We start from the raw sequence: 126,652 nt of genomic DNA, 5'->3' as shown, positions 1-126,652 counted from the left end.
GTTTTCGAGCTTTAGCATGCGCTCCTCGGTGTCGTTAGCATTCGCTTCGAGTGCAGCTATCTTCGTGCTATGTTCAGCCACTTCACCTTGAATGTGGCCCATTTTATCCTCGAGTTTGGAGATAGCAGTCTTAGAGCCCTTCGATGGTCCTCGAGCAGATTCACAAGTTTAGCCATGCTGATGTCATCGTTAGGCTCCATCGCGTCTGGGTTGTTCTCAATTTCTTTAGCTTACTCCCTCTTGTCGTCATTGTGCATCAACCACACACGAGTCACTGTGTCCCAATAATCTTTCAGAGCTGTGGGAATCTCTTTAGATGAAGTTTGTAGGTGCGGGAGTGAGACCGAGCCGCGTCTACTCCTCCATTGACCCGGAAGCTATCCATTGTGCATATTTCTCGTTTTCACGTGATGACTCGAGGTTTAGCTTAGCATTAGCTTTCTCCGGAGGCTCTGTGCATCATCAAGGCCCAGCGCAGAACCAGACACTGAAATAAGCGTTCTTGTCACCGGTTTGAATCCTGGGTGTTTCGGTAACAGAAACACTGATGTGTGTCTTTGTAAAAGTCTGCTGTGGCTCCGGTTCACAACACATGAAGCTAATCCTCCATGATGACTCTGTTTACATCTTAGGGCTGGACCCTGCGGGGAGGGGGTTGTGGTATAATACTAAAATTAACGCAAATTTAATCCTATTAGAAGGTTTTGAATAACTTTTAATGTCCCGCATGTGTGGATGATCAGGAGCGACCGGGGAGTCGCTGCGTTCAACGCCCGAGGACGAGTTCGTTCAAATGCGAGGGCACGAAACGGCGCCTTCTGGTCGCTCTTCTGGCCAATATGGCTGCCATACAATTGGTTGCCTAGCAACCGCGTAATATGTTGCGTCGTGCTCCTTTCTTGTCAATGTTTCCTTGCCTGGATTTTTCACCTTTTTTCTTGCGAGCCGTTACAAATGTGCCGCTTTCACGGGACAGAGGGGGGCGGGAGGCGCCCCATTACTGTCTGATGCAGGGGGAGCCGCGCTCTGTTTGCTGAGCCGCGCTCTGTTTGTCGAGCGCTGTTTCTCTGCCTGTACAGTTACATTAGGCCCGAGCCCTGCAGCCGCTCAGGGCTAATAAAACATTAAAACAATAAAAAAAATACAACTCTATGGGAGAAATGCAGTTTTTGTAAGAAATCTCCAAAGCTAAAATGTACAAATGTTTTTGATCTGATCAGATTCACAAACCTGTGAGATTATTGTTACGTCTGAAAGTCCAACATCACGCTCATGTTCTCACACACTGTCACCACTTTCTGACGTTTTTCAGAGACAATAGTTGGACATGAGTTCACATGAGCCGACAGAGGAGATGATGAACTTTGTGACAGTGTTTGTTTCATGTGGATTCCTCCAGTAATGACTGAGATATAAGACACGTTACTGCAGTTGCCATAGTTACCGGCTCTTTAGAATGCGGTGATGTCACGTGAACGCCACCTGGTCACATGTCGCCTGCCCCGTTGCTTAGAAACGACTCCTGTCACGTGATTGGCTGACGGCGTTCTATTGTATGACCTCATGTTGTTGTCAGCTGTGAGTGTGTCTCAGAGCCTCAGTGTCAGTCTGAGCTCAGAGCCCAACGATACGTTTGTTTTACACGTCGCTCCAGCAAAGACGCCTCAGAAACAGCGGTTACAGAGACTTCAGTTTAAACCTGAACATGGCCGGAAGAACCGAAGGCGAGGACGACGCTCGTGTCCAGACGGAGCACGTGTTGATCAGAAACATCCTCTCAACGATCCAGAAGAAACTGGGAGGCGACGCAGAGGAACGAGCTCGCAGGCTCAGATCTGTGGACACGTTCCTCAAAGAAGAATACGCATGGGACCTGAGGACGCCCGAAGACCACGCCTCCACACGCCCTCAAGAACCAAGCCACGCTCCCCAACCACAGGCAGATGTTTCACAGAGGTGTGTGGAGAGCGAGCGATCAGAGCAGGCGGTCGCGACAGAGGAAAGCCCTGAACTACAAGCAAACTGTGCCGATCTAGAAACACAAGTCAAAACGCTACAACACAGCATAAACTTTAAACAGAAGGTGAATCAAAGCCTGAGACTCAAACAGGACGACCGCTCTGTCATGGACCCGAGTCAGGACAAACTCACAGAAGCGATACGTGTCCTCACGGAGCAGAAAAAGGCTCTGAACAAGGAAGCTGACGAGCTCGGCAGAGGAGTTCAGCTCAAAACATCAGCACTTCCCCAAAACTGCCTCGACTTAGAAGCGGAAAGAGAGTCCATTCGTCAGGAAGTCGAGGCCAAACAAAAACAGGTCACTGAGCTCAAAGAGAGGCAGTCGGACGAGCACAGGATTTACGGAAAGCAACTTCAAGACGAGCTGGCGGCGGCGAGAGCCTGTAGAAGTGCTTTAGAAGTTGAGGAAACCAAGCTGAAAGCTCGCCTGCTCAAACAAGAGGAGTTCAAAGTTCGGTGTGAAGAGTTGGAAAGTGTCATGGAGAAGGTTAAGAATGAAAACAAACAAATAGAGGAAAACATCACGGAGATGATCATCAAATCGAGTGAGGCCGTCAACATGGAGATCCGGCTCACGGAGCTGTGGGAACAACAAGAGGTCCTGAAAGGAGAAAACAAGGCAATGAAGAACTGTCTGAAGCAGAATGAGAAGGTCTGTGATGACTACATGATGTTTTTACCGAAGCACGAGGAGAAGTCCCGTGAACACGACGACTTGAGGAAAAGCACCGCCGCGCTTGAGGAAAGAAATGCTCAAATAAAGCGTGAAGTAAGAAAGGCCAAAGCAAAAGCCGATAGTTACACAGCGACGATCAAGGGCAGCGCTGGGCTCGAAGCTAAGAACAAACAACTGCTCAAGGAGCAGCAAAGTCATGAAAAACAACTTCTGAAGCTGAACATGGTGGATGAGACGCGTGAGCAGAAGCAGCAGGAGGCCACGGACGCTTCGAGAGAGGAAAACCAACGCTTACACCAACAGATCGCTGCACTGGAGGTAAAGGTCACACGCAAGGAGGTGCTGGCAGCGAGAATCAAGAGACTGGAAATGGAGGAGAGGTCGATGAAGAAAACAAACGGTTACAGCAGGGAGAGGATCGTGTTCTTAGAGAAACTAATGCAGCAGCAGAACCCTCTACGAGAAGCAATCAGTGACTACAAGGAAAGAGTTAATGCCCTGCAGCTGGACAGGCAGAGCCTTCAGAAGACGCACGAGGAGCTAACTGTGAAAGTCTGCACCCAGAACATCCGGCTGGCTGAGCTGGGGGCACTGGAGGGAGAGGAGACGGCTCTGAAGACTCTGCAGAAGGAAGTTACAGCGAGGTTCATCCACGACAGAGAGGAACGGGACGCCAAACAAAAACAGGTCACTGAGCTCAAGGAAACTGGCGAGCTCGGCAGAGGAATTGTGCTCAAAACATCAGCACTTCCCCAAAACTGCCTCGACGTAGAAGCAGAAAGAGACTCCATTCATCAGGAAGTCGAGGCCAAACAAAAACAGGTCACTGAGCTCAAAGAGAGGCAGTCGGACGAGCACAGGATTTACGGAAAGCAACTTCAAGACGAGCTGGCGGCGGCGAGAGCCTGTAGAAGTGCTTTAAGAGTTGAGGAAACCAAGCTGAAAGCTCGCCTGCTCAAACAAGAGGAGTTCAAAGTTCGGTGTGAAGAGTTGGAAAGTGTCATGGAGAAGGTTAAGAATGAAAACAAACAAATAGAGGAAAACATCACGGAGATGATCATCAAATCGAGTGAGGCCGTCAACATGGAGATCCGGCTCACGGAGCTGTGGGAACAACAAGAGGTCCTGAAAGGAGAAAACAAGGCAATGAAGAACTGTCTGAAGCAGAATGAGAAGGTCTGTGATGACTACATGATGTTTTTACCGAAGCACGAGGAGAAGTCCCGTGAACACGACGACTTGAGGAAAAGCAACGCCGCGCTTGAGGAAAGAAATGCTCAAATAAAGCGTGAAGTAAGAAAGGCCAAAGCAAAAGCCGATAGTTACACAGCGACGATCAAGGGCAGCGCTGGGCTCGAAGCTAAGAACAAACAACTGCTCAAGGAACAGCAAAACTATGAAAAACAACTTCTGAAGCTGAACATGGTGGATGAGACGCGTGAGCAGAAGCAGCAGGAGGCCACGGACGCTTCGAGAGAGGAAAACCAACGCTTACACCAACAGATCGCTGCACTGGAGGAAAAGGTCACACGCAAGGAGGTGCTGGCAGCGAGAATCAAGAGACTGGAAATGGAGGAGAAGTCGATGAAGAAAACAAACGGTTACAGGAGGGAGAGGATCGTGTTCTTAGAGAAAATAATGCAGCAGCAGAACCCTCTACAAGAAGCAATCAGTGACTACAAGGAAAGAGTTAATGCCCTGCAGCTGGACAGGCAGAGCCTTCAGAAGACGCACGAGGAGCTAACTGTGAAAGTCTGCACCCAGAACATCCGGCTGGCTGAGCTGGAGGCACTGGAGGGAGAGGAGAAGGCTCTGAAGACTCTGCAGAAGGAAGTTACAGCGAGGTTCATCCACGACAGAGAGGAACGGGACGCCCAGGACAGACGACTCCAGAGGAGGGAGGATCTGTAACAGCCCAGGACGGACGACTCCAGAGGAGGGAGGATCTGTAACAGCCGCTTCTAAAGGAACACTGAGACCTGTTCTTACCTGAGCTTAGACGCTGATGCTGAACTGTCTGGTCTTTGTGTGTGTCTCACAAAAAGACCAGAGATGTAGCTCGCATTTAGCCTCTCCCTGCCTGTTCCTATGGCCCCAAACGGCGCTGAGGTTAGAAGCCACCGAGCTGTCTGTGTAAGCTCTCAGTCGTACAGGAGTTGTTCATCTTCAATGAAGGTGTTCAAATCGTCTTCTGTGCTGGTGGTTGAGTCTCCAACGTTTCACCTCTCGTCCAAAAGGCTTCGTCCAAAAGGCTTCGTCCAAAAGGCTTCGTCCAAAAGGCTTCGTCCAAAAGGCTTCGTCCAAAAGGCTTCGTCCAAAAGGCTTTGAAGCCTTTTGGACGAAGCCTTTAGGACGAAGCCTTTTGGACGAGAGGTGAAACGTTGGAGACTCAACCACCCGTACAGAAGACGATTTGAACACCTTCATTGAAGAAAGCCACCAAGCTCTTAAACGTCTTCCCTTTTTGAAAACGGTTACGTGAGCGTTTACATGATCCAAGTGTCGTCACACAAAGTGAAGCTGTTGATTTTCTGAGCAGATAAAAGGGACTACATTGTGAGGCGTAATAACACCTGAGGATAGGGCTGCTCGATTATTGAAAAAATAATAATCAAGATTATTTTTGTCATAATTGAAATCACGATTATTCGATTATTTGTTGCCTTTAAAAAATCCATCAAAAAAGTGAAAAAAATCCAGCAAAAAAAGACAAAAATCCAGCAGAAAAAATGACAAAAATTCAGCAAAAAAATGACAAAAATACATTAAAAAAAAGACAAAAATCCATCAAAAAAAGACAAAAATTCAGCAAAAAAGTGACAAAAATCCTGCAAAAAAAGACAAAAATCCAGCAAAAAAGTGACAAAAATCCAGCAAAACAAAGACAAAAATCCAACAAAAAAAGACAAAAATCCAGCAAAAAAAAGACAAAAATCCAGCAGAAAAAATGACAAAAATCCAGCAAAAAAATGACAAAAATCCAGCAGAAAAAATGACAAAAATCCAGCAGAAAAAAAGACAAAAATCCAGCAGAAAAAATGACAAAAATCCAGCAAAAAAAGACAAAAATCCAGCAAAAAAGTGACAAAAATCCCAAAATTAAAAATTAGAAAAAAAAATACAAATAAAAAATAGAAAAAATATAATAAAAAATTATTAAAAAAAATAGAACAAAAAAATTATAATCGATTTTTTGCGATTATGCTAATTTTGTAATCGTTTACTGTTGTAATCGAAATCGTAATCGAATTTCGATTAATTGCACAGCCCTACCTGAGGAGCAGACGTCAAAGTGCTCCTGAGGTGTTATTACGCCTTGCTATATAGTTCCCCTTTTATCTGCTCAGAGAATCGACAGCTTCACTTTGTGTGACTAGACTTGGATCGTGTAAACGCTCACGTAACCGTATTTAAACAGAGAAAACGTGAAAGAGTTTGGTCACTTCTAACTTCACTGCCGTTTGGGGCCAAAGGAACAGGCTGGGAGAGGCTACATGCTAACGGCGGCTAAGACCAGACAGTACGAGTCAACTCCAAGGTCTCTCTCTACAAGGCTCCAGGAGCAGAGGTTCTGTAGGTCTCTCTCTACAAGGCTCCAGGAGCAGTGGTTCTGTAGGTCTCTCTCTACAAGGCTCCAGGAGCAGAGGTTCTGTAGGTCTCTCTCTACAAGGCTCCAGGAGCAGAGGTTCTGTAGGTCTCTGTCTACAGGGCTCCAGGAGCAGAGGTTCTGTAGGTCTCTCTCTACAAGGCTCCAGGAGCAGAGGTTCTGTAGGTCTCTCTCTACAAGGCTCCAGGAGCAGAGGTTCTGTAGGTCTCTCTCTACAAGGCTCCAGGAGCAGAGGTTCTGTAGGTCTCTGTCTACAAGGCTCCAGGAGCAGAGGTTCTGTAGGTCTCTCTCTACAAGGCTCCAGGAGCAGTGGTTCTGTAGGTCTCTCTCTACAAGGCTCCAGGAGCAGAGGTTCTGTAGGTCTCTCTCTACAAGGCTCCAGGAGCAGAGGTTCTGTAGGTCTCTCTCTACAAGGCTCCAGGAGCAGAGGTTCTGTAGGTCTCTCTCTACAAGGCTCCAGGAGCAGAGGTTCTGTAGGTCTCTGTCTACAAGGCTCCAGGAGCAGAGGTTCTGTAGGTCTCTCTCTACAAGGCTCCAGGAGCAGAGGTTCTGTAGGTCTCTCTCTACAAGGCTCCAGGAGCAGAGGTTCTGTAGGTCTTCTGGTGGGTCCGTCGGGCGTGACACAGTTCAGTATCTTCTGTGCTGTAGCTGAAGTGTTGAATGTTTCACCTCCTCATCCAAAAGGCTTCATCAGTAACACTAACGTTTCAGCTCGGCCCGACGATCGGATAAAGATCTGGTCTGTGGGCGGAGCTTAATGTTGCTGACGAAGCCTTTTGGATGAGACGTGAAACAGTCAACACTGTGTGTGTGTGTGTGTGTGCGTGTGTGTCTGTGTGTGTCTGTGTGTGTGTGTGTGTGTGTGTGTAAAGCACTTTGTGTTACAGCTTTGTGTGAAAAGCGCTTTATAAATAAAGTTTTGACTGATTGAATAATGATCTCCATTGTGTAATTGGATGTACAATATCCCTCTGTCCCTTTTATCTCCTAAATTGAGCAGAATCATTTTATTTGAGTTGTTTTGACTAGTTAAGATTTGGCCGTTTGCCGCCTCGATGCCCTGAGTCTGTGTTTGAGGGACTGGGAGGGGCCACGACTGGGGAGGGGCCACGGTCGATCATCAACTACTTTCTTGTCATTGGCTGCTTCCGAAACCATCAGATTGCTAAGAGCTCTTACGCCAAACCGGATGTGCGTCAGCGTCCGCCATGGCAAGAAGCCTCCGAATTGGTAAGTCAGTTAGGAAGTAGTTAGGAGAAGGAGCCTTGATGCTAACTATCATAGCCACTTTAGCATAGGGACCTCTGATGCTAACTATCATAGCCACTTTAGCATAGGGACCTCTGATGCTAACTATCATAGCCACTTTAGCATAGGGACCTCTGGTGCTAACTATCATAGCCACTTTAGCATAGGGACCTCTGATGCTAACTATCATAGCCACTTTAGCATAGGGACCTCTGATGCTAACTATCATAGCCACTTTAGCATAGGGACCTCTGATGCTAACTATCATAGCCACTTTAGCACAGGGACCTCTGATGCTAACTATCATAGCCACTTTAGCACAGGGACCTCTGATGCTAACTATCATAGCCACTTTAGCATAGGGACCTCTGATGCTAACTATCATAGCCACTTTAGCATAGGGACCTCTGATGCTAACTATCATAGCCACTTTAGCACAGGGACCTCTGATGCTAACTATCATAGCCACTTTAGCATAGGGACCTCTGATGCTAACTATCATAGCCACTTTAGCATAGGGACCTCTGATGCTAGCTATCATAGCCACTTTAGCATAGGGACCTCTGATGCTAACTATCATAGCCACTTTAGCATAGGGACCTCTGATGCTAACTATCATAGCCACTTTAGCATAGGGACCTCTGATGCTAACTATCATAGCCACTTTAGCATAGGGACCTCTGGTGCTAACTATCATAGCCACTTTAGCATAGGGACCTCTGATGCTAACTATCATAGCCACTTTAGCATAGGGACCTCTGATGCTAACTATCATAGCCACTTTAGCATAGGGACCTCTGATGCTAACTATCATAGCCACTTTAGCACAGGGACCTCTGATGCTAACTATCATAGCCACTTTAGCACAGGGACCTCTGATGCTAACTATCATAGCCACTTTAGCATAGGGACCTCTGATGCTAACTATCATAGCCACTTTAGCATAGGGACCTCTGATGCTAACTATCATAGCCACTTTAGCACAGGGACCTCTGATGCTAACTATCATAGCCACTTTAGCATAGGGACCTCTGATGCTAACTATCATAGCCACTTTAGCATAGGGACCTCTGATGCTAGCTATCATAGCCACTTTAGCATAGGGACCTCTGATGCTAACTATCATAGCCACTTTAGCATAGGGACCTCTGATGCTAACTATCATAGCCACTTTAGCATAGGGACCTCTGATGCTAACTATCATAGCCACTTTAGCATAGGGACCTCTGATGCTAACTATCATAGCCACTTTAGCATAGGGACCTCTGATGCTAACTATCATAGCCACTTTAGCATAGGGACCTCTGATGCTAACTATCATAGCCACTTTAGCATAGGGACCTCTGATGCTAACTATCATAGCCACTTTAGCATAGGGACCTCTGATGCTAGCTATCATAGCCACTTTAGCATAGGGACCTCTGATGCTAACTATCATAGCCACTTTAGCATAGGGACCTCTGATGCTAACTATCATAGCCACTTTAGCATAGGGACCTCTGATGCTAACTATCATAGCCACTTTAGCATAGGGACCTCTGATGCTAACTATCATAGCCACTTTAGCATAGGGACCTCTGATGCTAACTATCATAGCCACTTTAGCATAGGGACCTCTGGTGTAACTAACCAGTGATTAGGAGCTATGTGCCATCCCATAAGCCACTGCGCCAAAAACCCCCCCCCCCCTCGCCCCCACCCTCGAGTGATTCATGCGCAACCACTGTTGATTGACAGGAGCACATTTAATAATAATAATAATTAAAAATTAAGATTCTGCACAAGCCAAACTTTATAAAGTGATAAATCCATGTTGTCGTCCCCACAGCTCAGTCACATGTCAGAGTTAAAGAGGAAACTCAGGAAACAGATTAAATGCTTTTGTTTTCATTTAGTAGAAACTTAAGCCACATGGATCATTTGCTGCTGTCGCTTTAAGAAACAGCTGCTGAAATAAAATAAGACTAAAGGGAAATGTTTGGATCATTTGGATTTATTTTTTTCCTTAAATGTCTTTGTTTGGACTCTATGTTGTTGTTGGACACTAGGGGGCGACATGCACTTTTGTTTGGCCTGCACTCCACCAATAACTTTAAAGAAGAAGAAAAACAGCTGTTGGTGATGTCACTTCCCTTTCCCCTGTTTAAGGACGGACGGATTGTTCAAATGCTGCTGAAGCTCTAGTTCCCGAACTGCTCAGATCTAACAGTCGACCCATGAAAGGTTAAGGAGTTACTTGCTAGTGTTAGTGCTTAGAGGAGACAATTTGATGGTTTCGGATTGAGCCTGTGTTTGAGGGACTGGGGAGGGGCCACGACTGGGGAGGGGCCACGATTGGGGAGGGGCCACGACTTTCTTGTCTATGTCGCCTTGCCTGGATTTTTCCCCTTTTTTCATGTGAGCCGTTACGCCTGTTTCACGGGACAGGTGGGGGGGCGGAGTCTCCCCTGTTACTGTCTGATGCAGGGGGAGCTGCGCGCTCTGTTTGTTGAGCGCTGCACGCTCTTTTCGGGACTGCCTGTACAGTTACAACAGGCCCGAGCCCTGCAGCCGCTCGGGCCTGAAGATCAGATACTTCACAATGCAGTTATGATTATTTTCTGCATCCGCCACAGCCCAGTGACAGCGGGACTGAAGGCTACGTGGGATCTACTCTGAGCAGGGGCGAATCCGAGTATACAGGGGCTGGGGCAGCACAGGGGAACCACTGACAGAACAACTGCCAGAAACTAACAAAAATAAAAATATTGTTTTATATTTATCTTTCAGACTGCAGGGAAAAGCAGCTCATGTTTAAAAGACTCTGTTTCATATTTTTTAAGTCGCCCCCCCCGGACCCCCTTCCTTAAAATGCTGTCCCGGTCCTTTTGTACATAGACTGGAGCATTTAAAATACTGTGGTGATTAAATATGAATTAGACTTTAAATCCAAATCCATAAGATTTTTTAAAAGTTTGATTTTAGCCTAAATGTTCAAAATCGCTGTATCTTGAGAAAACACTTGTTATTTTCAAGATTAAACACATGAAAAGTCGACACGCTGGCGTTTGTGACTTGAGGTGACTTGACGGCAAAAGCAAGACTTGACTTGACTTGACTTGACCCCATGACCGACTGACTTGGACTTACTCAGGACTTGGACCTTCACGACTTGGACTTGACTCGAGACTTGGACCTTCACGACTTGGACTTGACTCGAGACTTGGACCTTCACGACTTGGACTTGACTCAGGACTTGGACCTTCACGTCTTGACTCGAGACTTGGACCTTCACGACTTGGACTTGACTCGAGACTTGGACCTTCACGACTTGGACTTGACTCGAGACTTGGACCTTCACGTCTTGGACTTGACTCGAGACTTGGACCTTCACGTCTTGGACTTGACTCGAGACTTGGACCTTCACGTCTTGACTCGAGACTTGGACCTTCACGACTTGGACTTGACTCGAGACTTGGACCTTCACGACTTGGACTTGACTCGAGACTTGGACCTTCACGACTTGGACTTGACTCGAGACTTGGACCTTCACGACTTGGACTTACTCGGGACTTGGACCTTCACGACTTGGACTTGACTCGAGACTTGGACCTTCACGTCTTGACTCGAGACTTGGACCTTCACGTCTTGGACTTACTCGGGACTTGGACCTTCACGTCTTGACTCGAGACTTGGACCTTCACGACTTGGACTTACTCGGGACTTGGACCTTCACGACTTGGACTTACTCGGGACTTGGACCTTCACGACTTGGACTTACTCGGGACTTGGACCTTCACGACTTGGACTTGACTCGAGACTTGGACCTTCACGACTTGGACTTACTCGGGACTTGGACCTTCACGACTTGGACTTGACTCGAGACTTGGACCTTCACGTCTTGGACTTGACTCGAGACTTGGACCTTCACGACTTGGACTTGACTCGAGACTTGGACCTTCACGACTTGGACTTGACTCGAGACTTGGACCTTCACGACTTGACTCGAGACTTGGACCTTCACGTCTTGGACTTGACTCGAGACTTGGACCTTCACGACTTGGACTTGACTCGGGACTTGGACCTTCACGACTTGAACTTGACTCGAGACTTGGACCTTCACGACTTGGACTTGACTCGAGACTTGGACCTTCACGACTTGACTCGAGACTTGGACCTTCACGACTTGACTCGAGACTTGGACCTTCACGTCTTGGACTTGACTCGAGACTTGGACCTTCACGACTTGAACTTGACTCGAGACTTGGACCTTCACGACTTGGACTTGACTCGAGACTTGGACCTTCACGACTTGACTCGAGACTTGGACCTTCACGACTTGACTCGAGACTTGGACCTTCACGTCTTGGACTTGACTCGAGACTTGGACCTTCACGACTTGAACTTGACTCGAGACTTGGACCTTCACGTCTTGGACTTGACTCGAGACTTGGACCTTCACGTCTTGGACTTGACTCGAGACTTGGACCTTCACGACTTGACTCGAGACTTGGACCTTCACGTCTTGGACTTGACTCGAGACTTGGACCTTCACGACTTGAACTTGACTCGAGACTTGGACCTTCACGTCTTGGACTTGACTCGAGACTTGGACCTTCACGACTTGACTCGAGACTTGGACCTTCACGACTTGGACTTGACTCGAGACTTGGACCTTCACGTCTTGACTCGAGACTTGGACCTTCACGACTTGACTCGAGACTTGGACCTTCACGACTTGGACTTGACTCGAGACTTGGACCTTCACGACTTGACTCGAGACTTGGACCTTCACGTCTTGGACTTGACTCGAGACTTGGACCTTCACGACTTGGACTTGACTCGAGACTTGGACCTTCACGACTTGGACTTGACTCGAGACTTGGACCTTCACGACTTGGACGTGACTCGAGACTTGGACCTTCACGACTTGGACTTGACTCGAGACTTGGACCTTCACGACTTGGACTTGACTCGAGACTTGGACCTTCACGTCTTGGACTTGACTCGAGACTTGGACCTTCACGACTTGACTCGAGACTTGGACCTTCACGACTTGGACTTGACTCGAGACTTGGACCTTCACGACTTGACTCGAGACTTGGACCTTCACGACTTGGACTTGACTCGAGACTTGGACCTTCACGACTTGACTCGAGACTTGGACCTTCACGTCTTGGACTTGACTCGAGACTTGGACCTTCACGTCTTGGACTTGACTCGAGACTTGGACCTTCACGACTTGACTCGAGACTTGGACCTTCACGACTTGGACTTGACTCGAGACTTGGACCTTCACGACTTGACTCGAGACTTGGACCTTCACGACTTGGACTTGACTCGAGACTTGGACCTTCACGACTTGACTCGAGACTTGGACCTTCACGTCTTGGACTTGACTCGAGACTTGGACCTTCACGACTTGGACTTGACTCGAGACTTGGACCTTCACGACTTGGACTTGACTCGAGACTTGGACCTTCACGACTTGGACTTGACTCGAGACTTGGACCTTCACGTCTTGACTCGAGACTTGGACCTTCACGACTTGGACTTGACTCGAGACTTGGACCTTCACGACTTGGACTTGACTCGAGACTTGGACCTTCACGTCTTGACTCGAGACTTGGACCTTCACGTCTTGGACTTGACTCGAGACTTGGACCTTCACGTCTTGGACTTGACTCGAGACTTGGACCTTCACGACTTGGACTTGACTCGAGACTTGGACCTTCACGTCTTGGACTTGACTCGAGACTTGGACCTTCACGACTTGGACTTGACTCGGGACTTGGACCTTCACGTCTTGGACTTGACTCGAGACTTGGACCTTCACGTCTTGGACTTGACTCGAGACTTGGACCTTCACGACTTGGACTTGACTCGAGACTTGGACCTTCACGACTTGACTCGAGACTTGGACCTTCACGTCTTGACTCGAGACTTGGACCTTCACGTCTTGGACTTGACTCGAGACTTGGACCTTCACGACTTGGACTTGACTCGGGACTTGGACCTTCACGACTTGGACTTGACTCGAGACTTGGACCTTCACGTCTTGGACTTGACTCGAGACTTGGACCTTCACGACTTGACTCGAGACTTGGACCTTCACGACTTGGACTTGACTCGAGACTTGGACCTTCACGACTTGGACTTGACTCGAGACTTGGACCTTCACGTCTTGGACTTGACTCGAGACTTGGACCTTCACGTCTTGACTCGAGACTTGGACCTTCACGACTTGGACTTGACTCGAGACTTGGACCTTCACGACTTGGACTTGACTCGAGACTTGGACCTTCACGTCTTGACTCGAGACTTGGACCTTCACGACTTGGACTTGACTCGAGACTTGGACCTTCACGACTTGGACTTGACTCGAGACTTGGACCTTCACGTCTTGGACTTGACTCGAGACTTGGACCTTCACGACTTGACTCGAGACTTGGACCTTCACGACTTGGACTTGACTCGAGACTTGGACCTTCACGACTTGGACTTGACTTGAGACTTGGACCTTCACGACTTGGACTTACTCGAGACTTGGACCTTCACGTCTTGGACTTGACTCGAGACTTGGACCTTCACGACTTGGACTTGACTCGAGACTTGGACCTTCACGACTTGGACTTGACTCGAGACTTGGACCTTCACGACTTGGACTTGACTCGAGACTTGGACCTTCACGACTTGGACTTGACTTGAGACTTGGACCTTCACGACTTGGACTTACTCGGGACTTGGACCTTCACGACTTGACTCGAGACTTGGACCTTCACGACTTGGACTTGACTCGAGACTTGGACCTTCACGACTTGGACTTGACTCGAGACTTGGACCTTCACGACTTGGACTTGACTCGAGACTTGGACCTTCACGTCTTGGACTTGACTCGAGACTTGGACCTTCACGTCTTGGACTTGACTCGAGACTTGGACCTTCACGACTTGGACTTGACTCGAGACTTGGACCTTCACGACTTGGACTTGACTCGAGACTTGGACCTTCACGTCTTGGACTTGACTCGAGACTTGGACCTTCACGACTTGGACTTGACTCGAGACTTGGACCTTCACGACTTGACTCGAGACTTGGACCTTCACGTCTTGGACTTGACTCGAGACTTGGACCTTCACGTCTTGGACTTGACTCGAGACTTGGACCTTCACGTCTTGGACTTGACTCAGGACTTGGACCTTCACGACTTGGACTTGACTCGAGACTTGGACCTTCACGACTTGGACTTACTCAGGACTTGGACCTTCACGACTTGGACTTGACTCGGGACTTGGACCTTCACGTCTTGACTCGAGACTTGGACCTTCACGACTTGGACTTGACTCGGGACTTGGACCTTCACGTCTTGACTCGAGACTTGGACCTTCACGACTTGGACTTGACTCGAGACTTGGACCTTCACGACTTGGACTTGACTCGGGACTTGGACCTTCACGTCTTGACTCGAGACTTGGACCTTCACGACTTGGACTTGACTCGGGACTTGGACCTTCACGACTTGACTCGAGACTTGGACCTTCACGACTTGGACTTACTCAGGACTTGGACCTTCACGACTTGGACTTGACTCGGGACTTGGACCTTCACGACTTGGACTTACTCAGGACTTGGACCTTCACGACTTGGACTTGACTCGGGACTTGGACCTTCACGTCTTGACTCGAGACTTGGACCTTCACGACTTGGACTTGACTCGAGACTTGGACCTTCACGACTTGGACTTACTCGAGACTTGGACCTTCACGACTTGGACTTGACTCGGGACTTGGACCTTCACGACTTGGACTTACTCAGGACTTGGACCTTCACGACTTGGACTTACTCAGGACTTGGACCTTCACGACTTGGACTTGACTCGGGACTTGGACCTTCACGACTTGGACTTACTCAGGACTTGGACCTTCACGACTTGGACTTGACTCGGGACTTGGACCTTCACGTCTTGACTCGAGACTCGGACCTTCACGTCTTGGACTTACTCAGGACTTGGACCTTCACGACTTGGACTTGACTCGGGACTTGGACCTTCACGTCTTGACTCGAGACTTGGACCTTCACGACTTGGACTTGACTCGAGACTTGGACCTTCACGACTTGGACTTACTCGAGACTTGGACCTTCACGACTTGGACTTGACTCGAGACTTGGACCTTCACGACTTGACTCGAGACTTGGACCTTCACGACTTGGACTTGACTCGAGACTTGGACCTTCACGACTTGGACTTGACTCGAGACTTGGACCTTCACGACTTGGACTTGACTCGAGACTTGGACCTTCACGACTTGGACTTGACTCAGGACTTGGACCTTCACGTCTTGACTCGGGACTTGGACCTTCACGACTTGGACTTGACTCGAGACTTGGACCTTCACGACTTGACTCGAGACTTGGACCTTCACGACTTGGACTTGACTCGAGACTTGGACCTTCACGACTTGGACTTACTCGAGACTTGGACCTTCACGACTTGGACTTGACTCGAGACTTGCCTTTAGTGACTCCCTCCCACCTCTGGTACTTCACACATTACCTGCGAACACAACATGACCAGAACTGTAAATGTTGTGTGAGATGTTGTCTGCAAAGCTTCTGTTTATTCTACGCAGACGTGAAGGCACCTCCCCCTTGTGGTCGATTGTATGAATTACACTTACTGCGAATCTACAGGGCTGGCTCAGTATTAATGTACTTTAAAAATAAATAGAAATAACACAAGGAAATAAACAATGATGAATATGACAAAAACACACCAATGAGGGAATAGAAAGACTTTTGAGGCGTGGCCTGTTTTCAATAACTTCTTTCTATGATCATTCTTCGTTATCCCCACGAGAGCTTCAAACTGGGGCTGCTCGATTATTGAAAAAATAATAATCACGATTATTTTTGTCATAATTGAAATCACGATTATTCAAACGATTATTTGTTGCCTTTAAAAAAATCCATCAAAAAAAAGACAAAAATCCATTAAAAAAAAAGACAAAAATCCATTAAAAAAATGACAAAAATCCAGCAAAAAAAATGACAAAAATCCAGCAAAAAAAATGACAAAAATCCATCAAAAAAAATGACAAAAATCCAGCAGAAAAAAGACAAAAATCCATTAAAAAAATGACAAAAATCCAATAAAAAAATGACAAAAATCCAGCAAAAAAAATGACAAAAATCCAGCAAAAAAAATGACAAAAATCCAGCAGAAAAAAGACAAAAATCCAGCAGAAAAAAGACAAAAATCCATTAAAAAAATGACAAAAATCCAGCAAAAAATTTTACAAAAATCCAGCAAAAAAATGACAAAAATCCATTAAAAAAAATGACAAAAATCCAGCAGAAAAAAGACAAAAATCCATTAAAAAAATGACAAAAATCCATTAAAAAAATGACAAAAATCCAGCAAAAAAAATGACAAAAATCCATTAAAAAAAATGACAAAAATCCAGCAGAAAAAAGACAAAAATCCAGCAGAAAAAAGACAAAAATCCATTAAAAAAATGACAAAAATCCAGCAAAAAAAATGACAAAAATCCAGCAAAAAAATGACAAAAATCCATTAAAAAAAATGACAAAAATCCAGCAGAAAAAAGACAAAAATCCATTAAAAAAATGACAAAAATCCATTAAAAAAATTACAAAAATCCAGCAAAAAAAATGACAAAAATCCATTAAAAAAAATGACAAAAATCCAGCAGAAAAAAGACAAAAATCCAGCAGAAAAAAGACAAAAATCCATTAAAAAAATGACAAAAATCCAGCAAAAAAAATGACAAAAATCCAGCAAAAAAATGACAAAAATCCATTAAAAAAAATGACAAAAATCCAGCAGAAAAAAGACAAAAATCCAGCAGAAAAAAGACTAAAATCCATCAAAAAAAGACTAAAATTCAGCAAAAAAATGACAAAAATCCATCAAAAAAATGACAAAAATCCATCAAAAAAAGACAAAAATCCAGCAGAAAAAAAGACAAAAATCCAGCAGAAAAAAGACTAAAATTCAGCAAAAAAATGACAAAAATCCATTAAAAAAAAAGACAAAAATCCATTAAAAAAATGACAAAAATCCATCAAAAAAATGACAAAAATCCAGCAAAAAAAATGACAAAAATCCAGCAGAAAAAAGACAAAAATCCATTAAAAAAAATGACAAAAATCCAGCAGAAAAAAGACAAAAATCCAGCAGAAAAAAGACAAAAATCCATCAAAAAAAGACTAAAATTCAGCAAAAAAATGACAAAAATCCATCAAAAAAAAGACAAAAATCCATCAAAAAAAAGACAAAAATCCATCAAAAAAAGACAAAAATCCATCAAAAAAATGACAAAAATCCAGCAGAAAAAAGACAAAAATCCAGCAAAAAAGTGACAAAAATCCATCAAAAAAGTGACAAAAATCCATCAAAAAGTGACAAAAATCCATCAAAAAAATGACAAAAATCCATCAAAAAAATGACAAAAATCCATCAAAAAAAAGACAAAAATCCATCAAAAAAATGACACAGACCTGACACACCTTCACGACTTGGACTTGACTCGAGACTTGGACCTTCACGACTTGGACTTGACTCGAGACTTGGACCTTCACGACTTGGACTTGACTCGAGACTTGGACCTTCACGACTTGGACTTACTCGGGACTTGGACCTTCACGACTTGGACTTACTCGGGACTTGGACCTTCACGACTTGGACTTACTCAGGACTTGGACCTTCACGACTTGGACTTGACTCGAGACTTGCCTTTAGTGACTCCCTCCCACCTCTGCTACTTCACACATTACCTGCGAACACAACATGACCAGAACTGTAAATGTTGTGTGAGATGTCGTCTGCAGAGCTTCTGTTTATTCTACGCAGACGTGAAGGCACCTCCCCCTTGTGGTCGATTGTATGAACTACACTTACTGCGAATCTAAAGGGCTGGCTCAGTATTAATGTACTTTAAAAATAAATAGAAATAATACAAGGAAATAAACAATGATGAATATGACAAAAACACACCAATGAGGGAATAGAAAGACTTTTGAGGCGTGGCCTGTTTTCAATAACTTCTTTCTATGATCATTCTTCGTTATCCCCACGAGAGCTTCAAACTAGGGCTGCTCGATTATTGAAAAAATAATAATCACGATTATTTTTGACATAATTGAAATCACGATTGTTCAAACGATTATTTGTTGCCTTTAAAAAATCCATCAAAAAAGTGACAAAAATCCAGCAAAAAAATGACAAAAATCCAGCAAAAAAGTGACAAAAATCCAGCAAAAAAGTGACAAAAATTCAGCAAAAAAGTGACAAAAATCCAGCAGAAAAAAGACGAAAATCCATAAAAAAATGACAAAAATCCATCAAAAAAGTGACGAAAATCCAGCAGAAAAAAGACGAAAATCCATCAAAAAAGTGACAAAAATCCATCAAAAAAGTGACGAAAATCCAGCAGAAAAAAGACGAAAATCCATCAAAAAAGTGACAAAAATCCATCAAAAAAGTGACAAAAATCCAGCAAAAAAAGACAAAAATCCAGCAAAAAAATGACGAAAATCCACAAAAAAATGACAAAAATCCATAAAAAAAGTGACAAAAAATCCATCAAAAAAGTGACAAAAATCCATCAAAAAAGTGACAAAAATCCAGCAAAAAAGTGACAAAAAATCCATCAAAAAAGTGACAAAAATCCATCAAAAAAGTGACAAAAATCCATCAAAAAAGTGACAAAAATCCATCAAAAAAGTGACAAAAATCCATCAAAAAAGTGACGAAAATCCATCAAAAAAGTGACGAAAATCCAGCAGAAAAAAGACGAAAATCCATAAAAAAGTGACAAAAATCCCAAAATTAAAAATTAGAAAAAAATAATAAAAAAAACCCAAAAAAAAACAAACATTATAATCGATTTTTTGCGATTATGCTAATTTTGTAATCGTTTACTGTTGTAATCGAATTTCGATTAATTGCACAGCCCTAGGAGAAACTGGGGTGAGGCTGTTCCACGTGGGCTTCATGAGTGGCTGCAGTGACGGAGACAATGAGGAGTAAGATACATATATTCTGTTTCTGCGTGTACAAATACCTGGTGGTGTAATTAATGCTTTCCATTCCTGAATGTAATAAAGTCACACACTTACATGGAGGGCGGGGCCATTGTAGTATTTGCATGTTGTAGTTGTGTTGTTTTCTTTTAGGTGCATTGAGTCGCCCTGTGCACGAAATGCGTGATATAAGTAAAGTTGTCTTGCTATGTTTGTGTTCACACCGTGTTTTCTTCTTCTTTGAGAAAAGCCTTGATATGTTTTACCGTTATAACATTCAGAGTGTGTCAAATATAGTTGATCATTTCAAATCTGTGTTTTTGTTTTTCAGAATAGAGTTCGGGAATGTGACGTCATATCGCTGAGCATTATGGGATTAGCAGCTAAACTAATGGAGATTTTAGAAGTTAAAATACTGGAGTTATTGTTCACATTAAACACTTGGACCACAGTGAGTTAGATGGATTTACCTGCAGTAACTCAGCAGTAACGGAGCTGCTCCACAGCTTTTCTCTCCACTTTATAAACGGTTAGTGCTGGATCGTCTGCTCCGGAGGGACGGTCTGCTGTGATTTTGTATAGATCTATGAGTTGGTTTGTCTAAAAATACAAATAATCCTAATCTTTAAGGTTAACCCCTTAACTCCCGCCTGAACCGAGCACAGTTTCTCCAGTTTGGCTTTACACCAGTCCAAAAGCTTCAGGAAAAAAGGTGAGAAAATAGCAACAAAACTGAGACGAAAACAATGATGGAAATGTGACAAAAAAGTGACGAAAAATTGATGAAAAAGTGGCAAAAATGTCAAAAAAATGTCACAAAAAAATGATAAATAAATGATAAAAAATGATTAAAAAAAAGACAAAAAAATGACAAAAATGTGACAAAAAAAGACAAAAAAATGACAAAAATTGATTAAAAAAAAGACAAAAAAATTGACAAAAAATTGATTTAAAATTGACGAAAAAATGACAAAAATGTGATAAAAATGTGACAAAAATGTGACGAAAAAATGACAAAAATGTGACAAAAATGTGACAAAAAAATTGATTAAAAATTGACGAAAAAATGACAAAAAAGTTACAAAAATGAGTTGAATACCCAACAAAAAAAAAATGTGCTGACGTGAGGAAAAAGCTCCTCTGGGTTCAGGCGGGAGTTAAGAGGTTAACCATTTCCCTGGCCCTAACCTTCATTTGTGTCATGATATCTCACGTTTTCACAGCAGACTGTCCCTCCGGAGCAGACCATCTAACACTGACCCTTTACAAACTGCTCTTAGCTAATGTTAGTCAATGGAAATGTTTGCTAACAGCTGCAAAGATGGCGGATCTCCATGGTAACTGTGGACTTTCCCGAACTCTATTCCAGGTAAACAGTTTAGCATCTTTACAAAATCAGACAGAACAGCGACAACACCACAGACATGGAGGAACATCTGTTCTCACAGTCTCATGGCATTTTAACCTCAGCAGAAATTACATTATGTAAATGCTTGAAAAGATGAATTAAATCAATAAATTATAGAAACTTAATAGAGCCAAACTTACTAAGATACAAAAATTAAATCAAAATGAACATTTGAGACCATTTTAGAGACACTTAAACACACAGAAGGTAGAACATGCTGTTCAGTCCTCAGTGTTTTCTTCACACGAGAAACTATAGAGTTCGGGAAAGTCTACAGTTACCATGGAGATCGGCCATCTTTGCAGCTGTTAGCATACATTTCCATTGGCTAACATTAGCTAAAAACAGTATAAAAAGTGGAGAAAAGCCGTGGAACAGCTCCGTTAGCTGCTGAGTCACTGCAGGTAAAAACATCTAACTCACTGTGGTCCAAGTGTTTAATGTGAACAATAACTCCAGTATTTTAACTTCTAAAATCTCCATTAGTTTAGCTGCTAATCCCATAATGCTCAGCGATATGACGTCACATTCGCGAACTCTATACCTGCAAGGCATTTTGTCATCAATCCTGCACTGGTCCAGCAAAGCATTGTTTTAATCTCTAGAGGTGATTTCCATGTTCAACTACTGTAAAACGTTGTTTATTATTATTGTTGTTTCAATGATTTTATACTACTGTACTACTGTCCTATACATTGCTTAAAAAAATAATAAAAAATTAGCAAGTGGCAATGTTTTCTTCTTTAGTGACAAATAAAACTTAGTAAATGTCCTATTGCATGAAAAACGTGACATAGATTTATTGTAATCTGATAATCCAGTGGTTTGTATTATTTTATTCCCACATTTGTAACTTCGTTTACACTTGACCATTAGCTTAGCCGGTTAGCTTGAAACACGATCACACAAACGTTGTACAAACGTTTCTCTGAGACTCACATTATATATATTAATACATCAGTATTATCTTAAACACTGTAACACTCAGATAATCCGCATAAAACTCACAAACTTTAGTGTTTTCTAAAATACCAACCTGTGATTGTTTATGATTGTTCTTCCTCTGCGATTCCTCAGCTTCTATCAGCGCGCGACATGCGCCACCTACTGGACAGAGTAGGGATTACACTGAACTCAAAAGAGATTGATGAGAACCAAATGAGTTACATGATACTGAAAATATCATGAAAATACTCAGTTTAAGGCGAGACACTGCAGGTGAACAGGGAAAAATGTAAATTTACAGATATCAATGTGAAACTGTTGCTGTCGATCAGTGGCATAAATGTGAGAAGAAAAATACATGGCAAGTTTTCTGTCATTTTATCTTTTCATAAGAACAAGGTGTTTTATGCCTAAAAATGCCCCAGATTTCCCGTCTTTTCAGCGACGAAATCTGAATAATGGACAGAGCTCAAATTTATGTTTTCATTTTATTAACGAGTTGCCAAGACTTTCTCAGAGGGGATTTAGGATTTATTGTTTAGTTTTAAAATAAGCTGTTTTTTTTGTGGAAAAATTTGTAAAAATGTAATTTTCGCCTTATTTTTTGACATTCAAAACTCAATAAATGGGGCTTAAGGGATTAAATAATAAAAAATCCCTCTGAAAAAATCTTCCAAATCTTGTTCAGTCCAAGGCTGGAAAATGTGACGTCTTTAGGTCCGACTGACGTGGACATAGTGTCGCCACAATGACAGAAACATGTGTTTGGAGAAAAAGGCCTTGAAATTGTGTTCTCCCATATAAGTCTATGGGGGAACTTTGAATCAGAGCAATATTTAAACATGTTATTGTGAAGATTAGGCGTGTTCTCTGTTTCCGGGTGAAAGCTTGTATGTTCAGAGACAGATTTGGCCCAAAACCTGAAAAAAATTGAGTTTTGCCTGTAGTGTCTCCCCTTAATTCGATTGATTTTTTTTTTTTTTTTTTCGGGGGGGGGTCTGTTTTTACTTGTTACTTATGCTTCATATAAAAATAAGGCATCACGGGGTAAGAGGTGAATAATCTAATAACTATCATACAAATACAAAACAGCCACATCAGGCGTTTACTCCTCAGTCTCACTGGTGGTTCTGTCATGGCAGCCTCGCCTGGTGTCCATCCCCCCCTTGTGTGTCTCTCTGTTCCCTCCTGGCTGGGCGTGGCGTCTGCAGAGCTCACCTCAACCTCAACCAACCTCCCTGTTTAAGAGGAGCAGCTCTCCAGCCTCTCCTCGACAGTTTCCACTTGGCTCTAGTTGTGATTTTTGAATGTTTTGCTTAAACCTTCTGACATTGACACATTCATGCCATCTTCAAAGACACACCTGCCGTACACAAATGCAGCGGGGCCAGAGCTTTGCCTGGTCAGAGGGTAAAGGCCTTACATGGTTTTATTAAAACAAATGGTCTAAAATCATCAAACGTGAGTAAGGACTGCAGGAGCATTAAACACTTCAAAATAAACACTTATCAGCCGTTATTTTCCTGTTTTGATACATTCGTGGGGGCAACAGTTTGGGGCTGGGGCGGCTTCAAGGAAAAAGGGTTTTATGTCACATTAGGGCTGTGCAATTAATCGAAATTCGATTACGATTTTGATTACAATAGTAAACGATTACAAAATTAGCATAATCGCAAAAAATCGATTATATATATTTTTTTCAATTTTTATTTTATTTTTTTTCAAAACAATTTTTTCAAATTTTTTTTTTCAATTTTTTAATTTTTGGATTTTTGTCTTTTTTTTGATGGAATTTTGTCACTTTTTTGATGGATTTTTGTCACTTTTTTGATGGATTTTTGTAATTTTTTTGATGGAATGTTGTCACTTTTTTGATGGATTTTTGTCACTTTTTTGCTGGATTTTTGTCACTTTTTTGCTGGATTTTTGTCTTTTTTTCTGGATTTTTGTCACTTTTTTGCTGGATTTTTGTCTTTTTTTCTGGATTTTTGTCACTTTTTTGCTGGATTTTTGTCTTTTTTGCTGGATTTTTGTCACTTTTTTGCTGGATTTTTGTCTTTTTTTCTGGATTTTTGTCTTTTTTTTGCTGGATTTTTGTCACTTTTTTTCTGGATTTTTGTCACTTTTTTGCTGGATTTTTGTCTTTTTTTCTGGATTTGTGTCTTTTTTTCTGGATTTTTGTCACTTTTTTTCTGGATTTTTGTCTTTTTTTTGCTGGATTTTTGTCACTTTTTTATGGAATTTTGTCTTTTTTTTGATGGATTTTTGTCCCTTTTTTGATGGAATTTTGTCACTTTTTTGCTGGATTTTTGTCACTTTTTTTCTGGATTTTTGTCATTTTTTTGCTGGATTTTTGTCATTTTTTTGCTGGATTTTTGTCACTTTTTTGCTGGATTTTTGTCTTTTTTTGCTGGATTTTTGTCACTTTTTTGCTGGATTTTTGTCTTTTTTTTCTGGATTTTTGTCACTTTTTTTCTGGATTTTTGTCTTTTTTTTGCTGGATTTTTGTCACTTTTTTATGGAATTTTGTCTTTTTTTTGATGGAATTTTGTCACTTTTTTGATGGAATTTTGTCACTTTTTTTGATGGATTTTTGTCTTTTTTTTGCTGGATTTTTGTCACTTTTTTATGGAATTTTGTCTTTTTTTTGATGGAATTTTGTCACTTTTTTGATGGATTTTTGTAACTTTTTTGCTGGATTTTTGTCTTTTTTTGCTGGATTTTTGTCACTTTTTTTCTGGATTTTTGTCTTTTTTTGATGGAATTTTGTCACTTTTTTGATGGATTTTTGTAATTTTTTTGATGGAATTTTGTCACTTTTTTGATGGAATTTTGTCACTTTTTTTGATGGATTTTTGTCACTTTTTTGATGGATTTTTGTCACTTTTTTGATGGATTTTTGTCTTTTTTTGCTGGATTTTTGTCACTTTTTTGCTGGATTTTTGTCTTTTTTTTGCTGGATTTTTGTCTTTTTTTTCTGGATTTTTGTCACTTTTTTTCTGGATTTTTGTCACTTTTTTTGCTGGATTTTTGTCACTTTTTTATGGAATTTTGTCTTTTTTTGATGGAATTTTGTCACTTTTTTGATGGATTTTTGTAATTTTTTTGATGGAATTTTGTCACTTTTTTGATGGAATTTTGTCACTTTTTTTGATGGATTTTTGTCACTTTTTTGATGGATTTTTGTCACTTTTTTGATGGATTTTTGTAATTTTTTTGATGGAATTTTGTCACTTTTTTGCTGGATTTTTGTCACTTTTTTGATGGATTTTTGTCTTTTTTTTGCTGGATTTTTGTCTTTTTTTTGCTGGATTTTTGTCACTTTTTTATGGAATTTTGTCTTTTTTTTGATGGAATTTTGTCACTTTTTTGATGGATTTTTGTAACTTTTTTGCTGGATTTTTGTCTTTTTTTGCTGGATTTTTGTCACTTTTTTTCTGGATTTTTGTCTTTTTTTGATGGAATTTTGTCACTTTTTTGATGGATTTTTGTAATTTTTTTGATGGAATTTTGTCACTTTTTTGATGGAATTTTGTCACTTTTTTTGATGGATTTTTGTCACTTTTTTGATGGATTTTTGTCACTTTTTTGATGGATTTTTGTCTTTTTTTGCTGGATTTTTGTCACTTTTTTGCTGGATTTTTGTCTTTTTTTTGCTGGATTTTTGTCTTTTTTTTCTGGATTTTTGTCACTTTTTTTCTGGATTTTTGTCACTTTTTTTGCTGGATTTTTGTCACTTTTTTATGGAATTTTGTCTTTTTTTGATGGAATTTTGTCACTTTTTTGATGGATTTTTGTAATTTTTTTGATGGAATTTTGTCACTTTTTTGATGGAATTTTGTCACTTTTTTTGATGGATTTTTGTCACTTTTTTGATGGATTTTTGTCACTTTTTTGATGGATTTTTGTAATTTTTTTGATGGAATTTTGTCACTTTTTTGCTGGATTTTTGTCACTTTTTTGATGGATTTTTGTCTTTTTTTGCTGGATTTTTGTCACTTTTTTGCTGGATTTTTGTCTTTTTTTGCTGGATTTTTGTCACTTTTTTGCTGGATTTTTGTCTTTTTTTTCTGGATTTTTGTCTTTTTTTAGCTGGATTTTTGTCTTTTTTTTGCTGGATTTTTGTCTTTTTTTTCTGGATTTTTGTCTTTTTTTTCTGGATTTTTGTCTTTTTTTTGATGGATTTTTGTCATTTTTTTGATGGATTTTTGTCATTTTTTTGATGGATTTTTGTCACTTTTTTTCTGGATTTTTGTAATTTTTTTGATGGATTTTTGTCTTTTTTTTTGCTGGATTTTTGTCTTTTTTTTCTGGATTTTTGTCATTTTTTTGCTGGATTTTTGTCATTTTTTTGATGGAATTTTGTCACTTTTTTGATGGATTATTGTAATTTTTTTGATGGATTTTTGTCTTTTTTTTCTGGATTTTTGTCTTTTTTTTCTGGATTTTTGTCATTTTTTTGATGGATTTTTGTCATTTTTTTTGATGGATTTTTGTCATTTTTTTGATGGATTTTTGTTCCTTTTTTGCTGGATTTTTGTCATTTTTTTTGCTGGATTTTTGTCTTTTTTTTAATGGATTTTTGTCTTTTTTTGCTGGATTTTTGTCTTTTTTTGCTGGATTTTTGTCCTTTTTTTGCTGGATTTTTGTCACTTTTTTGATGGAATTTTGTCACTTTTTTTCTGGATTTTTGTCTTTTTTTGATGGATTTTTGTCCTTTTTTTAATGGGTTTTTGTCTTTTTTTTAATGGATTTTCGTCTTTTTTAAAAAATGTTTTTTTGTCTTTTTTTGCTGCATTTTTTCCACTTTTTTAATGGATTTTTAAAAGGCAACAAATAATCGTTTGAATAATCGTGATTTCAATTATGACAAAAATAATCGTGATTATTATTTTTTCAATAATCGAGCAGCCCTAATGTCACATCCCAATCAGAAATATACAAAACACAAACAAAACCACGAACTCTTCAGACATTTATTGCTGATGGAATCTTTGCACAAAACACGTCCGGTTTTAAACGTGGCTCATTTTCAAAAGAACAATAAAGACTTTTGGAAACAGCTGATTTAACATGAAATATACAATCGTGTCGCCTCCTGTGTTCAACATCAAAACTACAAGCGCTTTATCCGAGAGGTCAAAGTAATGCTCCAAAAATACTTTACTTTCCTGCAAAAACAAGTTATTAAAAATACTATTGAAGTGAATTACAAAGTGTTTGCAAATGTCCACCTCTCATTTATTCTAAAAAAAAAAGTAGTCATAGGTCGGGTTCACACAATATATACACAGGACTAAATAACGATGATACAGAATATAAAACATAAAAAAAAACAAAAGAATCACATGAATTCACAATCATTTCTCACATGATTTTCTGTTTCTCCCAAATTCTGCTCAGATTTAACATTTCAGTGTCTGGTTTCCCCTCTGTGGCTTCAGCACGACAGAATATTCCTGCAGTTTCTCGAGCAGGACAGTGAGGAGTGTTTTTCTCAGTTCATCAGACGCTGTTCCCGACACATTTTCCTCTGCACTTTGTTCGTCCAAACCTTCACAGTCAATACAACGCTGGCCGGAAACATCAGATAACCCAATAATCAGCATTTACATTCTCTGAATCCTAAACTCCGGGTTCTACACGAGCCAGATTTGGATTTTTAGAGCAATTGAGAGATAGAGCTGTCGGCGCCATATTCCCATTTTATCAACGAGTAATGTCTGACGAAGTGAGACGTGCCAGTGCTTTCAGGTCCAGTGAACTCAGAAATAAAAGTACACACTGTGAAACATAACACAAAAATGCATTACATTCGTTTACCTCTGTGAGAAAAGGAAAGCTGGAAGTCAGGGGTGTCCAAAGTGTGGCCCTCGGGCTGCTTGCTGAATCGGTTCACATGATCAGAGATGGTCCTTTTTATTTAATATGTAATAATTCTACACAATTCTAACCTAAAAACTCGCATTTTACTGTGAGACAGAGCTGACATTAAGGTTTTAAGCATAAACATGAGGCATGAGGCACAATTTAAACCTCTGCTACTCGAAGGTTTCGTGGAACTAAACACCGACCCATGGCCCTTTACCCCGTGTACGCTCCAATATGTGGCCCCCCCATGAAAAAAGTTTGGACACCCCTGCTGTAAAGTCACATGGTTCGGCTAAACGTTCACAAAAACAAGGCGTCGGTTCAGTTTCTTAAAGGGACGTGTCACATTCAGGAGAACAGTGGTCACTAACAGTCACAAAGGCTCCAGGTACGACAGGGCGGTGGTTCTCAAACTGGGGAGTCACGTGTCATTCTGGGAAGGCTCTGGCTTAAATCACAAGGACGGACGTTTATTAAGTGCACCTTTTTTTAGCCGGCCACAGCGGTTAGTGCATGTGATTCACGGCTCCGGTAACGAGAACAAAGCGAGACCGACTGTTTCCTCACCGTCTCCGCGCGGTTTTGGATTTGCCATTTCTCCTTCTTTTACCGAAGTTAGCGCCAACTAAATCTACAGTCTTTTAAAAACGCTGCCCGTCTTTTTAGGGCTGTGCAATTAATCGAAATTCGATAACGATTTCGATTCCAACACTAAACGATTACAAAATTAGCATAATCGCAAAAAATCGATTATATATTTTTTTCAAATGTTTTTTTTTCCAATTTATTTTTTCCAATTATTTTTTTTTTTACATTTTTATTCCTAATTTTTAATTTTTGTCACTTTTTTGATGGATTTTTGTCTTTTTTCTGCTGGATTTTTGTCATTTTTTTTGATGGATTTTTGTCATTTTTTTGATGGATTTTTGTCATTTTTTTGATGGATTTTTGTCACTTTTTTGATGGATTTTTGTCATTTTTTTTTGATGGATTTTTGTCACTTTTTTTATGGATTTTTGTCACTTTTTTGATGGATTTTTGTCATTTTTTTGATGGATTTTTGTCATTTTTTTTTGATGGATTTTTGTCACTTTTTTGATGGATTTTTGTCACTTTTTTGATGGATTTTTGTCATTTTTTTGATGGATTTTTGTCATTTTTTTGATGGATTTTTGTCATTTTTTTGATGGATTTTTGTCACTTTTTTGCTGGATTTTTGTCATTTTTTTGATGGATTTTTGTCATTTTTTTGATGGATTTTTGTCACTTTTTTGCTGGATTTTTTTAAAGGCAACAAATAATCGTTTGAATAATCGTGATTTCAATTATGACAAAAATAATCGTGATTATTATTTTTTCAATAATCGAGCAGCCCTACGTCTTTTGTCGTTTTCCTGGAAAAAATAAGTGTGTTTTGGTCCGGCTGTAACTGGTCCCGATTCTGGACTAGATTTTGGAACCAGGAGCCGCATTTCATCAGTGGAAACGAGAACCGGCAGAACAGAACCAGCACCGTGAACGGAAAAGGCATCAGCTCCACGTTCATTCCAGAAGAAGTTTGAGAACCACTGCCCTGTGTAATCTATATTCCTGTGGTATATTTGTATGTTACAGCTTTACAAGTGCTTTAAAATGACTCCACATTTGTTTCATGCAGCTCAGAGGCAGATACAATCACGCTGTGAGATTCACTAAAGTTCTAACCTGAGTCTCTTAAAGCTTATGTGCCTACAGTAATAAAACACGCACCATGCAGCTGTCCCGATGCATTTGTGATGATTTAGTCAAAGCTTCAGGCTTGTTCTTGCTCTGTCGTGGCCCTGGTCGGGTTTGGTCCAAACGTTTGACATCTTACGTTATGTGCTTTACATTAAAACGTGTCTTTTTTTTCCTCCCAAATGAACATTATTTACATTCTCCTGCGTTGTCCAGCGACTAAAGTGCTCGAAAGTCACTCAGACTATGGCCTGTCTCCCCTTTCACTGCGGTTTGTGTGGAAAACAGAGGCGGGTAAGTCATCAGCGGCACTTAAGAACATTAATCAGTGAGGTTTTTGGAGCAGTTGTACTTCAGATTGTGGTTTTGTCAGTGCTTCTGGGTGAGTAATACTATTAAAGTGGACATATCATGCAAAAGAGGCTTGGAAACATTCTTAAGGCTAGAAAAGACAGTAAGGAAGGCAGGGGTGGACTGGCCATGTGTCCATTCTGGAAGAGCACAGAAAGGCCACTGGCTCTAGGGCTCTGACTTTACCTTACCCCCGAGCTTTACCCAAATCTAAAAGCTTAACCTCTTAACTCCCGCCTGAACAGAGAGGATCTTTTTCCTCACGTCAGCAGATTTTTTTTCCATCATTTTTTTTGTTGGGTATTCAACTCATTTTGTAACTCATTATTAGAGCAACACTGCAACGTCTCATGTTTTCGTCACTTTTTCGCAGTGTTTTCGTCTCTTGTTTTTCTTTTCTTTTTTTTTTTCAGGTTTTGTTGTTTTTTCATCGCTTTGTCGTCACTTTTTCGTCACATTTTGTTGTGTTTTTGTGATTTTTTGTTACTTTTTTTGTCATTTTTGGGTCAAATTTTCGTCTAATTTTTATACATTTGTCGTCACTTTTTCGTCGTGTTTTCGTCTCTTGTTTTTGGTTTTTTTTTTTTTCATGTTATTGTTTTTTCATCGCTTTTTTCATTGCTTGGTCGTCACGTTTAGTCACATTTTGTCACTTTTTTGTCATTTTTTCATCTAATTTTTATCATTTTTTGTCAATTTTTTTTTAGCAGATTTTTGTCACATTTTTGTCTTTTTTTCGTCCATTTTTTATCAATTTTTTGTCATTTTTTTTGTCATTTTTTGGTCTAATTTTTATACATTTGTCGTCACTTTTTCGCAGTGTTTTCGTCTCTTGTTTTTCTTTTTTTTTTTTTTCATGTTTTGTTGTTTTTTCATCTCTTTGTCGTCACTTTTTCGTCACATTTTGTTGTGTTTTGGTGATTTTTTGTTACTTTTTAGGTCATTTTTGGGTCAAATTTTTATCAATTTTTTGTCATTTTTTCGTCTAATTTTTATACATTTGTCGTCACTTTTTCGTTGTGTTTTCGTCTTGTTTTTTTCGGGGGCTTTTTTCATGTTATTGTTGTTTTTTCATCTCTTTTTTTCATTGCTTGGTCGTCATGTTTAGTCACATTTTGTCACTTTTTTTTATCATTTTTTTGGTCATTTTTTTTGGTCAAATTTTGGCATTTTTTTGTCAAATTTTTATCATTTTTTGTCACTTTGTCAATTTTTTTGTGTGCAGATTTTTGTCACATTTTTGTCTTTTTTTCGTCAATTTTTTGTCTTTTTCCCGTCAATTTCTTGTGACATTTTCATCACATTTTGTTGTGTTTTTGTGATTTTTTGTTACTTTTTTTTGTCATTTTTTTGGGTCAAATTTTTATCAATTTGTCGTCACTTTTTCGCGGTGTTTTCGTCTCTTGTTTTTCTTTTTTTCATGTTTTGTTGTTTTTTTCATCGCTTTGTCGTCACTTTTTCGTCACATTTTGTTGTGTTTTTGTGATTTTTTGTTACTTTTTTGTGTCATTTTTGGGTCAAATTTTTATCAATTTTTGGTCATTTTTGGGTCAAATTTTTATCAATTTTTTGTCATTTTTTGGTCAAATTTTTATCATTTTTTTGTCATTTTTGGGACAAATTTTTATCAATTTTTTGTCATTTTTTTCGTCTAATTTTTATACATTTGTCGTCACTTTTTCGTTGTGTTTTCGTCTCTTGTTTTTCGTTGTTTTTTCATCGCTTTGTCGTCACTTTTTCGTCACATTTTGTTGTGTTTTGGTGATTTTTTGTTACTTTTTAGGTCATTTTTGGGTCAAATTTTTATCAATTTTTTGTCATTTTTTCGTCTAATTTTTATACATTTGTCGTCACTTTTTCGTTGTGTTTTCGTCTTGTTTTTTTCGGGGGCTTTTTTCATGTTATTGTTGTTTTTTCATCTCTTTTTTTCATTGCTTGGTCGTCATGTTTAGTCACATTTTGTCACTTTTTTTATCATTTTTTTGTAATTTTTTTGTCATTTTTTGGTCAAATTTTTATCACATTTTTGTCACATTTTTTGTCATTTTTCCGTCAATTTCTTGTGACATTTTTGCCACTTTTTCATCAACGTTTTCTCACTTTTTCGTCACATTTCCATCATTGTTTTCGTCTCAGTTTTGTTGCTTTTTCACAGCTTTTTTTCCAGAAGCTTTTGGATTGGGGTAAAGCCAAACTGGAGAAAATGTGCTCGGTTCAGGTGGGAACAAAAACACAACAAAATGTGACGAAAACGTGACGACAAAGCGATGAAAAAAGAGATGAAAAAGCAACAAAAACGTGACAAAAATGCAGCGACAACGTGACAAAAAGTTACCGTCACTTTTCTAGATTTTCGCTTTCAAATGAGGCGTTAGTGTTGCTCTCGTTTTTTTTTTTTTTCATGTTTTGTTGTTTTTTCATCGCTTTGTCGTCACTTTTTCGTCACATTTTGTTGTGTTTTTGTTATTTTTTGTTACTGTTTTTGGTCATTTTTGGGTCAAATTTTTATCAATTTTTTGTCATTTTTTGGTCATTTCTTAGTCTAATTTTTATACATTTGTCGTCACTTTTTCGTCGTGTTTTCGTCTCTTGTTTTTTGCGGGTTTTTTTTCATGTTATTGTTTTTTCATCGCTTTTTTCATCGCTTTGTCGTCACGTTTAGTCACATTTTGTCACTTTTTTAATCATTTTTTTGTCATTTTTTTGTCAAATTTTTATCACATTTTTGTCACATTTTTTGTCATTTTTCCGTCAATTTCTTGTGACATTTTTGCCACTTTTTCATCATTGTTTTCGTCTCAGTTCTGTCGCTATTTTCACACCTTTTTTCCAGAAGCTTTTGGATTGGGGTAAAGCCAAACTGGAGAAAATGTGCTCGGTTCAGCTGGGAACAAAAACACAACAAAATGTGACGAAAACGTGACGACAAAGCGATGAAAAAACAACAACATAAAAAAAAAATAAAAAAAAAACAATGGACGAAAACACAACGAAAAAGAGATGAAAACATGACAAAAAGCCACAAAAAAGTAATGAAAAAGCAACAAAAACATGACAAAAATGCAGCGACAACGTGACAAAAAGTTCCCATCACTTTTCTAGATTTTAACTTTCAAATGAGACATCACAGTGTTGCTCTCCAGTCAAGAAGCCTTTAGATTTGGGCAAAGCCGAACTGGAGAAAATGCTCTGGGTTAAGGCGGGGGGTCAGAGGTTAACGTATGTATTTGTGGAAGTGTCACATTTACGCTGATTTGGTCCAGACTGACCAGAGTCCAGGGCTGGTTTTCTGTCCCAGTCCGGCCCCTGAAGGAATGGGAGAAAGGGCAGAATCTGAAGGAGTGCCCTCTGCAGGCAGCTATGGGAATGACAGGGTTAAAACACAGCACTTCAGCAGCAGAAAAAACAACCAAAAAAACTTGTAAGGGAATGTTTGAACAGGATTAAAGGTGGATTTTGCATAATATGTCTTGTTTAAGTAGTATTTTCACCACTTCTACTTGAGTAAAGTCATTTTAAAGTAACACCGTGGCTGCTCTACCCTCCTCCGTTTTGAAAAGTGCAAACGAGAAGCTAAATCTTTGCATATCGACCGTTTTAACCGCGTTTACGGCTCGGGCAGCGGCACCAGGACGTCCACGTAGTTGGCGGGGAACAGTCCCGAGCGGCCCCCGAGGGACCCCTCCAGCCAGTTGTCGTCGATGCGGCTGGTGAGGATGATGACGTCGTCGGGGTCGAAGTTCAGCTCCCCGTCGCGCTGGGATTTGAAGGAGTAAAGCGCCCGGCAGCACGGCTGGTCCACGGGCGCCGCGCTGTCGGCTGGAGGAGGAAGAAGAAACAGAACATTCACTGAAAACGTGTTCTGTCGTTGCACTAAAACAGAGGCCGTGGGAAGCCAGGGTGCTGAGGGCGCCGCAGCTCCCCCTGGTGGATAGTTTGTGAAGTGCAGGCGATATTAAACCCGTAACTCCCGCCTGAACCGAGCACATTTTCTCCAGTTTTACCCCAATCCAAAAGCTTCTGGGGAAAACAAAACTGAGACGAAAACAAGGATGAAAATGTGAAAAAAGTGAGAAAACATTGACGAAAAAGTGTCAAAAAATTGACGAAAAATTGAGAAAAAATTGAGAAAAAATTGACGAAAAATTGAGAAAATATGATAAGAATTTGACAAAAAAACGCAGACAAAAAATAATTAAAAAAATAACTAAAAATGGAGAAAAATTTGACGAAAAAATTAGAAAAAATTGAGAAAAATTTGACGAAAAATTGAGAAAAAAATTGAGAAAAAATTGACGAAAATTTGAGAAGAAATGGATGAAGAAGTGAAAAGAATTTGACAAAAAAAATGAATAATTTGACGAAAAAGTGACCAAAAATAATTTAAAAAATAACAAAAAATTGAGAAAAAATTGAGAAAAAAGTGAGAAAAATTTGACGAAAAATTGAGAAAAAATTGAGAAAAAATTGACGAAAAATTGAGAAGAAATGGACGAAAAAGTGACAAAAAATGGACAAACATTTGACAAAAAAATGAGAAAATATGATAAGAATTTGACAAAAAAACGCAGACAAAAAATAATTTTAAAAATAACTAAAAATGGAGAAAAAAGTGAGAAAAATTTGACGAAAAATTGAGAAAATATGATAAGAATTTGACAAAAAAATGACATAAAATAATTTAAAAAATAACAAAAAATTGAGAAAAAATTGTAGAAAAAATTGATGAAAATTTGCGAAAAAATGGACGAAAAAGTGATACGAATTTGACCAAAAAATGCGAATGATTTGACGAAAAAGTGGCAAAAAAGTCACGAAAATCTGTCAAAAATGAGTCGACTGCCCGACAAAAAAAAGTGATGAAAAAAAATCTGCCGTGAGGAAAAAGATCCATTCAGTTTTGTAGGTCTTTCAAATGAGGCGTTACACTGGCCTACGGGATTTGGGTAAAGCTGAACTGGAGAAAATGCTCTCGGTTCAGGCGAGAGTTAAGAGGTTAATAAACAGGATTTATGCACAGGAAAAGTATTTTGGAGGCACATTTTGTCCCTCAGCGCCCCCTAACTAAAACATCTTCCCACGGCTCTGACTAAAACTGTACATTTAAATCGTAAAAATGTAGAATGCGTTTATAAATATAATCATTTATTCATCAGTGCATTGTAACATGACCAAAAAATGGATAATACTGGAGAACTTGGGGCTGCTCGATTATTGAAACATAATAATCCCGATTATTTGTTGCCTTTAAAAAAAAAGTCTTTATTTATTTATATATTCATTAATAAAAAAAACTCTGCTGAATATTTTCTGTTTTCTGGACAGTCATAAAAGTACAAATGATTTCATGTTTGCCTCGATTAAGGAGAGGTCTCTGTTTCACACCTGCCCCCTGCTGGCCACTGTCACACCTGCACAAGCAAACTGAGCAGCGCGGCCTGATGACATCATCACACAGCGCCGTTTGTTTTATGTCAGGCAAAAGCACGAGCCGTGGCACGAGAAATGCGAAGGGAAAATAATCCCAGCGCCGTGAAATAATGGAAGTCTGCTTTGTAAAATGTAAAAAAAAATTGAAGGAAAACATTTCGATTAATTGCACAGCCCTAGGAGAACTTATTAAAAAATACATATGGGCTACATTTATCAAGAGTAAGAGCAATCCTATGATAGGACACTCAAGAGTTCTAATGAGCGAGATGGCACTGCCTTTGTCTGTGAACTCCTAAAACATGGGACAGATGTAAACAAACTTCATAATAGTGAATGTGCCTTCTCATATCATCTCACTATCTCAACTAAATGATTCAATGATTTTCATACAAGCTGCTGTGTCTAAATCAGTGTTTTTCAACCTTTTTTAAGCCAAGGCACAGTTTTTTCATTGAAAAAATCACGAGGCACCACCAGCAGAAAATATTAAAAAACGTAACCCTGTAGCCTATATTCAGTCGTTCACATCAAAGTGTCGTGAATAGGAACAGCGTATAGTCTCGCTCGCCACCGCGCCACAGTCACCGCCACCTGCCGCATCCATGCATCACTAATTCTCTTGTCTCAAAGAAATTAGCGACCTGATATCGAGTATTTATTACATGGTTACTCTACTCTAGACAGCACAGACACTCGAAAACAGTGCATTACTTGCGGATAATAATGAATTTGTTAAAAAAAAAACAAACAACTAGGTGAAATTGGATAATTTTCCAAGGCACACCAGACGATGGCTGTTTCTCAATTGCGAGGATCCGTCCTCCGTTTGGCCACTTCGTTGACGTCCTCGGTGGCGGCTCCTCCAGAGTGTCCTCTCTCTCTCCGCCGCCTTTGAGCTCAGATGGAACGACCTCCGGAGCGGCTGCGTCAGGTCACGTGTCAATCTATGCTCATTAAAACAACTGTTTCATGAATAACAGAGGCCAGGAAACTGTTTATGTGGAACACAAATGTTTTAAAGTGAGTTCAAACTAATAAAGTTTTGCGAGAAAAGAAAAAAGAAACTATGCTGCAGTGCATCATGGGTAATTTCAGCTCTCCGAGGCAGCGGAGGATCCACTGCTGTATCCTTCGTAAATGAGCCAGACGGAGGAGTCGAGCTGCGAGGGGGCGAGTGGTCCAGGTGAAATGGAACCACTTGGCGGCGCCGTGATGACGCGAATGACGTCAGAAGTGGTCGAGACGCCGAGGATCCTGGACATTGGGAAACAGCCACTATCTCATGTCACAGTGGTTGAAAAACACTGGTCTAAAGGGAGCGCCATTGCACTTTGTATACTGCCCCTACAGGCCAAAGCTGCAACTGCACCAATGGGAATGCAACAAGCGCTGCTACAATGAAATAAATGAAACAGCACAGAGGCGCCACCGGGGGCCCGGACCAAATCACCATGAGAAGGCCTGGTTTAGAGGAGCAGAACAGGTTTGTGCCGTGTTTGTTCAAGATGAGCAGTTACAGAAACTGAACTCCAGAAAAACATGTTCCAACATGTTAGATACAGTACGTTAGAGCAGAGCTTAAAGGGATGTTTCAGGATGTCTGACACAGGGCCTCATTTCCTCGTTATCCAGAGTGTTGCTGATTTATGGAGCTGGCTTATACAACCTCGAAGCTGATGCTGCTCAAATTTAAGTTATTTTAAATGCAAAATGGTTCAAATGACTCTATGGACACAGACATGTATATGGTGAGTCTGGTGTTATCAGTGATTTGCCTCAGGTGCTCTGTGGAGCGGCTCACACTGTTTTTAATGCAGGCTAGCTGATACCATAGACATGCACTAGCCTTGCATTAGCCTAGCGCCACGAAACTCTTCAAACATAAGAACTGCATGAATTACAAAAAAAAAATCTCCAGAAATCAGCAACACTCTGGATAACGAGGAAATGAGGCCCTATGTCAAACATCCTGAAACATCCCTTTAAACAACAATTGTTTATAACTGTTAGTTATTAGGGGTGTACCGGGACGCTAAAATTGTATTGTATTCGGTTCACAGTTTTGGAGGCTCGGTTCGGTTAATTTTCGGTACAAATAAATAACAAAATGTTTGTTTTGAAAAGCTGCCAATGCACAATAGAATTCTTGCATAAAATAAATAAAAGCGACACATTTGGGTGATATTTTAAATAAATTGCACTCTTAGAATGAAATACACATTTTGTAACATTTAATTAAATGTAAATACTGTAAGTAAGTGATACAGTAAGCCACTCATAGCTCGTTCACATCAGTTTGAGTTTCATGAAGTGCTGGTGTAACTTTTTGGCTGAAGTGCGGACGTGATGGGAAATTGTAGCGACGCTCAAGACTTTTATTCAAATACTTAACAATAGCTGAATATGGGCGATAAAAACACCTATACCATGCGTGATGCTTTTGCCTGATCTGAAATACTTGACAGGGGTTGTTTGATGCCGACGTTAGCGGTGTTTGCTGTCATGTCTGGTGTTTAAGTTCTTGTTTTGTGTTATTTAGTCATTCTGTTTTATTTTGAAATCTTACTTTTTGTTTCTCGTTTCAGACTTCCTTCCTGCCCTTCCCTGTTTCCCCGCCTGTGTGATTACCTGCCTCCTCCCTAATGTGTTACACCTGTTGTCTTTGCCCTCCCCGCCCCTTTAGTATATATTGTCTGAGTCTTCCCCTTTGTCTTTGTCAGATTGTCTTTGTCCTTGTGCAGGTAATCATGTCATTTTGTTCTCGTATGTTTTACGTTTTTGACACTTGTGTTTCTTTGTCCTTGTGCAGCTCCTGTGGGAATTCTTTGTTTGCTTCCTTGTTTTTGACCACGGCAATAAAAGATTTTGAGCCACGCATTTGGGTCTCTGTGCTAAACGTGATATTTGCACAAGGCTGCTTTTCTTTAGAAGACGTGGTTTTCACACTCGGATGATGCCGTTTTAAGTGCGTTAACATGTTTGATGTGTTGCTGCTGCAAACCCGATCTCCGTGGAACAAAGTCGGCAACAACTTTGGATTTATCCACTCGTCTGTTTATCCACTCGTCTGTTTATCCACTCGTCTGTTTATCCACTCGTCTGTTTATCCACTCGTCTGTCCCGTCATGAGTTTAACCGGAAAGTGTTCCCAAACAGGAGACTGTAGTGATGTGGAGGGTCTTCAAGCTCTGGCTTCTCTTTCGCTGTTGCCATGATGCCGTTTCTCTCATGCAGCTTCAATGTACGTCACTCAATAGCGTCCGTGCGGAAACTCGCATAGGAACTTTGTTCCGTGGCACTTAATATGAGGCTAATAATAAATTTACATTATTCAATGAAAATAATACGCCGAAACGGTTCAATACATCCCCGTGAACCGTTACACCCCTAATAGTTATATATAGAATAAGCCTTTGAATCTGGATTCTCAGGCTGGTAAGAGAATGGGTAGAAAGGTGTAAATTAATTAACACCCCCAAAAAAATGCATTCTTTTTTTAGTTAATTTGTTTGTTTGGTTAAAAGTCTTCTTCTTCAAAAAGGTCTGCAGTTGTTGTATTGGTCTGAATACTTATTACCACAAAAACCAAACCATCTGCATGTCCTTCTCATGTTGTCAATGTCAGACTGGAGAGTGCGTGTGGCTTAGAGAGATTTAACTCAACCTCTGTGTTCATAACAGACAGTCTCTAATACTCTGCTGTTAATGTAAACTTAAGCTTGAGCTGAACATTCTCACCGTAGCAGGTGATGGGGCTGCCCGGTCTGGAAGGGATCTCCGTCACCTGATCTCCTGCATTAAACAACACTCATGAATAAAAGTTATTTTATATTGTACAGTAGGGCTGCTCGATTATTGAAAAAATAATAATCACGATTCATAATTGAAATCACGATTATTCAAACGATTATTTGTTGCCTTTAAAAAATCCATTAAAAAAGTGACAAAAATCCATTAAAAAAAGACAAAAATCCAGCAAAAAAAATGACAAAAATCCAGCAAAAAAAAAGACAAAAATCCAGCAAAAAAAAGACAAAAATCCAGCAAAAAAGTGACAAAAATCCAGCAAAAAAGTGACAAAAATCCATCAAAAAAAAGACAAAAATCCATCAAAAAAGTGACAAAAATCCAGCAAAAAAGTGACAAAAATCAAGCAAAAAAAAGACAAAAATCCATCAAAACAGTGACAAAAATCCAGCAAAAAAGTGACAAAAATCCATTAAAAAAAGACAAAAATCCAGCAAAAAAGTGACAAAAATCCATCAAAAAAATGACAAAAATCCAGCAAAAAAGTGACAAAAATCCAGCAAAAAAGTGACAAAAATCCAGGAGAAAAAAAGACAAAAATCCAGCAAAAAAGTGACAAAAATCCAGGAGAAAAAAAGACAAAAATCCATCAAAAAAAGACAAAAATCCATTAAAAAAAAGACAAAAATCCAGCAAAAAAGTGACAAAAATCCAGCAAAAAAGTGACAAAAATCCAGCAAAAAAGTGACAAAAATCCAGCAAAAAAATGACAAAAATCCAGCAAAAAAGTGACAAAAATCCAGGAAAAAAGTGACAAAAATCCATCAAAAAAATGACAAAAATCCATCAAAAAAGTGACAAAAATCCAGCAAAAAAAGACAAAAATCAAGCAAAAAAAAGACAAAAATCCATCAAAACAGTGACAAAAATCCAGCAAAAAAGTGACAAAAATCCAGCAAAAAAGTGACAAAAATCCAGCAAAAAAGTGACAAAAATCCAGCAAAAAAGTGACAAAAATCCAGCAAAAAAATGACAAAAATCCAGCAAAAAAGTGACAAAAATCCAGCAAAAAAATGACAAAAATCCATCAAAAAAGTGACAAAAATCCATCAAAAAAAGACAAAAATCCATCAAAAAAGTGACACAAATCCATCAAAAAAGTGACAAAAATCCATCAAAAAAGTGACAAAAATCCAGCAAAAAAAGACAAAAATCAAGCAAAAAAAAGACAAAAATCCATCAAAACAGTGACAAAAATCCAGCAAAAAAGTGACAAAAATCCATAAAAAGACAAAAATCCATAAAAAAAAGACAAAAATCCATCAAAAAAAAAGACAAAAATCCATCAAAAAAGTGACAAAAATCCAGGAGAAAAAAAGACAAAAATCCAGCAAAAAAGTGACAAAAATCCAAAATGAAAAAAAAAAAAAAAATGAAAAAAAAAATATATAAATAATAATTGAAAAAACAATTATAATCGATTTTTTGCGATTATGCTAATTTTGTAATCGTTTACTGTTGTAATCGAAATCGTAATCGAATTTCGATTAATTGCAGAGCCCTATTGTACAGTTAGTAAAGATTTACCTGAGGACGCGGTGGAGGTGACGGACGGCTGGTGGTAGAACCTGAAGCTGCTCTCTGAGTGGACTCTGGGCTTTCGGGGGCGGTACCTCCTCTCTGGTTGGTTACTGGCTGCCGTCAATCTGCGACAGAGTCAGAAACGTGAGCAGATTCACCTCAGGCCGAACGCTCTCCTCGTCCTCGTCACCTGGACTGGAGGTTTCCCTGCAGGTCTTGGAGGATGCGCTGAGAGTTTCTGTGAAAGTCCAGCAGCGACGTGACCAGAGCGGACAGGTTGTTCAAGTGGTCCACCTGGAGGAACACAGCACGGACTCAGAGAACATGCTACACAACACAGCCGCGAGTTATCAGGCAACGTCCACAAGTATTCCTTTGACAATGTACAGATTGCAAACTGAATTTTAATGAAAACTGTGCTGCTGTTTGTAAAAAGGGCCACCGACGACTGTATTGTGTTCGGAAACTGTCCTTCCTTCAGGTAGATCAAACTGTGATGACACTTTTTTATCGAAGTGACCCGAGCTCTGCCTGGTCGCCTGGTACAGGAGCTCTTCTGTTAGAAACAAAAACGCCCTGAATCAGCCGGTCAAGTAAAGTCCTCGGCATCAGACCAGTCTGGACTTTCTGCAGGACAGACAGTTAGAGAGGACGGAGCATCGTAAAGACACTGAGCCTCCTTTGCATTCAGAGTTTCGATGCTTCCGTCTGGGCGTCGGTTTCTGATGCCGATGAGCCACAGGAACCGTTTTAAGAAAAGTCTTTGTCCCGCTGCCCTTTCCTTTCTGAACAAGTCGGGATCAAATCACCCCTGACATCAGGGCTGTAGCCAGGATGTAAAAAACAGTGAGGTCCGGATAATTGTTTAAACCGGGGGGTCTGGGGCTCCTCCCCCAGGAATTTTTTAAAGATTCAGATGTAATTTCCTGTATTTTAAGTGATCAAAAACACTTTTGTCTCATCCTGAAGCTGTTTTCAAAAATGTCTTTTTGTGTCACCGTTTGGGCCCAGGAGCCTGAGTGAATGTGTGAGTGAGTGGATGGTGTCGGACATGCAGATGGAGCAAACTGGCCTCGCTCCATCAGTCTGCCCCAGGGCAGCGGGTGCAGCCGTGCACGAGTCACGTACCCCCTACTTTGACATGATGAATATCACAAAATAAAATATCTATTTAATATCTATTTCATCCATTATTACTGTGAAGCAGGTTTTCCAAACAGTTTTACTCGCCTGAGTGAGAGGCAATAAGAAGGTCTTGTCCTAAATAAACACTAACATATTAAATGAAAATGTTCGTTTTTAATTGTTTTGAAAACGAGGCTGTGGGTGTGAATGGGTAAAGCTGAGGGTTCTGAACATCAGACTCTGGTTTGGACTCTGCGCTCTGGCCCCGCCCCCTCTGCGTCGCCCCCTCTGCGTCGCCCTCACTGGCCCCGCCCCCTCTGCGTCGCCCCCTCTGCGTCGCCCTCACTGGCCCCGCCCCCTCTGGCCCCGCCCCCTCTGCGTCGCCCTCACTCAAACCACTGGGAGCTACAAAGGTGAATGCGCTGGTTTAAGCTCATTAAAGCTCAGATCATTTATTCGCAGGACAATCTCTGCATGAGACAGAAACAAAGTGAGCAGCAGAGGAGGAGGCGATGATGAGGCACAGACGCTTCTCCTCTCGCTCCTCAGATCAGAATGAGGAAAACTCCTGTTAGAAATAAAGTCACCGTCAGTCTGAGGCACAGGCTCCTCTCTCTTTATGACCGAGAGCAAAGAAACTGCATCTCGATCAAACTTTGGCGGGTTCATGCTGAAGGCGCTGCTGTTGTCGTGAGGCTGACGCACAGCCTGGCCCCGCCTCCACCGAGTAAAGGTGGAGGTCCGGTTTCAGAGTGGACACATTTAGGTTCAGAACAAGCTCATCCACGTCTGAACTAGAGGCTCTTCCGCCTGTAGAAGCGCGTGTTTACAACATTCACTTGCGCAGGATTCAATGTGTAAAAAAAAAAAAGAAAAAAAAAGAAAAATTTTTACCGAGGTCCGACCTCGGTGACCTCAATGGTAGATACGGCCATGCCTGACACGTCTTTTTTATCTTTGTTACTGTCAAGTGGCTTAAACTTCAGTTGTTTCTGCACCAAAGGCACTTCCTGTTAGTATCTGGAGACTTACAAGCTTTATATTTAAATATGTGATGTTTTATCTGTGTATAATGTGTTTTAATGTGTCAAATAGTTCTCAGAAATGCAAGACGAATTTACCCACGAGTACAAATAAATTAACCTAACCTAACCTAACCTAACCTAACCTAACCTAGCCTAGCCTAGCCTAGCCTAGCCTAGCCTAGCCTAGCCTAGCCTAGCCTAGCCTAACCTAACCTAACAGACTAAAGTTCAAGACCAGTTAAAAGGGAGTGAGACAAACACTGTTGTGAGTAAAGCTTTAGTTTTGCGTCTGATCTAAAGTGTGGGTCCTCATGCCTTTAAAAGCCCAGATCTGTGCATTCAAACACTGGTCATTTTTCAGTCATGAATCTATTCTTAGAGCTGCCTCCACATCAGCATCAGCAGTTCCCGTCTGCTTCCTCAGCACCTGCTCCTGCTCTGCACGTGGGTAAAAAGACCTTTAGGTTTCTGGCTCCACATGGTTGGAATGAAGGATTGTTTTATAAATACAGAATCAAGTCAAATTTAATGTTTTTTGATGCCTTTTAAATGAACAAATACTACATTTTAATGGCACAACGCAGAAAAAACTCCTATGTAACTCATGCCCCTAGAGGCCTTAAGCGCCGCTGCAGGTGTCGTAGCATGTTGTGTTTTTATTACTCATTAATTGTCTGTGAGAGTAAATCCTACGCTGACAGAAAAGACAAAGGGACAGTAAAGTGAAGATTTCGAACTACTCCTGGTATTATTACGCCTTACAATATAGTTCCCCCTTTTATCCGCTTAGAAAATCCACATTGTTTAATTGTGTGTAATTATACTTTGTAGTGGAACACTTCACGTAACCATATTTAAATAGGGGAAACGTGCATGACGGCACTTCAGACCCGAAGTAACAACAAAGTGACAGTGCAGTATTGTAGAGGCAGTTATGCTGAACAGGTCTGAGCTCATTCTACACATTAGGACACGGAGGAACATGTAGGGGGAGGAAAATACTTAATTTTAACATTTTTAAACTCTGTATAGTCCCTTTAAATCACTTCTGATGGATCCTGTAACAAAGTTTTGAAACTGCAGATGTTTTACTCAAGTGTATTATGGTATTTCACAGTGAGATTTTATGTGAATGTAACTTGTGTCTCATGTAGGGCTGCAACTAACGATTATTTTGTAATCGATTAATCTATCGGTTATTTTTATGATTAATCGATTAATCGCTGGTGTCAGAATTATTATTATTTATTTTTTTATCACATGAAGCTAAAGTGGTTCTGTTGAGGCTGTGGTGATGGAGTAAAGTTAAAGTAAGTGTTTGTAGGAGGCTCTAATTCCGCTTCTGATTGGACGAGACACAAACAGATTTACAGAAATTTACAATGTACAAAACACTACAGACCCGAACTATGACAAACAAAGCAGATTTTCATCACAAATACTAAATTTTCAGTCTGTGAACCAGAAAACGATTAATCGATCACTAAAATAGTTGTCGACTATTTCAATAATCGTCGATTAATCAATTAGTTGTTTCAGCCCGAGTCTCACGTGTAACGATTAGATCTTAGTCCAGACCTAGCGGTTCTTGGCAAGGCCGTGGGAACCCAGGGTGCTGAGGGCGCTGCAGCACCCCCTGGTGGATGCAGGCAATATTAACCCCTTAACTCCAGCCTGAACCAAGCACATTTTCTCCAGCTTTACCCCAATCCAAAAGCTTCTGGAAAAAAGGTGTGAAAATAGCAACAAAACTGAGACGAAAACAATGATGAAAATGAGACAAAAGTGAGAAAACATTGACAAGAAAGTGAGAAAAATTTGACAAAAAATGTAGAAAAAATGTAGAAAAAATGTAGAAAAAATGTAGAAAAAATGTAGAAAAAATTACAAAAATGGACAAAAATTTGACAAACGTGAGAAAAAATTGACAAAAAATTGACAAAAAATGTAGAAAAAATGGACGAAAAAAATGGACGAAAAAATGTAGAAAAAAATTACAAAAATTGAGAAAAATTTGACAAAAAAGTGAGAAAAAATGGACAAAAAATGGAGAAAAATTTTAGAAATTTTTTAGAAAAAATGTAGAAAAAATTACAAAAATGTAGAAAAAATTGACAAAAAAGTGAGAAAAATTTGACAAAAAATGGAGAAAAAATGGAGAAAAAATGGACGAAAAAATATAGAAAAAATGGACGAAAAAATTAGAAAAATGGACAAAAATTTGACAAAAAAGTGAGAAACATTTGATGAAAAATGTAGAAAAAATGGACGAAAATATGATAAGAATTTGACATAAAAATGCGAGTAATTTGATGAAAAAGTGACAAAAAAGTCACGAAAATTTGACAAAAATGAGACGACTGCCCGACAAAAAAAGTGAGGAAAAAGATCCATTTAGTTTTGCAGGTCTTTCAAATGAGACGTTACACTGGCCTACAGGATTTGGGTAAAGCTGAACTGGAGAAAATGCTCTCGGTTCAGGCGGGAGTTAAGAGGTTAATAAACAGGATTTATGCACAGAAAAAGTATTTTGGGGTAAATTTTGTCCCTCAGCGCCCCCTAACTAAAACATCTCCCCACGGCTCTGGTTCCTGGAAGGTGAAATACTTCATTTCGTGTAATCTGAGAACAGGGACGCCTCTTCACTCACGTCGTTCTGCAGCAGCAGGAACATGCTCCTCTCCGCCAGCTCTTTGGACGACTGGAACTTGTCCCAGGCCGTCTGCAGCTTCTCCGAACTGCTCTTCCCTCGTCGCCTCCTCCTGTAGTCGAAGTCCAGCCGCCGCCCGCTCACTTTCTTCAGCTGGTGCTAAAGAAGCGGGACAGACTGGAGAATAAGAATCACTGTGGCTTTAACCTTTGGCGGGACAGCGGGACGCCTTTACCTTGATCTAGGGCTGCTCGATTATTGAAAAAATAATAATCACGATTATTTTTGTCATAATTGAAATCACGATTATTCAAACGATTATTGTTGCCTTTAAAAAATCCATCAAAAGAGTGACAAAAATCCAGCAAAAAAATAACAAAAATCCAGCAAAAAAGTGACAAAAATCCAGCAAAAAAATAACAAAAATCCATCAAAAAAGTGACAAAAATCCAGCAAAAAAAAAGACAAAAATCCATCAAAAAAAAGATGAAAATCCATAAAAAAAGTGACAAAAATCCATCAAAAAAGTGACAAAAATCCAGCAAAAAAACGACAAAAATCCATCAAAAAAGTGACAAAAATCCATCAAAAAAGTGACAAAAATCCAGCAAAAAAACGACAAAAATCCATCAAAAAAGTGACAAAAATCCAGCAAAAAAACGACAAAAATCCAGCAAAAAAGTGACAAAAATCCATCAAAAAAGTGACAAAAATCCATCAAAAAAAAAAGACAAAAATCCATCAAAAAAAAAGACGAAAATCCATAAAAAAAGTGACAAAAATCCATCAAAAAAGTGACAAAAATCCATCAAAAAAGTGACAAAAATCCAGAAAAAAAAGACGAAAATCCATCAAAAAAATAACAAAAATCCATCAAAAAAAAAAGACAAAAATCCAGCAAAAAAAAAGACAAAAATCCATCAAAAAAAGACAAAAATCCATCAAAAAAAAAGACAAAAATCCATCAAAAAAGTGACAAAAATCCATCAAAAAAGTGACAAAAATCCAGCAAAAAAAAAGACAAAAATCCAGCAAAAAAAAAGACGAAAATCCATCAAAAAAGTGACAAAAATCCATCAAAAAAGTGACAAAAATCCAGCAAAAAAAAAAGACGAAAATCCATCAAAAAATGACAAAAATCCATCAAAAAAGTGACAAAAATCCATCAAAAAAAAAGAAAAAAATCCATCAAAAAAAAAGACGAAAATCCATCAAAAAAGTGACAAAAATCCAGCAAAAAAAAGAAAAAAATCCAAAAATTAAAAAATTGGAAAAAAAAAATTGAAAAAAAATTAAAAAAAATATATAATCGATTTTTTGCGATTATGCTAATTTTGTAATCGTTTACTGTTGTAATCGAAATCGTAATCGAATTTCGATTAATTGCACAGCCCTACCTTGATCCCTTTAATCTCCGTGTTGTGGAGATGCTGCAGCGGCTCGATGAAAGTGCATTTGACGTTGGTGTCCAGGTCACCTTTGGCTTTTCCGATCTGCTGCAGAGCCTCGCCCACGCCCGTGAGAGCGCCCCCTGCAGGCGGAGACACACAGACACACGTCACCCTCACTGAGGCGGGATCTTTCCCCTCCAGCGTTCCTGTCCTGCACAGCGTCTCAATAGATTTCCTTCCTCCTGCTATTTTTAAAACTGAAGTCTTCCAGTAACACAACAATGGACATGTGATGCTCAGTTTACTGCCGAGGTCAGTTTTGTTGTTGTTTTCCCAGAAGAACTGCCCCTTGCACAAAAAGACGGCAGCTCAACTCAAATGATTAAAGCATCTGTTCATTCTTTCAACACTGTATGAGATATTTTCAGATTACAGCCTCTTTTTTCCAATTTCCTGGTTTTAGGCCACATTGTGCTCGTAACATTTGGAAACGAAAGAAAAGAACAAACTAATCTTCACGATAACATGTTTTTGTGGCACTGATTCAATGTTTTGTGATCGATTTGGGAAATTGTCATTTCAAAGGGCTGTAAATGGGTTTTATGGACCTGTCAAAGGACTAAGAAACAGATAATAGATACTGGCATCTATTTGTGCTCCTGTATGAATGTACACATTTTACATTAGAAAAGTTGAAAGGAATACAAAAACATTTAACAAGCATTAAAGGGATGTTTCAGGATGTTTGACATAGGGCCTCATTTCCTAGTTATTATATAGAGTGTTGCTGATTTCTGGAGATATTTTTTTTTGGTAATTCAAGCATTTCTTGTATTTGAAGAGCTACGTGGCGCTAGGCTAATGCTAGGCTAGTGCATGTCTATGGTACAGATACAGACGACATCTCTGGAATCGCCCATATATGGTCATGTTTGAAAACAGTTAAGGGGAAAACAATTTTGAAAAAATGTAAATTTTCTCTAATTATTCAAAAACGACTTTAACAAACGCTTAATTATGAATATAGTTTCTACTGAATAAAGATACAAAGACATGGGGAGGAGCAAAGTGGTTCAACAGCCCATAAATACATGAATAATGGAGAATGCTAACATGATAGCGCTTGCTACAACTGCCGTTTTTTCACTTCTACTGAACAATCTGCTGTGAGAAAATATCCATATGGGCCTGATTTACACTGGACTTTATTTATGTGATAAATAAGTTCATATTCCACCAGAAAATGGCTAGTAAAACGAGGGAAAATTGTGTTTCTCTAAAGATTCGCCGAGAGGGAAAATAGAATCTTTAGAGAAACGCCCCCTTCTATGACAAGATGCCGTCTTTGTCTATAGGGCCTCATTTCCTCGTTATCCAGAGTGTTGTTGATTTCTGGAGATATTTTTTTTTTGTAACTCAAGCAGTTCTTATATTTGAAGAGTTTCATTGTGCTAGGCTAGTGCATGTCTATGGTATCAGCTAGCCTGCATTAAAAACAGTGTGACCCGCTCCACAGAGCACCTGAGGCAAATCACTTATAACACCAGACTAACCATATACACGTCTGTGTCCATAGAGTCTGAGTTGTGTTAAATGCACTAGCCTTGCATTAGCCTAGCGCCACGAAACTCTTCAAATAAAAGAACTGCATGAATTACAAAAAAAAATATCTCCAGAAATCAGCAACACTCTGGATAACGAGGAAAAATGAAATCTTATCTGAGACAAAAATGACTTAAAAGTGCTTGAAATAAGACTTTTAATGCTGCTTTTGATACGGTTTTGACTCGTCTTGAAGCAAGATTGCCAATGGAACTAGACAGATTTTTCTTGCCTTTGACCATTTTGTCTCATTTCAGGGTTTTTTTTTCCGTCTTATTCTAAGCGTTCAAGTTAATTTGTCTTATTTTGAGCAGATTAATGCTTGTTCCATTGGCAATCTTTGTTCAAGACGAGTCAAACCTAGTCAAAACCAGCATTAAAAGTCTTATTTCAAGTACAAATCAAGCTATTTTTCTAAGATGAGATGGCATTTGTTCCAGTGTAGGAAATGAGGCCCTGTGTCAAACATCCTGAAATATCCCTTTAAGTGTTTCTGTAAAATGTGTACGTCAGTAAGTACAAACAGATGCCAGTGTGTATTTACACCTGGCGTCTATCAAGAGTTAACAGTAAACAACTTTTGTGAAGTGAAAACGCACGTCACAAACGGCAGCTTCGTGCATGATGAGTCAGGGGAAGGTTTTACTAAAGTTCTGTGCTTGAGTTTGCAAATTCTCTCCTTTTCCTGTGATAACATCTGGTGCCTGTTTGCTGCTCAAATACACTAATAAACTAAACTCCCGTCAGCGTGAGAATATCTCCACGTCAGGAGCATCTACAGACTTCACATTTTGCAGCTTTGGACTGAACGATATTTAGGTGTTTTTTCAATTCCTCTTTCTTAACCTGATTTATTGAGTTTTGAAAATAAGAAGAGATTTTTTCCCCCCAGATTTTTCCACTAATAAACATGTTTTATCTTAAAACTAAACAAGGCATCCAGAATCCACTCATAAAAAGTATTTGTATCAGAGTAACACCTCATTTGAAAGCTAAGACCAACAAAACTGATCTTTTTCCTTGCTTTGTTGCTATTTTTTTAGCGCATTTTTACAACTTTTTTGGCATTTTTCGATAGCTTTTTTGTCACATTTTTTCCACTTTATCCATCACATTTTTCTCTCACTTTTTTGTCATTTTTTTCTCGTATTTTTGTCAATTTTTTGTAGCTGTTTTTGTTGTTGCGCTTTCCTTGTTTTTGTCTCGTTTTTTTGTCGCCTTTTTCCAGAAGTTTTTCCGTTTTGAGCAATGACAAACTGGATAAAATGGGATCCGTTCAGGCGGGAGTTAAGAGGTTAAAGGGGCTAGATGCAAGTCGGCCATTTTATACTCACTACTGCCACCTCAGGTCATACGTGTAACTGCACCTTCTATATTAAGCTTAAGTAACACCTTTGTGAGTGACAGTGCAGGATTTTAGAGTTAGTTGTGGTGAACAGGTCTGAGCTCATTCTACACATTAGGACATGGAGGAACATGTAGGGGGAGGAAAACACATCATTTTAACATTTTTAAACTCCGTACAGTCCCTTTAAACTAAACTAAACTAATCCCAGCCCCATTATCCCGCAATAATCCTGCAAGTAAATAAATAAATTACCAAATTCCGAGGAAGGTCCGAGCTCGTGGCCGTAGCGGACCATGGAGTCCCCCAGCACGCCCTCTGCCTGCGGGTACCCCCCGTCTGTGGAGCCCTCGCCCCGAATCCGGGACACGGTTTTCAGCACGCTCAGCCGGGCTCGATACGCTGGGGGGGGAAAAACAACACTATTTAATGAGAATAGTGTCAATTTTGTCGATTGATGAAGTGTTTTATCATCAGCGACGGAATGTTTGACCAAAGCTATGACGAACTCTGCAGATATGTTTTGTTGATTATTAGGTCTGAATAAAAAGAGGAACAGAAGGGAGTGATGGGAACGAGATCCAAGCTGTCGAGACCGTCCAAACTGGATTTCTTTCTTTTCAAGCCAAGAGCCTCACACCAGAAACACTCCCAACGGTGCTTTGTGCATTTGATAAAGAAGCGCCGCCATTAAAACCATTTCTAACACATTCTGGATGAAAGTAGGGCTGCTCGATTATTGAAAAAATAATAATCACGATTATTTTTGTCATAATTGAAATCACGATTATTCAAACGATTATTTGTTGCCTTTAAAAAAATCCATCAAAAAAGTGACAAAAATCCATCAAAAAAGTGACAAAAATCCATCAAAAAAAAGACAAAAATCCAGCAAAAAATGACAAAAATCCATCAAAAAAATTACAAAAATCCAGCAAAAAAGTGACAAAAATCCAGCAAAAAAAGTGACAAAAATCCATCAAAAAAATGACAAAAATCCAGCAAAAAAGTGACAAAAATCCATCAAAAAAGTGACAAAAATCCATCAAAAAAAATGACAAAAATCCATCAAAAAAAATGACAAAAATCCATCAAAAAAATGACAAAAATCCAGCAAAAAAAATTACTAAAATCCAGCAGAAAAAAGACAAAAATCCATCAAAAAAATGACAAAAATCCAGCAAAAAAAATTACTAAAATCCAGCAGAAAAAAGACAAAAATCCATCAAAAAAGTGACAAAAATCCATCAAAAAAATTACAAAAATCCATCAAAAAAGTGACAAAAATCCAGCAAAAAAGTGACAAAAATCCATCAAAAAAGTGACAAAAATCCAAAAATTTAAAATTAGAAAAGAAAAAAAATGAAAAAAATAGAAAAAAAAATAATAGAAAAAAATAAATAAATAAAAATTATAATCGATTTTTTGCGATTATGCTAATTTTGTCATCGTTAACTGTTGTAATCGAAATCGTAATCGAATTTCGATTAATTGCACAGCCCTAGATGAAAGTGTGTTGTCCTGATGAACTGAAAGACGAGGTTCCTGTACCTGGGTTCGGCTGGAGGAAGTCTGTGGTTTTGGACAGCAGCTCGTGAAGCATATGGTGAATCAGGGCAACGTTCTGAGGGAGAGAGAGAGGAAAGTGAGCGTGAAAAATGACACGACAACACGGCAACAACACAAGGAAGAAGATCCCAGTCGAGAAGCTTTTATATTTGGGTAAAGCCTAAGCTAAAGTGAAGATTACTGCGCAGATTTCGAACTACTCCTGGTATTATTACGCCTTACAATATAGTCCCTCCTTTTATCCGCTTAGAAAATCCACATTGTTTAATTGTGTGTAATTATACTTTGCAGTGGAACACTTCACGTAACCATATTTAAATAGGGAAAACGTGGAAGAGCTTGGTAGCTTCTATCTTGACCTGTTTTGGAGCTATAGAGGAGAGAGGGAGAGGCTAAATGCTAACGCCGTCTGCGCTGTGTTTACGTGACTGAAGATCAGACAGGTCCTAAAGAACTCGTCACAGCTCAGGTAAGAACATATCTCAGTGTGGAAAAACGCTGGCCTGTTCCTTTAATCAGAAAGGAGAGTGTTGCATAAAACCCCAAATCTAGAAAAACAATCTGATTTTGATCAAAACTAGCCTCTGTTTAGCTTTGGATTTCTCAGGAACTGAGGCACGTAGAATTAAACGAAAAGCTTAGAGTCTCCGCTTTCAAACGAGCCACAGCCTGTGTCCATAGCTAGAACATAGGATACGCTGTAGTGATACAAATATCATAAAAAATGGTCTGTATTGTTGGCTCTCGATAGCTAAATCCCAAAACAGCGCGGCCTCGATGTGTTAAAGAGGGGGTGTTCTGCTTTAAAGAGGGGGTGTTCTGCTTTAAAGAGGGGGTGTTCTGCTTTAAAGAGGGGGTATTCTGCTTTTGTCAGTCCCATAGCACCAGTCTATATCTCACTACAATGATGACAAACCTTCTGTTGGTCTGTAAATGCAGTAAATTAGAATAACTGCCTTGTATAAAATGAGACGAAAACAATGATGGAAATGTGACAAAAATGTGACAAAATGTTACAAAAAAATGACCAAAAAAAATACAAAAATGTGACAAAAAATGATGAAAAATGACAAAAAATTGATAAAAATTTGACAAAAAAATACAAAAAAATTGACAAAAAATGACGAACAAAAAAAAAAAAAATGTGACAAAAAAATGACAAAAAATTGATGAAAATTTGACAAAAATGTGACAAAAAATGGACGAAAAAATACCAAAAATTGACAACAAATTGAGGAAAAATTGAGGAAAAAATGACAAAATGTGACAAAAAAATGACAAAAAAAACACAAAAATGTGATAAAAAATGGACGAAAAAAATACAAAAAATTGACAAAAATGTGATGAAAATTTGACAAAAAAGTTACAAAAATGAGTTGAACACCCAACAAAAAAATGATGGAAAAAAAATCTGATGACGTGAGGAAAGAGATCCTCTCGGTTCAGGCGGGAGTTAAGAGGTTAAAGAGGGGGTGTTCTGCTTTAAAGAGGGGGTGTTCTGCTTTAAAGAGGGGGTGTTCTGCTTTAAAGAGGGGGTGTTCTGCTTTTGTCAGTCCCATAGCACCAGTCTATATCTCACTACAATGATGACAAACCTTCTGTTGGTCTGTAAATGCAGTAAATTAGAATAACTGCCTTGTATAAAATGAGACGAAAACAATGATGGAAATGTGACATAAATGTGACAAAATGTTACAAAAAAATGACAAAAAAAAATACAAAAATGTGACAAAAATTGGATGAAAATTTGACAAAAATGTGACAAAAAATGGACGAAAAAATACAAAAAATTGACAAAAAATTGAGGAAAAATTGAGGAAAAAATGACAAAATGTGACAAAAAAATGACAAAAAAAATACAAAAATGTGATAAAAAATGGACGAAAAAAATACAAAAAATTGACAAAAAATGTGATAAAAATTTGACAAAAAAGTTACAAAAATGAGTTGAACACCCCACAAGAAAATGATGGGAAAAAAATCTGATGACGTGAGGAAAAAGATCCTCTCTGTTCAGGCGGGAGTTAAGAGGTTAAAGAGAGGGTGTTCTGCTTTTGTCAGTCCCACAGCACCAGTCTATATCTCACTACAATGATGACAAACCTCCTGTTGGTCTGTAAATGCAGTAAATTAGAATAACCGCCTTGTATAAAATGTCTCTCTCAAAATGGCTGTAGTGAATGTCTTGAAATAGGCCTCTGTCTCTTTAAGAACCTCTGAGCCTTTAGACACGCCCCCTCCACACGCTGTCTGTGGCATCAGTGGGGAGGGGGTTCTGCTGAGGAGCAGTGGTTGGTTACTCGGCTGGTGACCAAAGCTCGGAGGCGTCTCCAGGAGGTGGGGGCGTTCCTAGGAGGACTCAGGCAAACCTATCCCTAAAATGGCCGCCATCAGAGTTTTTACAGATTACTCAGAAATACGTGAATGTGCCAAGGCAACACTTCAGCCATGTTTTTAATGAGGGAGTGACAGAATAACAGGATGGAAAGCTGGAAAAAGTCCATTTTGCATAACACCTCCTCTTTAATATTAAAACTATGGCCATAATACGGTGCATGATTTACCCTTTTCATGTGCAGGAAGTCTTGGTCCATCTTAGTCCCTTCAGCTCCGAGTAAACGCTCATTCAGCATCTACAGAGAAAGAATCGAGCAGAAAGAATCGCATCGTTATTGCCTTATTATACATTACAGCTAACAGTTACTTTACAGTATTAGTTTGCAGCCTTACATTCGAGAAGACGAGCGAGCTGTTTGACCAGACAGACGACTTGTAAAAGCGTTAAGTAAACACTGCATCCCTGCACTGTGCTCTGCAGCAGGGAACACCTTAAGGTCAAATTCTTTAACCCAATTTGGAGAGGCAGACAGTAGCAAGGACAGAAACTCACCAGTGTGACAGTAGGCGCGTTACAACAAGCATTACTTACACAGTGGCAAAGAATTAGTAATAAAACCTGTATTTACCAACTTATACATTACATTTGGACGCTCTTGGCAACACATGCAAACATTGTCAGGCTACAGTGCATGGTTTCAGAAAGCTACAATCAGTGTTAATTTTCACATATTTTAGTTTAGTTTTAGTCTTTTGACGAAAATGTAATCCGATTTTAGTCTAGTTTTAGTCGACTAAAACTAAGACTAATTGAGTGGACTTTGCATTGATAATATGGATCATAATCATGTTTAATGTTGTTCCTCTGCTTCATGGAGCTGCTCCACATGAACAAAGCTCAGAGCTGATCCTTTGGCTGTGACTTTACATCAGGGGTGTCCAGACTGTTTTCATGGGGGGCCGCATATTGAAGTGTACACAGGGTGAAGGGCCGTAGATCGGAAGTTAGTGCCGCAAAACCTTCGACTCGCAGAGGTTTAAATTGTGCCCCACACCTTTATTTAAGCGTAAAACCTTCATGCAGCTCTGTCTCACAGTAAAATGATAGTTGTTACGTTAGAATTGTATAGAATTATAAAAAGGTCCATCTCTGGTGATGTGTACCGATACAGCAAGAGGCCGAGGGCTAGGGCTGTGCAATTAATCGAAATTCGATTACGATTTCGATTACAACAGTAAACAATTACAAAATTAGCATAATCGCAAAAAATCGATAATATTATTTATTTATTTTTAAATAAAAATAAAAATTAAAAAAAAAAAAAATCCACATTTTTTTCCTAATTTTTAATTTTTGGATTTTTGTCATTTTTTTGCTGGATTTTTGTCATTTTTTTGATGCTGGATTTTTGTCATTTTTTTGCTGGATTTTTGTCTTTTTTTGCTGGATTTTTGTCACTTTTTTTATGGATTTTTGTCATTTTTTTGCTGGATTTTTGTCTTTTTTTGCTGGATTTTTGTCACTTTTTTTATGGATTTTTGTCACTTTTTGGCTGGATTTTTGTCTTTTTTTGATGGATTTTTGTCACTTTTTGGCTGGATTTTTGTCTTTTTTCTGCTGGATTTTTGTCACTTTTTGCTGGATTTTTGTCTTTTTTTGATGGATTTTTTAATCTTTTTTTTGATGGATTTTTTTAAAGGCAACAAATAATCGTTTGAATAATCGTGATTTCAATTATGACAAAAATAATCGTGATTATTATTTTTTCAATAATCGAGCAGCCCTAATAAAACCTGTATTTACCAACTTATACATTACATTTGGACGTAGAAATTTCTTGGCAACACATGCAAAAACTGTCAGGCTACGGTGCATGGTTTCAGAAAGCGATAATGCATAAATAGGTTTGCAAAACATATTGGGTATTTTTGTTTCAATTTCGATTTTTGCCAACTTTATGACATAACAGTAAAAGATTAATGAGGTTAATGCTTTCAAAAGACTTAATGCATTACTTGAAAAAACATCCAACAACATGAAAGTCATAATGTTGGCTGTTTTGAAGAGGTGAAAGAAAGATAATGATCAGCCACAAACGCAGGCCATGTGTCGCAGTCAAACCGCAAACACGACAGGAGGAAACCCACAGTTCCATGTCAAAACAAGGCTGAAAAAGGAGCTCCTCTGCACCCACCTGACTGGCTTTGTGGAACTGCTTCTTCACCCCGGACACCGACATGATTTGTATCCCAAAAAAAAAAAGAAAAAAGAAAAAGGGGGGTTGTGCAAGATCAGGCGGCGGGAGGAGAACAGCAGAGCGCCCGGGGACGGATCACTTCCATGCGGCGTGGGACCGCGGGGACGAGCCGCTTACCAGACCGAACACCTCCCGTGGACTATGGACGGCACAAACACATAATAAATCAGCACTATCTAGCCCACGGATTATCCTTATCTGCACAACGAGAGACGGAGCGGGGGGGGGATCGTAAACAACCGCCGCAGCGTAGCCCGAACAAAAGGTTTAGCAGCTGGATTAGCGTGTTTTAGCGAAATGGTCACGGGTTTATGCAAAAAAGTCGAATGCAAAACGAAGAAGACAGCTCTGCGATTTGAATGTCGTCTTCCCACCCAAACATTGGCCGCATGTACGCAATCCAAACAGCCCAAAGCGGGGTTGCCAGATACGAGAGGCAGGTTTTCAGCATAAAAAAAAGTCAAAGTGTTCTCGGTTTGGGATGTTTTCGCTCGCACGCAGTGTTAAACCGCACTTAGAGCTGCCGACAGTCACGTTTTAATATATCACATGGGAAAAGTAGATGAACGAAATACATAAACAATATCCACAACATCCCCGCTTCATCCGCTGTCATGGCAACAAAATCACGTCCACCGGGGCACGCGCGTTAGCCGTTAGTGGAATAAAAACGGGCATTTCCGGCTTTATGTCGTATAAAATAACAAAGCCGACAAAATGATAAACTCTGTAGAACAAAGCAAGACGGTTCGCCTCTTAAAAGCGTAAGAATTTTAAGTTTTATCGTCTTGAAAAAAGCTAAAAGTCATTTTCACGGCTGCTGAGTCAGTGTGTAGCTAGCTAACTTAGGCTATGCTAATTAGCTGAGCTAGCCAAAGTTTTTAGGTGATATTCTTGGGCATATTCCTGAACGTACTACTTTGTTTTGAAAGAGGATGTAGTGTGTTTTGTACATTGTAAATTTCTTAACCTCTAAGCCCCGCCTGAACCGAGTTTATTTTGTCCAGTTTGGCATTACCCTAATCTAAAAGCCTGTTGAACAATCATAAAATTAGCGACAGAAATACAACAAAAAAGTGACAAAAATATGAGAAAAAAGTAAAAAATAATAATAATGTAAAATAAATAAATTAAATATAAATTAAAAAACACATAAAGACCGAAAAAGTGTGGAAAAAAAACAAAACAATGAAAAAAGCTACTAAAAAAGTGAAGAAAAAAAAGACGAAAAACAACAAAAATGTGGCAAAAAATAAATCAAAATCATGACCAAAACTTGACAAAAAAGCGTAGGTCTTTAGCTTCCAAAAGCGTGCAGGTGAATATTTTCCCATGTACGCAGTGTTGAACCGCACTTAGAGCTGCCGACAGTCACGTTTTAATATATCACATGGGAAAAGTAGATAAACGAAATACATAAACAATATCCACAACATCCCCGCTTCATCCGCTGTCATGGCAACAAAATCACGTCCACCGGGGCACGCGCGTCAGCCGTTAGTGTAATAAAAACGGGCATTTCCTGCTTTATGTCGTATAAAATAACAAAGCCGACAAAATGATGAACTCTGTAGAACAAAGCAAGACGGTTCGCCTCTTAAAAGCGTAAGAATTTTAAGTTTTATCGTCTTGAAAAAAGCTAAAAGTCATTTTCACGGCTGCTGAGTCAGTGTGTAGCTAGCTAACTTAGGCTATGCTAATTAGCTAAGCTAGCTGAAGTTTTTAGGTGACGTTCTTGGGCATATTCCTGAACGTACTACTTTTTAGCTTTGTTTTGAAAGAGGATGTAGTGTGTTTTGTACATTGTAAATTTCTTAACCTCTAAGCCCCGCCTGAACCGAGTTTATTTTGTCCAGTTTGGCATTACCCTAATCTAAAAGCCTCTTGAACAAATCATAAAATTAGCGACAGAAATACAAAAAAAAGTGACAAAAATATGAGAAAAAGGTAAAAAACAATAATAATGTAAAATAAATAAATAAAATATAAATAAAAAAAACACATAACGACCGAAAAAGTGTGGAAAAAAAACAAAACAATGAAAAAAGCTACTAAAAAAGTGAAGAAAAAAAAGACGAAACACAACAAAAATGTGGCAAAAAATGTGGCAAAAAATAATTAAAATCATGACCAAAACTTGATAAAAAAGCGTAGGTCTTTAGCTTCCAAAAGCGTGCAAGTGAATGTTTTCCCTTGCACGCTGTGTTAAACCGCACTTAAAGCTGCCGACAGTCACGTTTTAATATATCACATGGAAAAAGTAGATGAACGAAATACATAAACAATATCCACAACATCCCCGCTTCATCCGCTGTCATGGCAACAAAATCACGTCCACCGGGGCACGCGCGTCAGCCGTTAGTGGAATAAAAACGGGCATTTCCGGCTTTATGTCGTATAAAATAACAAAGCCGACAAAATGATAAACTCTGTAGAACAAAGCAAGACGGTTCGCCTCTTAAAAGCGTAAGAATTTTAAGTTTTATCATCAAACCTTGTAAAAAGTTAAGTCATTTTCACGGCTGCTGAGTCAGTGTGTAGCTAGCTAACTTAGGCTATGCTAATTAGCTAAGATAGCTAATGTTTTTATGTGACGTTCTTGGGCATATTCCTGAACGTACTACTTTTTAGCTTTGTTTTTAAAGAGGATGTAGTGTGTTTTGTACATTGTAAATTTCTTAACCTCTAAGCCCCGCCTGAACCGAGCTTATTTTGTCCAGTTTGGCATTACCCTAATCTAAAAGCCTCTTGAGCAAATCATAAAATTAGCGACAGAAATACAACAAAAAAGTGACAAAAATATGAGAAAAAAGTAAAAAACAATAATAATGTAAAATAAATAAATAAAATATAAATAAAAAAAACACATAACGACCGAAAAAGTGTGGGGAAAAAAAACAAAACAATGAAAAAAGCTACTAAAAAAGTGAAGAAAAAAAAGACGAAACACAACAAATATGTGACAAAAATGTGGCAAAAAATAATTAAAATCATGACCAAAACTTGACAAAAAAGCGTAGGTCTTTAGCTTCCAAAAGCGCAGTGTTAAACCGCACTTAGAGTTGCCGACAGTCACGTTTTAATACATCACATGGGAAAAGTAGATGAACGAAATACATAAACAATATCCCTTTGTCCCGCTTTGTCCCCGCTGTCATGGCAACAAACTCACGTCCACCGGGGCACGCGCGTCAGCCGTTAGTGGAATAAAAACGGGCATTTCCTGCTTTATGTCATATAAAATAACAAAGCCGACAAAATGCTAAACTCTGTAGAACAAAGCAAGACGGTTCGCCTCTTAAAAGCGTAAGAATTTTAAGTTTTATCGTCTTGAAAAAAGCTAAAAGTCATTTTCACGGCTGCTGAGTCAGTGTGTAGCTAGCTAACTTAGGCTATGCTAATTAGCTGAGCTAGCCAAAGTTTTTAGGTGATATTCTTGGGCATATTCCTGAACGTACTACTTTGTTTTGAAAGAGGATGTAGTGTGTTTTGTACATTGTAAATTTCTTAACCTCTAAGCCCCGCCTGAACCGAGTTTATTTTGTCCAGTTTGGCATTACCCTAATCTAAAAGCCTGTTGAACAATCATAAAATTAGCGACAGAAATACAACAAAAAAGTGACAAAAATATGAGAAAAAAGTAAAAAATAATAATAATGTAAAATAAATAAATTAAATATAAATTAAAAAACACATAAAGACCGAAAAAGTGTGGAAAAAAAACAAAACAATGAAAAAAGCTACTAAAAAAGTGAAGAAAAAAAAGACGAAAAACAACAAAAATGTGGCAAAAAATAAATCAAAATCATGACCAAAACTTGACAAAAAAGCGTAGGTCTTTAGCTTCCAAAAGCGTGCAGGTGAATATTTTCCCATGTACGCAGTGTTGAACCGCACTTAGAGCTGCCGACAGTCACGTTTTAATATATCACATGGGAAAAGTAGATAAACGAAATACATAAACAATATCCACAACATCCCCGCTTCATCCGCTGTCATGGCAACAAAATCACGTCCACCGGGGCACGCGCGTCAGCCGTTAGTGTAATAAAAACGGGCATTTCCTGCTTTATGTCGTATAAAATAACAAAGCCGACAAAATGATGAACTCTGTAGAACAAAGCAAGACGGTTCGCCTCTTAAAAGCGTAAGAATTTTAAGTTTTATCGTCTTGAAAAAAGCTAAAAGTCATTTTCACGGCTGCTGAGTCAGTGTGTAGCTAGCTAACTTAGGCTATGCTAATTAGCTAAGCTAGCTGAAGTTTTTAGGTGACGTTCTTGGGCATATTCCTGAACGTACTACTTTTTAGCTTTGTTTTGAAAGAGGATGTAGTGTGTTTTGTACATTGTAAATTTCTTAACCTCTAAGCCCCGCCTGAACCGAGTTTATTTTGTCCAGTTTGGCATTACCCTAATCTAAAAGCCTCTTGAACAAATCATAAAATTAGCGACAGAAATACAAAAAAAAGTGACAAAAATATGAGAAAAAAGTAAAAAACAATAATAATGTAAAATAAATAAATAAAATATAAATAAAAAAAACACATAACGACCGAAAAAGTGTGGAAAAAAAACAAAACAATGAAAAAAGCTACTAAAAAAGTGAAGAAAAAAAAGACGAAACACAACAAAAATGTGGCAAAAAATGTGGCAAAAAATAATTAAAATCATGACCAAAACTTGATAAAAAAGCGTAGGTCTTTAGCTTCCAAAAGCGTGCAAGTGAATGTTTTCCCTTGCACGCTGTGTTAAACCGCACTTAAAGCTGCCGACAGTCACGTTTTAATATATCACATGGAAAAAGTAGATGAACGAAATACATAAACAATATCCACAACATCCCCGCTTCATCCGCTGTCATGGCAACAAAATCACGTCCACCGGGGCACGCGCGTCAGCCGTTAGTGGAATAAAAACGGGCATTTCCGGCTTTATGTCGTATAAAATAACAAAGCCGACAAAATGATAAACTCTGTAGAACAAAGCAAGACGGTTCGCCTCTTAAAAGCGTAAGAATTTTAAGTTTTATCATCAAACCTTGTAAAAAGTTAAGTCATTTTCACGGCTGCTGAGTCAGTGTGTAGCTAGCTAACTTAGGCTATGCTAATTAGCTGAGCTAGCCGAAGTTTTTAGGTGATATTCTTGGGCATATTCCTGAACGAACTACTTTGTTTTTAAAGAGAATGTAGTGTGTTTTGTACATTGTAAATTTCTTAACCTCTAAGCCCCGCCTGAACCGAGTTTATTTTGTCCAGTTTGGCATTACCCTAATCTAAAAGCCTCTTGAACAAATCATGAAATTAGCGACAGAAATACAACAAAAAAGTGACAAAAATATGAGAAAAAAGTTTAAAAAAATAATAATGTAAAATAAATAAATTAAATATAAATTCAAAAACACATAAAGACCGAAAAAGTGTGGAAAAAAAACAAAACAATGAAAAAAGCTACTAAAAAAGTGAAGAAAAAAAAGACTACAAACAACAAAAATGTGGCAAAAATGTGGCAAAAAATAAATCAAAATCATGACCAAAACTTGACAAAAAAGCGTAGGTCTTTAGCTTCCAAAAGCGCAGTGTTAAACCGCACTTAGAGCTGCCGACAGTCACGTTTTAATATATCACATGGAAAAAGTAGATGAACGAAATACATAAACAATATCCCTTTGTCCCCTCTTCATCCGCTGTCATGGCAACAAAATCACGTCCACCGGGGCACGCGCGTCAGCCGTTAGTGGAATAAAAACGGGAATTTCCGGCTTTATGTCGTGTAAAATAACAAAGCCGACAAAATGATAAACTCTGTAGAACAAAGCAAGACGGTTCGCCTCTTAAAAGCGTAAGAATTTTAAGTTTTATCATCTTGAAAAAAAGCTAAAAGTCATTTTCACGGCTGCTGAGTCAGTGTGTAGCTAGCTAACTTAGGCTATGCTAATTAGCTGAGCTAGCCGAAGTTTTTAGGTGATATTCTTGGGCATATTCCTGAACGTACTACTTTGTTTTGAAAGAGGATGTAGTGTGTTTTGTACATTGTAAATTTCTTTACCTCTAAGCCCCGCCTGAACCGAGTTTATTTTGTCCAGTTTGGCATTACCCCAATCTAAAAGCCTCTTGAACAAATCATAAAATTAGCGACAGAAATACAACAAAAATATGAGAAAAAAGTAAAATAAATAAATAAAATAAAAAAACACATAAAGACCGAAAAAGTGTGGGGAAAAAACGAAACAATGAAAAAAGCTACTAAAAAAGTGAAGAAAAAAAAGACGAAACACAACAAAAATGTGACAAAAATGTGGCAAAAAATAAATCAAAATCATGACCAAAACTTGACAAAAAAGCGTAGGTCTTTAGCTTCCAAAAGCGCAGTGTTAAACCGCACTTAGAGCTGCCGACAGTCACGTTTTAATATATCACATGGAAAAAGTAGATGAACGAAATACATAAAAAATATCCCATTCCCACCGAAGTGTCCCGCTAGCCGTTAGTGGAATAAAAACGGGGAAAAGTTCATTTCCTGCTTTATATAAAATAACAAAGCCGACAAAATGATAAACTCTGTAGAACAAAACAAGACGGTTCGCCTCTTAAAAGCGTAAGAATTTTAAGTTTTATCATCAAACCTTGTAAAAAGTTAAGTCATTTTCACGGCTGCTGAGTCGGTGTGTAGCTAGCTAACTTAGGCTATGCTAATTAGCTAAGCTAGCTAAAGTTTTTGGGTGATATTCTTGGGCATATTCCTGAACGGACTGCTTTGTAGAGGATGTAGTGTGTTTTGTACATTGTAAATTTCTTAATCTCTAAGCCCTGAGCTTATTTTGTCCAGTTTGGCATTACCCTAATCTAAAAGCCTCTTGACAAAATCATAAAATTAGCGACAGAAATACGAAAAAAAGAAAGAAAAAAAAGACGGAAAAAAAAAGACGAAAAAAAAGTGACAAAAATATGAGAAAAAAGTTAAAAAAAGAAAATAATATTAAAAGAGTTAATATAAATAAAATGTAAATAAAAAAAACATAATGACCGAAAAAGTTTGAAAAACAAAACAAATAAAAAAGCTACTAAAAAACTAAAAAAAAAAGACGAAGCGCAACAAAAATGTGACAAAAACGCTTCAAAAATGTGGTAAAAAATAAACACAAATCATGACCAAAACTTGACAAAAAAAGCACAGGTCTTTAGCTTCCAAGCACCAGTCGAGAAGCTTTTAGATTTGGGTAAAGCAGAACTGGAGAAAATGTGCTTGGTTGAAGAGATTAAATATTACATGGTTGTGTCTCAGCCAATCCAGTCAGAAAGCAGAATTACACAAATTCCACAGTTACCATGGAGATCCGCCATCTTTGCAGCTGTTAGCATAACATTAGCATAAAAAGTGTAGCTGCTGAGTTACTGCTGGTAAATACATCTAACTCACTGTGGTGTCCAAGTGTTTTAATGTGTTTTAACTCCAGTATTTTTACTTTTAAAATCTCTATTAGTTTACAATTGTTTCAAATCCCATAATGCTTAGCGATATGACATCACATTCCCGAACTCTATAGTTTTGGCCTTTTTGTTGCATGACTCTCACATGTGCAGCTTTAAGCACATGAACATAGGGCTGCTCGATTATTGAAAAAATAATAATCACGATTATTTTTGTCATAATTGAAATCACGATTATTCAAACGATTATTTGTTGCCTTTAAAAAAATCCATCAAAAAAGTGACAAAAATCCAGAAAAAACATGACAAAAATCCATCAAAAAAATGACAAAAATCCATCAAAAAAAGTGACAAAAATCCATCAAAAAAATGACAAAAATCCATCAAAAAAATACAAAAATCCATCAAAAAAATACTAAAATCCATCAAAAAAAGACAAAAATCCATCAAAAAAATGGCAAAAATCCAGCAGAAAAAAGACAAAAATCCATCAAAAAAATGACAAAAATCCAGCAGAAAAAAGACAAAAATCCATAAAAAAAAATGACAAAAATCCATCAAAAAAGTGACAAAAATCCATAAAAAAATGACAAAAATCCATCAAAAAAATGACAAAAATCCAGCAGAAAAAAGACAAAAATCCAGCAGAAAAAAGACAAAAATCCATTAAAAAAAATGACAAAAATCCATCAAAAAAAGTGACAAAAATCCAGCAAAAAAATGACAAAAATCCAGCAAAAAAAGAGACAAAAATCCAGCAGAAAAAAGACAAAAATCCAGCAAAAAAGTGACAAAAATCCAGCAAAAAAGTGACAAAAATCCAAAAATTAAAAATTAGGAAAAAAAATGTTAAAAAAAAAAATATTGAAAAAAAATAAAATAAAAATTAAAAAAAATTTGAAAAAAATATATAATCGATTTTTTGCGATTTTGCTAATTTTGTAATCGTTTACTGTTGGAATCGAAATCGTAATCGAATTTCGATTATTTGCACAGCCCTACATGAACAGCTTTTAAATTAAGCTGTAGCATATTTTTAAGCTTCCTACAAGCATTCACGGTAAGTTTACTCCATTAACACGTCCTCAAGCGGCATCACTTTATGTGGTTAAAATAAATGTTTGAGAAAGTACAATCTGCGTACACCTTTCATAGCCAAGTGAATAATCAATTAATCGTAAAAACAACCATCAAATGAATCGACTACCAAAATAATCGGTAGCTCCAGGCCAAAATTGTCAAGTATCTACAAACGAATCTGCTCGAAGTCATGTGGCTATTTTACTGTGTTACGCCATGGTTACTGCCCTATGCACTATGTCAACAATGTTTCCTAATAGGGCTGTGCAATTAATCGAAATTCGATTACGATTTCGATTACAACAATAAACAATTACAAAATTAGCATAATCGCAAAAAATCGATTATAATTTTCTTTTTGAATTATTATTATATTTTTTCAATTTTTTTTTTTCTAATTTGTAATTTTTGGATTTTTGTCTTTTTTTTGATGGATTTTTGTCATTTTTTTTGCTGGATTTTTGTCACTTTTTTGATGGATTTTTGTCTTTTTTTTGATGGATTTTTGTCTTTTTTTGATGGAAAAAAAGACAAAAATCTTTTATTTGATGGATTTTTGTCTTTTTTTTTGATGGATTTTTGTCTTTTTTTTAATGGATTTTTGTCTTTTATTTGATGGATTTTTGTCCTTTTTTGATGGATTTTGTCTTTTTTTTGATGGAATTTTGTCACTTTTTTGATGGATTTTTGTCATTTTTTTGCTGGATTTTTGTCCTTTTTTGATGGATTTTTGTCTTTTTTTTAATGGATTTTTGTCACTTTTTTGATGGATTTTTGTCACTTTATTGATGGATTTTTGTCTTTTTTTTTGCTGTATTTTTGTCTTTTTTTTTATGGATTTTTGTCTTTTTTGTTGATGGATTTTTGTCACTTTTTTGATGGATTTTTGTCATTTTTTGGATGGAATTTTGTCACTTTTTTGATGGATTTTTGTCCTTTTTTTGATGGATTTTTTAAAGGCAACAAATAATCGTTTGAATAATCGTGATTTCAATTATGACAAAAATAATCGTGATTATTATTTTTTCAATAATCGAGCAGCCCTATTTCCTAATGTTCTCTTCTGTGTTGTAGGGAATCGAGGCGTTCTTCTTCAAGCAGCGGGAGTAACAATTATGTCGCAGGGTCGAGTGTTGGATCTCCCATCATTAGAAAGCCCATAAGTATTAGATCCAAGAGCAAACAGACCAACCACAGTCCGAGCAAAGGGAGAAAGATCAAGGCGAGTAACCAACCGGCTCAGCAGTATCATTTGTCTTCATGTGTGTAGCATCATCATATGTAGGCAGTGCAGAATTCTAATGCCTTGATATTTCGGTGTCTCTGTTGTAGGGCTGCTCGATTATTGAAAAAATAATAATCACGATTATTTTTGTCATAATTGAAATCACGATTATTCAAACGATTATTTGTTGCCTTTAAAAAATCCAGCAAAAAAAAGACAAAAATCCAGCAAAAAAATGACAAAAATCCAGCAAAAAAAGTGACAAAAATCCAGCAAAAAAGTGACAAAAATCCATCAAAAAAGTGACAAAAATCCATCAAAAAAATGATAAAAATCCAGCAAAAAAAGTGACAAAAATCCATCAAAAAAGTGACAAAATTCCATCAAAAAAAGACAAAAATCCATCAAAAAAGTGACAAAAATCCATCAAAAAAGTGACAAAATTCCATCAAAAAAAGACAAAAATCCAGCAAAAAAAGTGACAAAAATCCATCAAAAAAGTGACAAAATTCCATCAAAAAAAGACAAAAATCCAGGAAAAAAGTGACAAAAATCCAGCAAAAAAAGACAAAAATCCATCAAAAAAGTGACAAAATTCCATCAAAAAAAGACAAAAATCCATCAAAAAAGTGACAAAAATCCATCAAAAAAGTGACAAAAATCCATTAAAAAAAGACAAAAATCCATCAAAAAAGTGACAAAAATCCATTAAAAAAAGACAAAAATCCATCAAAAAAGTGACAAAAATCCAAAAATTAAAAATTTGAAAAAAAAAATTTGAAAAAAATGTTTGAAAAAAATGTTTGAAAAAAAATTAATAATAAAAAAAAAAAAAAATGAAATAAATATATATAATCGATTTTTTTGCGATTATGCTAATTTTGTAATCGTTTACTGTTGTAATCGAAATCGTAATCGAATTTCGATTAATTGCACAGCCCTACTCTGTTGCAGATATTGGATGCTGACGGGGAAGTCGTGACTCCTCGGCCGCTCACTCACTCAGACCGAGGCGCCAAACGCTCCCTTTTCTTCTTGGAGGAACTGAAAGAACAGTTCCTCGGCAGCAGCTCCACATCAGACACGGACTTAGGCAGATCAGACGTCCCCTCTCGGCATTCTGTTACAAAGTAAAGCCCGGCACGCACTCAGTTTTACCTCCTAATGTGGCTTTAAAGGGGCTGGATGCAAGCTGGCCATTTTATGCTCACTGCCGCCACCTCAGGTCATACGTGTAACTGCAGCTTCTGTATTAAAGCTCGTGCATGACGACAATTCGGACCCGAAGTAACAGCTTTTTGAGTGGGATTTTAGAGGCAGTTGAACAGGTCTGAGCTCATTCTACACATTAGGACATGGCTGGAACATGTAAGGGGGGGAAATACTTACCTTTAACATTTTTAAACTCGGTGTAGTCCCTTTAAGACAGAGATATGATGTAAAAATGACTTGTATGACCACGTTGTGAAGTTGATCCTTCTTCTGAAACATGCCTAGAGCTGTGGTTTGTGTTTCATTCATGTCTAAGTAATTTAATTTACCTAATTTACTCAATTCTTCCTTCACCAACTTCAGGAAGCCTCCATTGATTTAATCTGGGAATGCAAACGGACACATTAACCCCTTAACTCCCACCTGAACCAAGCACATTTTCTCCAGTTTGGCTTTACCCCAATCCAAAAGCTTCTGGGAAAAAGCTGTGAAAATAGCAACAAAACTGAGACGAAAACAAGGATGGAAATGTGACAAAAAAGTGACGAAAACATTGACAAAAAAGAAAACAAAAACAAAAAATTGACAAAAAATGATCAAAAAATGACAAAAATGTGATTAAAAAAAGACGAAAAAAATGACAAAAAAATTACCAAAATTTGACCAAAAAAATCCAAAAAATGACAAAAATGTGATAAAAAATGTGACAAAAAATGATAAAAAATTGATTAAAAAAATGACAAAAAAACAAAAAAATTGACCAAAAAATGATCAAAAAATGACAAAAATGCGATAAAAAATGACGAAAAAAATGACAAAAAAAATTACCAAAATTTGACCAAAAAACAAACAAAAAAATAACAAAAATGTGATAAAAATGTGACAAAAAATGATAAAAAAAATTGATTTAAAAAAACAAAAAATTGACCAAAAAATTGACCAAAAAATTGACAAAAAAATGATCAAAAAATGACAAAAATGTGAAAAAAAATAACGAAAAAATTGACAAAAAATTGACAAAAAAATGACAAAAATGTGACAAAAAAATGACAAAAATGTGACAAAAAATGACAAAAAAGTTACAAAAATGAATTGAATGCCCAACAAAAAAATGATGGAATCTGATGACGTAAGGAAAAAGATCCTCTCGGTTCAGGCGGGAGTTAAGAGGTTAAATAAATAAAAAACTTTTATATTCAGTTATTGAATTTTCGGACTGTACAACAAATCTAAAGAATATTTAAATACATTTTTTCAGTCACATTTCTTTTTGCAGCTCTTTGTTTGTCGACAAGGCTACAACCCAAGGCACCACCGGCTCCCTGAGTTTGGCGCCAGAGGAAAGTCTATCAGTTTTTGAATTGCAAAAACCCCCGAAGTTTCAACAGGGTGCGTGTGCCGTTTTATTGAAACCATCTCCGCTGGAGCCAGACACTGAGCGCTGACGGGGTCCTCTTTGTTTGACAGAGGAAGCCGAGAGCGTGACAGAGGTGACTGAGGAAATGCTGGATGAGTCGGTGCACATTTGCCTGAGAGAGACAGAAACCATCCTCCTGTTGGACATCCCCTCACATGTGCTGCCCGACGACTCCGAGGACGCCGAGGAGATGAAGTGAGAAGATACTAGACAGTGCACTTGGAGGTTTTCCTTGTCCAAAATGTCACATGTTCTGCTAGGGCTGCTCGATTATTGAAAAAATAATCATCACGATTATTTTTGTCGTAATTGAGATCACGATTATTCAAACGATTATTTGTTGCCTTTAAAATCCAGCAAAAGTGAAAAAAATTACAAAAATGCATTAAAAAAAAGACAAAAATCCAGCAAAAAAATGACAAAGATCCATAAAAAAAAGACAAAAATCCAGCAAAAAAATGACAAAGATTAAAAAAAAAAGAGACAAAAATCCATCAAAAAAGTGACAAAAATCCAGCAAAAAAGTGACAAAAATCCAGCAAAAAAAGACCAAAATCCAGCAAAAAAAATGACAAAAATCCAGCAAAAAAAAGACAAAAATCCAGCAAAAAAATGACAAAAATCCAGCAAAAAAAGACAAAAATCCAGCAAAAAAGTGACAAAAATCCATTAAAAAAAAGACAAAAATCCAGCAAAAAAGTGATAAAAATCCAGCAAAAAAAAGACAAAAATCCATCAAAAAAAGACAAAAATCCATTAAAAAAAAGACAAAAATCCAGCAAAAAAGTGACAAAAATCCAGCAAAAAAATGACAAAAATCCAGCAAAAAAGTGACAAAAATCCAGCAAAAAAGTGACAAAAATCCAGCAAAAAAAAGACAAAAATCCATAAAAAAAAAAGACAAAAATCCATCAAATAAGTGACAAAAGTCCATCAAAAAAGTGACAAAAATCCAGCAGAAAAAGACAAAAATCCAGCAAAAAAGTGACAAAAATCCAGCAGAAAAAAAGACAAAAATCCAGCAAAAAAGTGACAAAAATCCAAAAATAAAAAATTAGAAAAAAAATAAAATAAAATAAATTAGAATAAAAAAAAATAAAATTGAAAAAAATATTATAATCGATTTTTTGCGATTATGCTAATTTTGTAATCGTTTACTGTTGTAATCGAAATCGTAATCGAATTTCAATTAATTGCACAGCCCTATGTTCTGCCCCTCTCTCGGACTCATTCTCCCTTCCATCATCCACCTTGTCCTGGAAATCGAGAGCGGAAACATCCAATAAGCTCTGCCTCTGTCCCGCTGTTTCAGAGAGAGTAATCGGCGCTACATTGAGCTGTGTAAAGGCAAACCCGGAAATGAGAAATATGTGGAGCGAGAGATGCAGACTATGGACAACGCCTCCAAAACTACAGGCACCCAGACCACTGCAGATACGGGTTTGACTCTGAAAATCACACGCATTATCAGATTTAAAATGACATCACACAAAAATCTGCTTTCAAGAACGCGTATTCAGTCTCTGTTCTTCCCTCACAAACTAATAAAATGTGAAATTCAGTAATAAGATCTTACGCTTCAGATCAGGAGAATTCCTCAAAAAGATTCCCCCACCATTTTGTCAACTTTTTCTTCATTTTTTCAGCCTCAGTGGCGACAAGCTGGGACGTCTATGACTCGATGAATGAGTCGACCGCGGCTATGCAGGAGACAGACAATGCGAAGAAAAAGGTCAGAACTCTGAACGACAAAAAGAGGAGCCTCGAAAGTAACAGCACCACCGGTTCCAGTAAGTGGATACACAAGCCAGCTCAGTGTTGTTGTTCCTCTGTTCGTTTTTTATTGAAGGATTCCTATCATTGTGTGTGCAGCATCTACAGGCAGCACGGCTTACAGCTCACTGCCCGACCTTCGGTTTAATCTGCATGGACCAGAACCTCAGGCTGTGTTGAACTCGGAGCAGCTCCTTCACTCTCTGCAGATCACGGAGAGGAACGTCGTGGCAAACATCTACAAGAACAAACTGGCCATCTATAAAGGGCTGGCCATACTGACGGGTAATATTGGGCATTATCATATGGTGCAACGTAGTAACAGAAATATTTACTTTCTCACTGATCTTTCATTCACTAAAAAGTCAAATAGCCCTCAATTCAGTTCTTGTCCTCTGGATGCATAAAAACACAAATTGAGAGAGGGGCACATTGCATTTAACAAAACCAATGATGATTTAAACACGCAAACTACATTACATACTGACACAGCCATTTTCTCCCCCATTAATTAACCTCTTAACTCCCGCCTGAACCGAGAGGATCTTTTTCCTCACGTCAGCACATTTTTTTTCCAGCATTTTTTTGTTGGGTATTCAACTCATTTTTGTAACTTTTTTGTCATTTTTTGTCACATTTTTGTCATTTTTTTGTCCATTTTTTGTCATTTTTTTTTTGTATTTTTATCACATTTTTGTCACATTTTTGTAATTTTTTTGTAATTTTTGTGTCAATTTTTTGTCATTTTTTTTTTTTATCACATTTTTGTCACATTTTTGTAATTTTTTTGTAATTTTTGTGTCAATTTTTTGTCAATTTTTTTTTTTTTTATCACATTTTTGTCACATTTTTGTCATTTTTTTTGTTTTTGTTTTTTTCATTTTTTTGTCAATTTCTTGTGACATTTTTGCCACTTTTTCATCAATTTTTCTTCACTTTTTTGTCAATGTTTTCTCACTTTTTTGTCACATTTTTGTAATTTTTTAGTCCTTTTTTTTTTTTTTTTTTTATCACATTTTTGTCACATTTTTGTCATTTTTTTGTCATTTTTTTGTCACATTTTTGTCATTTTTTCTTCCATTTTTTGTCAATTTTTTGTTTTTTGTTTTTTTAATTTTTATCAAATTTTTGCCACTTTCTCATCAATTTTTCGTCACTTTTTTGTCACATTTTTGTAATTTTTTCAAATTTTTTCGTCAATTTTTTGTCAATTTCTTGTGACATTTTTGCCACTTTTTCATAAATTTTTCGTCACATTATTGTCAATGTTTTCTCACTTTTTTGTCACATTTTTGTAATTTTTTTGTCAATTTTTTGTATTTTTTTGTATTATTTTTATCACATTTCTGTCACATTTTTGTAATTTTTTTGTAATTTTTTTGTCAATTTTTTGTATATTTTTTTAAAATTTTTATCACATTTTTGTCACATTTTTGTCATTTTTTCTTCAATTTTTTGTCAATTTCTTGTGACATTTTTGCCGCTTTTTCATCAATTTTTTGTCACTTTTTTGTCACATTTTTGTAATTTTTTCAAATTTTTTCGTCAATTTTTTGTCAATTTCTTGTGACATTTTTGTGACATTTTTGACACTTTTTCATCAATATTTCGTCACATTTTTGTCAATGTTTTCTCACTTTTTTTGTCACATTTCCATCATTGTTTTCGTCACAGTTTTGTTGCTATTTTCACGGATTTTCCAGAAGCTTTTGGATTGGGGTAAAGCCAAACTGGAGAAAATGTGCTCGGTTCAGGCGGGAGTTAAGGGGTTAAGCAGGGAAGCCCCGCTGAAATCCAGAATCTCCTTTTCAGGGGAGTTCTGGCCCCAGAGGAAACCCTATAGTACATGTTTTTGATATGTATCCTTTGTAAACCTGTATTTGTTTGGTCAGACACAGATGAACAAACCCTTCTGAGATCTGGGTCAGATCCCAGCTGCACAGAGGCAAGTGTCCCGGAGCAGCAGGACGAGGAGTCTCTGCTGAAGCCTGCTCTCGACCTGCTCTGGTCGTTCAGCTGTGAACTCACCGCGGGCTGTGAGGCCACCAGCATCTCCTGGCACAAGCAGAACACTGTGAGACTGAGAGATCATTTTTATGGTTACAAACAATGAAATCACACAGGCTATAATTATTTGAGTCTTTATAGAAAGTATAACAGAGGTTCCCAGACTTTTACGACCCCCTAAATTACCATGCGAGCAATTAGAGACCCCCACGGTTAACAAAGAAAAGATTTTGCAGTCCAACCTTTTTTCCCCAAATGCAAAATGTTTTGATTATGAATTATGTTCAATTCAGTGTCAATACCTTCTTTTCCAAGTTCCTTTTTGTATCTTGAACTCATCTTGGGACCTCCACTCTATGGCCTGCCACTCCCACTTAAACAGGCCACCGTTTTTCCATACTAACATATGTTCTTACCTGAGCTTAGACGAGTTGATACTGGTTTGTGTGGAAGAGCCTGGTCGCTTCCAACTTCACCCCCATTTGGAGCTATAGGAATATACTGGGAGAGGCCAAATGCTAGCAACATCTTTGGTCGATTTGCCTGAATGAGGGCACGCACAAAGACCAGATAGTTACGTATCAACTCGTCTAAGCTCAGGTAAGAACATATCTCAGTATGGAAAACGGTGGCCTGTTCCTTTAAGATAAGATGAGATGAGATGGTACCTTATTGATCTCACAGATGGAGAAATTGCATTCGATGAGGAGCATCCGGCAGCAGCACCATTCAGTGGCACCACTCTTTTTCCACTCTTTTTTTTTCTTTGGTGAAAGATGGTTGTGTCGCGGCCGCCATCTTCACTGTTTTGGTCACAGGAGGAGCACTGGTTGATGGGAAATCCGTAGACGATGACCACGGCGGTGGAGCTCTTGCGCTTGGCCACGATGTTCTTGGCCACACAGGTGTAGTTGGCCGTGTGGGACAGACGCGCCTGCTTGATGATCAGGTTGTGTCCACGGTGATGTAGAAGTTCCTGTCCTCGGCCGGGTCCATGATCTCGTTGTCCTGCACGTGACTGGGGCGAGTCCCCACACTGAACGTAGATCTGGATTCCACTCGAAATCATAAGACTTTTCTTGAGTTCTTTTTGTCTTTATTTTGATTTTCTTCGTTAAAAGCAGGTGAAAAACCTTGGAATTAAACACAAAAGAAACATTGTGTAAGTAATATGTACAATACTCATATACAGCAGTATTCCAAGTCTTCTTTACAACATACTGTTTCACATCTTCTAAATACTTTTGCAGCATGGAATTATATTTTAATATACAGATTTTAATTTATGAATGAAGTGGTTTTAGAATTTATCTTCAATTGATTTTAGCTTAAATGTTTAATACAAATAATTAAACTAATATTTACACACATGAATTTGCTAATGCTACTACTTTACTTTCGTATCTTAAACCCAAATCATCATTCACTGGGTGCACATTCCACTCAAACCACCATGTGTATATTTACATTCAAGACGATACAATAAATTAATATTATGTAGAAGCGTATGCATTATTTCCGAGCGCTCATGAACGCCCCGTTCGTAGCACAACAGACAGCCCCAGGTAGCGCACACACACCCAAGAGTTCATGCACATGATGGGCTTTCCGGCCGTTTCTCCAGCGCTTTGTTTGTAGGTACTCGGTTCGGCACAGCTTTGAGAGTTTATAGTTTGAGTTTGTTGATTGCCTCACACCACCGTAGCGTCTTCTTTGCCTCAGTGCTCCACAGTGGAGAGAAAGTGTCCGTCCCTTTACTAACTCCGGGTGTGCGCAAATTGATTAGAAATCAGTTCCGCCTGGGTCTTGCGGGGAGGGGCGGGGCCGCACGCGATCCGACGAAACAGCCACTCCACCCGCATGACCTTGGAGGATGGAGAAACTGTAGCTGCCCTCTGTCTCCTCTGATCATCTGAAATGGTGCACCGCCTCCTGGGCTTGTCCCCGTCTCAGAGCGTGGTGTCCTGCACTGGTCAGCTCCACCTCGTCCTTCCTCTTCCTCCTGCACAGCTCCCTCCACAGTCTATCACCATCTCCTCGTTGGTCCCTTTTGTTGTTTCCTGTAGCTCCTCTTGTGACGCCGCCTCCGTGCTGCAGGTGTGGGGGTTCTCGGTGCCTCTTCACTGTTCAGTGTCTCAGAAGAAGATGTTTGTAGATCTCAAATGGGTTTAGCTGATGAGCTAGCAGTTTGTTTACCTTCAAAAAGCTGCTTTCTTCAGGACCATTTTGGACTCTCAAAGTAAACAAATCCACCAAACCTCCACAAAAACACGGTAAAGACGTACAAAAGTATCCAGAAAAACAACGTGGTTCGCTGAAAAAGGCAAACAGGAGAGAGGGAGGTCACTTCCTGTTTTAAACTACTGACATATACAATACAAACCTGATAGACCTGCAGTTTATGCTTCTACAAGCCGGTGGAATGTGATTCTTATTTCAATTTTCTTCATCCTTTTATATTATTGATGTCTTCCCTCAGACATCAATGCTCTTATATGTGCTTAAACTATGCATTGTGAACTGAAGCTTTAAATTTAAACATAAATCTTATTGGAAATGCAATAGCCATTAGAAAAATTGCATTATTCTTCCCAAAATGTCGCTGTCCATGTTTCAGGACATTCTGGCCGTCGGCTACAACAGCTCTGCCCACAGCAGGAACACACCGGGGCTCATCTGCGTCTGGTCTCTCAAAAACATCAAGGTAGGAAAAGCATCAGTCATTTTTTTAAGTACATAACACCCTCTCATGTGCTGCCCTCTAGTGGCCGGAGCGCGTCATCTACAGCCACAGCGCAGTGACCACCGTGGACTTCTCCCCGAACGTCCCGGCTCATCTGGGAGTGGGGATGATGGACGGCACCGTGGCCATCTACAACGTGCAGGACGGGCGCTGTGTGGCGAGCAACTCGTGAGTGAAACGACGGGAGATTCAGCTGCGGAGAAAGGGGATCACGTTTTTACATGCACAGAGGAGAGTAGGGCTGCTCGATTATTGAAAAAATAATAATCACGATTATTTTTGTCATAATTGAAATCACGATTATTCAAACGATTATTTGTTGCCTTTAAAAAATCCATCAAAAAAGTGACAAAAATCCAGCAAAAGTGAAAAAAAAATCCAGCAAAAAAAAGACAAAAATCCAGCAAAAAAGTGACAAAAATCCAGCAAAAAAGTGAAAAAAATCCAGCAAAAGTGAAAAAAATCCAGCAAAAGTGAAAAAAATCCAGCAAAAAAATGACAAAAATCCATTTAAAAAAAAGACAAAAATCCAGCAGAAAAAAGACGAAAATCCATTAAAAAAAAAAGACAAAAATCCATAAAAAAAGTGACAAAAATCCATCAAAAAAATTACAAAAATCCAGCAGAAAAAGACAAAAATCCAGCAAAAAAGTGACAAAAATCCAAAAATTAAAAATTAGAAGAAAAAAAATTGAATTTAAAAAAATAAAAAATAATAAAATAAAATAAAAAAATTATAATCAATTTTTTGCGATTATGCTAATTTTGTAATCGTTTACTGTAGTAATCGAAATCGTAATCGAATTTCGATTAATTGCACAGCCCTAGAGGAGAGTACTGGTTTCTCTTAGCAATAAAAAGGATTCCTATTGTTTAAAAATGGGCAATTTTAAGATTCTATAGAGTATATGGGTAGGGCTGGGTACTGTTACATGTTTGGTTTTTGATACTGACACCTGAACAATACTTTTTCCGACGCTTATGCCAAAGTATTGCCAAAGTATTTGTCATCTTCAACCAGAAAACAGAACAATAACGTGTGGCAGATCTGCAAAATAACAATAATGGGTTCATCGCCAATGTCAAGAAATGTGTGAAATATGGGGAATTATTTTGGAGGGGGAACAGGGAAAACATTAGGGGCAAAAATAAGAGAAAAAAGTGGGAAAACCAAAAAAATTGGGGCAAAAATAAGAAAAAAAAATTGGGTTAGGAAAAAAATTGAAGTAATTGATTTGTAGGACATTTTTTGGGGGGAAAAATCATTAATTTGAGCTGAGACAACCAAGTCACTTCCTGTAATACGTTCCCTGGACCAACAGCCTCAAAGCTTAGGTCTAAAGATATACAATTCTTTTTTCTTCTTTTGATACTGTTATTTTTCAATACCAGTGTTATCTAAACTGTTTTTTCGATACCAGACTCGTATCGTTTAATACAGGGCTTCTCAACGTGGGGGTCGGGACCCACTAGGGGGTCGCGAGACAAATTTGGGGGGTCGCCAGAGCATGTAGATAAAATATGTATTTTAATATTATTATTATGGTGTTGTAGCAAACATGCTATTTTACCAGGGTGCCAATATTTGTTCTAAATTTAATTCATTTTTGTTTTTAGCCATTGTTTTTTCTTTGTTTTTTAAGAGTTGTAAAGGTTTAACCTCTTTACTCCCGCCTGAACCGAGAGGATCTTTTTCCTCATGTCATCACATTTGTTTTCCATCATTTTTTTGTTGGGTATTCAACTCGTGATTGTAACTTTTTCATAATTTTTTTGTCATTTTTAGTAATTTTTTTGTGAATTTTTTGTAATTTTTTTTTTGTCTTTTTTGTCAAATTTTTTGGTCATTTTTTGTCAAATTTGTATCAGATTTTTGTCATTTTTTTGTCAAATTTATGTCAATTTTTTGACATTTTTTTTGTCAATTTTTGTCAATTTTTTGTCACTTTTTCGTCAAATTATTTGCATTTTTTTGTCAAATTCTTATCACTTTTTCGTCCATTTTTTCTACATTTTTCGTCCATTTTTTTCTAAATTTTTCACCAATTTTTTTAAAAAATTTTGTCCATTTTTTAGCCATTTTTTTTTCAATTTTTCAAAAAATTTTTGTCAATTTTTTAGCCATTTTTTTGTCACTTTTTTGTCCATTTTTGTCAAATTTTTGTCCATTTTTGTCATTTTTTCGTCCATTTTTTGTCACTTTTTTGTCCATTTTTGTCAAAATTTTGTCCATTTTTTTGTCCATTTTTTCGTCCATTTTTTCGTCCATTTTTTCTACATTTTTCGTCAAATTTTTCTCACTTTTTTCTCAAATTTTTCTCACTTTTTTTGTAATTTTTTTGTCAATGTTTTCTCACTTTTGTCACATTTCCATCATTGTTTTCGTCTCAGTTTTGTTGCTATTTTCTCATCTTTTTTCCAGAAGCTTTTGGATTGGGGTAAAGCCAAACTGGAGAAAATGCTCTCGGTTCAGGTGGGAGTTAAGGGGTTAATGTCCCTGTTTTTCCCACGGTCTGACCCGGGTGGAGGTCACGATCCTAATTAACTGTTATAATGGGGGTCGCGGCTCCGAAAGGTTGAGAACAACTGGTTTAATAGTACCCAGCCCTAATGTGACATTTCACTCCATAAAACGTGGTTAATAATCTGCTTCAAATGGACGTTGCGATGCCTTTGCTGTTCCACTGTTTATTCCCTTTGCCGGCCTCAAAGTAACAGGCACAGAACACAGCGCAGCATTGAGAGGTATTTATCTGAAGTACAGTTAGGGCTGTGCAATTAATCGAAATTCGATTACGATTTCGATTACAACAGTAAACGATTACAAAATTAGCATAATCGCAAAAAATCGCTTATAATTTTTTTTTTCAATTTTTTTCTTTTTTCTTTTTTTTCCTAACCCTTTTAATGGATTTTTGTCATTTTTTTGCTGGATTTTTGTCTTTTTTCTGCTGGATTTTTGTCATTTTTTTGCTGGATTTTTGTCTTTTTTTGCTGAATTTTTGTCATTTTTTGCTGGATTTTTGTCTTTTTTTGCTGGATTTTTGTCTTTTTTTGCTGGATTTTTGTCATTTTTTGCTGGATTTTTGTCTTTTTTTGCTGGATTTTTGTCTCTTTTTTAATGGATTTTTGTCATTTTTTGATGGAATTTTGTCACTTTTTTAAATGGATTTTTGTCTTTTTTTAATGGATTTTTGTCATTTTTTTGATGGATTTTTGTCACTTTTTTAAATGGATTTTTGTCTTTTTTTTGCTGGATTTTTGTCACTTTTTTGATGGATTTTCGGCTTTTTTCTGCTGGATTTTTTTCATTTTTTTGCTGGATTTTTGTCTTTTTTCTGCTGGATTTTTGTCATTTTTTGCTGGATTTTTGTCTTTTTTTGCTGGATTTTTGTCACTTTTTTGCTGGATTTTTGTCATTTTTTGCTGGATTTTTGTCTCTTTTTTGATGGATTTTTGTCATTTTTTTGATGGATTTTTGTCATTTTTTTGATGGATTTTTGTCATTTTTTTGATGGATTTTTGTCATTTTTTGCTGGATTTTTGTCATTTTTTTGATGGATTTTTGTCTCTTTTTTTATGGATTTTTGTCATTTTTTTGCTGGATTTTTGTCACTTTTTTGATGGATTTTTTAAAGGCAACAAATAATCGTTTGAATAATCGTGATTTCAATTATGACAAAAATAATCGTGATTATTATTTTTTCAATAATCGAGCAGCCCTAAGTACAGTTACGTTGTTCTTGTCTTTGTAGTCACAGTTTTAACAAACACCAGGGCCGTGTGTGTCTGGTGAGTTGGAGCAAAGAGGTTCTAGTTTCTATTTCTGTGGACGGACTCATTAAATCCTGGCAAATGTGCTCCAAACACTTCGAATGCAGAGGTACCGATAAACAATAACATAACGGACACATGCAGTTTGTTACACGTTTATATATGATCTGCCTTTTGCTTTTCTGTCCCAGAGCTTTTTCAGCTCAGAACCGTGAGAGACGGTAAGAAGGAGCCGGCCGCGAGCAAAAAGAATGACATGGGAGACGTGTCTGCTGGACTCTGCTTCCATTTCCACCCGGCGGTAAATTCAACTTCACAGCACACAGCAAGCACTTAAAGAGGTTCCAACCGGATCTCATTGTGAAAAGAGCCGGATCTTTTATTTAGTCTATTTTACCCAGAACTCCCCAGAACGAACAGAAGAATCAGCCTGACGATGGAGCAACACAAGTGAAAGCACTTTGCACTACAGTTAGGCTAAATGCACTAAAAATTAGTTTCACCCTTTTTTTTTTTAGTTGTGGCGCAAGATTTTGTTCACAAACAAGTTTTACAAAGCGTGTATAGAGGTCGGCAAGTTCTCTCGGTGGAGCCGGTTTTCTTCATCGTCAAAAGACCAAGGGCCAGACCCTCCAATTGAAGCAATTGAAGTTGTAGTGGCTATTTGTCCATAAACTTAAATCAAAAACAAAAGGTCCAATTTCTCAAATGGCCACTGAGGCTGCGTCGTGACTTTGGGTTTACGCAGGGTAAGAGGCATCAAATCAACAATGTCCGTGCGGAAAAATGCGTTTCAGGAGGTTTATTCACAACAGTAAGCGAGCTCACAGACATTTCTGCTGCCTCTCTGTAGCTGGTAAAAAACCATATGCCCTCGCAGCCCGAGGTCCCTCCCACCTTGACCCACTTATGTACATCAACGAAAAGCCAATAGTGACCAATAAACAACAACGGAAATAATTATCTAAATTAGCGGAAATATCAAACAAGAAATAATACGCATAAATGCAAAATAAGCGAATTAACTTTAGCAAGAAAGAAAATAAATTAGACTATAACTTAACTTAAGCCTAAAATAAACAAAAGTACAAAATAGCTCCAACAGAAGTAAAGCATCACTTTCGACATATGCCAGTGTTGTGCATCATATACACTGGAAAAATGTCCATCTTAAATTAAATAAATGACTTAAAATCACTCGAATAAAGTTTTTTTATGCTAAATTTCAGTCGGAACTAATCTAAGATCAGATAAAAAATGCTAATGCTAATGGAACAAATAGAAATCCCACTGGAAATCAAACAAATTATCTTTTACTGTGAAAATTATTTATTTTTCACTTGAAATTATCCCAAAAAATTAACCTGGCTAACACCAGGCTGCTTTGTGCGCTCGAATTATTTGGAACTACACAACAGCCTGGGGACCATGGCCCAAATTTTCCGGTGGATTTGGGAACCAATCACAGAGCGAGGAGGGACGGCAAGACGATGACGCGCTATTCATATACGGAAGCTTGTAGTTTATTTACGGATAAAAAAAAAAAGTTTATTTACGGATCCAACGTGACAGCAGCAGACACGAGGGTATTTTTCGATCACGCTTTAGACCTTGTTCTAAATAATTTAGCTTAAAAGTTTACAGCGGGTGCGTCATACGTCATCTCATACGATGATATGATTGGCTGTGGCCTCGTGCAGACGCATGAGACTTTTTTTTTTTTTTTCGTATCGCCCAATAAACGACTATGGACGATCGTAAACCACACCTCTCCTACGAGAAAATGAATTGGTGTCACCAGACTAAATATCACTTGTGATTTTAGTCTGGGGTTAGCCAGGCTAACAAAAAATCTGAATTAAGAAAAAACTTGTGCTTGTACCGTTCCAATCCAAGAATATTTGTTTCTGCTCTAAGGCCAAATTTACTCCAACTTTAGATTTAATCCCTTTATTCAAGTAGATTTAAGTCATTTCTACCTGTAAATGAGTATTCCTTTAGGATTATGGCCTAAAAGGGTGAGCTCTGCTATTTGGTCTCATAATATTTCTCTAAATCATCTCGAGGGCCAGAGTTTGATGATGGAGGGCCGGTTTTGGCCCCCGTGCCTGACGTTGCCTACCCCTGTTCTAGTGTATATCAGTCCCATTGTAATTTTAGATTATTTAAATTTAAAAAGTGTGCCTTTTACCTTCTTTGAAATGGACTGATATTCAGATACCACAGTTTTACGTATTTCAATGTTATTAATTTCAATATTTAGAAGTTTTAAGTAGGGTTGCTCGATTATTGAAAAAAGTAATAATCACGATTATTTTTGTCATAATTGAAATCACGATTATTCAAACGATTATTTGTTGCCTTTAAAAAAATCCATCAAAAAAGTGACAAAAATCCAGCAAAAAAGTGACAAAAATCCATAAAAAAAAGACAAAAATCCAGCAGAAAAAAGACGAAAATCAATCAAAAAAGTGACAAAAATCCATCAACAAAATGACAAAAATCAATCAAAAAAGTGACAAAAATCCATCAAAAAAAAGACAAAAATCAATCAAAAAAGTGACAAAAATCCAACAAAAAAATGACAAAAATCAATCAAAAAAATGACAAAAATCCATCAAAAAAAAGTGACAAAAATCCATCAAAAAAAGACAAAAATCCATCAAAAAAAGACAAAAATCCATCAAAAAAATGACAAAAATCCATCAAAAAAAAGTGACAAAAATCCATCAAAAAAAGACAAAAATCCATCAAAAAAATGACAAAAATCCATCAAAAAAGTGACAAAAATCCAGCAAAAAAAATGACAAAAATCCAGCAAAAAAATGACAAAAATCAATCAAAAAAAAGACAAAAATCCATCAAAAAAGTGACAAAAATCCAGCAAAGAAATGACAAAAATCCAGCTGAAAAAGTGACAAAAATCCAGCAAAAAAGTGACAAAAATCCAGCAAAAAAGTGACAAAAATCCCCAAATTAAAAATTAGATCAATAAAAATTGAAAAAAAAAAAATTGAAAAAAAAATAATAATAATAATTTTTTGGCGATTATGCTAATTTTGTAATCGTTTACTGTTGTAGTCGAAATCGTAATTGAATTTCGATTAATTGCACAGCCCTAGTTTTAAGTGCAATTTTCTGTGGTAAATGTGATTTATCTATGTTGGACATCTTCATTTTTTGCAGTTGTTGGGCGTGTATTTAGCTGGGACCACTCAGGGCCTCATCCACATGTGCTCCTATTCCAGCAGGGACGATTCTCTGGAGAAATTTCGAAAACACCCTGTAAGTATAATGGTTTAACCACTGTAGACAAAGGACAGCCAGGCTCACTTGGTCTCGCCCCTGATGTCGCCCCTGTAGCGTCCCGTCAACAGTGTGGCGTGGTCGCCCTTCTCTCCGGACCTGTTCCTGAGCGGCTCCTCTGACGGGACGGTCCAGCTGTGGAGGCGGGACAGTCCCAGGCCGGTCCTGGGGCTCAGCTCCTCTGAGACCGCGGTCTTCGTGGTCTGCTGGTCTCCAAAATGGCCGACTGTGTTCGCCGCTCTGAAGGCCGAGCAGCTGGAGATGTGGGACCTCAAAACGAGCACGTGAGTAACAGCGGAATCCGGAAGGTGCACTTAACCTCTTAACTCCCGCCTGAACCCAGAGCATCTTCTCCAGTTCAGCTTTACCCAAATCCTGTAGGCCAGTGTAGCCTCATTTGAAAGCTAAGATCTACAAAACTCATCTGAATGGATCTTTTTCCTCACGTCATCAGATTTTTTTCCATCTTTTTTGGAGGGGTGTTCAACTCATTTTTGTAACTGTTTTGTCTTTTTTTTTTTTGTCTTTTTTTGTCACATTTTTGTCACATTTTTTGTCATTTATTTGTAATTTTTTTGTATTTTTCATGTCATTTTTTGGTAATTTTTTGTCATTTTCTTTGTCACATTTTTTGTCATTTTTTGTCATTTTTTGGTCAAATTTTTCTCACTTTTTTGTCACATCTTCATCATAAAATGGCTAACTTGCATCTAGCCCCTTTAAGAAAGACAGTAAAAGTTAAACTTTATTAATATTATTCTCAAAGAAATATATTTGCAGCACATTTACTGCAGAGTCGGATAAAGTAAAGTTAATTTCATTAACAAAGTGTAAGAAGAAAAAACTCAAATTACTATTTTTTACTATTTGTTTTATTATATTAATATGTATTGTTTTTATCAGCTGTTTGCTACTGATGGACAACTGAATTTCTCCTCGCAGGGATTAACAAAGTAGATAGATAGATAGATAGATAGATAGATAGATAGATAGATAGATAGATAGATAGATAGATAGATAGATAGATATAAAGTGCGAAAACATTGCCAAAAAATGACGAAAAAATGACAAAAATTAAACAAAAAAAAGACAAAACGTGACAAAAAAATTACAAAAATGTGACAAATAAATAACAAAAATATGATAAAAATTTGACCAAAAAATGTGGCAAAAATGTGACCAAAAAATGACCAAAAAAATGACAAAAAAATTACAAAAATGTGACAAAAAAGTGAGAAAACATTGACAAAAAAGTGACAAAAAATCGATGATAAAGTGGCAAAAATGTCACAAGAAATTGACAAAAAATGACGAAAAAATGACAAAAATGTGATAAAAATTTGACCAAAAAATTAAAAAAAAAATGACCAAAAAATGTGACAAAAATGTGATAAAAAATGACAATAAAATGACAAAAAAGTTACAAAAATGAGTTGAATACCAAACAAAAAAATGTCACAAAAATGTCACGAAATTGACAAAAAATTGACAAAAAAGTGACGAAAAATTGATGAAAAAGTGGCAAAAATGTGACAAAAATGTGACAAAAATGTGATAAAAAAAAAAAAAAGAAAAATACAAAAAAATGACAAAAAAATGACAAAAAAATGTGACAAAATGTGACAAAATGTGACAAAAAAGTTACAAAAATGAGTTGAATATCCAACAAAAAAATGATGGAAAAAAAATCTGATGCCGTGAGGAAAAAGATCCTCTCGGTTCAGGCGGGAGTTAAGAGGTTAAAGGTTTTCCCAAATGTTGAATTCTGTTTTCCTGTCAAACCTCTGCAGTCTGGACCCGGCCGTGGTGCTCGTCGCTCCTGAGTCCGCGGAGCTGACCTCCGTTCAGTTCTGTCCCGACACCGATGCTCTGGTCCTGGGAGACTCGCACGGAGAGGTGACCATCCATCAGCTCCGAAACTTCAGCCACAGCGGACAGGTAACGATCCGGCCGTTTACACACCTGTAAGTGAGGCGAGTAACGCTGCTTTGTCTTATAGGTGGTCAGGCTTGAGGATGTGATTTAACCTGTTTTAAACAATGCAACTGTGCTTAATGACCACTAGAGGGAACCATTTCTCCATTTTGTCAAAGTTTTCATGCACTGTTGAGTCTTCTCTGGCCTATTTCCCTTAATCTAATATTAAAATGATATTACAGAAAGACGCTGAACTTTGTGCCAGTTTTTTTATTGAGATGGATGAGGTAAAGTACAAGGCCGTGGGAACCCAGGGTGCTGAGAGCGCTGCAGCTCCCCCTGGTGGATAGTTTGTGAACTGCAGGTAATATTAACCTCTCAACTCCCACCTGAACCGAGCTCATTTTCTCCAGTTTGGCTTTACCCCAATCCAAAAGCTTCTGGAAAAAAGGTGTGAAAATAGCGAAAAAACTGAGACGAAAACAAGGATGAAAATGTGAAAAAAGCGAATTTGACAAAAAAATGCGAATAATTTGACGAGAAAGTGACAAAAAAATTACAAAAAAGTGAGAAAAAATTGACGAAAATGTGCGGAAAAATGGACGAAAAAGTGTTTTGAAAAAGAAAAAAAAATGTGAATAATTTTGATGAAAAAGTGGCAAAAAAGTCAAGAAAATTTGACAAAAAAGTGACAAAAAATTGACGAAAAAGTGATAAGAATTTGACAAAAAAATGCGAATAATTTGACGAGAAAGTGACAAAAAAATTAGAAAAAATTGAGAAAAGATTTACAAAAAAATGCGAAAAAATTGACAAAAAAATTAGAAAAAATTGACGAAAATGTGCGAAAAAATGGACGAAAAAGTGATAAGAATTTGACATAAAAATGTGAATAATTTTGACGAAAAAGTGGCAAATAGTCACGAAAATTTGAAAAAAATGAGTCGACTGCCCAACAAAAAAAGTGATGAATAAAATCTGACTTGAGGAAAAAGATCCATTTAGTTTTGTAGGTCTTTCAAATGAGGCGTTACACTGGCCTACAGGATTTGGGTAAAGCTGACCTGGAGAAAATGCTCTCGGTTCAGGCGGGAGTTTAATAAACAGGATTTATGCAGAAAAAGTATTTTGGGGGTAAACTTTGTCCCTCAGCGCCCCCTAACTAACATATCTTCCCACGGCTCTGGTAAAGTATTCAGGGTGGTAGTCAAAGTGGGACAGGTTGTGTGATGTGGTGGGACAGACTTGAGAAAGAGCAGCAGTGAAACGTTACATTTGCTATTTTAGGCCACAAAATATTCTAACCCAGAAAGTTAGTCCATTCAATATTGTAGATTTTATGCAAATGAGTGTGAATAATACATTTCTTATCCTTTTGAGCTAATTTCTGGCATTTTGTTTTACTTTTTTGTGTGAAATGTTAATGCAGAGAAGACATTTAACTTCACGCTAGTTAGATATCAACCATGAATCAAGACACATTTCTCCTACATCAGTGGTTCTCAACCTGGGGGTCGGGAGACAATTTTGGGGGGTCGCGAGATCATTTAGATAAAATAGCCATATTTTCATTAGCGTATTATCTGATATTTTATTGTAGCATGTGTTTGCTATTTTACCAGAGTGCCATTATTTGTTTGTAGTTTGATGAATTTCATTTTAGTCTTTTTTTTTTTTTTCAACCCCTTAACTCCCACCCGAACTGAGCACATTTTCTCCAGTTTGGCTTTACCCCAATGCCAAAAGCTTCTGGAAAACAATGATGGAAATGTGACAAAAAAGTGAGAAAACATTGATGAAAAAGTGACGAAAATGAGACAAAAAATGACAAAAATGTGACAAAAATTTGACAAAAAAATTACAAAAACTTGACAAAACTTGACCAAAAAATGACAAAAAAGTTACTAAAAAATGACAAAAAAGTGACAAAAATGTGACAAAAAAATGACAAAAAAGTTACTAAAAAATGACAAAAAAGTGACAAAAATGTGACAAAAAAATGACAAAAAAATGACAAAAAAATGACAAAAAATGACAAAAAAGTTACAAAAAAATGACCAAAAAGTTACAAAAAAATGACAAAAAAATTACAAAAAAGTTACCAAAAAATGAAAAAAAATTACAAAAATGTGACAAAAAATGACAAAAAAATGACAAAAATGTGACCAAAAAATGACAAAAAAGTTACAAAAAAATGACAAAAAAATGACAAAAAAGTGACAAAAAAGTGACAAAAAAATGACAAAAATGTGACAAAAAAATTACAAAAATGTGACAAAAAAAGTGACAAAAAAGTGACAAAAATGTGACAAAAAAATTACAAAAATGTGACAAAAATGAGTTGAATCCCCAACAAAAAAAGTATGGAAAAAAAATGTGCTGACGTGAGGAAAAAGATCCTCTCGGTTCAGGCGGGACTTAAGAGGTTAAGAATTATGTCGGCTACTATTTCCATTTCTCACGGTGTGACCCGAGCGGGGGTCACGAACCCCTTTTACTGTTAAAATGTGGGTTGCGGCGCCAAAAGCTTGAGAACCACTGTCCTACATGACCGTTTCAAGACAACTCTGACCCGTCCTCCACCTCTGCATTATCTGTGAGCTCTTCAGGAATGTCATTAAGTCACATGAACGTTGCAGCCTGTGGACTCCAGAATGGCCCAGAACAGAGCTCTCTTTGACACAGGGCCGCTTCCCCGTGTTCAGCTGCAGAAGTGGAGCGTTCAGGCAGACACAGATCTGCACAGACAAGCCCCGCATTCCTCAAACTGATCTAATGAACGACGGCTCAGGCTTTTCACGCTCCGGATTTATGACTCTTCAACGAGAGCCGGATCTTTGGGACTTGTTCATTTCAAAGAGCCGCTCAGAAGTGCTGAACGGTTAACTGTGCTCTTTCAGTTGCTGACTCTGCTGTAAGTCTACTCTCTAAAACGTCTTCTTACTATAAGAAAAATTGATGAAAAAGTGGCAAAAATGTCACAAGAAATTGACAAAAAATGACGAAAAAATGACAAAAATGCAACAAAAAAAAGACAAAACGTGACAAAAAAATGACAAAAATGTGATAAAAATTGGACAAAAAAATGACAAAAAAATGACAAAAATGTAACAAATAAATAACAAAAATATGATAAAAATTTGACAAAAAAATTACAAAAAATTTAACAAAAAATGTGACAAAAATGTGATCAAAAAATGACAATAAAATGACAAAAAAGTTACAGAAATGAGTTGAATACCCAACAAAAAAAATGTCACAAAAATGTCACAAGAAATTGACAAAAAATTTACGAAAAAATTTGAAAAAATTACAAAAATGTGACAAAAAAGTGAGAAAACATTGACAAAAAAGTGACGAAAAATTGATGAAAAAGTGGCAAAAATGTGACAAAAAAATGACCAAAATAATGACAAAAATGTGATAAAAATTCAACAACAAAAAATACTAAAAATTGACAAAAAAATGACAAAAAAAGTTACAAAAATGAGTTGAATACCCAACAAAAAAATGAGCTACGTACTTTAGAGCTACGTACTCAGGTGGCTCTAAAGTCGACGTGATGATCAGTAGAGGGGATGATGCCGCTCCCTCCGTCACTTTACATGGAGCTAGAGCTGGGAGATTCCCAAGGCCGTGGGAACCCAGGGTGCTGCAGGCAATATCAACCCCTTAACTCCCACCTGAACCGAGCACAGTTTCTCCAGTTTGGCTTTACCTCAATCCAAAAGCTTCTGGAAAAAAGGGGTGAAAATAGCAGCAAAACTGAGACGAAAACAAGGATGAAAATGTGAAAAAAGTGAGAAAACATTGACAAAAAAGTGACAAAAAATTTACAAAAAATGAACAAAAATTTGACGAAAAATTGAGAAAAATTTGAGGAAAAATTGAGGAAAAACTTTACAAAAAATACCAAAAAAGGACAAAAATTTGACACAAAAAGTGAGAAAAATTTGACGAAAAATTGAGAAATATGGACGAAAAAGTGACAAAAAATTTACAAAAAAATGACAAAAATGGACGAAAAATGGAGAAAAAATGGACGAAAAATTACGGAAAAAATGGACGAAAAAGTGATAAGAATTTGACCAAAAAATGCGAATAATTTGACGAAAAAGTGACAAAAAAGTGAGACGACTGCCCGACAAAAAAAGTGATGAAAAAAAATCTGCCGTGAGGAAAAAGATCCATTTAGTTTTGTAGGTCTTTCAAATGAGGCGTTACACTGGCCTACAAGATTTGGGTAAAGCTGAACTGGAGAAAATGCTCTGGGTTCAGGCGGGAGTTAAGAGGTTAATCAATAGGATTTATGCACAGAAAAAGTATTTTGGGGGTAAATTTTGTCCCTTCGACCCATCCTCAGTGAGCTGCCAGTGTGGGCCGGCGCTCGGGCTCGTCTCCATTATGGGCCAGGCTGGCGGTCAGAAACACCAGGCTGGAGGATTCACCTATTGTACATGTTTGTAGTGATAGTACCCGGAGGAAACCTACGCAGACACGGGGAGAACATGCAAACTCCCCACAGAAAGGCCCCGTCCTGGTGGGAATCGAACCTGTGAAGCACGAGCGCTCACCGCTGTACGACCGCGCCGCCCCATGTGACCCCCTGGATGTAAACACAGAGTTATCAAGGTTTGCGACATTACATTGTGAGGTTATGTCAATGTCAGCTTTATTTGTACAGCACATTTACAACGATGTGCCCAAAGTGCTTCACACACAAGGATGAGCAAAAAGACACAATATAAACAATAAAAGAGTAACAAAAGACACATAATAACATGAAAACGCAGCTCAGCTTGAATCAAACACCAGCACAAACAGATGTGTTTTAGGGCAGTTTTAACCTCTTAACTCCCGCCTGAACCGAGAGCATTTTCTCCAGTTCAGCTTTACCCAAATCCTGTAGGCCAGTGTAACGCCTCATTTGAAAGCTAAGACCTATCTTTTTCCTCACATTATCAGATTTTTTTGTCCATTTTTTGTCAAATTTTTCTCACTTTTTTGTCAAATTTTTGTCCATTTTTGTCATTTTTTTGTCACTTTTTCGTCCCTTTTTTCTAAATTTTAGTAAATTTTTTGTTATTTTTTTGTCCGTTTTTGTCACTTTTTTGTCAATTTTTTTGTCAATTTTTTTGTCAATTTTTCTTGTCAATTTTTCATCACATTTTTGTCACTTTTTTGTCCAATTTTTGTCCATTTTTTTGTCCGTTTTTGTCATTTTTTAGTAATTTTTTTGTCCGTTTTTGTCACTTTTTTGTCACTTTTTCGTCCCTTTTTTCTAAATTTTTTCTAAATTTTTTGTCATTTTTTTGTCCGTTTTTGTCACTTTTTTGTCACTTTTTTGTCACTTTTTTGTCAATTTTTGGTCAATTTTTTGGTCAATTTTTTTGTCAATTTTTTTTGTCAATTTTTCATCACTTTTTTGTCAAATTGTTGTCCGTTTTTGTCAAATTTTTGTACATTTTTTGTCACTTTTTCGTCAATTTTTTGTCACTTTTTCCACATTTTCATCCTTGTTTTCGTCTCAGTTTTGTTGCTATTTTCACACCTTTTTTCCCAGAAGCTTTTGGATTGGGGTAAAGCTGGAGAAAATGTGCTCGGTTCAGGCGGGAGTTAAGGAGTTAAAAGTGATTGTAAAAGCCTTCTCTCCTCACGTCTGTAAACAGGATCTGGGCACATTCAAGAGCAGCTGATTTGCAGACTTTACCTTTATAGTTGTGATGCCGCTGGAAGCACGAGACCTGGGCCTTTGTATTGTATTTTGTTCTTTAACTCCAACTGACTTGAGTACTGACGTAATCCTACTTTTGCTACTGAAGCTCTTCCTTTTACGCTGACACTTCCTCTTGTTCATGTGTGTCTTTGCTGAGACAGTGATTCAGACGCGAGCGGGTCAGAGCTCATGTGAGTGAGGCCACAAAGCAGTGTATTGTAGTTTTATTTTTACACAGTGCTGACCTGTCTGTGGATACTATTACTCACTCTTTTGCCTCCAATGCTGTTTTTGTAGCACTTCCGTGTAAAACAACATGCAGGGCTTTATCTGATCATCCCTTTTCCCTCAGGATCATGGAATATTCTACATTCTATATAAGAGTTTGTTTCCCGTGAGGCCTTGAGCCAGGGGTTCCCAAACTTTTTTGGCTGGGACCCCAAACATTTACACGTTAACAACTCGAGACCCCCAATGTATAAAGTTATTGAATTGTATGCTACTTAACCTCTTAACTCCCGCCTGAACTGAGAGGATCTTTTTCCTCACGGCATCAGATTTTTTCCCCATCATTTTTTTGTTGGGTGTTCAACTCATTTTTTGTCATTTTTTTGTCAATTTTTAAAAAAATTTTAGTCATTTTTTAGTCATTTGTCAAATTTGTGTCCATTTTTTGTCATTTTTTTGGTCATTTTTTCCCCCCTTTTTTTCCCATTTTTTTTCTTTTTTTTCTCCATTTTTTGGGGGAATTTTTTGTCTTTTTTTTTGTCTTTTTTTTTGTATTTTAAGGGGTTAATGTCCCTGTTTTTCCCATGGTCTGACCCGGGTGGGGGTCACGATCCTAATTAACTGTTATAATGGGGGTCGCGGCTCCGAAAGGTTGAGAACCACTGCTCTAAACAGTAGCGATTTTCTTGAAATCATCTGGGGACCCCCACCCAAGGCCTCGCGATCCCCAACGGGTCCCGACCCCCTCTTTGGGAAGCACTGCCTTAAGCGACTCATTTCCTCGCTCTTCTGTCCACTCCTGAACAACACGGTCCACATGACCCGGATCCCATGAATCAAATTAAACACTGGAGACCAACGGAAATAAGGCAAGAATCGCTTCGTTTCAGCAGAAAAACACATCCTCACGGAAAGGAAACGCTCAGAGACTCAGACACACAGACACTATGGAGGGAACAGCCAGCCCTCCTGACTGCTTATGCAAGTGACTGTCGCAGACGTTTACAAGATTCTGTGCTTCTGCCGCTCTTATTACTTATTTTTAGTGCGTGTGGAAGTGTTTTAGTTTTCGTTTCAGCAGGAAGTGAACAAGGATTTGAAAAGGCCACACTTCTGCTGCTTCTGCTCCTTCTGATGAACCATAAAACCATGTTCCCGTATCTGCTGCCCGAGTGCTGAGGAAACATTAGTCAGCTTTGTACCGTTTTTATTAAGACGACTCAGTAACTCACTCACTGTTAGGGCTGCTCGATTATTGAAAAAATAATAATCACGATTATTCAAACGATTATTTGTTGCCTTTAAAAAATCCATCAAAAAAATGACAAAAATCCAGCAAAAAAAAAGACAAAAATCCAGCAGAAAAAAGACGAAAATCCATCAAAAAAGTGACAAAAATCCAGCAAAAAAATGACAAAAATCCAGCAGAAAAAAGACGAAAATCCATCAAAAAAGTGACAAAAATCCATTAAAAAAAGACAAAAATCCATTAAAAAAAAGACAAAAATCCATTAAAAAAATGACAAAAATCCATCAAAAAAAAAGACAAAAATCCATTAAAAAAATGACAAAAATCCATCAAAAAAGTGACAAAAATCCATCAAAAAAAAAGACAAAAATCCATTAAAAAAGTGACAAAAATCCATTAAAAAAAGACAAAAATCCATCAAAAAAGTGACAAAAATCCATTAAAAAAAGACAAAAATCCATCAAAAAAGTGACAAAAATCCATTAAAAAAAGACAAAAATCCATTAAAAAAAAGACAAAAATCCATTAAAAAAATGACAAAAATCCATCAAAAAAGTGACAAAAATCCATCAAAAAAAAAGACAAAAATCCATTAAAAAAATGACAAAAATCCATCAAAAAAGTGACAAAAATCCATCAAAAAAAAAGACAAAAATCCATTAAAAAAGTGACAAAAATCCATTAAAAAAAGACAAAAATCCATCAAAAAAGTGACAAAAATCCATTAAAAAAAGACAAAAATCCATCAAAAAAGTGACAAAAATCCATTAAAAAAAGACAAAAATCCATCAAAAAAGTGACAAAAATCCATCAAAAAAGTGACAAAAATTAAAAATTTGAAAAAAAAAATTTGAAAAAAATAATTTGAAAAAAATAAATTATACTCGATTTTTTGCGATTATGCTAATTTTGTAATCGTTTACTGTTGTAATCGAAACCGTAATCGAATTTCGATTAATTGCACAGCCCTACTCACTGTCCTGTTATCAGGCTGTTAAAGTCATGTGAGGCACCGGCAGCTCAGTCAGTCGTATTTACTTTAGTTAAAGTCAGATAGAGACGTCTTTAGTCGGTCATCTTTTTACAAGAAGTGATAAAAACTAACGGTAACTTTCAAAACAACCTTCTACATATTAACTAACACTAACTAAGACCTTTGATGAGAGGTCTCTGGTCTCTGCTTATTAACTTAAATAGTATTGCCATTCACAGCAGCAGCAGCAGCAGCAGCAGCAGCAGCAGCAGCAGCAGCAGCAGCAGCAGCAGCGTTATGAAAGTAAAGGTCTATTCAGTGGATTGACGACATATTTGTATGATTTTTATTTCCTGCATTTAGTTGGGGAGAGTCCACTGCAAAAAGTAATTTTCTAGATTAGTATAAACATCTCAATTTGAGCACAATAATCCAAATGTTTGTTGTTTTAACTCGTGAAGATGTAGTCGGGCATTTGACCTGGATTATTTCACTTGTTCTGAGATGTTTCTGACTCGTTTCAATACATTTCACCTTCATTTCAAGTAAGTTTCTTTGCCAATGGGTAAAGAAAAATGGTCTTGTCCCATTGGCAGTGTTACTTTCTTATTTCAAGTGAGATTTACCCTAGAACCAGTCTGGAATTTCATCAAACTCGCAAAATAATCTCGGTCAGATCAGGAAAAAGGTCTAAATGAGTTAAACCCTCTCTGAACAAGATGTATTTCCTCAATTCAAGTCATTTAAGCCAATGCTTGATATTCACTTTTGTAGTGTGGGGTCAGATGAGCCACTGTTTGCTTTGGTGATTGGTGTGTAAAAGAAAAAAAATATATATAAAATAATATTTTACTCCATTTTTGATGCTGTCTTGTCTGTTGTGACTGTGATTCTGTGACTGTGATGGTGAAACAAAGACAAACTTACACCTCAGTGACAATAAAGTTAAATCTAACCTAATGTTTTCTCGTTTGCATCTTCAAAAATCATCTGGAAAATATGGTTTTAAAGATGTTGGTCTCGAACCACCAGATTTAAAGGTGAAATTGACATTAAACATAAAGTCTTTTTGTTTCCCACGAGCATTTGTATTGAAAAAATAACATGTTTTTTCTTTTCTTTGCTCCTGCAGATTATGACAAACTGTCTCTAAAAAAAACCTAATAATTGAATGTAATCTTTAATATTGATTTGTCTCTCGTGCGTCAGTAGTGATGCGGTCGCTGTATCGGTCTGTCGTGGTGAAGAGGGAGCTGAGTCGACCCCGCCCTCACCTATGGTCATGTGACCCTCACCTATGGTCATGTGATCCTCACCTATGGTCATGTGATCCTCACCTATGGTCATGTGACCCTCACCTATGGTCATGTGACCCTCACCTATGGTCATGTGACCCTCACCTATGGTCATGTGACCCTCACCTATGGTCATGTGATCCTCACCTATGGTCATGTGATCCTCACCTATGGTCATGTGACCCTCACCTATGGTCATGTGACCCTCACCTATGGTCATGTGACCCTCACCTATGGTCATGTGATCCTCACCTATGGTCATGTGATCCTCACCTATGGTCATGTGACCCTCACCTATGGTCATGTGACCCTCACCTATGGTCATGTGACCCTCACCTATGGTCATGTGATCCTCACCTATGGTCATGTGATCCTCACCTATGGTCATGTGATCCTCACCTATGGTCATGTGACCCTCACCTATGGTCATGTGATCCTCACCTATGGTCATGTGATCCTCACCTATGGTCATGTGACCCTCACCTATGGTCATGTGATCCTCACCTATGGTCATGTGACCCTCACCTATGGTCATGTGATCCTCACCTATGGTCATGTGATCCTCACCTATGGTCATGTGATCCTCACCTATGGTCATGTGATCCTCACCTATGGTCATGTGATCCTCACCTATGGTCATGTGATCCTCACCTATGGTCATGTGATCCTCACCTATGGATAGGTGATCCTCACCTATGGTCATGTGATCCTCACCTATGGTCATGTGATCCTCACCTATGGTCATGTGATCCTCACCTATGGTCATGTGATCCTCACCTATGGATAGGTGATCCTCACCTATGGTCATGTGATCCTCACCTGTGGTCATGTGATCCTCACCTATGGTCATGTGATCCTCACCTATGGTCATGAGATTTGGGTCATGACCGAAAGGACGAGGTCGCGAATACAAGCGGCTGAAATGAGTTTCCTTCACAGGGTGGCTGGAGGAGCTCAGTTACCCGGGAGGAGCTCGGAGTAGAGTCTCCTTCACAGCTGAGGTGGCTCGGGCATCTGTTCCGGATACCTCCTGGTCGCCTCCCGCGGGAGGTGTTCCAGGCATGTCCTAGTGGGACAAGGCCTCGTGGACCCAGGACACGGTGGTGGGACTATGTCTCTGAGCTGGCCTGGTGTCGCCTCGGGGTCAGAACAGCTGGAGGAGGTGTGGCCTCGGGGTCAGAACAGCTGGAGGAGGTGTGGCCTCGGGGTCAGAACAGCTGGAGGAGGTGTGGCCTCGGGGTCAGAACAGCTGGAGGAGGTGTGGCCTCGGGGGCAGAACAGCTGGAGGAGGTGTGTGTGGATCAGACTGCTGCCCCCGCGACCCGGCCCCGGATAAAGTCTCTACGGTAGCGACACGGTGGCGCAGCGGTTAGCGCTCTCGCTTCACAGCTAGAAGGTCCGGGTTCGATTCCCACCTGCACGGGGCCTTTCTGTGTGGAGTTTGCATGTTCTCCCCGTGTCTGCGTAGGTTTCCCCTACCACTAAAAACATGTACAATAGGCCAGGATGAATGATGTGTGTGTGTGAATGTACAATTGTCTCATGTAAAGCGCTTTGTGACCATGTCTGTGAAAGGCGCTATAGAAATAAAGATCTTCTTCTTCTTCTTCTTCTTCTTCTTCTTCTTCTTCTTCTTCTTCTACCCAGAACCACCAATAAATAATGCAAACATTGTTTTGGTTTTCCTGTACTCAATGTAGATTTCTTTTTTTCTTCACATTTATTTTTTATTGAAGAGACAAATTATAAAATTTTACATATTTTCTTTCAAAAAAAAAAAGTACTAATGTGATTTTGCTCTTCCATTTTTACATATGGATCTCGCACAAATGAACAACAGAGAGGTGGGTTACCCTTTTGGTTTACATAGCATTGTCAACAATAGCAATCAGCAGTATTTATATTTCAATGTGGATTTCTATGGGTTAAATTAGCTTTAGTCTCTCCTTTTCATCTTTATTTAGTCTGATTTTAGTCATTAAAAATATCACTTAGACTAAAATGAAGACCAGATTCTCCCTGTTTGCAGAAGTGGAATAAAACTGCTGTGAAATCGTTTTTATCACACATTATCTTTGAAGTTAACGTAACCTCCTTTCCCTCGAGCACGCACTGCAGCGGACACGCCCACTGACCGACCAGTTACCAACCAGGGGGCGTGTCCGTTGCACTGTGGGCGTGGTTTAGGAGCACGCCACAGGAGCGTCAGTCTGGCAGCGGCACCTGAACACAAACCTTCCCTTTCTGACCCTTTAAGCGCAGTGACCGCTCCGCAAACGCGACGCAGCGCGGTGTCCACGTGACCATGATCGAAGTTTCCATTCCTTCCATGGAGCGCGAGGAGGACGAGGCGGGAAAGACCAGAAAGGTGAGACACTTGTGATTTAACTCAGTGATGGATGTGTTTGTTTTTGCTTGTTCGCCTTTGCCAGCGCGTGACAGACGCTCTCTCTGGGTTTTTTTTACCGTTTGTATTGACGTTAGCGCGTGACCAGGTGACCAGGTGAGCCGTTGCTGTTTACCTGCGCGCTCACTTCCGGTTTCCCCCAAAAGCACAAACGGTCACGATCCGCCGAAGCAAACGTAACTCCGGGGGGAGATGTTTTAGTTAAAGTTTACCCCCAAAATACTGTTTCTGTGTTTATGAACCTCTTAACTCCCGCCTGAACCGAGAGCATTTGTAACGTGTAACGTCTCATTTGAAAGACCTACAAAACTAAATGGAGCTTTTTCCTCACGTCAGGTTTTTTTTCAGCACTTTTTTTGTTGGGCAGTCGACTCATTTTTGTCAAATTTTCGTGACTTTTTTGTCACTTTTTCGTCGAATTATTCACCTTTTTTTGGTCAAATTTTTGTCACTTTTTCGTCAATTTTTTCGTCAATTTTTGTCAATTTTTTGTCATAATTTTGTCCTTTTTTGTCATTTTTTTTGTCACTTTATTGTCATTTTTTTGTCAATTTTTTGTCACTTTTTTGTCATTTTTTTGTCACTTTTTTGTCAATTTTTTGTCATTTTTTTTGTCATTTTTTTGTCATTTTTTTGTCAATTTTTTGTCATTTTTTTGTCACTTTTTTGTCACTTTTTTGTCACTTTTTTGTCCATTTTTGTCATTTTTTTGTCACTTTTTTGCCATTTTTTTTCACTTTTTTGTCACTTTTTTGTCAAATTTTTGTCCATTTTTTGTCATTTTTTCATCAATTTTTTGTCAATTTTTGTCTATTAGGAGCAGTGGTCATTTTGACAACATATTTTAATTTAGTTTTTTTAAGACTAATTGAGTGGACTTTGCATTGATAACATTGATTCTAATCATGTTTAATGTTGTTCCTCTGCTTCATGTTTCTGCTCCACATGAACAAAGCTCAGAGCTGATCCTTTAAACATGATCTGAGGCTCTTTCAGACGCTCAATACAAGTTTGGATGATTTTAGTCTCTCCTTTTCATTTTTATTTAGTCTGATTTTAGTCGACTCAAATATCTGGACATTTTAGTCACAGTTTTAGTCTCATGAGGAACTTTTAATTTAGTTTTAGTCTAATTTTAACTGAACACTGACTAGGAGACCAGATGACTAAAAGGTCATGTGATTAGTTACTTGTGTTGCCTGTTCTTCACACACAGTGACTTAGGGCTGCTCGATTATTGAAAAACTAATAATCACGATTATTTTTGTCATAATTGAAATCACGATTATTCAAACGATTATTTGTTGCCTTTAAAAAATCCATCAAAAAAGTGAAAAAAATCCATCAAAAAAAAGAAAAAAATCCATTAAAAAAAAAGACAAAAATCCATTAAAAAAAAAAGACAAAAATCCAGCAGAAAATGACAAAAATCCATCAAAAAAGTGACAAAATTCCATCAAAAAAAAGACAAAAATCCAGCAAAAAAAAAGGACAAAAATCCGGCAAAAAAAGACAAAAATCCAGCAAAAAAAAGACAAAAATCCAGCAAAAAAAGATGAAAATCCAGCAAAAAAAGACAAAAATCCAGCAAAAAAAGACAAAAATCCAGCAAAAAAAAGACAAAAATCCAGCAGAAAAAGACGAAAATTCACCAAAAAAGTGACAAAATAAAAAAAAAAGACAAAAATCCATCAAAAAAGACAAAAATCCATCAAAAAAAAGACAAAAATCCATCAAAAAAGTGACAAAAATCCATCAAAAAAATGACAAAAATCCATCAAAAAAAAGACAAAAATCCAGCAAAAAAAAGACAAAAATCCATTAAAAAAAAGACAAAAATCCAGCAGAAAAGTGACAAAAATCCATCAAAAAAGTGACAAAAATCCATCAAAAAAAAGACAAAAATCCATCAAAAAAAAGACAAAAATCCAGCAGAAAAATTCCACAAATCCAGCAGAAAAGTGACAAAAATCCCAAAATTAAAAATTAGAAGAAAAAAAATTGGAAAAAAAAATTAGACATTTAAAAAAATAATAATAATAATAATAATAATAAAAATTAGAAAAAATAATCAATCGATTTTTTGCGATTATGCTAATTTTGTAATCGTTTACTGTTGTAATCGAAATCGTAATCGAATTTCGATTACTTGCACAGCCCTACAGTGACTGTTTCAGTAACTTTCATCCCGAGTCGTGACTTTAACAGCACAATGTTTCTGTTTTTACTCACATAACTCGTGTGTAATGTTTATATATAATCTTTGCCACTGAAACTGCTGAAAATGTGGATCATCTGTTGAAATTACCAAGTGAATACAATACACTGCAACGTCGCCCCCTAGTGTTCGAACAGAGACCGACACATTGTTGAACATTGTGTTTGTTTTGCAGCTGTTCCGGGTGGAGGTTTTGTTCAACGAGAGAAAGCATTTTGTTCTGAGAAAGAGCAGCGAGTTCCAGGCTCTGCACAGAAAGGTAAGTCTGTGGTCATTCATTTTTTTCTTCAACATTTAGAGTCAGTCTTGTTAAGTCACTGCAAACTGGTTTTAGCCATAGATTCTGGCAACCCAAAGTTGGATAAGTGCTAAAAGAAACACAGAAACTTTAATGTTTCAGCTGTTATCAGAGCCGTGGGAAGATGTTTTAGTGAGGGGGCGCTGAGGGACAAAATGTACCCCCAAAATACTTTTTCTGTGCATAAATCCTATTTATTAACCTCTTAACTCCTGCCTGAACCGAGAGCATTTTCTCCAGTTCAGCTTTACCCAAATCCTGTGGGCCAGAGTAACGCCTCATTTGAAAGACCTACAAAACTAAACGGATCTTTTTCCTCACGGCAGATTTTATTCATCACTTTTTTAGTTGGACAGTCGACTCATTTTTGTCACATTTCCGTGACTTTTTTGTCACTTTTCTTCACTTTTCAAATTCTTATCACTTTTTCGTCACTTTTTTGTCCATTTTTTGTCATTTTTTAAATCATTTTTTGTCACTTTTTCGTCAAATTATTCGCATTTTTTTTTGTCAAATTCGTATCACTTTTTCGTCCATTTTTTCTACATTTTTCGTCCATTTTTTGTCATTTTCTGTCATTTTTTTTTGTCAATTTTTGTCATTTTTTTTGTCAAATTCGTATAACTTTTTCGTCCCTTTTTTCTAAATTTTTGTCACTTTTTTTCATTTTTTTTTTCAATTTTTTTCAATTTTTTGTCACTTTTTTCGTCCATTTTTTCTAAATTTTTCATCACATTTTTCTCACTTTTTTCTCAAATTTTTCTCACTTTTTTTGTATTTTTTTCGTCAATGTTTTCTCCCTTTTTTCACATTTTCATCATTGTTTTCGTCTCAGTTTTGTCGCTATTCTCACACCTTTTTCCCAGAAGCTTTTGGATTGGGGTAAAGCCAAACTGGAGAAAATGTGCTCGGTTCAGGTGGGAGTTAGGGGATTAATATTGCCTGCACTTCACAAACTATCCACCAGGGGGAGCTGCACCCTGGGTTCCCTTGGCTGTTGTGAATAAATCCACGTCACACACAATGATCTGAGTATAATATCCTCTTCTATGGGGACACTGATGGACCTGTGATGTTTCTGTAAACAGGTGTTTGTCTTGTGCACAGCTCAGAAAGGTGATCCACACGCCAGATTTCCCCAGTAAAAGAAACCAGCATCTCCGGACCAAACCTCTGGAGCAGAGACTCCAGGAGCTGGAGGATTATGTCCAGGTGAGACTCACGTGTTTATCGTCCTCTGAGTCTGATCCCGTCTCCATTACACTTACAATCTGCTCACCCTGTAGTTTAGACCTCTACAAACATGTGGAGCAGGGGGCGATGGGAGGTGGGTGTGAGGGAGGGAGGGCAGGGAGTTCAGCTTCCCCATGGCCTTGTGTATGACACTGTTCTTCAGTCGTGTGGACCTGGCCCGTACATCACCTTTACGGAAGCTCCAACTATGGCTTTATTTGTGTGTGAGAGGAAGGACATGGCTGATCTGATCACGCGGGGGCTCGGTGCATGTACAGTATCCCAGAAAAATCAGTGTTAATGTCGTCGACTAAAATATTTAGTCTTAGTTTTAGTCAAAGTGATATTTTTGTGACTAAAATTGGACTAAAACTAAATGAAAAGTTTCTCATGAGACTAAAACTGTGACTAAAATGTCCAGATATTTTAGTCGACTAAAATCAGACTAAATAAAAAGTAAAAGGAGAGACTAAAATCATCCAAACTTGTATTGAGCGTCTGAAAGAGCCTCAGATCATGTTTAAAGGATCAGCTCTGAGCTTTGTTCATGTGGAGCAGAAACATGAAGCAGAGGAACAACATTAAACATGATTAGAATCAATATTATCAATGCAAAGTCCACTCAATTAGTCTGAAATTTAGTCGACTAAATTAACATGCAATTTTATTCGACTAAAACTAGACTAAAATTGAAACTTTTTTTTTACTAAATCTCTCAAAAGACTAAAAGTAAAACTAAAATATGTTTAACACTGATATAAATCTGGAAAGACTTTTTGGGGGGGGATATTTGATGCTTATTGGATGAAGCAAATATTGTATTAGCCAATCACAGCCAAGTCTAAAACCGAAGAAAAAGCAATTAGATACTTTGTTTTAGTTCATTAGTTTGTTTGAGCAGCAAACAGGGTACAGACAGATGTTTTCACAGGAAGAGGAGAACATCTGCTCACTCAAACCTCCCCCTTATCACACATGAAGCTGCAGTTTGTGACATTTTCACTTTATTGAAGTTGTTCACAGTTTAACTCTTGATGGACACCAGGCAGATGGAGGCGTCTGTTTGTCCTCGTGTATGAACAAACGTTTTATATTCAGGAAAGTTGAAGGGAATACAGAAATATTTACCAAGCATTTCCATTTTTTTTTGTCACATTTTTGTCACATTTCCATCATTGTTTTCGTCTCATTTTATACAAGGCAGTTATTCTAATTTACTGCATTTACAGACCAACAGAAGGTTTGTCATCATTGTAGTGAGATATAGACTGGTGCTGTGGGACTGAGAAAAGCAGAACACCCCCTCTTTAAAGCAGAACACCCCCTCTTTAAAGCAGAACACCCCCTCTTTAAAGCAGAACACCCCCTCTTTAAAGCAGAACACCCCCTCTTTAAAGATGTGTCCCTGCAAAATTTCACAAATTCACAACAAATACATCTTGTAACGTCAGCACATTCCAATCAGTCTTTTGTTTTGTTTCTCCTTTTTCAGGACATCATTTATCAGAACGAAGACGTGCCGCAGGTTTTGCTGGACTTCCTTCATCTGAAACACTTCCACTCCGGGACCAAGGCCTACAGCATGGAGTCAGTATCACAATACATCAGTGGTTCTCAACCTTTTGGCGCCGCAACCCCCATTTTAACAGTAAAAGGGATTTGTGACCCCCGCTCGGGTCGGGAGAAATAGAAATAGTAGCCGACGTAATTCTTAACCTCTTAACTCCCGCCTGAACAGAGAGGATCTTTTTCCTCACGTCAGCACGTTTTTTTCCCATCATTTTTTTGTCGAGTATTCAACTCATTTTTGTAACTTTTTGTCATTTTTTGTCAAATTTTTTTATTTTTTTGGTCAAATTTATATCACATTTTTGTGTCACGTTTTGTCACCTTTTTTTTCCTTTTTTTGTTACATTTTGGTCATTTTTTTTGTCAATGTTTTCTCACTTTTTTGTCCCATTTCCATCATTGTTTTCGTCTCAGCTTTTTTCCAGAAGCTTTGGCATTGGGGTAAAGCCAAACTGGAGAAAATGGGCTCAGTTCAGGTGGGAGTTAAGGGGTTAAAAAACAACAACAAATGGCTAAAATGAAATTCATCAAACTACAAACAAATAATGTCACTCTGGTAAAATAGCAAACACATACTACAATAAAACATCAGATTATACGCTAATGAAAATATGGGTATTTTATCTAAATGATCTGGCGACCCCCCAAATTTGTCTCGCGACCCGCAGGTTGAGAACCACTGCAATATATCATCTACTTAACAAAAGAATCATTTACATCCTGTTTCCAGATACTCCCAAGTGTGAAACCTGCTAACCCTGTAGTTTAGTGCAAATATGTTCAGTGGTTCATGTTTACTGTTCTCTTAGACTGTAAAGCTCCTGGACATGTTTATAAAGGTGCTCTTAACCTTTATCCTTAACCTTTATTATCCGGCTCTTCACGACGTAAGTAGAAGCTCCGTTGATTTGAATGGGATTTCCCAACGTTCTCCCGGTCATTATTTTCTGATAAAGGACCTCTGAGAAAAATAATGACGCTGCAGCTAGGCTAGCTGCTAGCCTAGCTGCTTCTAGCAAGGGATGGGCGGATCGATACCATAGTATTGATATATCGATACCAAACGGCTACTTTTTAAGTATCGATATTGGGCAAAAAGTATCGATACTAATTTGCATATGTAAAAGGAAGGCAGGGCAGCGATTATCAACACAAAAGGATGATTTATTTCTTTGTTCTGAGTCAAAACAGTCACAGCAGCAAAGGATTGAACTGAGCCAGACATATCATTCTGGTTCAGGTTCTGTTTGTCATTTAAGTATTAATGTAAAATTGTGTTTATGTGTTTAATTTCACATTAACATTGTTTATTTAACCAGTTAAAGTAATATCATTTTAATTGACCAGTTAATTGTATAAAATAACCAGTTTTAGAAATGTATATTGATTGAAATACATTCACACATATGAAATGACCAGTATCGGTATCGACAAAAAAGACCCCAAAAGTATCGGTATCGTATCGATTCCAAAAAATGTGGTATCGCCCGTCCCTGCTTCTAGCCTAGCAAAACGTTGCCGAACAACGCGCAAACCTTTGTCGCGGAAGTCATTAAAGAAACTTTGGACCTTCATAAAAGTGTACGAAGTTTATGTTGTGTGTGTTCAGTTGGAAAATGGCCGAATAATCAGCGGATAATTTATAGAACGCTGGTCATTATCGGGAAAATAAGCACCTTCAGGGCGAAACAAGACCGGTTCGCCCTGAAGAGGCTTATTTTCCAGATAATGACCAGCGTTCTATACATTATCCCTTACATAAAACCTTATATTATTTCCTCTACTTTAATACAGTAATTAGACATTATTTTCCTGAAGCGAGGACTAGGGCTGTGCAATTAATCTAAATTCGATTACGATTTTGATTACAACAGTAAACGATTACAAAATTAGCATAATCGCAAAAAATCGATTTTTTTTTTTTTTTATTTTTTTTCTTTCAATTTTTCAATTTTTCAATTTTTTTTCAATTTTTAATTTTTGGGATTTTTTTCACTTTTTTGATGGATTTTTGTCACTTTTTTGATGGATTTTTGTCACTTTTTTGATGGATTTTTGTCACTTTTTTGATGGATTTTTGTCTTTTTTTTGATGGATTTTTGTAACTTTTTGTGATGGATTTTTGTCACTTTTTTTGCTGGATTTTTGTCACTTTTTTGATGGATTTTTGTAACTTTTTTTGATGGATTTTTGTCACTTTTTTGATGGATTTTTGTCTTTTTTTTTGATGGATTTTTGTAACTTTTTTTGATGGATTTTAGTCTTTTTTTTGCTGGATTTTTGTCACTTTTTTGATGGATTTTTGTCTTTTTTTTTGATGGATTTTTGTAACTTTTTTTGATGGATTTTTGTCACTTTTTTAGCTGGATTTTTGTCACTTTTTTTGCTGGATTTTTGTCATTTTTTTGCTGGATTTTTGTCACTTTTTTGCTGGATTTTTGTCACTTTTTTGCTGGATTTTTGTCACTTTTTTGCTGGATTTTTGTCACTTTTTTGCTGGATTTTTGTCACTTTTTTGCTGGATTTTTGTCACTTTTTTGCTGGATTTTTGTCACTTTTTTGCTGGATTTTTGTCACTTTTTTGCTGGATTTTTGTCTTTTTTTGCTGGATTTTTGTCACTTTTTTGCTGGATTTTTGTCACTTTTTTGCTGGATTTTTGTCACTTTTTTGATGTTTTTTTTTTAAAGGCAACAAATAATCGTTTGAATAATCGTGATTTCAATTATGACAAAAATAATCGTGATTATTATTTTTTCAATAATCGAGCAGCCCTAGCGAGGACCGGGTTTGTGCAATTTGAACTTTCGATTCACTCTTTTTTTCTGTCTCCGGTTAAACAACGGTCACTTTGGGAATGTTTTACTCGAAGCAAAATGTTTGTTCCACGTTTTGTAAAGTTTCTGTTTCCCTTCAGGTCCCTCGATGACCTGGACAGTCAAGACGACGGCAGGTACGATGTTTTATACAGTTACATTTACTGTGAAGCTTCCACAGAGGTGAGAGAGGTGAGAGAAGTGAGAGAAGTGAGAGAGGTGAGAGAAGTGAGAGAAGTGAGAGAGGTGAGAGAAGTGAGAGAGGCGAGAGAGGCGAGAGAAGCTGCAAAGAGGAGTAACGTGAGCGACAGAAGGTGGAAAAAAGGGCTTGGATTTCAGAGCAAATGCTTTTCCTTGTAAAATGGTAAAGGCTGAACGTTTGGCAGCTTGTTAATCATGTTGACTAGTGCACTTTGTCATAGCTTTGGCTCTTTATTTCTGTCTCTTTCTCTCCTTATTCTCTCTCTCCTTTTCCCTCTCCCTCTTTCTTTATTTTTCCCGCTCCCTTTTGTTCTTTCTTTCTCTCTCTCCTTCTTTGTCTCTTTCTCCTTTTCTCTCTCTTTTTCTCTTTCTTTTTCCCCTCTCCCTTTCTCTCCTTCTTTCTCTCTCTTTGTCTCTTTTTCCCTCTCACTCTTTCTCTTTCTTCTTTCTCTCTCCCTCTTTCTTTTTCTCCCTTCTCTTTTTCTCTCCTTGTTTTCTCTTTTTCTCTCGCTCTCTCCCTTTCTCCTTTTTTCTCTCACTGTTTCTCTTTCTTTCTCTCTCTCTCTTTTTCCCTCTCCTTCTTTCTTTCTTTTATTTTTTCTCTCGTTTTTTCTCTTTCTCCCTTTCTCCTTATTTTCCCTCTCCCTCTCTCTCCTTTTCTCTCTCTTTGTCTCTTTTTCCTCATTTTTTCTCTTTCTTTCTTTCTTCCTTTCTCTCCCTCTTTATTTTTCTCCCTTTCTCCTTTTTTCTCTCTCTCTTTCTCTCACTGTTTCTCTTTCTCTCTCTTTTTTTCCCTCTCCCTCTTTCTCTCTTTTTCTTTCTCTCTCCTTGTCTCTTTTTCTCATTTTCTTCTTTCTCTCTCTCTTTTGCTCCCTTTTTCTCTTTCTCACTGTTTCTCTCTCTTTGTCTCTTTCTCTCTCTTTTTCCCTCTCCCTCTTTCCCTTTAATTCTTTCTTTCTCTCTCCTTTTTTCTCTCTTTCTTTGTCTCCCTTCTTCTCTTTTTCTCTCACTGTTTTCTTTCTTTCTTTCTCCCTCCTTGTCTCTTTTTCTCATTTTCTCTTTCTCTCGCTCTCTTTCTTTCTCCTTTTTTTCTCTCTCTCTATTTTTCCATCTCCCTCTTTCTTTCTTTCATTTTCTCTCTCTCCTTTTTTCTCTTTCTCCCTTTCTCCTTATTTTCCCTCTCTTTCTTTCTCTCTCCTTTTCTCCCTCTTTGTCTCTTTGTCTCTATCTTTTTTCCCTCTCACTCTTTCCCTTTCTTTCTTCCTTTCTCTCTCCCTCTTTCTTTTTCTCCCTTTCTCCTTTTTTTTCTCTCTCTCTTTCTCTCACTGTTTCTCTTTCTCTCTCTCTTTTTCTTTTTCTTTCTCTCTCCTTGTCTCTTTTTCTCATTTTCTTCTTTCTTTCTCTCTCTTTTGCTCCCTTTTTCTCTTTCTCACTGTTTCTCTTTCTTTCTCTCTCTCTCCCCTTTTCTCTCTCTTTGTCTCTTTTTCTCTCTCACTCTTTCCCTTTCATTCTTTCTTTTTCTCTCCTTTTTTCTCTCTGTCTCTTTTTCCTAATTTTTTCTCTTTCTTTCTTTCTTTCTCTCTCCCTCTTTCTTTTTCTCTCCTTGTTTTCTCTTTTTCTCTCGCTCTCTCCCTTTCTCCTTTTTTCTCTCTCTCTTTTTCCCTCTCCCTCTCTTTCTTTCTCTCTCTCTCTCGTTTTCTCTCTCTCTTTGTCTCTTTCTCTCTCTCTTTTTCCCTCTCCCTCTTTCTATCTTTCTCCTTGTCTCTTTTTCTAATTTTTTCTTTTTCTCTCTCTTTTGCTCCCTTTTTCTCTTTCTCTCGCTCTCTTTCTTTCTCCTTTTTTTCCCTCTCCCTCTTTCTTTTTCTCCCTTCTTCTCTTTTTCTCTCCTTTTTTCTCTCTTTCTTTCTTTCTCTCTCCCTCTCTTTCTTTGTCTCCCTTCTTCTCTTTTTCTCTCTCTCTTTTTCTCTCACTGTTTTTCTTTCGTTCTTTCTCCAATGGAACAAGCATTTTTTATGTCTCATTTCAAGTATAAAGGAAGTGTGTTTGTAAATGGTTTTCTGTTTGTCCCGTTAGCCTCGTATTTCAACACTAGTCCAAACATAAATAAATCCTCTCTCTCTCTTTTTCAGTCGTTTATCTGATTGTAGACGGTGATTTTCCTCAGCCTGACTCTCCTCTGTTTCCTCCCACAGTTATCACTTCCCGCAGCAGCGCGTGGTGGGATTCTTCTGTGACCCGTACGTCTCCGATTACTCCTCAGGTGCAGAAACAAAACCCTTTTCTTCCTTTCACAATCACAACAAAAGCCAAACACTCTGGACTCTCCATAAAACCCTTTACCTGTGAAGAACTGGGATGTTAGAAAAGGGAGTGAGGAACATAGGAACGAACAGGAGAAGCAGCTAATGTCTTAACTTATAGTCCGTTAGCATTAGCCTCTTACCACCCGCCTAAACCAAAGGCATTCTGTCCTCTTTGTGTAACACCTCATTTGAAAGCTAAGACCCACAAAACTGATCTTTTTTCTTGCGTTGTTGCCGTGTTATGTCACCTTTTGTATGTTTTTTTTCTTTTTTCCATTTTTGTCACATTTTTGTTGATTTTTTGTCACATTTTTGTTGATTTTTTGTCACTTTTTTGTTGATTTTTTGTCACATTTTTGTCACTTTTTTGTTGATTTTTTGTCACATTTTTGTTGATTTTTTGTCACTTTTTTGTTGAATTTTTTGTCACATTTTGTTGATTTTTTGTCACTTTTTTGTTGATTTTTTGTCACATTTTTGTCACTTTTTTGTTGAAATTTTGTCACTTTTTTGTCACTTTTTTGTCACTTTTTTGTTGCATTTTTGTTGATTTTTTGTCACTTTTTTGTTGAGTTTTTGTCACTTTTTTGTCACTTTTTTGTTGAATTTTTTGTCACATTTTTGTTGAAATTTTGTCACTTTTTTGTTGAGTTTTTGTTACTCTTTGGTTCCTCTAAACATCACCTTATAAGACGTTAATGATAAAGAAACAGAAATCATTTAAATGTCAGAGTGAATTTTTCCATCGTGAGATCAATAGAGAATTCAACAAAAAAGTGACAAAAATTCAACAAAAAAGTGACAAAAATTCAACCAAAAAGTGACAAAATTAGGTCATACATTATGAAGTGCTGGAAAAAGAATAACGGTTTTATTGAATGAACAGATTAAATCTAAGGTTTGGGTAGATTTGGTCTGGTCTTAGATGAAATAAAACCTTTACTTATTCTCTTAACTCAGATAACTTTGTGTCATTTCACGTGAAAACCAGTTATTTGTCTGATTTCAAGTGGGTTTTATTCTTGTTCCGTTGGCGTTTGTCCGACTCAAATTCAACATAGAAGAACTTTAATTCATTTGAAGTCATTTATCTCATTTAAGATGTTTAAGTTACCTGTGTTGTGCTTTACCTTCTTGTTCTTCTTCTTCTCCTCCTTCTCCTCCTTCTCCTCCTTCTTCTTCTTCTCCTTCTTCTTCTTCTTCTTCTTCTCCTTCTTCTTCTTTGTCTCCTTCTCCTTTGTCTTCTTCTTCTCATCCTTCTTCTTCTTCTTCTTCTTCTTTGTCTCCTTCTCCTTTGTCTTCGGCTGTATCCGAATGTCCACACTATTCCCTATATAGTGACTATATAGTGCTCACGCCATTTTGCAGGGGTGTCCCACAATGCATCTGGAAAAGTAGTGAGCATCGATGGTCACTAAACGGGTCAATATAGACCACAATGCACTGGGAGAGTGGGAGAAGAGCCTGACAGAGACAGGTCTGTGAACTAAACACGACTGAAGTAAATCAGCTGTTTCAGTCGAGTGTTTGTGTTTCTCATGAATAAACGACCTGAATATAAACGGTTACTGTGAAAAGATGCTAACGTTAGCTGCTAACCTTTAGCTGGAGCTGTTAAATGACCGATAGCTTCATGCTAACGTTAGCTGCAAACCTTTAGCTGGAGCTGTTAAATGATCGACAGCTTCATGCTAACATTAGCTGCTAACCTTTAGCTTGCGCTGTTAAATGATCGACAGCTTCATGCTAACATTAGCTGCTAACCTTTAGCTGGAGCTGTTAATAATAATAATAATAATAATGCATTGGTTTTATATAGCGCTTTTCTGGACACTCAAAGACGCTTTACATTGCACTATTCATTCACTCCATACCCGGTGGTGGTAAGCTACTATTGTAGCCACAGCTGCCCTGGGGTAGACTGACGGAAGCGAGGCAACCAGTCTGCGCCATCGGCCCCTCCGACCACCACCAACCACTCACTACATTCGCTAGGCTTCCTGGTGTTACTAAACGGTCTCCCATCCAAGTACCGACCAGGCCCTTCCCTGCTGAGCTTCCAAGGTCTGACGGGATCGGGCATCGCAAAGCTGGAGCTGTTAAATGACCGACAGCTTCATGCTAACGTCAGCTGCTAACCTTTAGCTGGAGCTCGAATAATCCAAGCCATTCACGTAAAATCCATGTGAAGTAAAAGCGTATCTGACTCGTATTTATCCATAAATATTCCACTGTCTGAGTTTGGTTTTTATCGTAGAAATACTTTATTCCCGGAGTTTATTGAACTTTTAGCAGATGTAGTCGCTCAATCTGCTGGTGTTCGGACACCGGGCTCTGACCGACTGTCGGCGTCTCTGAGCTCACGCTGGGGTGACTTTTTTTTTTTTGTGATGACAGTAACACCTGTAAAAGTGCCAAAACAGTCGTTCTGTTTCATAAAATAAACGTTTGTAACAATAAATAAATTCAGATAAAAAAAAATATATATATATATCTGCAGCCGCAGCGCCTGACGTCACACAGCGCGGAGAAAGTCGTGTCTTGTGTCCGAATCGCCAACAGAATCAGTGACTATATAGTGCCTCTATAGTGCGGGCCTATGTAGTGAATGAGGGGTTAGGGACTAGGGTGGACATTCGGATACAGCCTTCTTCTTCTCCTTCTCCTTCTTCTTCTTGGTAATTGTATTGACAGTTCCCAGAGCTTCCTAACACATTCCCGCTGCTTTGACTCCAGATCTCCCTGACGTGGTGACGGACGGCGTCCTCCAGGGTTTCTACACCCGAGAGGCGAGAGTGAGCTTCAGAGACCCCACCCCCCCTGTACTCTAACACTGAACATCACCACACGCTTCAGAGACCCCACCCCCCCTGTACTCTAACACTGAACATCACCACACGCTTCAGAGACCCCACCCCCCCCTTTACTCTAACACTGAACATCACCACACGCTTCAGAGACCCCACCCCCCCTTTACTCTAACACTGAACATCACCACACGCTTCAGAGACCCCACCCCCCCTTTACTCTAACACTGAACATCACAACACGCTTCAGAGACCCCACCCCCCCTGTACTCTAACACTGAACATCACCACACGCTTCAGAGACCCCACCCCCCCTGTACTCTAACACTGAACATCACCACACGCTTCAGAGACCCCACCCCCCCCTTTACTCTAACACTGAACATCACCACACGCTTCAGAGACCCCACCCCCCCTTTACTCTAACACTGAACATCACCACACGCTTCAGAGACCCCACCCCCCCCTGTACTCTAACACTGAACATCACCACACGCTTCAGAGACCCCACCCCCCCTTTACTCTAACACTGAACATCACCACACGCTTCAGAGACCCCACCCCCCCTTTACTCTAACACTGAACATCACCACACGCTTTGGAGCCTTTGAATGGACTGTTTTATTTAGTTCTGTAGCATCTTCTCATTGAGACGCCTTCATGCTCCCGTGAGCCTCAACATTCTGACCACTCAACCACACAGGTGAGAAACAGGAAACACGGGTAGTGATGTGTGTACTTGAGGTACTTTAGACCTGCTGGGGAGTATCGGGTACTGAAGCTTAAGTTACTGTCAAAGTTAAAGGGATGTTTCAGGATGTTTGACACAGGGCCTCATTTCCTCGTTATGTTGCTGATTTATGGATATATTTCTTTTTTGTAATTCATGCAGTTCTTATATTTGAAGAGTTTCGTGGTGCTAGGCTAGTGCAAGGCTAGTGCGTGTCTATGGTATCAGCTAGCCTGCATTGAAAACAGTGTGACCCGCTCCACAGAGCACCTGAGGCAAATCACTGATAACACCAGACTAACCAACCATATACTTAACTCCCACCTGAACCGAGCACATTTTCTCCAGCTTTACCCCAATCTAAAAGCTTCTGGAAAAAAGGTGTGAAAATAGCGACAAAACTGAGACGAAAACAAGGATGAAAATGTGAAAAAAGTGAGAAAACATTGACGAAAAATTGACAAAAATTTGACGAAAAAATGACAAAAAAAATGAGGGGGAAAAAAGAAAAAAATGACGAAAAAGTTACGAAAAAGTGACAAAAAATTGACAAAAAAGTGATAAGAATTTGACGAAAAAATGACAAAAAAATGAGGAAAAAAAAGGAAAAATTTGACGAAAAAGTGACAAAAAAGTCACGAAAATTTGACAGAAATGAGCCGACTGCCTGACAAAAAAGTGCTGAAAAAAAATCTGATGACGTGAGGAAAAAGATCCATTTAGTTTTGTTGGTCTTAGCTTTCAAATGAGGCAAAAATGTGACGAAAAAATGACGAAAAAAATGACAAAAAGACAAAAAAAAAGACAAAAAAATTACAAAAAAGACGAGAAAATGACGAAAAAAAGACAGAAAAGGGAGAAAAAAATTACAAAAAATTGACGAAAATTTGCGAGAAAAAGTGATAAGAATTTGACAAAAAAATGTGAATAATTTGGACGAAAAAGTGACAATAAAGTCACGAAAATTTGACAGAAATGATTCGACTGCCCGACAAAAAAGTGCTGAAAAAAAATCTGATGTCAGGAAAAAGATCCATTTAGTTTTGTAGGTCTATCAAATGAGGCGTTACACTGGCCTACAGGGTTTGGGTAAAGCTGAACTGGAGAAAATGCTCTCAGTTCAGGCGGGAGTTAAGAGGTTAAAATCACTTACATTTGAGCAGCTTCAGCTTCGTGGTTGTATAAGCTACGCGGTGGCGGAGTGATCTGAGAGAAAATAGTCCCTCAGAATGTGATGCAGGTCAGTTATATTCCAAACATGAGACGTTTATATGGTTACTTAGGTGGACTTAGGTGCTCTGTGGAGCGGGTCAAACTGGTTTAATGCAGGCTAGCTGATACCATAGACATGCACTAGCCTAGCACTAGCCTAGCGCCAAGAAACTCTTCAAACATAAGAACTGCATGAATTACAATAAAAATATCTCCATAAATCAGCAACACTCTGGATAACCAGGAAATGACGCCCTGTGAAACATCCCTTTAACCTTGTGATTTCAGGGCTCGATCTGTGTGTTTCCAAAAGGTCAAGAGCCGTTTATTAACTGATCGGATTTCTCTGTCGTGCATTTTATAACTCGTTTTTTACTGACGTTATAAGTGAAACTTCCTTTTTTTCGAGTGGATTTCTGCTGTAACGTTTTATAACTGACATTTTATTGTTAATTCTTCTCTAAATGTGTGGACACAAGTTTGAGCTTTACTGTTTTTATATTGCCTTTTAATGCACCATTGTTTTTAAATGCAGACGTTTCTATGGTTCATATTAAAATGTGAACAAGTGAACCTCATCCAGTGTCGTTCATGTCATGTGATAAAAATGTTATTTTTGGAAAGAGTAAAATAAATGACCGTAAATTTTCTGATACTGGCCTGTATTCCATTAGAGGCCGGGTCTCCGACAGAGGCCGGGTCTCCGACAGAGGCCGGGTCTCCGACAGAGGCCGGGTCTCCGACAGAGGCCGGGTCTAACAGAGGCCGGGTCTCCGACAGAGGCCGGGTCTAACAGAGGCCGGGTCTCCGACAGGGCTGATCCGAGCGTAACTTTGACACAGATTTAGCCTCTTTTCAAACCTCCTGTGACCATATTTGGAAACGGGGCAAATGTTGTGTGACCCTCCAGGGTTTTAATAAAGTCACCATCGCGTCTTCAAAGCACGTCCAGCTGCTCCGTGTGCAGGTCAGTCCCACGCCTCAAAATAACTCCTCCCATCAGCGTGAGCGTCTCGTCTTCTCTCGGGTCAGTCTCATGATCGATCACAAACACAAACGCTCCGTCTAAACTCGCCTTTTACACAAGATAACAACAAATAATCCGGTCTGCGGTAAAAACGAAACAGAAACCTGCAGTGACACTGATGTCAAAGCTCCGCTAACAGCAACGAAACACTTCCTGTTGTCCCGACAAAATAAAAGGCGTCAATGTTCCAGCCGCTGGGAGAGGGTTTGAAATGTTCAGTAATAAATGAACCTAATATTTTAGGAGCAAATGGACACAAATCTCGTTTTTCTTCGTTTTCCTGGTCGTCCGTTTTGCTCAAATAGAAATAAAGGCCTGTCTCTAATTGTGGCCTGGTTCCAATAAAGGCCTGGTCCTGATGCCCTTTAGTAAATAAAGGCCCCGGCCGATATTACAGCATAAGCAGTGTTTCTAACAGCGTTTGTTTCCGCAGGGCAATGAATCAATTGTGCCAAAATGTATTGATTTAAATGTCGTTTAAAGCATTAAACTGGAATTAAATCTAAATATTTGGGGAAATTCTAACATTGCTCAACACGTTTTACTGTATAAGTTCATCTAAAATATCAAAATTATGGTTTAAAACTTGTTCAGTTGCAGTTTTGGCTGAAATTTACCTTCTATTTTTATTTTTTTCTGCATGTGTGGCGTTAAATATAGTATTTGTGGATTATAAATGGCATTAAAAGCATTACATTTGACTTGCTTCTGCCTGTAGAAACCCTGTATAAGTACTTATAAAAGAATGTACAGTACATATAAGTACTTATCAGTGTTAATTTTGACAACATATTTTAGATTTAGTCTTAGGTTCCTCGCCCCCACCCTCGAGTGATTCATGCGCAACCACTGTTGATTGACAGGAGCACATTTAATGATAAAAATAATAATAAAAAGTAAGATTCTGCACAAGCCAAACTTTATAAAGTGATAAATCCATGTTGTCGTCTCCACAGCTCAGTCACATGTCAGTGTTAAAGAGGAAACTCAGGAAACAGATTAAATGCTTTTGTTTTCATTTAGTAGAAACTTAAGCCACACGGATCTTTTGCATAATGTAGCTTTATGAAACAGCTGCTGAAATAAAATAACACTAAAGGGAAATGTTTGGATCATTTGGATTTATTTTTCTCCTTAAAGCAGTACTAAGTAACTCGTCCCCCTAGAGGCCATAAGCGCAGGTGTCGTAGCAAGTTACGATTTTTTAACTTATTAATTGTCTTGGAGAGTAAATACTACGCTGACAGGAAAGGTGAAGGGAGAGAGCGTTACTGTGCATCCAATTATACAACGGAAATATTTTTTTTCACTCAAACTTGGCTGTAAATACTGTTTAAAGTGACGTTAGCCGCAGTTAGCTTTGCCCGTTAGCATGTTAGCTTCTTCTTCGTGATTCCATTAGTGTGTATTGGTGACTCTGGTCCGGTGGCAGTGAAGTTGCAAACATGGTTTTCTGGCCAGAGACACCAGGGGGCGATGAAAGACCCTCCAATCATCCCATAAACACTTGTATTACCCCCACAGGGACGACGGGGAGGATTTATTAAGGTAAACACGTTACTTAGTACTGCTTTAAATGTCTTTGTTTGGACACTATGTTGTTGTTGGACACTAGGGGGCGACATGCACTTTTGTTTGGCTTGCACTCCACCAATAACTTTAAAGAAGAAGAAAAGCAGCTGTTGGTGATGTCACTTCCCTTTCCCCTGTTTAAGGACGGATTGTTCAAATGCCGCTGAAGCTCTAGTTCACTGCATAGATCTAACAGTCGACCCATGAAAGGTTAAGGAGTTAGATGCTAGTGCTAGAGCTTAGAGGATATAGTTTGATGATTTCAGACACAGCCAAAGGTTAAAGGGCGCGCCAGGTGTGGTGTTAGAGGTCAGTGACCGCTCGTTCTCACTCCTGCTTGTTTAAACAATAACTAACAAAGCTTAATAATCCTCCTGCACAGCTGACGAAACCACACCTGGCCCTTTAACCTTTAACCTTTTAGTGGGGCCACGCCCAGAGCACACTTTACCCAGATTGGCTCCACCATAGATTTATTTTTTCTTCAGAAGTCCAGTCTCGATTGAATTTTAAGAATCACTGACACGTTAAAAAAAAGCAATTTCAACAAAACATTTATTAGATGATTTTAAAGTTAGGACAGTATAAAAACAGGGCACAGTATGAAGGCACGTGGTTTACACATTCAATTAAAACAAAACATGGTCCAAAGACTTTTACTACAGTCGCTATGTTTAAAAATATACTTTAATCTCATTGCATTTTGTTTCATGGATGTCTTTGTGTCTCTGTTAGAGCAGGTCAGGGGAGGACTGGCCATGTGTGCTTTACCCAAATCTAAAAGCTTAACCTCTGAACTCCCGCCTGAACCGAGAGGATCTTTTTCCTCACGTCAGATTTTTTTTTTCTTGGGTTTTCAACTCATTTTTGTAACTCACTTTTTTTTGTCATGGTCACATTTTTGTCATTTTTTCGTCTAATTTTTATCAATTTTTTCGTCACATTTTTATCAATTTTTTGTCTTTTTTTGTCACATTCATAAATTTTTTTGTCATTTTTTGGGTCATTTTTTGTCTTTTTTGTAATTTTTTTGGTCTTTTTTTGGTCAATTTTTTTTATCAAATTTTTGTCTTTTTTTGTCACATTCGTACATTTTTTGGTCATTTTTGGTCACATTTCTGTCATTTTTTTTCTTCATTTTTTGGTCAATTTTTTGTAGTTTTTTGGTCACATTTTTATCAAATTTTTGTCTTTTTTTGTCACATTTCTGTCATTTTTCCGTCCATTTCTAGTGACATTTTTTTCACATTTCCATCATTGTTTTCGTCTCAGTCTTGTCGCTATTTTCACAACTTTTTTCCAGAAGCTTTTGGATTGGGGGTAAAACCAAACTGGAGAAAATGCTCTCGGTTCAGGCGGGAGTTAAGGGGTTAAAAGAAAAGCATCCAAAAAACAAAAATGCCCTGGAAGAGCAACAAAAAAGTGACAAAAACACAACGAAAAAGCCACAAAAAAGTAATGAAAAAGCATCAGAAACATGAGACGTTACAGTGTTGCTCTCCAGTCAAGAAGCTTTTAGATTTGGGCAAAGCCGAGCTGGAGAAAATGCTCTGGGTTAAGGCGGGGGGTCAGAGGTTCACATGTGTATTTGTGGAAGTGTCACATTTACGCTGATTTAGGCCAGGCTGACCAGAGTCCAGGGCTGGTTTTTCAGTCCCAGCCCCGCCCTGGAGCAGGTCGGTGTGATCTTCTGTTAGAGCAGGTGTGATCTTGGAGCAGGTGTGATCTTCTGTTAGAGCAGGCAGGTGCTGTACACTGTGACCTTCTGGCTGATCTCCTGCAGCAGCTCCTTCACCGCAGACTCCAGCTCCACCAGCTGCTCCGCCTTCTGCTCCAGCGTCGCCTGATTGTCCTCGTACGACTTCTCCAGGTCTGAAACAAACCAGAAACAAACCATTGAGAGTTGAAGGGCCACATGTTGGAATCTGCACAGACAATGGTCAGAGCAGCACAGATTCTGCTGGGTGTAAACCGTTTATTTATTTACACTACAAAAGTGAATATCAAGCATTGTCTTAAATGACTTGAATTGAGGAAATGTTTCTTGTTTTGAGCGGTTTTCACTCATTCAGACACTTTTCCTGATCGGACCGAGTTTGCTTTGCTTGTTTGAGGACATTTCAGACCAGTTCTAGGGTAAATCTCGCTTGAAATAAGAAAGTAAAATTGCCAATGAGATAAGACCAATTTTCTTTCCCCATTGGCAAAGAAAATGACCTGAAATAAGGACGAAATGTATCGAAACGAGTCAGAAACATCTCAGAACAAGTGAAATAATCCGGGACAAATGCCCAACAACTTCTTAACCAGTCAGAACAACTAAAATGTGGATTATTGTGCTCAAACTGAGATGTTTATACTGATCTAGTTAAATACTTTTTGAAGTGTAGGCCTGGGAACAGAACATCAGCTCTGTTCTTTAAAAGTGGGGAATTCTTAAACCTGCAGTGAAAACAATGTGCACCAGTTCAACAAGAAGCATGAGGGCCATAGAAAACGGGTCTGAGGGCCGCATTTGGCCCCCGGGCGGCACTTTGGGCACCCCTGCCAGAATGTAACGTGGAGGCCAGATGCCAACACAACTCTATGAGAGAAGTTTTTGAATGACATTTCCTTGAGTGGAGAGACACCTGCTGGACATGTGTGGGAACAACAGCAAAGTGTCCACAGTTGGACAGCGCTCACTTAAAGTGATAGGCTCAATCCGAAACCATCAAATCATAGCCTCTAAGCTCTAACACTAGCAACTAACTCCTGAACCTTTCATGGGTCGACTGTTAGATCTGTGCAGTTAGTGAGCTAGACCTTCAGCAGCATTTGAACAATCCGTCCGTCCTTAAACAGGGGAAAGGGAAGTGACATCACCAACAGCTGTTTTTCTTCTTCTTTAAAGTTATTGGTGGAGTGCAGGACAAACAAAAGTGCATGTCGCCCCCTAGTGTACAACAACAACATAGTGTCCAAACAAAGACATTTAAGGAGAAAAATAAATCCAAATGATCCAAACATTTCCCTTTAGTCTTATTTTATTTCCACAGCTGTTTCTTAAAGCGACAGCAGCAAATGATCCATGTGGCTTAAGTTTCTACTAAATGAAAACAAAAGCATTTAATCTGTTTCCTGAGTTTCCTCTTTAACTCTGACATGTGACTGAGCTGTGGGGACGACAACATGGATTTATCACTTTATAAAGTTTGGCTTGTGCAGAATCTTAATTTTTAATTATTATTATTTGTATTATTAAATGTGCTCCTGTCAATCAACAGTGGTTCCGCATGAATCACTGAGGGCGGGGACGAGGGGGGTGGGGGGTTTGGCGCAGTGGCTTATGGGACGGCACATAGCTCCTAATCACTGGTTAGTTAGCATCAGAGGTCCCTATGCTAAAGTGGCTATGATAGTTAGCATCAGAGGTCCCTATGCTAAAGTGGCTATGATAGTTAGCATCAGAGGTCCCTATGCTAAAGTGGCTATGATAGTTAGCATCAGAGGTCCCTATGCTAAAGTGGCTATGATAGTTAGCATCAGAGGTCCCTATGCTAAAGTGGCTATGATAGTTAGCATCAGAGGTCGCTATGCTAAAGTGGCTATGATAGTTAGCACCAGAGGTCCCTATGCTAAAGTGGCTATGATAGTTAGCACCAGAGGTCCCTATGCTAAAGTGGCTATGATAGTTAGCACCAGAGGTCCCTAAGCTAAAGTGGCTATGATAGTTAGCATCAGAGGTCCCTATGCTAAAGTGGCTATGATAGTTAGCATCAGAGGTCCCTATGCTAAAGTGGCTATGATAGTTAGCATCAGAGGTCCCTATGCTAAAGTGTCTATGATAGTTAGCATCAGAGGTCCCTATGCTAAAGTGGCTATGATAGTTAGCATCAGAGGTCCCTATGCTAAAGTGGCAATGATAGTTAGCATCAGAGGTCCCTATGCTAAAGTGGCTATGATAGTTAGCATCAGAGGTCCCTATGCTAAAGTGGCTATGATAGTTAGCATCAGAGGTCCCTATGCTAAAGTGGCAATGATAGTTAGCATCAGAGGTCCCTATGCTAAAGTGGCTATGATAGTTAGCATCAGAGGTCCCTATGCTAAAGTGGCTATGATAGTTAGCATCAGAGGTCCCTATGCTAAAGTGGCTATGATAGTTAGCATCAGAGGTCCCTATGCTAAAGTGGCTATGATAGTTAGCACCAGAGGTCCCTATGCTAAAGTGGCTATGATAGTTAGCATCAGAGGTCGCTATGCTAAAGTGGCTATGATAGTTAGCACCAGAGGTCCCTATGCTAAAGTGGCTATGATAGTTAGCACCAGAGGTCCCTATGCTAAAGTGGCTATGATAGTTAGCACCAGAGGTCCCTAAGCTAAAGTGGCTATGATAGTTAGCATCAGAGGTCCCTATGCTAAAGTGGCTATGATAGTTAGCATCAGAGGTCCCTATGCTAAAGTGGCTATGATAGTTAGCATCAGAGGTCCCTATGCTAAAGTGTCTATGATAGTTAGCATCAGAGGTCCCTATGCTAAAGTGGCTATGATAGTTAGCATCAGAGGTCCCTATGCTAAAGTGGCAATGATAGTTAGCATCAGAGGTCCCTATGCTAAAGTGGCTATGATAGTTAGCATCAGAGGTCCCTATGCTAAAGTGGCTATGATAGTTAGCATCAGAGGTCCCTATGCTAAAGTGGCAATGATAGTTAGCATCAGAGGTCCCTATGCTAAAGTGGCTATGATAGTTAGCATCAGAGGTCCCTATGCTAAAGTGGCTATGATAGTTAGCATCAGAGGTCCCTATGCTAAAGTGGCTATGATAGTTAGCATCAGAGGTCCCTATGCTAAAGTGGCTATGATAGTTAGCATCGAGGCTCCTTTTCCTAACTACTTCCTAACTGACTTACCAATTCGGAGGCTACTTGCCATGGCGGACGCTGACGCACATCCGGTTTGGCGTAAGAGCTCTTAGCAATCTGCCCGTTTCGGAAGCAGCCATAGTCTTAAGTAAATGGAGGAGAGTAAACAATCAGGCTCCTCCCCCGTCTCTCCTGATTGGACCTGACAGCTCGTCTCATAGGTCAGTGAATGCTTAAAGTTGCACTATGTAACTTTGTTTATGTGTTAGTGCAGGGGGGGTCGCGGGGCCGCATAGAGAGACATGTTTCCAATAAATGAATAATAATAATAAGCTGTGATTTGGTCAAAGCCCCAGCTCGACTGTAGCTTCATTAATAACAAAGGCTCACACTTGTATTGCACTTTACAAGCCTGTGTCACAAGTTCCTCTAAGCACTACATAGTAGCAATTATTCATAATTATTATTATTATTATTATTATTTATACAGGTGGTCTCTTGAGACTCAATGTCTCATTTGCCAGAGAGACCTGTTAAAACATACTTAAGGTAAATAACAGTTAACGATAAGACAGTGGAACAATTAGACTCTAACACTAAGAACATGTGTAAAACTTAAAAACACACTGCAAAAAGTAATTAAATAGATTAGTATAAAAGTCTCAATTTGAGCATAATCCGAATTTGAGATGTTTTGATGTGGAAAGATGCAGTTGGGCTTTTGATCCAGATCATTTCACTTGTTTTGAGACGTTTCTCACTCGTTTCAATACATTTTGTCCTTATTTCAAGTCATTTTCTTTGCCAATGAGGCAATGGATCTCATTGGCAGCTTTACTTTCTTATTTCAGGCGAGATTCACCTCAGAACTGGTCGTAAACGTCCTCAAAAGAGCAAAATAAACTTGGTCCGATCAGGAAAAAAGTCTAATTGAATGAAAACCGCTCAAAACAAGAAACATTTTCTCAATTCGAGACATTTAAGCCAATGCTTGATATTGACTTTTTGCAGTGCAAGAGCAGACACATGGAGGAAACTCCTTTACACACTGCAAAAAGACTTTTAACTAGATCAGTATAAACATCTCAGTTTGAGCACAATAATCCACATGTTAGTTGTTTTGACTGGTTAAGAAGTTGTTGGGCATTTGTCCCAGATTATTTCACTTGTTCTGAGATGTTTCTGACTCGTTTCGATACATTTCGTCCTTATTTCAGGTCATTTTCTTTGCCAATGGGGAAAGAAAATGGGTCTTGTCTCATTGGCAGTTTTACTTTGTTATTTCAAGTGAGATTTACCCTAGAACTGGTCTGAAATGTCCTCAAACAAGCAAAGCAAACTCGGTCCGATCAGGAAAAGTGTCTAAATGAGTGAAAACCGCTCAAAACAAGAAACATTTCCTCAATTCAAGTCATTTAAGCCAATGCTTGACATTTACTTTTTGTAGTGTGTTACGCCTTACAATATAGTCCCTTTTATCCGCTTAGAAAATCCACATTGTTTAATTGTGTGTAATTATACTTTGTAGTGTGACACTTCACGTAACCATATTTAAATAGGGGAAACGTGGAAGAGCTTGGTAGCTTCTATCTTGACCTGTTTTGGAGCTATAGAGGAGAGAGGGAGAGGCTAAATGCTAACGCCGTCTGCGCTGTGTTTACGTGACTGAAGATCAGACAGGTCCTAAAGAACTCGTCACAGCTCAGGTAAGAACATATCTCAGTGTGGAAAAACGCTGGCCTGTTCCTTTAATAATAAGACAACAGTGGAACAATTAGACTCTAACACAATACTAAGAAAATGTGTTAAAGTTAAAAACAAGAGCCGACACGTGGAGGAAACTCCTTTACGAGGGATTTAAACTGATGGAAGGTCATGAGATGATCCACATAAAGGGTTTTCTGAGCCTCATTCCAGACATTTAAGTCCTTCTTTCCTCAATCTGTCTTTACACGGTGAGACTCGAGGCCTCAGCGGGTCGACATCTGACCTGACATTTATAATATTAAACAAATAATCAGGAAGGAACCAAGAAGAGCTTTATAAATAAACAGTTGTCGGTGGTGATGAGCAGTTATTGAAGCCACAGCCGCCCAAACACACACTAACATTCACTTTCTTTAACATAAAAAGTTGCATAGTGCACCTTTAATATCTTTGGTAATATTTTTGAGTTTTTTGAGGTTCAACACAATAAATCAGGCTTGGAATCGACTCTGACCAAACAGGAGAAACATCATAAAGGGCAAGTTCAGTTACTTTAACATGAAGCTAAGACGATGAGGGAGAAAACTAGACAAAAGTCTCAGACCCACAGAGTCGCCCTGATAAAACCATGACTGGATGAAAACTGAGACGAAAACAATGATGGAAACGTGACAAAAAAGTGAAGAAAAACTGATGAAAAAGTGGCAAAAATGTCACTAAAATTTGATTTAAAAAATGATGAAAAATTGAAAAAAAAAATGAAAAAAAATTGGAAAAAAATTGAAAAAAAAAAAAGATTAAAAATTTTTAAAAAAAATGATTAAAAGGGAAAAAAACAAACAAACAAAAAATGACGAAAAAATAAATAAAATGTAGCCAAAAAAAATGACAAAAATTTGATTAAAAAAAAATGACCAAAAAAATGACCAAAAAAAGTTACAAAAACGAGTTGACTACCTACAAAAAAGTGGTGGAAAAAAAAATGACAAAAAATTTAAAAAAAAAATTAAAAAAATGACAAAAATGTGATGAAAATTTGACAAAAAAATGCAAAAAAATGACCAAAAAAATGACAAAAAAATGACAAAAAAATGACAAAAAAATACAAAAAAAATACAAAAAAATGACAAAAAGTTAAGAAGTTGTTGGGCATTTGTCCTGGATTATTTCACTTGTTCTGAGATGTTTCTGACTCGTTTCGATACATTTCGTCCTTATTTCAGCTCATTTTCTTTAGTGAAAACTCCTCTGCCGTGTCTCGCCCTGATAAACCCATGACTGGATGAAGGTGTTGGTGAAGCCTGACCTCTGAGCAGCTGGAGCTTGGTGCTGGCCTGGAGCAGCAGATCTTTGGCCTCGTTCTGCAGAGACTCGGCTCGTTTCTTCGCGTCGGCCAAACCTCCTGCCTTTTCGTCCACCAGCTTCTCCACCGTGGAGTATTTCTCCTTAATGCGAGAGTCCAGGTCCTGAGGAGATGATCCACACTGGTTAGAACTGGGAGCTGCCACAGTGACTTCAGTGAGAAGACCTGAGAAGCTTCACCTTTTGGACCTGCTCCGCGACCTCCTCGATGGCGGCGGCGTCTTCTCGGGTTCGCTCGGAGCTCAGGGACACGTTCAGGGCCTTGTCTCGCAGTGAAGTCACGTTGTGTTCGAGGTTCTGGACTCGCTCGGCCGCCCGGGTCAGCTTCTGCTCCGCGTCTGCCGTTTCAGACTCCACCTGAACACGAGGATGGAGAGGGTCAGGAGGAGAGAACACATGGATGGAGAGGGTCAGGAGGAGAGAACACGAGGATGGAGAGGGTCAGGAGGAGAGAATGAGTGAAAACCGCTCAAAACAAGAAACATTTCCTCAATTCAAGTCATTGAAATTTGACAAAAAAGGGACAAAAAAATTGATAAAAAATGGACGAAAAAATGACAAAAAATGTGATGAAAATTTGACAAAAAAATGACAAAAAACTGACCAAAAAAAATACAAAAAATAACAAAAAAATGACAAAAAACTAAAGAAAAAAAAATACAAAAAATGACAAAAATTTTATGAAAATTTGACAAAAAAATGACAAAAAAATAACAAAAAAATGACAAAAAAATAACAAAAAAATGACAAAAAAATACAAAAAAATGACAAAAACTTAACACGAGGATGGAGAGGGTCATGAGGAGAGAACACGAGGATGGAGAGGGTCAGGAGGAGAGAACACATGGATGGAGAGGGTCAGGAGGAGAGAACACATGGATGGAGAGGGTCAGGAGGAGAGAACACATGGATGGAGAGGGTCAGGAGGAGAGAACACATGGATGGAGAGGGTCAGGAGGAGAGAACACGAGGATGGAGAGGGTCAGGAGGAGAGAATGAGTGAAAACCGCTCAAAACAAGAAACATTTCCTCAATTCAAGTCATTGAAATTTGACAAAAAAGGGACAAAAAAATTGATAAAAAATGGACGAAAAAATGGACGAAAAAATGACAAAAAATGTGATGAAAATTTGACAAAAAAATGACAAAAAAATGACAAAAAAAAATACAAAAAATAACAAAAAAATGACAAAAAACTGAAGAAAAAAAAATACAAAAAATGACAAAAATTTGATGAAAATTTGACAAAAAAAATGACAAAAAAATGACAAAAAAATGACAAAAAAATGACAAAAAAATAACAAAAAAATACAAAAAAATGACAAAAACTTAACGCATGGATGGAGAGGATCAGGAGGAGAGAACACGAGGATGGAGAGGGTCAGGAGGAGAGAACACATGGATGGAGAGGGTCAGGAGGAGAGAACACATGGATGGAGAGGATCAGGAGGAGAGAACACATGGATGGAGAGGGTCAGGAGGAGAGAACACATGGATGGAGAGGGTCAGGAGGAGAGAACACGAGGATGGAGAGGGTCAGGAGGAGAGAACACATGGATGGAGAGGATCAGGAGGAGAGAACACATGGATGGAGAGGGTCAGGAGGAGAGAACACATGGATGGAGAGGATCAGGAGGAGAGAACACATGGATGGAGAGGGTCAGGAGGAGAGAACACATGGATGGAGAGGATCAGGAGGAGAGAACACGTGGATGGAGAGGGTCAGGAGGAGAGAACACATGGATGGAGAGGATCAGGAGGAGAGAACACATGGATGGAGAGGGTGAGGAGGTGAGAACACATGGATGGAGAGGGTCAGGAGGAGAGAACACATGGATGGAGAGGATCAGGAGGAGAGAACACATGGATGGAGAGGGTCAGGAGGAGAGAACGCATGGATGGAGAGGGTCAGGAGGAGAGAACGCATGGATGGAGAGGGTCAGGAGGAGAGAACACATGGATGGAGAGGGTCAGGAGGAGAGAACACGAGGATGGAGAGGGTCAGGAGGAGAGAATGAGTGAAAACCGCTCAAAACAAGAAACATTTTCTCAATTCAAGTCATTGAAATTTGACAAAAAAGGGACAAAAAAATTGATTAAAAAAATGGACGAAAAAATGACAAAAAATGTGATGAAAATTTGACAAAAAAATGACAAAAAACTGACCAAAAAAAATACAAAAAATAACAAAAAAATGACAAAAAACTGAAGAAAAAAAAATACAAAAAATGACAAAAATTTGATGAAAATTTGACAAAAAAAATGACAAAAAAATGACAAAAAAATGACAAAAAAATACAAAAAAATGACAAAAACTTAACACGAGGATGGAGAGGGTCAGGAGGAGAGAACACGAGGATGGAGAGGGTCAGGAGGAGAGAATGAGTGAAAACCGCTCAAAACAAGAAACATTTCCTCAATTCAAGTCATTGAAATTTGACAAAAAAGGGACAAAAAAATTGATAAAAAATGGACGAAAAAATGACAAAAAATGTGATGAAAATTTGACAAAAAAATGACAAAAAACTGACCAAAACAAATACAAAAAATAACAAAAAAATGACAAAAAACTGAAGAAAAAAAAATACAAAAAATGACAAAAATTGGATGAAAATTTGACAAAAAAAATGACAAAAAAATGACAAAAAAATGACAAAAAAAAACAAAAAAATGACAAAAAAATAACAAAAAAATGACAAAAAAATACAAAAAAACGACAAAAAAATAACAAAAAAATGACAAAAAAATACAAAAAAATGACAAAAAAATAACAAAAAAATGACAAAAAAATACAAAAAAATGACAAAAAAATGACAAAAAAATAACAAAAAAATGACAAAAAAATGACAAAAAAATAACAAAAAAATGACAAAAAAATACAAAAAAATGACAAAAAATACAAAAAAATGACAAAAAAATACAAAAAAATGACAAAAAAATACAAAAAAATGACAAAAAAATAACAAAAAAATGACAAAAAAATACTAAAAAATAACAAAAAAATGACAAAAAAAATAACAAAAAAATGACAAAAAAATACAAAAAAATGAGAAAAAAATAACAAAAAAATAACAAAAAAATAACAAAAAAATGACAAAAAAATAACAAAAAAATGACAAAAAAATACAAAAAAATGACAAAAAAATAACAAAAAAATGACAAAAAAATACAAAAAAATGACAAAAACTTAACACGAGGATGGAGAGGGTCAGGAGGAGAGAACACATGGATGGAGAGGGTCAGGAGGAGAGAACACATGGATGGAGAGGGTCAGGAGGAGAGAACACATGGATGGAGAGGGTCAGGAGGAGAGAACACATGGATGGAGAGGGTCAGGAGGAGAGAACACATGGATGGAGAGGGTGAGGAGGAGAGAACACGAGGATGGAGAGGGTCAGGAGGAGAGAATGAGTGAAAACCGCTCAAAACAAGAAACATTTCCTCAATTCAAGTCATTGAAATTTGACAAAAAAGGGACAAAAAAATTGATAAAAAATGGACGAAAAAATGACAAAAAATGACAAAAAATGTGATGAAAATTTGACAAAAAAATGACAAAAAACTGACCAAAAAAAATACAAAAAATAACAAAAATTTGATGAAAATTTGACAAAAAAAATGACAAAAAAATGACAAAAAAATGACAAAAAAATAACAAAAAAATGACAAAAACTTAACACGAGGATGGAGAGGGTCAGGAGGAGAGAACACATGGATGGAGAGGGTCAGGAGGAGAGAACACATGGATGGAGAGGGTCAGGAGGAGAGAACACATGGATGGAGAGGGTCAGGAGGAGAGAACACGAGGATGGAGAGGGTCAGGAGGAGAGAACACGAGGATGGAGAGGGTCAGGAGGAGAGAACACGAGGATGGAGAGGGTCAGGAGGAGAGAACACATGGATGGAGAGGGTCAGGAGGAGAGAACACGAGGATGGAGAGGGTCAGGAGGAGAGAACACATGGATGGAGAGGGTCAGGAGGAGAGAACACATGGATGGAGAGGGTCAGGAGGAGAGAACACATGGATGGAGAGGGTGAGGAGGAGAGAACACATGGATGGAGAGGGTCAGGAGGAGAGAACACGAGGATGGAGAGGGTCAGGAGGAGAGAACACATGGATGGAGAGGGTCAGGAGGAGAGAACACATGGATGGAGAGGGTCAGGAGGAGAGAACACATGGATGGAGAGGGTCAGGAGGAGAGAACACATGGATGGAGAGGGTCAGGAGGAGAGAACACATGGATGGAGAGGGTGAGGAGGAGAGAACACATGGATGGAGAGGGTCAGGAGGAGAGAACACGTGGATGGAGAGGGTCAGGAGGAGAGAACACATGGATGGAGAGGGTCAGGAGGAGAGAACACATGGATGGAGAGGGTGAGGAGGAGAGAACACATGGATGGAGAGGGTCAGGAGGAGAGAACACGAGGATGGAGAGGGTTAGGAGGAGAGAACACGAGGATGGAGAGGGTCAGGAGGAGAGAACACGAGGATGGAGAGGGTCAGGAGGAGAGAACACGAGGATGGAGAGGGTCAGGAGGAGAGAACACGAGGATGGAGAGGGTCAGGAGGAGAGAACACATGGATGGAGAGGGTTAGGAGGAGAGAACACATGGATGGAGAGGGTCAGGAGGAGAGAACACGAGGATGGAGAGGGTCAGGAGGAGAGAACACATGGATGGAGAGGGTTAGGAGGAGAGAACGCATGGATGGAGAGGGTCAGGAGGAGAGAACACGAGGATGGAGAGGATCAGGAGGAGAGAACACATGGATGGAGAGGGTCAGGAGGAGAGAACGCATGGATGGAGAGGGTCAGGAGGAGAGAACACATGGATGGAGAGGGTCAGGAGGAGAGAACACATGGATGGAGAGGGTCAGGAGGAGAGAACACATGGATGGAGAGGGTCAGGAGGAGAGAACACGAGGATGGAGAGGGTCAGGAGGAGAGAACACATGGATGGAGAGGGTCAGGAGGAGAGAACGCATGGATGGAGAGGATCAGGAGGAGAGAACACATGGATGGAGAGGGTCAGGAGGAGAGTACATGTGAGGTGAGAGGCTGAGCCGGGACTGACCGTGGACAG

At 38.2% G+C, this 126,652-nt stretch overlaps 4 protein-coding genes across 4 annotated transcripts in view; 2 read left to right on the top strand and 2 right to left on the bottom strand.

Moving 5' to 3' along the window:
* Positions 1–33,459: 33,459 nt before the first annotated feature.
* Positions 33,460–56,079, bottom strand: LOC306965978 (endophilin-A3-like). Its single transcript, XM_079560602.1, has 10 exons — positions 55,866–56,079; positions 53,898–53,966; positions 51,316–51,388; positions 50,020–50,166; positions 46,824–46,957; positions 45,427–45,585; positions 40,817–40,920; positions 40,633–40,751; positions 39,037–39,090; positions 33,460–33,684 (listed from the first exon to the last, which is right to left on the bottom strand). The coding sequence occupies exons 1-10, from the start codon at positions 55,908–55,910 to the stop codon at positions 33,473–33,475; spliced, it is 1,116 nt and encodes a 371-aa protein (XP_079416728.1). The 5' UTR covers positions 55,911–56,079; the 3' UTR covers positions 33,460–33,472.
* A 9,421-nt stretch (positions 56,080–65,500) lies between these two features.
* Positions 65,501–86,694, top strand: LOC306965099 (dynein axonemal intermediate chain 4-like; the record flags this gene model as incomplete). The annotated part of the gene is made up of 16 exons (XM_079559343.1): positions 65,501–65,656; positions 66,614–66,789; positions 68,148–68,260; positions 68,339–68,483; positions 69,601–69,728; positions 69,935–70,078; positions 70,161–70,346; positions 71,954–72,135; positions 74,686–74,772; positions 74,834–74,979; positions 78,567–78,694; positions 78,777–78,886; positions 81,772–81,870; positions 81,949–82,175; positions 83,682–83,829; positions 86,494–86,694. Coding segments are annotated over 16 exons (2,376 nt in total), but the record flags the coding sequence as incomplete, so codon positions are not given.
* Positions 86,695–95,572: 8,878 nt separating this feature from the next.
* snx22 (sorting nexin 22) lies at positions 95,573–109,164 on the top strand. The gene is made up of 7 exons (XM_079559611.1): positions 95,573–95,637; positions 98,070–98,153; positions 99,300–99,404; positions 100,918–101,012; positions 103,910–103,945; positions 106,202–106,269; positions 109,049–109,164. Exons 1-7 carry the CDS (start codon positions 95,575–95,577, stop codon positions 109,141–109,143), a joined length of 546 nt encoding a protein of 181 aa, XP_079415737.1. The 5' UTR covers positions 95,573–95,574; the 3' UTR covers positions 109,144–109,164.
* A 6,217-nt stretch (positions 109,165–115,381) lies between these two features.
* The window catches only part of lamb1a (laminin, beta 1a), a 112,782-nt gene continuing 101,511 nt past the window's right edge, over positions 115,382–126,652 (bottom strand). The window contains exons 29-32 of the mRNA XM_079560563.1: positions 126,644–126,652; positions 121,751–121,927; positions 121,515–121,674; positions 115,382–115,532 (exon numbers count right to left, since the gene is read on the bottom strand). The exon at positions 126,644–126,652 is cut by the window's right edge and continues 133 nt beyond it. Coding sequence (XP_079416689.1) covers positions 115,393–115,532; positions 121,515–121,674; positions 121,751–121,927; positions 126,644–126,652 — 486 coding nt within the window. The 3' untranslated portion in view covers positions 115,382–115,392. The remainder of the gene's footprint in view (positions 115,533–121,514; positions 121,675–121,750; positions 121,928–126,643) is intronic.

Source organism: Gobius niger (assembly GCF_951799975.1).
Source record: "Gobius niger genome assembly, chromosome: 7".
Lineage (NCBI taxonomy): Eukaryota > Metazoa > Chordata > Actinopteri > Gobiiformes > Gobiidae > Gobius > Gobius niger.
Note: the sequence above shows the minus strand (reverse complement) of the source record. Positions and strands in the feature narration are given on the sequence as shown.

Coding starts and splice junctions, on each gene's coding strand:
- LOC306965978 (XM_079560602.1), bottom strand. CDS start 55,910: ATGTCGGTGTCCGGGGTGAAGAAGCAGTTCCACAAAGCCAGTCAG. Junction 50,167..51,315: donor CTTCCTCCAGCCGAACCCAG/GTACAGGAACCT, acceptor TTCCCCCCCCAG/CGTATCGAGCCCGGCTGAGC. Junction 40,921..45,426: donor TCCTGCTGCTGCAGAACGAC/GTGAGTGAAGAG, acceptor GTGTTCCTCCAG/GTGGACCACTTGAACAACCT.
- snx22 (XM_079559611.1), top strand. CDS start 95,575: ATGATCGAAGTTTCCATTCCTTCCATGGAGCGCGAGGAGGACGAGGCG. Junction 98,154..99,299: donor TCCAGGCTCTGCACAGAAAG/GTAAGTCTGTGG, acceptor TCTTGTGCACAG/CTCAGAAAGGTGATCCACAC. Junction 99,405..100,917: donor AGCTGGAGGATTATGTCCAG/GTGAGACTCACG, acceptor CTCCTTTTTCAG/GACATCATTTATCAGAACGA.